Raw genomic sequence first — 121,896 nt, forward strand, 5'->3', positions numbered from 1 at the left:
ATCACATGGCTGCAACTCAATACATTTAGGAATCCAGATGTGGTGAAGACAACTTGCTGACGTTCAAGAATGGGGAAAAAAGGGGATTTAAATGACTTTGAACATGGCATGGTTGTTGGTGCCAGACGGCCTTTATTATCACAACTGCTGATCTACTGCGATTTTCATACACAACCATCTCTAGGGTTTACAGAGAATGGTCCAAAAAAGAGAAAACATCCAGTGAGCGGCAGATGTGTGGACTAAAATGCCTTGTTGAAGGTCAGAGGGGAATTTGTAAACTGGTTCGAGATGATAGAAAGGCAACAGTAACTCATATAACCACTCGTTACAACCAAGGTATACAGAATACGGTCTCTGAACACACAACACATTGAACCTTAACACCCTGGTCACATCAAGCCTGACTTTGAAATCGTGCAGCTTACAGTGAAGTTGCACAATTTCAAAGTTGGGGGACATGCCAATTTCAGGTGCAATTTGCAAGACATTTGCCACAGATGTCTATGCAAATCACACAAAAAGTAGTGCATGTACTACTTTAGAGAAATCGGTGCGGCTCTGACCAAGTCGGAACCACACCGATTTAACCGCTGCAATTGCGGACAATAGGGTGCAACTTGGCGTAAGATTTGCAAAGTCACATGGCATGCAAATTGAATGCCAAGTTGCACCCAGTGCGACCGGGGTGTAAAGCAGATGGGCTACAGCACCAGAAGACCACACCGGGTGCCATTCCTGTCAGCTAAAAACAGAAACCGGAGGCTACAATTCACACAGGCACACCAAAATGGGACAATAGAAGATTGGAAAATGTTGCCTGGTGTGATATTAGCGTCGATTTCAGCTGCAACATTCTGACAGTAGGGTCAGAATTTGGCATAAACAACATGGAAACCTTAATCTATCCTGCCTTATATCAATGGTTCAGGCTGGTGGTGGTGTAATGGTGTGGGGGATATTTTCTTGGAACACTTTGGGCCCCTTAATACCAATTAAGCATTGTTTAAATGCCACAGTATTGTTGCTGACCATGTCCATCCCTTTATGACTACAGTGTACCCATCTTCTGATGGCTACTTCCAGCAGGATAATGCACCATGTCACAAAGCTCAATTCATCTCAAACTGGTTTCTTGAACATGACAATGAGTTCACTGTACTCCAATGCTCTCCAGATACCAGATCTCAATCCAATCCAATAGAGAACCTTTGGGATGTGGGAGATTTGCATCATGGATGTGCAGCCAACCAATCTGCAGCAACTCTGTGATGCCATCATGTCAATATGGACCAAAATCTCTGCGGAATGTTTCCAACACCTTGTTAAATCTATGCCACCAAGAATTAAGGCAGTTCTGAAGGCAAAAACCCAGTACTGGCAAGGTGTACCCAATAAAGTGGCTGGTGAGGGTATGCATATGCGAGTAAAGTGCATGTTCTTAGACACAGATTTTTGGATTATGTGCTGCGGATCTGAAAGCAGCTCATGTTTGCGTATCTGTGTGAATGGCTCCAATGAATACAATGCAGCTGCATTCAGATCAGTAATTAAAAAACACTTGTATATGCAGGTTTTTTTTACGGTCATGGGAATGAAGCCTTATGCCAGTCCAGTCAAAAAGGAAACATGTACTGATACAAGCATAGGGGCTGATATTACTTACATTTCCTTCTAATGCAGGCCATAGATGGGTCGAAAATCGGCCGATTTTTCTTTTAAAAAAACGAAAAATCGGTCGTTCAAGTGGCCGACGTTACCACCAATGGTAAAAAAAAAAAAAACGGCCGATTTTCATCCCGTCTACAGCCGGCAAAAAGTGTCCCTGCAGAGAGCTCTGCTATTTCTTGACATTTACAGAGGTTGCAACAATGTATCTATTTGTATCCATTTAGGATACAGATTTTTTTAATCAGGAAACAAATAGATACAATGTTGCAACCGCTGTAAATGTCAAAGAACTGTCAAAGAAATAGCGGAGCTCTCTGCAGAGACAATTTTTGCCGGACTGGAATTCCTCTTATTTTCATCCTTCTTCTTCTCCTTCTTCATCATCATCCTCTTCTTCTTCTTCATCATCATCATCCTCTTCTTCTACTTCTTCATCATCATCATCCTCTTCTTCTTCTACTTCTTCATCATCCTCTTCTTCTACTTCATCATCATCCTCTTCTTGTTCTTCATCATCATCCTCTTCTTCTTCATCATCATCCTCCTCTTCTTTTTTCTTCATCATCATCCTCTTCTTCTACTTCATCATCATCATCCTCTTCTTCATCTTCTACTTCATCATCCTCTTCTACTTCTTCATCATCATCCTCTTCTTCTTCTACTTCATCATCATCATCATCCTCTTCTTCTTCTTCATCATCATCCTCTTCTACTTCTTCATCATAATCATCCTCCTCTTCTTTTTTCTTCATCATCGTCCTCTTCTTCTACTTCATCATCATCATCATCATCCTCTTCTTTTTTCTTCATCATCGTCCTCTTCTTCTTCTACTTCATCATCATCATCCTCTTCTACTTCTTCATCATCATCCTCTTCTACTTCTTCATCATCATCCTCTTCTTCTTCTTCTTCTTCTTCATCATCCTCTAATTCTTCTTCTTCTTTATCCTCTTCTTCTTCTTCATCATCCTCTTCTTCTACTTCATCATCATCATCCTCTTCTTCTACTTCTTCATCATCATCCTCTTCTACTTCTTCATCATCATCATCCTCTTCTTCATCTTCTTCATCATCATCATCCTCTTCTTCTACTTCTTCATCATCATCATCCTCTTCTTCATCTTCTACTTCATCATCATCCTCTTCTTCTTCTACTACTTCTTCATCATCATCCTCTTCTTCAACTTCATCCTCTTCTTCTTCTACTTCATCATCATCATCCTCTTCTTCATCTTCTTCTACTTCTTCATCATCCTCTTCTTCATCTTCTACTTCTTCATCATCCTCTTCTTCTTCTTCATCATCCTCTTCTTCTTCTTCATCATCATCCTCTTCTTCTTCATCATCATCCTCTTCTTCTTCTTTGGCATCATCATCCTCTTCTTCTTCTACTTCACCATCATCCTCTTCTTCATCTTCTTCTACTTCTTCATCATCATCCTCTTCTTCTTCTTCTTCTTCTACTACTTCATCATCATCATCATCCTCTTCTTCATCATCCTCTTCTTTTTCTTCATCATCATCATCCTCTTCTTCTTCATCATCATCATCCTCTTCTTCTTCATCATCCTCTTCTTCTTCATCCTCTTCTTCTTCCTCTTCTTTTTGTCTTCCTCTTGCAGGTCACTGCTCATGCGCAGATTTTTTATCGGTAAAAAATCGGCCGATTAGCCCATTATTGCCGCGAAAATCGGCCGATCGGCAAAATCGGCCGATTTGGTTCCAACTTTCCCGATTAAAAAAAACGGCCAAAATACCGAAAAACGGCCGAACAAATAGCCCACTAACGATCCGAAAATCGGCCGATTTTATTTTCGGCCGAAAAATCGGCCGATTTTCGACCCATCTATGGCCTGCATATGGCTAGGTTCTATGCAGGTGTGGAATTGGGTATAAAAATTGCACAAGCTCCTGCAACCTCAGCAAAAATGTGTTGCTGTTTAGCAGAGGTGCAGCGATGTCATTAATTCCTAATGGCACCCGCACACATTGGAAAGCTTGATTTTAGAAAAGGTACAGGAACCTTTTCCCTGTGTTTCCCAAAGCTACAGCAGCCAATTCACATGAATGGGATGTTGTGCCCAAGCAAATGCAGGGAATCTGCATAGATGGGAACCTTGCCCAACACTGGATTACTACTGCAGACTGAACAAAAACAAAAAAAAAGATCTAACAGGTTCCTCCATCTAAGCCAGTGGTGTGAAACTGGTGGCCCTCCAGATGTTGCCAAACTACAAGTCCCACGAGGCATTGCAAGATTCACAGTTACAAGTATGACTTCCAAAGGCAGAGGCATGATGGGACTTGTAGTTTTGCAACAGCTGACACCCCTGATCTAAGCTATACAGCAAGGATAGACAAATTCCCCTCCTGAACTCTTGTATTCTGACAGCTGTCACCAGTGTACTCAAACAGAGTGAGCACCAATTTTTAAACTGAACGATGTCAGCTGGAAGGATGCCGACAAGACCACTTACTATGCAAATTTCAGCCAGTTCTTCAGGAATATGAAATTTCGAACACTGTATAGCCAGCTTACAAATGTTAGCACTGTCATGCAACCATAGAAACATCAAGAGTGACAGCATAAAAAGACCCCATGATCCTTCGGGTCTACCCTTTTTTAATTTTTTTATTTTACGCAATCTCACTATTTGGGCCATTTCTGAATAACTGATGTGGAAGATGTATACAGATCTGGGGTCTGATTTGTTTCATGCAGGTCCCAGATCAAGTTTAGGGAACAGAAAAGGCAACAAGAATTTTCAGAAGCAGGTCAGTGATGACAACTCACCTATTTCTCTCAGCCAATACAAAGGCCATCAAAGGCTCATGTAGTAGCAAAGGCTCAGGTCATTACTGCCGATTCTGCCATTGGTGGAATTTCACCAAGGTGCAACAGACATGTGATAGAGACCCTTTTACCTTCTCTAAGAGAACCTAGCAAGCTGTCCTCAGTGTCACAATTGTTAGGGTCATATGGTCCAGGGGTGCCAATAAACGGCCCAAAATTCCCTGCACTTGTGTAATTCAGTCCCAGTTATTATTGTGTAAGGTCGAGTTTAAAATGCAAGACACTCACTCAACTTAAAGTGGTAGTATAGTTGCATAAATTAAAAAGAAAAAAATCCCCATTCAAGGTAATAGCATAATGTGCTAGTATGAACAGCATACTAGCACATTATCAAATAACTTACCTAAAAACCGAAGCCCTCCGGTGGCATACTGTCACCACTGGCAGGACTTCCATCTTCACTCGGTCTTCCTTTCAACGTTCGTGGGCCCCAGCCACTTGAATGGCCAAACTACAACAACATCACTTCCATGCATGCGTAAAGGAGTCATGGCTGCAACACAGAGCTCTGAAGTCTCAGAGTATGCCATCCCTTCAGAGCGCATGCGCCAGTAACGTCATCAGCTGCTGCTCACTGGAATATCTCCTAATGGTGCACGTTTAGCAGATGTTATTTCACCTACAGGTAAGCTTTATTATCAGCTTATCTGAAGTAGCAGAAACGAGTTTACTACTGCTTTAAAGGGTAAGTTCACCTTTGGGAACATGTTATACATTCCACCCGGGCAGAACATGCAACATGTTCCCAAAGCTACAACTGCCACCCGCTGCCCCCCTCTCTGTGTGACAGAAGTATAGGGAGAAGTTCCCCATACTAGTTGCCAGATTTAAAAACTGCGCATCTGTGCAAGGCTCCGCCCACACAGCCACGTCATTAATTCTCAGAGTTCTGTAAATTAACTAACTACAAGTCTTGACAGCAAAGGAAGGAACTGAAGTGTATCTGGGTGCCAGATCACCTCCAAAAAATCAGGTAGTATTAAAATGCCACATCCTAATTATAATAGTCAAAAATTGAAGGGAAAGAACAGGAGAGAGGTTGCAAATGGCACAGAAATTCCAAACACATATTAGTAAAATCATTTGTACTTTATTCTGACAATAAGTCATGGAAAAAACATCTTGCAGTTTAAAAGATCATAGTTATACTGTCCCCGCAGACAATGTCTCACAGCTCACCATATACAAGGAACACCGTAATGATTGAAGACATAGTAATCACTATATGAATCCCATGGGGGGGGGGGGGGGCGGAGGGGGTGGTGGTGGAGGACATTAAGTCGCAGGAAAATGGCCCGGCGTGTTTCGCAACAATGATCACTTCTTCAGGGGCTTAGTAGTAAAATCTAAAAGAAATATGCATAGATTGGGTATGTCAGATTACAACATATAAATATAAAGAAGAAGCAAGATCATTCATTAACATAATATGACTTACATATGATATCAATATGCACCATGCAGCAGCAAAACCCTCCGTGTGCAAGGGGTAGGTCTCTCTGTATATTCCGCAAGGCAAGAGTCCACTCGACAGGCCAGATATGGGGGCGCAAAAAATGGCCGACAGTTGAAAACCTCAATGGTCTAGAGTCAACCGATAAAAAAGGAGGAAAAATTCAAGTAGTATATACTAGGGTTTAGCCCAAAAAATCATAATAGCATGTATATATAATTACAAAAGAAATACATTTTATCTTCAATTGGCCAACCCAATAATGATATTATGTTGAGCATTACCTTTAATTCTAATATACTTCTATTAAAAGGTAATGCTCAGCATAATATCCCTTGCACGTGGAGGGTTTTGCTGCTGCCTGGTGCATATTGATATCATACAGTATGTAAGTCATATTATGTTAATGAATGATCTTGCTTCTTTATATTTATATGTTGTAATCTGATATACCCAATCTATGCATATTTCTTTTAGATTTTACTACTAAGCCCCTGAAGAAGCGATCATTGTCGCGAAACATGTCGGGCCATTTTCCTCCAACTTAATGTCCTCCACCCCCCCCCCTATGGAATTCATATGGTGGTTACTATGTCTTCAATCATTATGGTGTTCCTTGTATATGGTGGGCTGTGGGACATTGTCTGCGGGGACAGTAATTTCAGCCAATCAATCCTGAGCAGACTTGGTCAATGGGCTCCGAGGCTTCTGGACATTGAGGGTAGAGCACCATATGCAGTATATGACAGATATTACCCTGGGGCCTATACTCTGATATAGGATCTTCCTTTTGGATCCAATGTGACTCGTCAGCCGTCTTTTGTGAGATTGGAGTAAAACATTTTTTGAGCTTGGCGGTGGTCTGTGGCATCCCTTGTGTAAGCCATAAGAATAATCGGCCGATATTTACTCTGTTAGTGGGGCAATGGCACCGACCGATTTTTGTGGTTCCTCCCCACTTTGTTTATCGGAGATGCTGGAAAATTTGTGAAAAACGACCGATTTTTTAAATCATTGGTGGCACCATCGGATTACAAAACAGACAATGCTTTCGATCAAAAAATCGTTTGAAATTCGACCCATGTATTGCCTGCTTAAGAGTTGGAGGCACAGAAGAGTAACTTATGTTTCTGCAGTAGACACATACACCTTTTGCTCTTAAATGACTGAGTTTAACCACATGGATCTTACCCATATTTGCTCCTGATGAACATGTATGATCATTTGAAACGTGTAGAGCTGACATGTTGTCCTCTACTATGTAATCATGTGGAAAATATATGCAAACCATGTGTTAAAGGCTTGGACATGTGTTTTTAATATGTGTATAATAAACTTTATGCATTTATGTAAAAATCTTGATGTGGTACCAAGACCTATATGCCCTTTAAAGTCCTTCACTACAAAGAGTTGATGGTCTGAGAATGATATTTAGTGATACAGAACCTTTTTCTAAATATTTCCAATGGGCGCTAAGGTGACCTGTAGAAACATTTCCTGAACTGCATGTAAATTACCAGCTAGGGCAAATGTTCTTTTTTGACTGTGGGCAAATCCAAAAGGCATCATGCAGAAAATTGAAGTAAAAAACATGGATTCAGATGGTATTGCCCCTTAAAAGTAAGGTTAAAATATATATATATATATATAAAAAAGGAAACAAAAAACAGAGTAGAATGCCATTTTGTGAGTCACATGTTAAAGTCTATGTTCCCTTTAAAGCTAATTTATTTGAACTTTCACTTTGCGAGCAACGGAGTGCTTATTAGCACAATTAGGATTCACATCAGGGAGTTCTCCAGTACTTTATCCTTGAGTTTCCCAGCAACAAATCAGGAACAATGGAGCAAAGTGCCTGGTAGTTTTCCACAGATCCTCTGCCCCTGCAGCATTGTCAACAACATATGTGAAAAGAATCTATTCAGAGTTCAAGGCTGACAAACCAAAAAGCAAACCACCACATAAACTGGCTTTGTGAGCAGATAGTTGTGGTGCTTTATCGGCCCTTCCTGCGATTTTAAAACAAACATGTCTACTTATTTATTTTTCCAAACCACACAAGCTCAAGAGTTTAGATAGTTGCAATACATGACCCAGCTGTTTGGGTGCAAGACTAAAATATTCATGCCTGTGGTTTACAATCCAGGAGGTGAAGCAAAAAAATGTTGAAAAAGGCAATAACATCTCAGAACACCAGACCAATGACAACATAAATATATTCTGTAAGGTCAGCACCATAAGCATGGTATTTTGACATGGTGCATCAATTAAACAACCTACAGATTGAGGTCACGTTAATCATTATACCAAAGGATAACAGTCCTCTTCATCACCTGCAAGTCTGGATAAACTTGGCTGAGCTTTATCCTCTCTAGCTCACTTCAGTCAAACATGGAAATTGGGCATTTAAAGCTCAACTTAATGGTGTTTATATATTTTAAAGTTAAGACTACCATCACAAATAAAATAAAAATTGCAACTTTTGCTGCAAAACTCATCTGTGGGCTATCTGTTCTATGATCCACCATAGATCCTCCTCACGCTGACACTGGGTATCATCTAACCAACTTCTTGTTAACCCAACCATCTTGCACATACCCCTTAGGGGTGCATCATCACCTAACAATGCCCAGATCTTGACGACTTAAACCTCACTACTAAATCAGTGAGTTTATAACTAAGTGGAAGGCTAGTAATGAGGCTTAGGCGACAGAAAAGGCAGGGCCATTGACCTTGGAAGAGCAAATGATAGCACATGGACATCCCAGGAAATCAGCATGCCCACCATGAGAAAGGACCTGATATGAAGCCACCCAGTGGTGCTCACTATGTGCTGAGTGAAGGATTAGAGTAGTACAAAACACTTCAAGTTTGCAGAGTGGCTTGTCAATTATATCCACAACATCCATAAACAGAGGGTAGCTGCCCCAATAGCAAAGTCCCTCTGGTCACCACTTTTCTAATCTTCTGCATTGGACAGGAATTACAGCCTCTGTAAGTGCATGCTGGCTTTTTCAGTGGCTATTCCAACACCCCACTGCTTTCCACACAACAACTCTGGAAAAAAAAATGGAAAAAGTGAAGACGCGATCATTATACACTTGACTACCTCTATTCTCAATCATGTGGCTAAGGGACAGCCACTTCTGTGTACAGTTATGAATTTGCAGTTGAGCTCCAACCCTCTACTATCAATCATGGAGCAGTGCTCCAAACTTCAGTGCTGCTTCGAAGCTCTATGAGAAGCTGGTGAATCATGGAAGCATGTTGATACTGGCCTGATCACTAGACAACTGGTCTGCATCATTTGTAATCACATACAGTAGTGCTGGATTGTTCTAGAACAATCTAGAAGTGAAAACAGAAATCAATACGGATCAGGCTGAAGCAACTTGCCTGTACAGTTATTCTACAATAGACTAAATGAAACTGGAATATCCAAGGATGTTCCACAATGGTTTATTTTGGAAGAAAAACAGTCCCACCAATGTTTCAAACTTTTGCTCTTCGCATGCTGTAGTTTTATTAATGCCCTTCACTGGAAACATCGGAACTGAATATTTGCAGGGGTTTTAAACTTTAGCCATATATTGTATTTCTAAACTGGCTATACATGAGCACATTAAGCTCATCAACACATTTTGGTTGTAGGCAACCCAATCTGATCAATTTATCCATTGTATATACCAAATTTCATAGATGTTGTCTGCAAGAATATCATGCACGAAACAATAATATTCACTGCATGAGGACCTTGTTTTGCAGCCATAGTTTTACCTTCCCAACAAACCATTCAAAATTGAAGTGAACCTAAACTCAGGCAACCTTTTTCTTGTAATGGAGGCAAACAGCAGTGAATGATATAGCACCTACTATTTTCCATTCTCAGCTGGTTATCTGCAAAGGTCTACTTTTTCATCCATGGCTGTAAGGTAACCACCATATTAGAGGTGTCTTTCTGGTCTATGAAAGGCCTCCAAGCTCACCAGTCAACCACTGTCTAAAGGCACAGGCAATCAAGCACTGGGTGACTAGTGATATTTCCAGTAGCCAGATCATGCATGTACATTTGACCACCCTCATAAAAAGTATATAGCTGGCCTTTGGAGGAGGCATATGTCATGATCGCAAGATCGCTGCCACCAACATGCGACAATCCCACGATCGCTGCCACCAATATGTCACGAACACGGCGTCAGACCCCAGACCTTCTCACCAAACTGGTGACCGAAGGGCTAACCCAGTGGTCGGCAAGCCGCGGCTCGCGAGCCACATGCGGCTCTTTACCCACTCTAATGCGGCTCTTCTGTGTGCCGGGCGCCTGCTCCCCTCCCTCCTCTCGGTCGGCCGCTCCCCTGCCTCCTCTCGGTTGGCAGCCCCAAAAGTCCGCGCGGACCTTTTAATCCGGCCCGCGGATGTGGCTGTCAGGATGTGTGTAGGCGGGGCAGCGTGCCGAACGTGAGGGGAGGGGAGCTAGGCTCCTCTCACAGTCCGCCCTGAAGACCCGAACGGCGCGGGAAGACAGCGAGAGGAACGCAAAAGGTAAGTGAATTGACACGGGGGACTTGGCTTACTAGAAGGGGGGGGGGATAGTACTGTGGGGGATGAAATACTATATGAGGGATGAATTACTTTATGAGGGATGAATTACTTTATGAGGGATGAAATACTATATGGGGGGATGAAATACTATATGAGGGATGAAATACTATATGAGGGATGAATTACTATATGAGGGATGAAATACTATATGGGGGGATGAAATACTATATGAGGGATGAATTACTTTATGAGGGATGAATTACTATATGGGGGATGAAATACTATATGGGGGGATGAAATACTATATGGGGGGATGAAATACTATATGAGGGATGAATTACTATATGAGGGATGAATTACTATATGGGGGATGAATTACTATATGGGGGATGAATTACTATATGAGGGATGAATTACTATATGAGGGATGAATTACTATATGGGGGGATGAAATACTATATGAGGGATGAAATACTATATGAAGGATGAATTACTATATGGGGGGATGAAATACTATATGAGGGATGAAATACTATATGAGGGATGAATTACTATATGAGGGATGAAATACTATATGGGGGGATGAAATACTATATGAGGGATGAAATACTATATGAGGGATGAATTACTATATGAGGGATGAAATACTATATGAGGGATGAAATACTATATGAGGGATGAAATACTATATGAGGGATGAAATACTATATGAGGGATGAAATACTATATGGGGGGATGAAATACTATATGAGGGATGAAATACTATATGAGGGATGAATTACTATATGGGGGGATGAAATACTATATGGGGGGATGAAATACTATATGGGGGGATGAAATACTATATGGGGGGATGAAATACTATATGGGGGGATGAAATACTATATGAGGGATGAATTACTATATGGGGGATGAAATACTATATGAGGGATGAAATACTATATGAGGGATGAAATACTATACGGGGGATGAAATACTATACGAGGGATGAAATACTATACGGGGGATGAATTGCTATGGGGGATGAATTACTATATGGGGGATGAATTACTATGGGGGATGAATTACTATATGGGGGATGAATTACTATGGGGGATGAATTACTATATGGGGGATGAATTACTATATGGGGGATGAATTACTATATGGAGGATGAATTACTATATGGGGGATGAATTACTATGGGGGATGAATTACTATATGGGGGATGAATTACTATATGGGGGATGAATTACTATGGGGGATGAATTACACTATGGGGGATGAATTACTATATGGGGGATGAATTACTATGGGGGATGTATTTTCAGTTTTAAAAATGTGGCTCTCAAAATAAATTTCAATCATGGTTTTGGCGAGATTTGGCTCAGTTGAAAAAAAAGGTTGCCCACCACTGGGCTAACCGATCTACAACCGCGATGTGACGTGCGTAAAATTGCCACACTCAGCTGCACCCTGCACAACGATTTTCCAGCTAATGGATACCGATCGATGTGCCAGCAGCCTGAATCGATTGTTACTGGGTCAGGTTAATTACGCAATTAACCCCTGCACACTGCCACCACATCTTTTTTGATCAGAGAAAGAGGAAACTCGGTGTTCCGCTATAACACTATGATGGTTGATATATTCGACTGTATAACCTGGTCATAATACAGGCCTGTTATACAGAGGGTTAAAACAAACAGTAGCGTCTCTTTAAAGGCAGGGATTTGTAAATTGCAATTAAGTGCTATAGAAACAGTTCAACACTTTCAGAAAGAGAGATTTATTACTAAAAGGGTCAAACAGGTGCAACAAAAATATTTACAGAGTAAACTAAGATATATATATATATATATATATATATATATATACACACACACACACACATAGAAAACAGCACAGCAAAGAGATAACAGGGAGAAGTTAAAGGGTTAAGTTACTTGCCATTAAGCCTTGGATGGAAGCAGATCACGTTTCAGAGCGAAAGGCACATGTCTCCCCAGGTGGTATATTGATGTTAATAATGGGAGATGTCTTCAAAACTTACTACTCTTAGGCTTGACAGCCTGCTTTAAAGTTTCCCAGCAGGGGGTGGTTCTGAAGTAAAAGACCAATCCCCTGTTTAGGGAGGGATCGTCAGGCGGAACCCTAAACTGGAGCCCACATCTTTCATAATCTGGTCCATAACTTTCCATCTGCACAAGCGACAGTTCACCCGCGGGTATATTATTATGCAGACAAGTCTGAGAATTATTTAGATATGAATTATGAAATTATATATTGCACGGTTCACGAGTTCTATGTTTCGGCTTCCCTGATGGTCCGAGATAAGCGAGTGACCCATCAAACTGTTCGCCTGCTCATTGGCCATCTGACGAGGTGTCCGGTTTTTATGTAAGTCTCTCATATTCCAAGATATGAGACATGGGGGAAAAATTGATTTGAGAAGTGTTCATCTAATTTTGTCACCTACGCTGAGCTAGGTTTATTAGCTCAGAGTCCCTTTCAACTCCTGGGAAGGCTCAGCTATCCCTTCACAAGGCGTGAAATTACACAGGTACTTTGGCCAGTGAGACTCCAGCTCTCTTGGGAAAGCTGGTCTTATCTCTTCCTAGGTGAGAAAGGATACAGCTTTCACAGACAGCTCGGCACCTAGCTAGAAATGCCTTGGCAGGCCAGTGACCCATAAACAGTACACATACACACACTGGCCAGATGTCTCTCAGGAAGGGAGGGGGAAGGAGAATGACGGAATAACATGGCTACTCTTAACAAAATGGCAGACTGAGTCAGTCTCTGGTGCGTATGTTTGCGACAGCATATACAAGATGATAATTTAAAAAATATACATAATATCTCAAAAAAGTGTTCTTTGCTGGTAACTGCACCATCTGTTGGCACTTTAATTTCAGACAATAAGAGAAAAGCAAAATATAAACCAAACATACATTTTTATGTTTATTTCCTCCCCTCTGTATCCCCAACTTTTCCATCAAGATAAAATAGCAAAACCCCCAGTCCCTCCTCTCATCCCTGGGAGCTAGGTGTAATCCAAATCTTGTACTCTTTACCTCTGTAACATATCCAAAATACGCCCCTTCGCCACCACCAAGCTACCAATTCATTCTCTTGTTAGTTCTAGCCCTTCTCCTCATTGGCCTAACTTTACAAAAAGGCTACCCACCTTTCAGTCTATCATGAATTCTGTTACCATCCATGTCGACTATACCATCCATGCAGTGTCCGCTGTTCCTCTTTGCCAACCCTTCTACTAGCTTCAGCTCACCCTACAAATAAAATTCCAAATGCTAAATATACAAGCCATCCACAACTCTGCCCTGAGCTACATCACTAACCTCATCTCAACATACCCCTTAAACCGTCCCCTCTGCTCTGTAGTTCCCAAACTTGCCTCCAGGACTTCTCCAGAGCCAATGCCATCCTCTGGAACTTTCCATCCTCTGGAACTTCCTATCCCAATCTATCCAGCTATCTTCTATCCAGTCCGCCTTTAGGCGATCTCTGAATATTCCTCTCTTCAGTGAAGCCTATCCGACCTCTCCAACAACTGATCTTGTCACAGGTATTGCCTTTTGTACCACTTGCCCTAAAGTTTTAGGATTGTAAACTCTCAAAAGCAGAGTCCCCAACCCTCTTATCTTAAATTGTTTTGCAACTGTAAGGTGTCCCTTTATTTTGTAAAGCGCTGTGCAAACTGATGGTGCCATGATCTGTATTATATTAATCTTTGTATTAACCACTTGGCGACCACCTACCGCAGATGTACATGACCTAGCGCAGTGGGGCTGCTCTGCAGCAGTATATGTATGTGATCCAGCTCTTCCGAGTAGGGGACAAGTGCGCACGCTCGCAACCCTGGCTGTGCTGCCATTCGCTCCAGCACATGCCAATGATTTACGGCCAGGACCCATTGATTGGCTGAGCAAATGACAGAAGAGAGCCTCTGTTGGCAAACCACACAGGGCTCTCTACAGAAGGCGGGGATGTTTTTTTTTTTCTCCCTGCAAGGCAGGAGTAAAAGCCGGCACATTGATTAGTGAAAAAACACTATACAGTAATCATTGATTGCCCCTTTGATTAACCCCTTCCCTGCCAGTGTCATAGTACAGTGACAGTCAGGGGCAGACTGACCATTTGGAAACTCGGGCACTGTCCGAGGGCCTGGGGTCAGTAAGGGGCCCCATGAGATGCCCCTGGTACCTTTTTCATAAGCTTTTTTGAGTTTGGGCAAGGACACAGGGGCCCCATGATCCCCTATTGCCCGGAGGCCCCATGAGTTGTCAGTCCGCCGCTGGTGACAGTGTATATTATTAGCACAGATTACTATTTTAGTGTCAATGGAAATGTCAATGTCATTCAGTTCCCACGCGGCTTGCCTTCCGCACAAATCACAGTTCCACTGTAAGTCGCTGATTGCCACCATTACTAGTATAAAAAAAATTATATATGATTAATATTAATACATTTCAGTATGTATACCAAAGTTTGTAGACGCTACAAATTTCACACAAACCAATTAATATACACTTATTGCAATTTTTTTAGTAGCAAAATATATATTTGACCTAAAATTTATGAAGAAATTAGATTTCATTTTCTTTTTATTGCATAGTTCTTATAGCAGAATGTAATTTTTTCTAAATTTTCGGTCTCTGTTTATATGAAAAAAAAAAAAACAGTGGTGATCAAATACTATCAAAAAAGAAATGTGTGAAAAAAATATCTAAAAATTTTGTTTGGGTACAGCATTGCATGACCCCACAATTAAAGTAGGACAGTGCCAAATAGCAAAATATGGCCTTGTTATGAAGCGGGTAAAATCTTGCGGAGCCTAAGTGCTTAAAACACATTAAGAAAACAGTTTTTGTTTAAATAGGATGTTTATTATCCTAGACACTATTATCATCTTCTACAACAAATCCACCACTGTATACCATGTGACTGGCTCTAGGACATCTGTTCCGTCAATGTGATTTTTGCACCTACTTAGGAAAATCCAGTAAACAAATCTAATGAAGTGACTATATGATTCTAAGGTGTTGTATGACTCATTTGCAGAGCCAGTGCAAAAGTCTGTTGACAAATTCATGTCCCATAGCAAACTTGAGAGCTCTATGCTCCAACAACTATACATGTGAAATGCATCAACACAAAATTATGCCTATACACCAAGAGACTTAGCAGTTTTCTCGTGCCCTCATCATAGCTACAGTGATTGTAAACTCTCACCCTGTAAAACAATCCATTCAGTTTAAAATAGAAATGAAAGGCAAAACATTTGTGCATAGATAAAATAAAACATAAAATACCCCCCCCCTTTTTTTTTTTAATAAGCGATTACATGTCCTTTATTCTTAGCTGCATAGAGCGCTGGGGTAGGAGAAACAGTAGCACACAGAACTTCCCAGTAAATGGCTGTGCAGGCGGGATGTGTCAGGACAAGTCTGATCATTGGAGGAAAGCATATCAAGTTCCCAGCACAGCCAGAGAACTGACCACACTTTGCTCTCATGCCTAGTGTAGTCAGTTTTTAATAGGAAAGCAGAGAGACTGGCAGGAACACCAGAGATTTCACATAAAGAAAGCAATACCAAAAGAGCAGGATACTTTTTCACACAAGTACATGGTACAACAGGCACATATCAGGAATATGGAATGTTGGGTGTACATACTCTTTAATAGGTTCCTACAAAGCTGACTATACACAGACAAATAACACACCATGGAAGACATGTTGAAACACATGCCAACCCTAGAATGACCCAGTCAATCTTCTTCCTGGCTCATGTAATTAACCCCTTCCTGTCTACAATGTGTAAATTAATATTCTTGATATGATGCCACACACCAAAAGGATCATACATCCAAGTTCTTCTTTCGTAGTTAGAAGAGCGCAGTTTTGCAACCTCCAAGCAGCGAGAGCCAGCTATTACTAACAACTAATGATCAGGAACCAATCGCATGTAAGCTGGGGGTACAAAAAGAAAGCTTTGACCTGCAGTTGCTGCTGCTGCAGCCTGAAGATGGCAGTGTGCCCCTCTTTAATATTGTAATTGACAGATACAATTACAGTAACAAAAAGGAAAATGCAGGAAATGTTTTTTTTTCTTTTGTTTGACAGAGTGTCAGCTGATAACATCCTGTGCTCTTTGCCTCTGTTGTCTGTTATTAGGTAACATTGTCCTGAGGACAAGATGCTACTCATCTATGGTATAGACAAGTAGACAGATGGAGGATCTTGTGGCCATGTCCTGCTTCTGTTGTAGTGGTACTGTAGGATCATTAAGCATTTTCATACGAGGACAGAAAGTATGTTTTTCGCAGATACACAAGCTAAAAATAAGGGGGTAAAAAAATGTATGCAGCCAAAACATATACGAACGGATAAGCTGCAATTATGTCACATTTTTGTTTTGGGACTCAGCTACGCTTTAAATTCTGTCCTAGGTGTCCAGGCTGGGCAGTACCTCTGGGCAGTAAAGGGTTAAGCACATAAGCACTGAAAGCTTCTCTCAGCAAAAAAAAAGGAACTAAAGACTACTGCCTGTATGAAAATAAGTGTGATAGCAACCACTATAGATAATCAAAAGTAATCATTAAAAGCAATGACTGCACAATCACCTTGCTGTCTAACTAGCCTAAAACACAGCATTAAGGTCACAGACGAAGAAAGTGCACTACACATGTGCAGATTATAGGATATTGGGTGTGTGTGTGTATATATATATATATATATATATATTTCATGTTATTGACCAAAAGGATAGCCAAGGACTCCTCACTATGTTAATTTATTCACAAAGTAATTACTTTACCTTTGTTATGTTGGGTTAACTTGTTTTTGGATAAATATGTGGAGAGTCAGGGGGAGTTTTTATAGCAGGTTAAATGCAAATCTACCAGCATTGTAAAATGCAAGTTTGTCCCATTAGATTTGGAAAGGTCTTATATATTCATAGTGTACTTGTTTATGGTGAAGAGAATTTCAAGGTGGGTGTCCTGTTCACCTTTGTTCAAGGATGTTAAAGATTGCAGTTTTGCCATAAACAAGACAAGGAGTATCTATTTAACTTTTTAACTACAATCTATGCATACAGCTGTTCTAGGTCTATACACATTGTTTGAAACACATGCAATCAAAACATGCTCATAAAACCAACCAATAAGATTGCTTGACACTTTGGTCAATGGAAAAAGGTGTATGTTAGGGAAGGTTTTGTCAGAAGAAGTGGGGACAGGAGAAAGAGTGGACAGGAGAAAGAGGGGACAGGAGAAAGAGGGGACAGGAGAAAGTGGGGACAGGAGAAAGTGGGGACAGGAGAAAGTGGGGACAGGAGAAAGTGGGGACAGGAGAAAGTGGGGACAGGAGAAAGAGGGGACAGGAGAAAGAGGGGACAGGAGAAAGTGGGGACAGGAGAAAGTGGGGACAGGAGAAAGAGGGGACAGGAGAAAGTGGTGACAGGAGAAAGAGTGACAGGAGAAAGAGTGACAGGAGAAAGAGTGACAGGAGAAAGTGGAGACAGGAGAAAGTGGAGACAGGAGAAAGAGTGACAGGAGAAAGAGTGACAGGAGAAAGAGTGACAGGAGAAAGTGTCCCATGGGGGTTTCTGATGATTGCATGAATATTCTGGGTACCCGGTCATCTGCTTTGTCTGTACCCCTGTTTTATGGATTGTCTCTGAACTGATTAAATGCATCTCTCTGGAAAAGAACTGTTGGACTAGTTGCTGCGGGAAAATATATTTATAAATACACACTCATCCTTCCACATAATTGATAGAAGACAACACAGATTTGTGGAAGAGCAATACAGCAGCTCCACGCTCCTGTGATGATAGGGGCATGTTCAATCCATCCTACCTCTATGGAGGGTGCTTATCACTGAAAATGTTACTTATTTCTCCAGGCTCTGCTTAAGCCAGTGTTTGCCTACAGATATACAATATTAACCTCTTGCCACCCACGTAATATTCACAATATTGCTGAAAATATTGGGACGCCTGCCTCTACATGCACATAAACTTTAATGGCATCCGGGTCTTAGTTCGTATTGAGTTGGCCCACCCTTTGCAGCTATAACAGCGTCAACTCTTCTGGGAAGGCTGTCCACAAGGTTTAGGAGTGTGTCTATGGGAACGTTTGACTGTTCTTCCAGAAGTACATTTGTGAGGTCAGGCACTGATGTCGGATGAAAAGGCCTGGCTCGCAGCCTCTGCTCTAATTCATTCCCACACTGGAACTAAGGGGTTAAGCCCAACCCGTAAAAAAAAACAACCCCACACCATAATCCCCCCTAAACCAAACTTTACATTTGGCACAATGCAGCCAAGCAAGTACCATTTTCCTGGCAACCGCCAAACCCAATAACATCCATCGGATAGCAGGACAGAGAAGGCGTGATTCCTCACTCCAGAGAACATGTCTCCACTGCTCTACAGTCCAGTGGCGGCGTGCTTTACACCACTGCATCCAACACTTTGCATTGCACTTGGTGATGTAAGGCTTGGATGAAGCTGCTCGGCCATGGAAACCCATTCCATGAAGCTCTCTATACACTGATGTTGTGCTAATCTAAAAGCCACACGAAGTTCGGAGGTCTTTAGCTATTGAATCTGCAGACAGTTGGCGAATTCTGCACACTGTGCGCTTCAGCATACTCTGACCCCGCTCTGTCATTTTACGTGGCCTAACACTTGGTGGCTGAGTTGCTGTTGTTCCCAGTTGCTTACACTTTGTTATAATACCACTAACAGTTGATCGTGGAATATTTAGTAGCAAGGAAATTTCACGGATGGACTTATTGTACAGGTGGCAACCTATCACAATACCACGTTTACATTTATTCAGCTCCTGAGAGTGACCCATTCTTTCACAAATGTTTGTAGAATCAGTCTGCATGCCTAGGTGCTTGATTTTATATACCTGAGGTGATTGGAATACCTGAATCCAATGATTTGGAGGGATGTGCCAATACTTTTGGCAATATAGTGTATATGTGTGTGGAGGCAAAGAGGGTGGGCTGCAACACCCACACACATCCATGAATGGCTGAGATTTCTGTGCAAAGAGTGCACTCACAGACTCTCCCAGCATAGTCACCGAGCATTCATAGACAGCTCCAGCAGGACACGCTCCTGATCATTAAACACAAGGGCTGGGTGGAAAGAAGTTATAGGAAGCTCAATTTCTCTACACTGCATTGAGATTTGTAAGCTACTGGACCCTTTGGTTAAACTGTAAATTTTATTAAAAATGTAAAGCCACTGTCGGCATTAAGCCCCGGTGCACACCAGTGCAACTTTAACATCAGACTATGCTGTGTGACTTGCTACCAGACAACTTCAATCATACAGCTCAATGCAAGTCACACAAAGGTAGTACAGGAACCATTTTTGATTTGCAGCGATTAGAACAGAGCCATACATTGGATGTAACTTGTCATTTGACATTGAATTGGCAAGTCACATTGGTGTGAACCAGGGCTAATTCACAAGACATAAACATACTTGTTTGGCCTGCCCAATTGTGCTTATGCCACAATCACTTTACTGTGTAATTGCACAGTAGTAAGTCTGCTGAATGATGTTTTATGACTAGAGATATGTTCTTAGCACAGTCTCAAGAGCATGGAGGAGATTCCAGGAGAAAGGCAGTTACTCTAGGAGAGCTAGACAGGGCCATAGAAGGTCCTTAACCCAACAGCAGGACTGGTATCTGCTCCTTTGTGCAAGGAGGAAAAGGATGAGCACTACCAGAGCCCTACAAAATGATCTCCAGCAGGCCACTGGTGTGAATGTCTCTGACCAAACAATCAGAAACAGACTTCATGAGGGTGGTCTGAGGTGCTCTAGTGGGCCTTGTGCTCACAACCCAGCACCATAGAGCTCGACTGGCATTTGCCATTGAACACCAGAAGGTGTCAGGTCCATCACTGGCACCCTGTGCTTTTCACAGATGAGAGCAGGTTCACCCTGAGTACATGTGACAGACGTGAAATGGTCTGGAGAAGCCTTAGAGAATGTTATGCTGCCTGTAACATTGTTCAGCTTGACCATTTTGGTCATGGGTCAGTGATGGTCTGGGGAGGCATATCCATGGAGGAACGCACAGACCTCTACAGGCTAGACAATGGCACCCTGACTGCCATTAGGTAATCGGGATGAAATCCTTGGACCCATCAGACCCTACGCTGATGCAGTGGGTCCTGGGTTCCTCATGATGCAGGACAATGCCCAGCCTCATGTGGTGACAGTATGCAGGCAGTTCCTGGAGGATGAAGGAATGGATACCACTGAATGGCCCCCATGCTCGCCTGACCTAAATCCAATAGAACACCTCTGGGAAATCATGTTTCGGTCCATTCAACGATGCCAGGTTGCACCTCAGATTGTCCAGGGGCTCAGTGCCGTACCATTTGCTCAGTGAAACACCCCAGGACACCATCCGTCGTCTCATTAGGAGCATTCCCCCATGTTTCCAGGCATGCATACAAGCATGTGGGGGCCATACAAATTACTGAGTATCATTCTGAGTTGCTGCAATGAAATTTTAGCAAAAATGGACTAGCCTGCTGCATCAATTTTTCACTTTGATTTTCGGGGTGTCTTTGAATTCAGTCCTCTGTAGGTTGATCATTTTCATCAAACAATGTGGCATCCTTATGTTCCTAGCACATTACCCAGTCTATATCAGTACAGATATCCAGAATGATATTTTTTCCCATTGACATCTGATGTGTTTTCAAAGTGTTCCTTTAATTTTTTTTGAGCAGTGCATTAACTACAAGTAATATGTACCATATCCTAAAATAGACTCATTCTATGCATTCTCCATGCGTGGACAGAATTTATTATATTTCCCACAACAACGTAACACACCTCTTCAGTCACGTGCAGAAAAAGCAGGATGTACAACCGACAGGCCTCACAAGCTGATAATTAACACGTAGTATGTAACTGAATCCACCCGACAATTTATTTCCTTTCATATATTTCACTTATAAAACTATTTCATCTTTTTGAAGTCCTAGAAATTAGAGGATCCCCCTTATTTAATGATACAAGCCGGGAAAGTGCTGAAGAAGAGATGTATCAGAAAGTGCTAATTACGTCTGGGGACCGGCTTCACTGGGAAAACTGGAGATCAGACAGGAGAAAACCTAATTAAATAATTCAGCAGATAACAAGCTTTTAAAGACACTGAACCGAAGCGCTATGTACATAGAGTCATACATCAAAAAGGTTACTGCTATGTCCATATTGTGAAAAGCTAGACCAAGAAACCAACGGCTTCACAATCAAATTATATAAAAAGTGCAAAAGTTCACCAACACTTCTAGAACAAACTACTCTACAGAAAAAAAAAAAAATAGAAAATAGGTGCCGGAATAAAAGTATATATACAGATAAAAGTTTTTGGAAATTTTGGATGAGAGTGGAAAAGTAAGGACCTCCGTCTTTGACAGTTTTTCTGCTGTCTGTGTCCCCGCTGGGGTGACATTCCTCCTTCACACTAAAGTGATCCAAATTAGGCTACAGGTATACTGGAACTGCTATAAACATTAACAGAGAAATGCTAAACGTGGTAAAACGTATGCAAATGCAGTACCATTTGCGTTTAGCAGTTGGCTGTCTATTGATTTAATTGGCCAGAGAGCTTGACATTAAAATGAAGAAACACCCAAGTGCTAAACGTGGCTAGCGCTTATGAGCATTTACACGCGTTTTCCACGTTTGGCCAAAAAACATTCCTCTTCTGAATGCGATTCTTCTGCGTTCAGTAGAGGCCCCTTTTGTTTTTAAAAGCCTCAGACATTCCTAAAAGCACCTCAGATTTAAATATGGCTCGTTTACGAGTTTTGTTTTCAGGACAAGTAGATTGGGTCCCCAACGTAGTCCCTGGACAAGTAGTTTTTAAAAAAAAAATCCCACACCCCTGATGGACACACAGGCTTTTACTGAGTTGAGTTGAAGGGGCTTTGGAGAAAAAAAAAAAAAAAAACACAAAAGTTCCTAAACTCACGTTTACGAGCAGCAGTATACATGATGTCTTAAGAGTACAGGCTGGTGTTCATTTTATGTCAATCGTGGGGTGCAGTACCTCGCATTGCTTTTTTTTCCCCAAGACTTTATGTTACAGTTCACACAGGGGCTGAGGCCCATAGTCTATGAATAGGGTGTGTGTATTTGGGGACTGAAGAGCCAGGCACTACATGCAGAATATGCAGGGACAGCCGTTCATCCCAATTTCAAAGGCATGTGAGTGAGCAGCCCTGAACGCACACTGTCTGCATAAATACTGGGCCCATACATGAACTACAGTCTTCAGTGCACATGTGAATGAGGCCACAGTTTAATTCTCGGATCCTTTAATTTGAATGCCCCCCCACACTATTGTCCTCTGTCCCCCAATATTACTGTTCTAAGCCCGTCCCACATTCAGTCCTCAGTCCCCCCACATTCAGTCCTCGCCTCCTTCTCACATCAGCCCCCTTCACTCTAACGTCCTTAGCCCCTTTAACTTCGGGCCCCCCCCCCCACACACACACACTCCTACCTTACACAGACAGTGATTGATTGCTAAGACTGCCCTCCATCCTAGAAACCAATCATCTGCTTTCTAACCTCGGGCAGCTCTCGCCCTCCATCCAGAACTGTCCTCTCTCCCACTTTCAGCTCTGTGACGATGACCGCAGGACGGCTGGGGGAAGAAAAGATTCCTAAATGGCGGGACCGCATGTGTCCGGATGGGATAGTGACTCGGTCTGCATCCAGACCTTGGTCCATCATTTAGTGATGCCTGCTTTAGAGGCTCCTAACATAAAAAAAATAATAAATGCACATTTTTTTACCTGCAAAAAAATTTTAAAAAATGCGCATTTATCCTTTAAAAAGGACAAGTTCCCCTTTGGAAACATGTTACATGTTCCACCCATTTCTAGGGTGGAAAAAAAAACCCTCTCTAGCAATACACACCAAACTGAGCATGTGCAGAGTGACTCCACATGCTATGTCTTATCAGGAGATAAGAGGGGGACACTGGAAGCAGAGGAGGATCAGAGAAGTCAGGATCAAGCAGCGTTTTTACACAATGCAGAGGATTAACCCCTTAGGTTCCACAGTGAGTATAACAAGCATGATTTATTGCATATACAGACTGATTTTACTGTTGTGGGTTTAGTAACACTTTAACTATCAATATCAGTATAAAATAAAATGAAGAGTATGTGCTCCCAAGCAGTTCTGCTGGCAGGATGAGAATTACTCATCTTATTCATGTGGGTTAATAACAATAACCAAGGCATGGCATAAAAAGTATAAAGTAGCATCCGTGGAAGTGAAACAATAAAAAAAAAAAAAATAAAAAAAAAAAACTTTAAAAAAGTGTTACTGAACTCAGGACTCTGTATTCACTATATCTGTCCTCCCACAGTACACAGAACATGGAAATGCAATTATTTTAGTAAATATAAACTGATAAATACCTTTTCTCATCAGCAGTTAGAGCAGTCTTGTCACTTCTATCACTGTCCAGCAGAGCACTGGTTTTAACCTTATAGTTCCTAGTCTCCCCTGATGAGGCTGCAGGACCCCTGACCCCTACCTTTTCTTATCAGTAGTTAGAACAGTCGTGTGATTTCTATCAGTATCCAGCAGAACACTGGATAAAGCTTGTAGGAGGAGTTTTCATTCTCCCCTGATTGTCCTATGAGGCTGCAGGACCCCTAACCCTTTGTCTAGACAGCGCTGGTTGGCCCTGTGCTGATTGCATGCACTCTCCCAAGAATAAAAAAAAAAACACCACAACACCTCTCTAGCAGTGCACACCAAACTGAGCATGTGCAGCTTGCCCCCAAGGCTCTGTTTTATCAGCAGATGGATTGGGGACTGTGAAAGAAGGGGAGGATCAGAGAAAACAGGATCAAACATCCTTTTTTACACAATGCAGAGGATTAACCCCTTAGGTTCCACAGAGAGTATAATAAGCATGCTTTACTGCATATACAGACTGATTTTATTGTTGTGGGTTTAGTAACACTTTAAGGCGACATGCACACTAGCATTTTTTTAAGCTCTTAGAAGCTGCTAACAGCATTTTTTTTTCAGCTCCTAAAAGCTAAATAGGGTCTATCCACACTATTTTAGGCTAGTAGTGTTTTTCAAGCTTCAACGTTTAGGAGCAGATAAAAAAAATAGTTTTGGGAGAGTTTTTGGGAGCATTTTTCAAGCAGAAAAAAAAAACGCTAAATGCTTCTAAAGCATTCCTAACAATGTTTTTCTAGCTTTTTTTTTCCTACATTCTTTCCCCACACGCTAGTGTGCTTGGAGCCTAAGGAAATAAATACAGCTCATAAACACAATGCAAGTCAAACATAATGCATAAAACAAGTTGTATTTGTATATAGTAATGGATTACATTATTATCCATTTTCCTATCAAAGCATAGACAACGTTGTAAAATGACACCGCATATACTCTGACTGACAGTCCACCGAAGTATCACAGAACACTAGGGTTGATTGACAAAAAACTGAAGTGAAAGCGTTGTTCTCCATAGTAACAAAACAAGTCTCATTTTATAATTACTGAAAATATAAAATCATCCGAACTGATCAAGTAACCAGCACCACAGTAATGGTAGCAGGGTCTATGCCAAAAAAAAAAAAAAAAGTGACTGCTGATCAGGCATAGCCGTTGACTGGTTGGTCCCCCAAGCCCCTTGTCAGAGATCACATGATCAATGCTTTAGCGTCAGCAGTGTGACAGATGTCCGGAGACAGCACTAATTCTTAAATGTAAGTCCTCATTCACACTGGTCATTTTTACAGCTGCTGCTTTTGGCATTTTTTTCTACAGCCAGTAAACTCCCCAGCATGTTATCCTATGTGTCCATACACACATAGACTGTAATCAGTGTTTTTTGGCTGAAAACAAGAACTAGTGGGTTTCTAGAGGAGTTTTTTGGCTGTAAAAACGCTCTAACGCTGAAAAACGCAATAAAACCGCGTCAAACTGGTGTTTTTTATGCTAAGAAAAATGCAAACGCGAAAAAACGCAGTAAAACACTAATGCAAAAATGCTACAAAAAACTCATGTTTTTACCGTGACTTTACACAGCTAATGTTACCAGCTTCATTAAAACGCCCAGTGTGCATGGAGCCTTAGGCTTTCCATACATTATACAATTTTCTTGAGATTTTTGGTTTAGATTTACCAAAAAACCATATAATATGAGTCAAACCTAACAACGCTTTCAATTGTATCCAATTAGGCAGGCTCTTACACTACATAGTTGAAGGTAAATCTAAAGGAAATTGGGCAGAAAATTGTATAGTGTATGACCAGCCTTATAGTGACTGGTTTATGTTTGAAAACTTTCACTGATAGTTTGCTCAATTTAAACGTAGTGCTGCTTTGAATCTTGGGTATATTTCTGCTTTAAAGTATAATTAAAAGCAAAATTTTTGTAAAATTTTGGATAGAGTGGATAGGGATTACAACACCTGTCAGGTTTTTATGGTTGTCTGTGCCCCCATTAGAGAGATTTAACCTCTACATTCTTTCTAGTTACCATTATCAATAATTGTGAAAGAAAATCCTAGAATTGGGGTTGACCCCAGAACAAGAATAGAGGGGAAATCATCCAGTGAGGACACTAGTTCTGGGGACCCAGGTGACAACTAGGAACCAGGTGACAACACCCCACATTAACCGCCTCCTGGCCATATAAGGAAATGACAGGCCCAAGGCGGTTCTCTTGTTCTGGGAGGACGTCATACGACGTCCTCCCACTCTAAAGACGTGTGCACAGCGATCAGCGGTGCGCTGCATCTCTGGGACACAGTGGATCACCAATCAACGGAAAGAGCCGAAGACGTCACCTCTGTCATGTGATCAGCTGTGTCCAATCACAGCTGATCGCATGTAAATAAGGAAATGCCTGTTATCGGCATTTCTCTCCTCACGAGCTGTCACGCTGACAGCTCCTGAGGAGAGAAGAGCCAGTAATCAACATTCCTCAGAGGGGATTCTACACTGATCATCAGGGCACTGATGATCAGTGTAGCCCCATCAGTACCACCTGTCAGTGTCCATCAATGCCACCTGTCAGTGCTCATCAATGCCACCTGCCAGTGCCCATCAATGCCACATATCAGTGCCTACCAGTGCACATTAATGCCACATTATCAGTGCCCATGTGAGCTGCCTTTCAGTGCCACCTATCAGTGCCAGTCAGTGCCACCTATCAATGTCAGTCAGTGCCGCCTATCAATGCCAGTCAGTGCTGCCTATCAATGCCAGTCAGTGCCACCTAAAAGTGCCATATGAGTACTGCCTTTCAGTGTCTATCAGTGATGCCTGCCCATGCCCATCAGTGCCACCTACCAGTGCCTCCTCAGTGCCACCTATCAGTGCAGCCTATCAGTGCCCATCACTGCAGCCTCCTTAGTGCACATCAGCGAAGGAGAAAAATCACTTATTTACAACATTTTATAACAGAAACTAAGAAAAAAACTTCAAAATTTCCAGTCGTTTTTGGTTTGTTTAGCAAAAAATAAAAAAACCCCGAGGTGATTAAATACCACCAAAAGAAAGCTCTATCTGTCTAAAAAAATGATAAAAATTTCATATGGGTACAGTGTTGCACGACCGCGCAATTGTCAAAGTGCAACAATTGGCCTGGGCAGAAAGGGGGTATAAGTGCCCGGTAGGCAAGTGGTTTTAGGGTGGAACATGCTCCCACTCCTGCATTCTCTCACCAATCTCCCCCCCCCCCCCCTCCATTGTGACCGTGGCGGGGAATTTTTTCCACATCCGCTGTCACAATTTGAAAAGAACACCCCACCAACACAGCCGCGTCATTCATTCAGAGGTTTGTGAATTAATGAACTACAAGTACTGACAGGCTTTGTGGCTGACGGCTTGTAGTTCTCAACTACCAGGGCACTAGAAAGCGCTCTAGGTAGTTCATTGAGACTTCCTGTCATTGTGTAACTGCCTATTTGTATGAAGTACAGGCTGACATCTTACAAAGACAGTCTGCAGGAGCCCTGCATTGCACCCTGCGATCTGCAATGCTTTCCAGGCTCCTACCACAAAAAAAAAAAAAAATTAGTAAATGCACATTTTGTAACCTGCAAAAAAATGTGCATTTATTATTTTTTTTAGAAAGGTGAAGTTATCCTTTAACGCTGCATCCAAATGCTATGATCCAAGTTTCTGGGTCAAAATTTCACACAAATGCCTTACAAGTAAAGAATTTGGAAAAAAACAATGCTACATACATTTTTTGACCTGGAGCTTCAACTTATAAGGCATTCATGTGAGATTCCCCGAAATTTCTTTTCAACCCCTTTTTCCTATTGTTGTTACATTGGGTAGCATTGGGCTGCATTGTCAATCCACTAAAACCATAGAACCTAAGTACAATTTTCCTTGTGTTGGGACCTTACCTGATTCAGATGACACAAGCACATAATCCTGTTCGCTATCGTGTGTGGAAACACACATTTAGATTTTTTCACAGCTAGAAAAATGACTTCATATGAATGAGACCACATGTCCATTCTTACCTTTGTGATGATTAGAAGTTCCCCATGTTCTCTTCCACCTTTCAGAGTAAATCCCCAGGGAGCACCACCAGTAAGAAACACATCCACAAACTTGTAGCCTTCCACTAGTTTCCTCTCCATCATCATGTTGTGTCCTTGGTCCACCAAGTCTGGATGAGCCCTCGTGTCATCAGGCACAAACCTCTCTCTCCCCCCTCTGGTCTCCAAGTTCTCCATGCTCTGCCAGTGATGTCCTGATACTTCTAGTGCTATAGATGTACTAAAGTTCAGAGCACATACCAGTGATCGCAGGTACTGAGCCCCCTACTACTGTTGATCCAGATAAAAATGAATACACCAAATCAGCAACTCTGGAGCTTAATAATACAAAAATACCATAAAATCAGCAGAAACCATTTGATTCTTGCATGTGGAGACATCCGATCAGGGGTAGACTCATGAAAAATACTTATCAATAGTAGGCTTGTGAAGACCTCCGATCTGGAGTAGGCTTGTTGACAACTTAAAGAATGGGCAAGTTTGTGGAGACCTCAGGACACATGTAGGCTTGTTAACATTTCAGATTAAGGGTAAACATCTCAAGACTTAAAATTAGGAGTAGGTATATAAAGATCTCAGATCGGGGCTAGGCTTTTGAAGATGGGGCTAGGCTTTTGAAGATGGGGCTAGGCTTTTGAAGATAGGGCTAGGCTGGAGAAGACCTCCGCTCCGGGCTAGGCTGGAGAAAACTTTAGCTCAGGGCTTAGGCTGGCGAAGACCTCCGATCAGGGCTTAGGCTGGCGAAGACCTCCGATCAGGGCTTAGGCTGGCGAAGACCTCCGATCAGGGCTTAGGCTGGCGAAGACCTCCGATCAGGGCTTAGGCTGGCGAAGACCTCCGATCGGGCTTAGCCTATGAAGACCTCCGATCGGGCTTAGGCTGGCGACGACCTCCGATCGGGCTTAGGCTGGCGACGACCTCCGATCGGGCTTAGGCTGGCGACGACCTCCGATCGGGCTTAGGCTGGCGACGACCTCCGATCGGGCTTAGCCTATGAAGACCTCCAATCGGGCTTAGGCTGGCGACGACCTCCGATCGGGCTTAGGCTGGCGACGACCTCCGATCGGGCTTAGGCTGGCGACGACCTCCGATCGGGCTTAGGCTGGCGACGACCTCCGATCGGGCTTAGGCTGGCGACGACCTCCGATCGGACTTAGCCTATGAAGACCTCGGGTCAGGGGTAGACCTGTTGAGACGTCAGACCAGAGTAGACTTGTGAAGATACTAGATCCAGGAGTAGTAAGAGATCAGATTAGGGTTAGGCATGTATAAACATCAGATCGGGGGAAGCCTTGTGCAGAGTGAACTTTTTGGGGGTATGAATGGAGGTAATGAGTCCCTAGTGAGGAGAGTTCCGGCCGCAGGAGTCCAGGGAGGGCCGTACTATCTGTCCCAGTACAATGGCCATGGCCGCCCCTCCTGGCGATCCAACATGGAGAGCAGGTGACACATGTCCGGGGAACGGTGCACACAGCTCCTCTCCTCCGCCCGGCCGATCTCCCACTCCTCGGATGGGGTCACCTGTCCGGAGAGGACGGATCTCGCCTTGTTTATCCTCCACACACACGACTCCGTCACCTTCCCTGACAATTTCCTTATTTGTCCCCTCCCCGCCCTACCTGCCCGCCTGGCATCGGGGACTCGGCTCTTCCTGCCCTCCTCTCCTGTCCTCCAGCCTGTTGCTTCCTCTCCTCTGTATGATCGCAGTCAGCCCGGCACCGGAGATCGGCTCTGTTGTTGTGGGTGGACAGACATTAATAATAAAGGGCTGGCAGGAGAAGCTTCCCTGCTGCTTGGCTCCCTCCCTTCCCCCCTATCCTGCTTAGCAATCACTCCCTGATTATCCCTGGGAGAGAATGAATGCTTGTGTCACTCTGGGCTCTACACAGCCACATCCACATCACTCTCTGATCACCAGGGAACACTCACCAACTGGCCATCAAACTTTAGCTGGCATTTTCATGGGCAGCAGACGTCTGACAAAACACAAATATGATGGCTTTGCTTTTTTATTATTATTATTATACAGGATTTATATAGCGCCAACAATATAAAACGGGAGACAATACAGTTCAGTACAAGAGGGATAGGAGGGCCTGATCCTGGGATCTTACAATCTAAGAGGGAGGGGCTAGTGGTATAAAAGGTAGTAACTGTGGGGGATGAGCTGGTAGGAGGAGTAGAAGATTCCATTATAAACTGAAGGCAGGATAGGCTTCCCTGAAGAGATAGGTTTTCAGAGTAGGCGATAGTCTGATAAATTGGGGTAGATAGTTCCAGAGGATGTGGGAAGCTCTGGAGAAGTCTTGTGTCAAGTGATTGAAACAGCAATCCAACAGCCGTAACATCCCTTCTGATTGATTTAGATTTGAGTTGATCAAACGGAGTCGATCAGTCACAATAGAAAATTATCAATCGTGTCATAAATAGTAACGAGAAGGGATGAGATCTGGAGCATTCAGACACAAGTCTGAACCCGCCTGAGTTATCCCGCCAGGAAGCTGTCAAAGCCAACAGCCAATCATAGGCAGCAGATGCATTTCCCACCGCACAGCCACACCCCTTGTATAAGTCCGCAGCTTACAGGTTGGCAGTCCACGGTGACAGCTTTCTGGTGGGATAGCTTAGGTTGTTTCAGACTTGGTTTGTTATTGAAGTGTGTGTGGGCTTTCCATATACACCTCACTCAAGATGGCCGATTCATGGCCTTAGTATGGAGCGTGTATGCTCCAAACGCACACCGCAGGCAGTCTTCTGGTTCCAGGTGGCATCATCAGCTACCAGCCATTCCCAGAGCCCTGGACACCACCAGAGCAGCCAGGGGCAAGGAGGTTCGCATAGGATTCAGCCATTGCACTGACAGGACACACTGCATTGTGATGTGCCATTTTATATCCTACACATGAGTTTTTAAACTTAAAGCGGAGTTCCACTCAAAAGTGAAAGCTCCGCTTATATGCCTCCTCCCTCCACTGTCATAGTTTGTACCTTTTGGGGGGGAGGGGGGTGCGGGCATCTGGTTTTGACAGGTACCCGCTCCCACTGCCGGCTCAGTTCACCACGGCAAAGTGAGCCGGAAGTTCTGCCCCCTCCTCCCTCCCGCAGTCTCTTGGGAGTTTTCACAGGTCCCAAAAGACTGCCAGACCAATTAGAATGCGCAGGGCAACTCACACATGCGCAGTGGGCACCAGGCTGTGAAGCTGCAAGCTATCACAGCCTGGTGCCCACAGTTGAGATGCTGGCGCCATGGAGGAATGAAGGGGAGAAGGGACGGCGTGGGAGAGAACATCGCTGGATTCTGGGACAGTTAAGCGTGTGTTTATTAAAAGTCAGCAGCTACAGTTTGTGTTTAATAAATTGCTTGATTTTATCCAACAGCTACACTTAAGTGGCGCCACTGTGTATTCCCTCTCTCCTTCTGGGTTCAGACTTGTGTCTGGACATCAAAAAGCAAAGATAAAAAGAAAAGGTAGCTTTCCCAGTTCCTTCAAGGCTAGTCGTTCCCCCCCAACGTCAAGTTATCTGTAGTCGGTGCAATTAATTCCCAATCCACTGCTCACATCTCAGCAGTCACTGACTTGAGAAATAGTTGGAGATATCTTAGTGCCAAAACTAGGGAATAAAGTAGATTTATTGGCTAGACCTGAAGGAGGTGGGGTGTCAAGGAGGTCGGAGTCAATCCAAGCATTCCCCTCAAGGAAATTGATCATCTCTTCCTCATTAAGGCCATATGCCCCCCTAAGGGTTGCTGGGTTTTCACAAAATCTGTTCTTTTACCAAAGAACATCAATTTAAAATTCACATGACTTAAAAACAGACATATATCTTTATAGATCTCAAATTTATTGCCCTTATGGCACGGTGAAAAACCAAAGCCTTTACTGAGTAATGATAAATGATCAGGTCCCAATGGGAAATCAGTCAAATTAATGACATTTAGGTTACCTTTTTCCAATTCCTGGTATTCCTTTTGTTGTCCTGGGAAACTTTTTCTATATCTTTTTCACTTTCTCTTCTTGTTCCTCTCTGTTCACTCTACTCTAAGGTGTCCCTAAAAAAGAGACCGATTTCTTGGTGTTTTTAACTGAGCTAGAGCAACCCCTATCTTCACTGTACCTGCCAAATCTATTCTTCGATCTGGTTCTACCTCTCCGCTCATGTAGATCAAAAATCTGGCCACTTTCGAAATCAGCAAGATCACTTGGGAACTTTTTCTATTTCCCTACTTTCTGTTCTTTTTTGAAACTCCTCAACCTCTTTCCATAATCTATCATTAAGTTTACTAAATTCCTCAAGTTCTTGATACTCATCAACTAATTTAATACTGTTCCGAAACTGCTCTTCTAGCTCAGCTGGTTGTATTTTTTCTTCCTCTATTATAAATTGTGCTAAGAATAATCCATGTTTGATAGCCCTGGGTGTGCAGTTGGTATAGGTGTCCATCTAGCGGATGTTTGGGGGGGTCAGTGGACTAGTGTAGTTCCCCTCAGCTCCTCTCCCTCTTATGCGAGGGGGTCACAGGCAGGTGGGTCATCCATCTCTGAGGGGGTGCATTGTGGGCTTCTGGGGGGGGGGGTTCAGTGGGTGGTTGGGAGTGGGTGGCGGGGTGGGAGGCAGTAGGGGTTGGCTCATAGGGGTTGTTACCATCATGGCAGGTTAGACCTAGTGGACACCTTCCATCTTTGATGTCCCACTTGGTGGGTCCCCTTCTTCTCCGAGGGGTGGCGCCCCCTGTGATGTTGGATTGTATGTGGAGGGTCCGATGTTATTTTCTGTAAATTTTGTTCGATAAACAAATTTTGAGGTTAGCATTTTAGGTGTGCAGCCTATTTTCTTTTTTTCTTTGCTTTTTGATTGTTGGTTAGGTGGCACCCTTTCAGATATTCTGATAGCACCTCAACAATACCTTTAGGTACTGTATGTGGACTCCCCAGCATTCCTTCCCCTTTTCCCCCATTTTTGATATTGTGTCTGAACATGCCTGAGCTAATCCCTAGTGCACATCACACAAGCATATAGTGTGAGCAGGACCCTTGCGGTTACTGGCATTAATCCATTGCAGAAAACTGTGAAACAGCCCTAAGCGACAATTCATCCAACATTTTACAGATGTCACTGTAAAAAAGAGGTAAAATTTTCCAGTGGGCACACCTGTTCTGGTGACAACTGCCTAAGGATGGTTCAAACCAGATGCAGTCGAGTGTTTCTGCATTAAAAATGCATGGACAGTGTTTAACATGAATTCTTATGGCCCTAGTTCACACCAGTGCAGTGTGTTCCAGTGCAGTCAACAAAAGTAGAACATGTATTTTATTCTGTATGGAACACATCTGAAACACGGCAAAATGCACAAAAGTGCACCGGAAAGCACTGGAACACATCAAAAATGCACTGGAACGCACATGTCCTTAGAGCTGGTTCACACCATAGAAACGTCATCTGGATGCGTTTCTGCATGCACATTTTTTATGCGTTCTGGTGTGCTTTTGATATGTTCTGGTGCGCTTTTGATGCATTCTGGTGCATTTTTCTCTTTTTTTCTTCATCTTAAGGACATGTGCATGTTTGGTGCACTCCAGTGCGTTTTTTATGCAGTTTTCCATGTTCCAGTACAGTTCAGTGCAGAAAAAAATGCCGCATTTTATCTACTTTTTTTTCTGTACTCGAACACACTGGAACTGACCACACTGGTGTGAACTAGGCCATTGGAAAGCACTAAACCTATTGTCCATGTGTTTTTAATGGAGAAAAAAAAATGCACTAGATTGCTTATTGTATAAACTGGCCCTTAATTGAGATGTAGGGGAAAAAAAAGGGAGAAACACACCGGAACATATAAAAAATGAGCCAAAACACATCAAATCTCATAAAAACCTGCTATTGGCAGGCAGATGTAAACAGACATTTGCCTGTTTATATCCATTTACATCCAATCTGTCACATGTAGGTCCAAAAGAAACATAAAAGCGAACAAATGTTTTTGTACCTAGATGAGGTAATTGGTTGAAAACTGACGAATGTCTGTTTACATCCACCTGCCCATGAACTAACATTGAACTTCTCATCAGATTCACCTGAAAAACCTACAGGCAAATCTGAACCATCCTCCTGTTTGAAAGGACCCTAAGGCTAGGTTCACACCTATGCAGTTTGCGTTTGACCCCTTTCTGTATTGCATTTTGCGTTGCGTTTTGTGTTTTTGCACCTCATTTTTGATACATTTTGTGTGTGGGGGGGGGTAATTCTTGTTGCTGGGCAGATTTAAAATGCATCAAAAACGCATAAAAAATGCATTACATGCTTTTCTGCTTTGTTTCCATTGAAGTCTATAGAACCAAAACTGCAACTTTTTGCGTTCAAAAAAGTCCCTGACCCTTTCCGAAAAACGCACCGGGTGAAAATGCAGAGATGTGAACACGCGGAGATGTGAACATTTCCCATAGGAAATCATGGTAAATGGACTGTAGTGCGTTTCTGTAAAACGCTGCGGAAAACGATTAGATGTGAACCTAAGGTAAAGGTTATGGAAGGATGTAAACTTCTATTGCTGGCCTCCTTCTGATAAAGCTAGTTGCCTAACTGTGATGCTGGGCCTAAATATTTTTAAGTTGCTGACCTAGTGCTGTATTGCTTTGGTGTCTAGTAAGGTTGATTTTCGTTATAAGTAAGGAAGCTTAGACCTCTGTGGTATATTAGCATTAGCAGAAGCAGGCCTGATCTCTGCTAGCACCAGCAGGTGAATATTATTGGTAGCAGCTCAAGCAGTCCCTGACAGCCAGGTGCTCCTCTTGAGTTTCACTAGGTACCTGTAAATTTAGAGCTTAAAATATCCCGGAAGAGGTACACTAGTGAAGAGGCCTACAGGATTCTGATCATGTCAGATGAGAGTGAAGGGGAGTGCTCACTGACAGAATCTTCCTCAGAATCCAAACATATAGAAAGCAGCGGCACCTTTACAGGTAGTTTGGATGAACCCGACCCCATGGAGATGAAATGCTAGGAACGCATGACTTGTCTCATATGCAGCAGAGAGCCAGTACTAGTGCCGCACTACTTTTTGGTGAACTGGCGAGCACCAACAGCCTTGTACATACTGGTCTTTTTCATACCAGCACTGCAATATCACTTGGTTACGTGGCGTGTCCCATGAGTGCAGTACAAGCTGATGAGGTGGCGAGCACAAGTAGTGTCCCGCAGCCACCAAGAATTCATATGAGGAAAGACAAAACAGAGGGTGCACAGAGGCAAGTCCTCGAAACGCGTCTTTTGGATGTCTAAACTCCCTATTGCGGACTGTTACTCAGCGCGGTGTTGACCCAGCTGTTCTTTATGATGTGCCTTGACTATATTGTCGTTTGTGAGTACAACACATACTTTATTTTTTATTAAACATTTTTTATGGTAATGCACTAGGCCTGTGCACCCTCTGTTTTGTCTTTCCTCATTCAGTATATTTGTATTCCCCCGGTCCATTTGAGGGCAGCAAGGTGTGCATGTTCCAGGACATTCTTAATGTGGTTGTAGACTGCATCGAGTCCATCCCCAAGCGCAGGAGCATTTGTGTTTACCAAGAATTCAAACACAGACCCGTAGAGCCCATAGTGTCCTTCCGGATGTGCTTGCAAATCCTTATTGGCAGGCAACAGATTCTGCAGCACCCACAACTTCCCCCATTCACTACCCAACCCGAAATTCAGGTGAAAACCGAAAATGTAACTCCCCTTGATTTTTTGGAGTTGTTTTTCACAGAAGATTTGTATAATTTGGGCCAAAGAAATTTATACGCACAATAATTTATTGCAGCCAGCCAAAATTCAGCTCTTGCCAGACCATTCTCATGGATCTCGGTTTCTGAAATTAAAACTTTTTTGGGCCCAACCCTCAACATGAGCACTACAAAAAATAATCCCAATTCATCATAGGCTCATGTTCTCTGCTGCCATGGCCAGGCATAGATATGAGACAATACTGTGCTTCATGCATTTCAGTGATAACACACTCTGTTGTCCTTTGGGTGACCCTGAACATGACTGGCTCTGAAAAATTCAGCCATTCATAAACCACCTGAGAAATTTGCACATGTGTACACGTTGCAGCAAAACATCTTCTTGGATGAGTCCATCATTCACTTTACTGGCCGCCTTGCATTCAAACAGTACCTCCTCAGCAAGTTCTGTGGTCAAACTGTATAAGCTCTGTGAGAGAACCACAGACTATAAATGTAATTTTAGGGTTTATGGGGGAAGTGACAGTGAAGTAGAGCCCCCTGACTGCCCAGACTACATGGTGAGAAGTGGCAAGATAGTATGGGAATTGGCGTTGTCTTTGTTATGCAAGGGGTACCACTTATATGTGGACAACTTCTATACAAGCATGCCACTATTTAGACATTTGTACAATCTTGGAATTGGCTCATGTGGCACCATGCAAGCTAATCGCCGGGGCTTCCCCCAATGGCTTGTAAACACCCGAATGTAGTCCCTGTGCTCCTTCATCCAGATTGGAGACACTCTAGTACAGGTGGTGTGTTACTGGGCAACTCACCAGGTAAAAACAGAAAGCAAAAATCCTAAGGAAAGAAAACGGATGCAGCCACCACATCTCATGATTGGTAAGCTACTATTATATTTTTGGTTTTGGGTTTAATACCTTTTTAAAGTGTTCAAAATTATTAATGTTTTACAAGTATTGTGCAATGTTATACAATTATTGTGCATGTTTGCATGGTTTTACATTCCACCGCTCCCTGCACACCTGATGCTTTGTTCCCCTGTAGTTCTAACCCTGAGCAAGCTCAGATGCCAGATAAACATACACATAGTTGATGATGTCACTGCTTTCATCATGTGATGGTGTTTAGGCCCGCAGATTAGTTGCTCAGGCCAAGCATCAGAGAAGGAGGTACTATTGTTCCTGAATACATGGAAACACTGGGTATTTTGCAGCAGCTCTTACAAAGAGCCAGGGGAGCACTGCAAAGGTGAGCATAAATGCATTGGGGTGGGCTTTAAAGTGAACGTGTGTCCGGATTAGGCATACTAATGTATTTACATTGTGAATGACACCTAATGAACTTTTCCAATGTACCTGTGTAGCAGTGCACTGCAATGTATGGTACATCACTATTTATTGTTATGAAAATGCAGCAAATCTAAGTATTGGTTCATTGTGGTGTGTTAGGAATCAAAGGAATGAGCTTCCTTAAAGGATAAGTTCACCTTTGGGAAAATGTTACATGTTCCACTTGTTTTTAGGGTGGAACATGTAACATGTTCGTATAGGGAGAGGTTCCTCGTACTATCTGCCCAGCTATCCAACTCAGTGATCAAGTTTTCCTGATAACAAGAAAAAAGAGGTGTCAGGGCAGGGACCTCCAGCCTCATCGCTGTTCCTTTGTGCTATGTGGAAGGGATGTGTCTCTTCCCTCCAATCAGCTCTCAGAGCTCTCATCACTGACTTCAGCTCTCCACCCCCTTTTTTCTGAACTCTCAGACAAGCTGTATACATTTTGGACTTTGAATAACTTTAGAGAAGTGAAGACTGTAGATAAAGAGTTAAAACTTATGTAGGAGGGTTTGTTTCATCTTTGTGCATCACTTGAGGCCAGTCACTTCACTGGGTATATGTAAGGGTTTACAAACACTTTAAGGAAGAGTAAAGAGAAGAATGCTATTGCTGGAAAAAAAGCAATATCAAATCCAATTGTTAGTTTGCTAAAAGGCAAATGGAATTCACAGCAAACAGACCAGAAATTTTACAATCTCCAATGCTGTAATGCTGCAAAATGAGAATGGGGTAAATGTATATGTAAATCACTGTAAGAGCTAATGGGGCAGGGATCTTTCTTATGAGTGCATAATCTGCTGCATGATGTACTGGTTCTATTTTAATACACTATATTTTTATACACTATATACATATGTATATATTTCTACAACTACAGTACATTATTTATAATAACAATCAATCTTTATGAGTCTTACTCTACAGTTATATACAGTATCTGCATGTTTTCAAAATGGCCAGATTTCATTGAACTTGCATGGCATTAGCATGTCTAACAGCCTGGATGAAAGTCTGAAATCTTGTATCTGTTGAGTAGAATAAATGATACATATTAGAAAGCTATCACGGTTTAAGAGGAAACTTTTACAGCCTAAAGCAATACTAAAATGGAATTATTTTAAACATTCTCTTTTGAGAATGTTGTTTATGTCTGAGCACACTGAGGCTGGGTCATAAGTACAGTAGGATATTGTCACTATCATCATTTTTTAGGTAGTTGAAGTTTTGTTCTGTTTGAGTGTGCTTGTCGAACTCTAGCCAGATATATCAAAAGCAATTAAAGTGATCCTATCAATTTGCCCATCTAGAGCAAAGTAACAGGTTCTCTTGAGAGCCCACTTCCTCTTCTACTAACTCATACCATCCTTCGCTCCATTTACCCAAATTTGCTCAGCAGAGCCCCTACATAAGTCTCAGTTTCTATTGGAGCTTACAAATAATTTCTCCTTGCCCTCATGTGACAGTGAACAGGTTTGGTAAATGGTCACTCATGAGCCAAAGACTACATTGTAAAAGGAAGCGTGGATGGTCACATGCTCCTCTATACTTGGAAAAAACGTCTTTTTTTTTTTAAACAGGCCTCCAGCTGGTTAATACGGTGACAGGAGAGTGAGGAACAAGCTATCAGATGCCCCATTACTTTGCCCTTTAAGGGTCAAGTGACAGGTTTACTTTAATACAGTTGTGTATGTATTAACCACTAGCCTACAGGGCACTTCTACCCCCTTCCTGCCCAGGCCAATTTCCAGCTTTCAGCGCTGTCACACTTTGAATGACAATTGCGAGGTCATGCAACACTGTACCCATATGAAATTTTTTATCATTTTTTGAGACAGATAGAGCTTTCTTTTGGTGGTATTTAATCACCTCTGGGTTTTTAAATTTTTTGCTAAACAAACCAAAAACAACTGAAAATTTTGAAAAAAAAAGTTTTTTGTTTTTGTTATAAAATTTTGTAAATAAGTGATTTTTCTCCTTCAATGATGTGCGCTAATTAGGCTGCAGTGATGAGCACTGATAGGCTGCACTGATGGGCACTGATGAGAAGTTAATGGTAGGTGGCACTGATGGGTATTGACAGGCATCAACAATGGGCACTGAAAGGCAGCACTCATATAAGGCACTGATAGGTGGCACTGACTGGCACTGTTAGGCGGTACTGATAGGCAGCACTGACGGGCACTGATAGGCGGCACTGATGCACACTGATAGGCAGCACTGACTGGCACTGAGAGGTGGCACTGACTGGCACTGATAGGCGGCACTGAAAGGCAGCTCAGATGGGCACTGATATGTGGCATTGATGTTCACTGGTAGGCACTGATATGTGGCATTGATGTGGCACTGATGGGCACTGGCAGGTGGCATTGATGAGCACTGACAGCTGGCATTGATGGACACTGACAGGTGGCACTGCTGGGGCTACACTGATCATCAGGGCACACTGATCATCAGTGCCCTGATGATCAGTGTACATGTCCCCCTCTGAGGGATGCCGATTACCGGCTCTCTGCTCCTCACGAGCTGTCAGCTTGACAGCTCGTGAGGAGAGAAATACTGATAACCGGCATTTCCCTATTTACATGCGATCAGCTGTGATTGGACACAGCTGATCACATGAGCGAGCCGACATCTTCGGCTCTTTCCATTGATCGGTGGTGCGCTGTGTCTCTCGGACACAGCGGATCACCGATCAATGGAAAGAGCTGAAGATGTCGGCTCGCTCATGTGATCAGCTGTGTCCAATCACAGCTGATCGCATGTAAATAGGGAAATGCCGATTACCGGCTCTCTACTCCTCACGAGCTGTCAGCTTGACAGCTCATGAGGAGAGAAATACTGATAACCGGCATTTCCCTATTTACATGCGATCAGCTGTGATTGGACACAGCTGATCACATGAGCGAGCCGACATCTTCGGCTCTTTCCATTGATCGGTGGTGCGCTGTGTCTCTCGGACACAGCGGATCACCGATCAATGGAAAGAGCCGAAGATGTCGGCTCGCTCATGTGATCAGCTGTGTCCAATCACAGCTGATCGCATGTAAATAGGGAAATGCCGATTACCGGCTCTCTACTCCTCACGAGCTGTCAGCTTGGCAGCTCATGAGGAGAGAAATACTGATAACCGGCATTTCCCTATTTACATGCGATCAGCTGTGATTGGACACAGCTGATCACATGAGCGAGCCGACATCTTCGGCTCTTTCCATTGATCGGTGGTGCGCTGTGTCTCTCGGACACAGCGGATCACCGATCAATGGAAAGAGCCGAAGATGTCGGCTCGCTCATGTGATCAGCTGTGTCCAATCACAGCTGATCGCATGTAAATAGGGAAATGCCGATTACCGGCTCTCTACTCCTCACGAGCTGTCAGCTTGGCAGCTCATGAGGAGAGAAATACTGATAACCGGCATTTCCCTATTTACATGCGATCAGCTGTGATTGGACACAGCTGATCACATGAGCGAGCCGACATCTTCGGCTCTTTCCATTGATCGGTGATCCGCTGTGTCCGAGAGACACAGCGCACCACCGATCGCCGCACTGCTCGCCCCCGGAGCTGCGCATGCGCGGTTAGAGTGGGAGGACGTCATATGATGTCCTCCCAGAACAAGAGAACCGCCTTGCGCCCATCATTACCTTGTATGGCAGGCGGGAGGCAGTTAAGATGCAAGTAAATGCATTTTTACATGCAATAAATATAAGTACCTGAATTTATCTTTGTATCAGTTTCTGTATTCACCTGCACAACAAGACTTAAGCTAACCATACACTGCTCAAATGTCTGGCAATTCCTGCTGGCTTGGCAGAAATGCGAGAGGTGTATGGCCCTGCCAGCACTGCTCCATTCAACAAGAGTTGATTGTGCAATCATCTTTTCTCTAAGGAACCTGTTGTAAAATTGTCAACCAAACAGTGTCTGCATCCAATCAGAGGCAGGTACTGTTCGCATATTCTGACAGCTGGTGGTTCCAGCTGTCAGAATACAATAGCCTGTTAAGTCCCTAGACTAAATGAATGAAATCTACACTATATTGCCAAAAGTATTAGGACGCCTGCCTTTACACACACATAAACTTTAATAGCATCCCAATCATCGTCCATTGGGTTCAATATTGAGTTGGCCCAATCTTTGCAGCTAGAACAGCTTCAACTCTTCTGGGAAGGATATCCACAAGGTTTATGAGTGTGCCAATGGGAATGTTTGACCATTCTTCCAGAAGTGCATTTGTGAGGTCAGGCACTGATGTCGGACCAGAAGGCCTGGCTCACAATCTGTGCTCTAATTCGTCTCAAAGATATTTTATCAGGTTGAGGTCAGGACTCTGTACAGGCCAGTCAAGTTCCTCCACCCCAAACTCGTTCAGCCATGTCTTTTGACACCTTGCTGCACTGGTGCGCAGTCATGTTGGTACAGGAAGGGGCCATCCCCAAACTGTTCCCACAAAGTTGGAAGCATGAAATTGTTCAAAATGTCTTGGTATGCTGATGCTTTAAGATTTCCCTTCACTGCAACTAAGGGGCCAAGCCCAACCAATGGAAAACGACCCCACACCATAATCCCCCCTCCACCAAACTTTACACTAAGCATAATGCAGTCAGGCAAGTACCATTCTCCTGGCAACTGCCAAACCCAGACATGTCCATCAGATTGCCAGACAGAGAAGCGTGATTCTTCACTCCAGAGAACATGTCTCTACTGCTTTAGAGTGCTCCAGGCATGCTTCAGCATGCACTGACCCCACTCTGTCATTTTACATGGCCTACCACTTCATGGCTTAGTTGCTGTTGTTCCCAGTTGCTTCCACTTTGTTATAATACCACTAACAGCTGGAATATTTAGTAGCAAAGGAAATTTCATGGATGGACTTATTGCACAGGTGGCAACCTATCACAGTACCATGCTTGAATTCACTGAGCTCCTGAGAGTGACCCATTCTTTCACAAATATTTGTAGAAGCAGTCTGCATGCCTAGGTGCTTAATTTTTATACACCTGTGGCCGTGGAGGTGATTGGAACACCTGAATCCAATGATTCGGAGGGGTGTCCCAATGCTTTTTGGCAATATAGTGTATATGTATATAGCCAGCCTTAAACTTAGAGTGAGAGTCAACAGTATTAGCCAATTAGTCTCTGTTGCAATACATGGGGGGAGGTTTACTAAAACTGGAGCACTTAGATTCTGGTGCAGCTCTGCATGGTACCCAATCAGCTTCTAACTTCAGCTTGTTCAACTATGCTTTGAGTATAAAATCTGAAAGCTGATTGGTTCTGTGTAAAGCTGCACCAGATTTTGCACGCTCCAGTTTTAGTAAATAAGTCCCATCGTATTTTTGTTCTAACATAGCAAATATCACTGATGTGAAAAGAACAGAGTGAGCTGAGTGATGACCCATTAGTGTGCTGATGTTCATTCATTACCCTTTCAGTTGGCTGTGGGTATGTCCTAGACCAAGATGTACTACTTAACATCAATAGAGGTTCCAAACCAGACTACATTATCTGACACGGGTGTTGCATCAACAACTGGTTGAACAGATTGACAAATAAGAAAAGACAAATATGCAATTTTTCAAATGTATATTTAGCTGCTTGCCTGGAGTTCAGCCTTAAAGACATTTTTTTTCCCTATTCTAGCTCAGCAGGAAGTTGTGACATCAATGTGTGTGGCACCCTCTAGCTTAGCTAGGCAGGATTGTTGTTAGACAGAGGCTGGGTAGCAGCCTGGGATGAGTCAGCCTGGGAGTGAGGCAGAAGTTCACCTCAGGACAGGCTGGGAGGCAATACAGGTCAGGGCTTTCCAGAAACTCAGAGAACTTTCTGGAAGAGGGGCAGAGGAGGGGAGGAAGTCTTGATCTGCATGTTTAAGTGAACCTGGCCAATCCCCAGGCAGGAGGTGGGGCATGGTGACCAAGGACAACTGTTAAATGTGGAAGAGCCTGAGCAGCAGGCATATCAGGTGGAAGATGGACTGAAGGAAGGTGCTGGAGTGTGAAGCCTGGGAGGGGGCCCCAGGGAGGAGAGCCTATCTTCAGGCTGGTTGCTGGAGAGAATGATCTTCACTGTTCCACCATCCCTAAGGGAAGACATCCTGAGCAGTAAGGAAAGGAGCCAGCCCACCAAAAGGCCTGGAAGCAGCTACCGACCTACCACACTGACAGGACAGGACAGTGTGAGTATTCCTACAACCCCTGGGCTAGATAAACGGAGAAGACAGTCAAGTTTGAGACCAAACTAGTTCTCATCTGGGACTACTTCATTGCTAGATAGTGGAATTCCTTGCCCAGGGATATCCTCAGTCCAGCTTGGTGAAGAGGAAGAATTCATCTGGGATCTGAGGAGGTACTCCAAGGGGGCTTAGAGCTCTCTAAAAGAGACAGAGCTCTATTTGCTATTTTCTGGATCCACGTCTTTTTGTACAGTGTACATGTCACTAAGAAGTTTGTCCTCAAGTTTACAGTTCCTTGAGCATCTCATATACCCCTAGACCCCATCCAAGTTGTTAACCCCTTATTAAAAACAACTAAAACCCCCATTTAAGGACTGTTTACTGACTACAAGTGTGAAGAATGCATGTTGCCTGGCTGTACAGGGCTTAGGTGGACCCAAAACAAATCAAGTCGCTCCCAAGAGGGTAGTGCTACATGTGGTATGTGGCACTATATGCATTGAATGGGCATGGTGGAGTATTTAGAACACTGTACCAGTAAATACATTGATGGTCATAATTTCATATATAATACGGTTTAGAATAGTGATGTGGGATAGAATAGTGTTTTGATGGGATACTTCTAGCATTTAGACCCTTGGAAAGTGCCAAGGTTATGCACAAATATGAGCTAGCTGGGCAGATTACAGTTGGAACTTGGGACTTAGAGAATGGAATCTTAAAAATCAAAATTAGCTTTTACACAGCATGTAAAATTTAAACAGATCAGTGGTAAAATATTTTTATTTTCTTAAAGTCCAGTTCTAAGTTTCTACTGACAAAAGATACATTTTCAAAGCATCATTTCAAGTCATCAAAGTTTATATTATATCATTTATTTTCTTTATGTTCCCATGAACTTTACTGCTTGGAGCAGGAATTGGTAGATGTCTTCCATCTGGTAGATTCCATGGTATTTTGTATATTCTCTGTAAATTCCTTTAGGTCCCATGTAAATCAACTTTGACCTTTTAAATATTTAATTGGTATCTTCTTACCCAGAGTGGCAAATTTTGATAAAAAAAACCATCTTTGCTTAATAATTTAAAATCAATCTCTGCACAAACAAATCTTTTTTATACTATTTGAATAACCTCTTAACTCACTATTTTGTTGTGATAATAATGTGGGAGGTTTTCATTTTCAAAATATAAACAATTCTAAACTTGATGCCTTACCTAATATTATTATGGATATAATGTTAACCACTTGCCTACCAGGCACTTTTACCCCCTTCCTGCCCAGGCCAATTTTCAGCTTTCAGTGCTGTAGCAATCTGAATGACAATTCCGCAGTCATGCAACGCTGTACTTATATGAAATTTTTAACAATATTTTTTAAACAAAAATAGATCTTTCTTTTGGTGGTATTTGCCATTGGGTTTTTCATTTTTTTGCACCATAAACAAAAAAAGGATAAAACAAATTGAAAAATTAAGTTTTTTTTGTTTCTATTATAAAATTTTGCAAACGGGTAATTTTTCTCCTTCACTGATGTGTGTTGATGAGGCTGCACTAATGGGCACTTATAGACAGCACTGATGGGTACTGATAAGGCAGCATTGATAGGCAGCACTGATGGGCACTGATAAGACAGCACTGATTGGCACTGATAGGCTGCACTGATGAGGTGGCATTGGTGGGAATTGATGAGGAGGCACTGATGATGCTGCACTGATATGCAGCACTGATGGACTGCATTGATGGGCACTGATAGGCTGCAATGATGGGCACTGACTGGTGGCACTGACTGGCGGCACTTACTGACGGCACTGACTGGTGGAACTGATGGGCAGCAGTGCTAGATGGCACTGGTGGGCACTGATGGGTGGCATTGCTGGGCACTGATGGATGCCACTGCTGGGCACTTTTGGGGCTGCACTGATTATCAGTGCAGATGTCCTCTGTGACACTTGCCAGTTATTGGCAATACTTTCCTCGCGATGTGACAGCATGAGGAAAGAGCTGCCAATAACTGAAAACTGTATTTACTTTGTGAACAGCTATGTCATTGGACACAGCTAATCACGTGGTAAAAATTCCGCTGTGATCGGCCTTTTACCTTCTCATGTGATCAGCGATCACAGACAGCGCCAGGTGCGTGCCGCTGGGGTCATATGACGCCCTCCCGGTACTGGACAACCATGCTCTAGCCATCATTTGGCCATAGCCTGGTTGTCAAGTGGTAAAGCAGTGCTATCACCTTTTTCATTCGAGGCAAAGTGACAGTATTACTGTAAAGCCACCCCCCAACCTAGTTATAGTCCCTCACCATTCCTGCCTCCATCACAGCTGGCAACAATACCTGGTGGGCCCAGATATGGGTGAGCATGGGACTTCCCTTTTGTGATAGTTCTCGGGTTTAGCAGCCAACTGAGTGACTGCAGGATGCCAGTGACATCCTACTAGGGATAACAATGCTGGCTGAGATGGAGGAAGCATTGATGCAGTGAGTATCAGGGGTTTGAGGGAGGATCCTTTACAAAGACACTGTCACTTTGCGCTCAGTGGCCAAGGTGGCAGTCTCTCCTTGACAAGTACCTTTTATTAAAATTAACACTTCGCATGAAACATTAGTGCTTGAGCAGCATTACCAGTCAAATAATTAATTTGACAAAAAAAATATGTCTTGGTCTAAAAAAATAAATGCCTGTGTAGCCTAGCTTAGGTTAAGATTATGTATGTTCTCTGTGTATGGAGCATTACAGTTTTTTTACAGTGTTTTATTTCCATAGAGACGACAGATCATTTCTGCCACACAGACCCTGTCTGGGAGACTTGCAGATACAAAGATCAACTAGGCATAACTATTATAGCTGTCCCCATTATTATGTATAATTGCAAACTATGAACAGAAATGTGATCCTGTTGTTAAAAGATTATATATGTAACGCTGATCTCTTTTTACATGTATGCATATCTAAAAATCTTAAAAAAAGAATGTAGTTCCTCTCCCAGTGCTACTGAGACCTTCCCAGCTATCTCTAATGTCAGTTTTATAAACTAACAGCAATAACTACTTTTGTATTGTTTGTCTTAAAGCGGAACTAGAGTCTAAATTTAAAAAATGTGTGCAGTCAGGCTCTGTAGGCCTGGCTTTTTTATTGCTTTTTGTTTTTTTTTGCAGAAATGCACTACAGTCCATTTAACATGATTTCCTATGGGACATGTTCACATCTCTGCATTTTTCAGGCGCTGCATTTTTTAAAAGGGTCAGGGACTTTTTTAAACGCAAAAAGCAGTGTTTTTGCTACAATAGGGCTTATTGCAGAAAAGACGTAATGAGAGAGTAATGGCGACAGCAAGGGACTTCCGGGTGAGTTGAGTGCTTGGAACAGAGTTAAGTTTTTCGTACTTTAGTTTCCCTCTATGCAAAGCACCATAGCATATTCTTAAAATAAAACCCATCTACATGTCTTAGTGCTATCCCAAATCTCGAAAGTAAGGGGTTGACCTGTGGTCAACTGTATATTCGACTGCTGGTTTATAGTACATATACAGCCTAATGTTGTAATAAAACCACAACTCAGGTCTACATGAGATGATCAGATCAAGAGACAATGATATCATATAGACATAGACAATCACTGTTGCCTCCTTCTTAGATAAACTGCATCAGTGGTGTGTGACAACGCTGTACATCTTCTTCCTCCCTAACCTCACTATTGATGTGAATAGGAATGTTGGGCCTGGGTTGAGTGCTCCTGCTCATTGACCTTTTGCTACTAGGACAACAGTGCTTGCATGTCTGAGCAACCTTGTAGGCCTATGGAGACCTTAAGCAGCTTAACTACTTCATAGGGTGGTTGATAATTGAGGTATTATCTGGCTGCATTCTAGGCATGCTATCATTAGATCACTGCAGCTTGTAAGTCCAACTTATCCAAGCTTATAACTACCTTATTTGAAAAAGGGAGGAAGCAAAGTGGGAGATACTGCTGGTTTACCATTGATAAGCAGTAGGATTGCCCAACTGCCCAAGTGCCACATTCCTCTGACTGGCAGCTTAATTGGCCATCACACATACGACATTCACCTAACCTGATAGAAACAGTAACTGTTATTCTAGGAATACTGTTAGTGTCCAACATGATCCAAACATATTATTGTACTGTAGCAGTCACTGTTTTTCTTGCTTTTAAATCAGATTGTAAGTCAACTTGTGTCATCTTTTTGATAACTATCCCCTACTCATTTTGGACACACAAGTTTGCAAACTCAAAATGTGTGCTGGATTTTTGCTATTATTACTAAAAAAGGTTGATTTTGGATCATCTGCACTGTATATAGACATGTATGCTAACAGATGCACTTGTGCATGTTACTGATTATTTTACAAAATTATCATATTGCAGCAAGGGAGGACACATACACAAGCTGGCATTAAATGGCAAAGGTGGCAGGGGTGTTCAAGAGCAACCCAATAAACAGCTAAATCTTAAACAATCTAAATATAATTTAAACATAAAACTTCAAAAGCCCAGCTATAAGTCTCAGGATGACAAAATAATTAAAATTAAATCAACTAACCCAATCGGTAACCAATGATGTTCCTCCAGCACTGTGCTTCTCTTTGAACATCTCTTTTCAACAGTACCAACATTCAGTGTCACGCAGATTTAATGCAGATTAGTGACTTAGGAAGATAGTCACTGCCCTTGGATGAACAAATCAGCTGCTGCCTATTAGTCTTGTACATGAGCTAGCCATGCAAACCTGTAAAGGCTCAATAACGATTAGTAACACAAGGCCCCTGTGTTCAATCTCATTTTGGGTCCTCGCTAGTTGCTGCAGATACTTATCCATGACATGGTACACTGGAGTCTCCCATAACAGTAAAACAATAAATAAAGGACACATATGCAAGGTGTAGGTAAATGGCATAAACAGTTGTGGTGTTTATTTAAGGGTAACCCAATAAACAACTGCATCTTAACTTCTTCCTGTCTGCCCTGGTGTCCTTTAAACTGAGCTATTATCCCTGAGGAGGCAGGAAGGTCTACCTAATCACGTGACCACTATGATTGGCTGTCACAGTGATCACGTGATTGGGAGCCAGTCCCATCAGTTCCTAATCATTAGTAAAGACTGAGAGCTGCCTTTGTTAGCTTGGTCTCTGTGGTAGGAATGCGATCCTTGCACAGAAACCCATGCCACCCATAGATGCATGTTTGGTGTGCGGGTGTTAAATCCCATCCCCTTTGCCGCTGCACATGTGGGTTGCATGAGTGGAAAGAAGTTAAACAACCTAAATTTCATATAAACTTAAACTCCAATAGCCCAGGGTAAATCTCAGGCTAAGTATATAAATAAATACATTTTTTTTCTTGTTAAGCCTGCAGGCTGAATGAAACAAAAATTTTACTTATTCCCCAAGCATTCAAGGTGGATGGGGGAATCCTTGTGTCTATACTATTGTATTTAGACAGCAGAGAGACCCCCGCTGTTAGAATACACACATCAGCGCTGCTTTTTTTTTTTTTACAAATTCTTTATTTATCAAAACGGTAGTCTCCGACAATGGAAAGAAATTGTACATATAACAATACACAAATGAATATCAACATAAGACAACAATAAATATTTTAGCAAAATAATGTGACTGTATAATAAACAACGCCCACAGAGACGCAGCATATCATTGGCAAGGATATGAGAGCTAACCATATTTGAAGTAAATCCAGCGTAATGAAATAGCATGTAATCCAAAATGGCATATTTGGTGCATAGGAATGGTCCATAGGACAACTACCTCAATTTTCATTTTTAGTATATTAAAAGAGAGAAAACGAAAAGAAACCCATACTATTATAGGAATTAACATTTAAAAAAAGGGGGGGGGGGAGAGATGGGTGCATTGGGGGATAGGAAAGAGCCAGAAAGTGCCAGTGGAGGCTACAGCATACTTCTCAGATGGCAGAATTCGTGTATCGAAGGGCTTTACCTTCTTCAGAGTAGACAAACTTATTCCATAATGTCCATGTTTTAGTGTACACCTCTCATCTATGCCAGGCTGTGAGAACCAGGTCTTCCATAAGATTCAGCTCCTCCACCTTCTTTAGCCAGAGGCCAATAGTTGGTGGTTGAGCACATTTCCAGGTAAGAGGGATACATAATTTAGCTGCATTAAGAAGGTGGCAAAAGTATAGACTTTTGATTTTTTTTTTACATTTTGCCTGGGATATCAGAAACATGTAAGATAAAGAAGGCCAGGTCCTCAGGAACCTGATAGTCTGTAAATGTTTGGACAATATTCCACACCTCCGTCCAATGTTGGTCTAATATGGGACAGTACCAAAAAATATGAAGCATCATCCCCCGCGCTTCCTTACATCGTCAGCACTGATCAGAGGTATTCGGAAAACGTTTGTGTAATTGAGATGGTGTGTGATACCATCTAGCAGAATTCAGGGCAAATCTGATTATATTAGTCTGTTGAACTGTAGTAAATGTCTTGCCTAGGTCGGATTACCATTTGCAGTGCTGATTTTATCCGCCAGGTTGGTTGAACAGAAGTTGATCAGTAGACAAGGACTGCATGGAGAAACAGAAATATAAAAACAAATGTAATTTTCATTTCTCATAAAAGATCTATGGTTTTGATTTTACCTCCGCTTAAAAAAATTATGATTTTCAGGGATGGTCATTCACCATGCAATTGTATTAAAACATATTTTCACACACTGTAAACCCCTAAAATCAAATTAAATTAATTGAAATGTAAACTTGCCCAAAATTAAATTTTAAAAATCAACCATGGTCTATGGCATTATGTTCTGCCCATAAGATAAAAGAGTGGCAAATGATCCACACAACTCAATTTGGGATAACCTAAAAGAAAACAAAATTAATTAAATGGGTCCAAAAGGATCAAGAGGAACTCTGGGAAGAAGGTCTGTGCATTAAATAATCTTGAACACTTTGAAGAGGGCACATTATGGACTTAAAGAATTAAAAGACACCCAAGAACCACAACCAGATTAAGCAGTCTTTGAATAATAACACATTTTTAATACATTTTCATTAATAAAAACATCTCTAAAATGAATAATGGCAGCTGACTTTTCTTTTAGACAGTCATTTCTGGAAAAAGTGTCAAAGAAGCAAATAGTTTTGAAACAGGAAAAACAAACATCTTCAAGAATGGAAACAAATCTAACAAGAAATTCAGAGGAGATAGGCCTCCTTTATCCACAGAGTGAAATATCTTGTTTTAAACAATTAGCCTCACAGAAAAAAGGAACAGAAAACTGAGGAACCACTACATTTCAGAAAGAAAGAAATACCAGATACAATATTCTAAAGAGAAGTGACAGAAAAACTTTTATGGCATAATGATGAAATGAAAAACAATGCCTTATAACAGTCCAAAGAGCTACACTCTAAATTGAATGACCAAAAATTATGCCACTTGGACCAAGAGCAAATATAACCATCTCAAGTCTTTGATGACACAGAGATTCTGCAGAAGCTCTGAATTAGACTCTAATCCCAAAAATATGGCTTACATGGAACTTTCCTTGCATCCCCATATTGAAAAAAGTTGTTGGAATCTGGACAACTGAAAACGCAAATGAGAGTTTTCAGTACTGTTAGTAAAAACAGGAATACATTTTGCCTTTAGCCAAATATTTTGCCTCATGCAGCATAGAACCAGATGGCACAAAAATTTGACTTCAAACTTAAAGGTTGAGAAAAGACACTCGATTGCATAAAGGACTCCATTATAATCCAAAGACATGCTGGTAGGTGAATTGACTCCTGTCTAAATTGGCCCTAATATGTGTATGTTGTTTGTAAGTTAGAGACCTTAGATTGTACGCCCTTTGAGGGTTAGGGGCTGATTTGAATGTACAATATATATGTAAAGTGCTGCATAAATTGATGGCACTATATAAGTACCTGTAATAAATAAATAAAATAAATAAGGACTGGTAAGCTACAATATTAAATATTTTGGTTTTGTGGTTTATATCCACTTCAAATGTGTGTTATTTACGCTGAAGAGCCATGTTTAGTAGGCTTTAAAAGCCAGTTATAACCATCATTGATCTGACATATGTAAATGGAAGTCTGGGTGCTATGAGTTATTGCACTCTGTACTTCACCATTGTCCTCTGCACATTGAATAGGCCCTTGGTTATTTCTCATGAAAGAGCTAATTATTTGGAAAATATTTGCACAAGTGGAGGAACAAGACTGACATTAAACTGAATAATGTGAGAACGGGTCATTGATGCTTGTACAGCTGACCATTGAGTAGACCGTGTCAGTCTCCTCCTCCGGATAATGCCGGCCCTATATAGGTACATGAAATAAATAAATAATCTGTGTGTAAGAGAATATGCTTCTTCCTAAACTGATCACTGAGGCTAGGTTCACACTGATGAGGTGCAAATCTGATGTGATTTCTGTTGTGCAAGGTGCGATCCTGCGGGCGGTACCTCTAGCGGCCCACAGAACGGGATTCCCCAGGGTGCGGGGTCTAAATCTCAATCTGCTTATTCACCAGAGCCCCTGATGGTGGGGATGGACTTGGAGCAGACCGAGACCAGGTCGCGGCCCTGAGTACACCCAACTGTGGTAGAGGGAACCGCCGAAGGTATATAATGGAAGAGAGCCTGATGTGAAGAGGCTGGCAGGCCCGGGCAGTAGTGGTTGGATCCGTGCAGGATGGATGGACGGATGACAGTGCAAGTATAGCGTAGTCAGACAGGCCAGGTCGGTAACAGCGGAGGCAGAACGGTACAGAGCAGCAGACAGAGAGTAGTCGGGTCACAAGCCAAGTTCAGCAACAGGAGGTCAAGTAATCAGGAGTAGGCAGAAGAGTAGTCAAACGAGCCAGAAGTCAGAGCAGGAGACAGTCAACAGGGATCAGGATCAAGCAGGGTTGGCAACAATGTATATTTCTCAGGAACAGACGAGCAGGGAACAAGGAACAAAGACCATACGGCAATTCGAGTATGCACAGGGCTGGTTTAAACAGCACACCCTGCGCTGTCATTGGTGCCAGGCGCATGTCCGCGATCGTGAGTGCGCATGTGCGGCCGCCACTGTTGCTGCGGTTGCCTATGTCTTAGTGCCCGCCGGCTAATGCGCACCGGCGTTCTGCGCATGCGCCGACCCGTGTGCCGCCACGAGTCCTGGGATTCCTGACAGATTCTATTGCCAATTAATGGGATTTGTGAGGGGATTTGGCATAGTTGGAGATACAATTTGCACCGAACCTACACTAAACTCGCACAGGACCCTTTTTTTAATCTTATCAGATTCGCACCACATTGATGTGGACGGCTTTCGTAGCAAGCAATGTTTTTTCAGATGACATGTAAATTTATGCCTTTCGGATTGTATCTAATCTGCAAAGAATTAGCACCAGTGTGAACCGGGACTGATAGACACTAGAACAATGAAAAGTTCCAATAAAACTAAGTTTTGTAAACTCTCAGGCAGTTTCCAAGGAAATATGTTATTGGGAGACACACCAGTGGCTGAACTGAAGCTAAAGACTTTTCTGCTTCATCATTTAACAATTTACCATCCAGCAATGACAAATGATGGAAGATGGGCTGAACAAAAGTATGGAAAACTTCATTTAGCCCTCTCCTAGGAAAATTAAGAATGGAGCATATATCTTCTACCCATAGGTAACCTTCATAGAAAATTGGCGGTTGTCCTGGAGAAATTGTGCCCTGTATAATAGGATATGTAATGATACTTTGATAAATGTATATGGAATGACTGTAGCACAGAAGTACAGAGGATTCCTCTTTTAGATGCTTACTAGGTGGCTTGGTTTCTCAATGCTGTCACTTCTCAAAGGCCAGTTATTAAAGAGTGGTATAAATATACAACTGTTTATAAGAGTTGATAATCTTGTCCTGTATGATGTAATGAGGACTAATAATTTCTGAAATGAACATAAATGTTGTTCATAAAGTTGTGATATAGGAGCAAATATGTTCATGAGCTGAATGTATATGACTAGCAGGGGCGGACTGACAACTCATGGGGCCCCCGGGCAATAGGGGATCATGGGGCCCCAGTGTCCTTGCCCAAACTCAAAAAAGCCTATGAAAAAGGTACCAGGGGCATCTCATGGGGCCCCCTACTGACCTCGGGCCCTCGGGCAGTGCCTGAGTTTCCAAATGGTCAGTCCGCCCCTGGACTGTAATATATCTAGAACCTAATATAGAGCTGCAACAAAAGTAAAACAGGAAAATATATTGATATGTCTTTACATAAATTAGATATTATTACAGTTATAATTTTCAAGGCATTTACAGTCACCATACACATTATAATCTGATCTTACAACCAATGTACAATCAACTTTAGAAATACAAAAGCTATGTAATATGCAGACCTACCTAAACTATGAAAGCAACATGTATCCAATTTGGCAGGTTCTTGCATCAAAACTGGTGGATCTAAAATAGATTGTACAATCAGATTGTAATGTGTGTGGCAAGCTTAACATGTCTCCCAGTATTTGTATTAAGAGCAATGAACCATTCAAATTCTTTCTAGCCAATGTGATGATTAGGAATATAACCTCACCCCATTGTAATTGCTGATATTTAAATGTTACACAAGTTCATTGATTAATTAGAATAATTCATTGCCTTTCCTGGATTTAAACAGTCACAGCTTTGCAATGTTGTGATTAATAAAGTGATTAACATGAAACTGTCACCTGCAGAACTCTAAATACCCAAATAAATCTTACAACTACTTTTATTGCAGACTGAAACCTTTTATGTGCACTTGGATAAGAACATGTTCATAAAATGAAAAAAAAAAAAAATTGTTTGACATTAGCGTCAAGATCAACCTGCATCCACTCCCCCCTCCCCTCTGTAGTCCAGCTTTCCACCCTGCTACAGACCTTTGTGTCACAACTGGTAATAGCAGTAGTGGTGGTCTCACTGGTTTGTTGGGGTATGGCGGTGTGATTTGATTTCAGAAGCTGAAGTTTAAGAGACTGTGTCATCAACTTAACAAAATGCAGGTAATGCACAGAAATGCTTACTTCTTACTCACATGCATATTTGCAGTGTTTTTCTTTTCCATACATTATTTTTTATTCACTTGTAATGTGCCTTTGAATTTGTTTGAAAATTGGACTACTCTAGGAGAATTAATTCCTTAGCATAACTCCCCCCAGCTACTTGCATGTTGTGGCCCTCTCCATTTTTGGGAGTGTCCAATTACTCTTTGTGCTGGCCCAGCTCCTCTGCCCCTCCTCTTTCTACAAAAACTAATTATAGAGAATATCATACAGTGTCATTTGAGTGCAGGGGTGGACTGACAACTCATGGGACCCCCGGGCAATAGGGGATCATGGGGTCCCTGTGTCCTTGGCCAAACTCAAAAAAGCCTATGAACAAGGTACCAGGGGCATCTCATGGGGCCCCCTACTGACCCTCGGCCCTCGGGCAGTGCCCGAGTTTCCAAATGGTCAGTCCACCTCTGCTTGAGTGACAGCTCTGCTGACATCACATCTAACATGACAGCGCCCAACAGCAGGCTCAGAGCTTGTGAATGTCTATACCAGGGGTCTCAAAACTTTCCAAACAAAGGGCCAGTTTACTGTCCTCCAGACAGTGAGGGGGCTGGACTGTGGCCAGTGGGAGTAGAAAATGCCCTGAGAGTAAAAAATGCCCCATCTTAGGATTAGTGCTCATTCATTGGTGTCATTAAGAGGAATAGTGTCCCTTCATTGGTATCAGTGTGAGGAATAATGACCCATCATTGGTGTCAATGGAAGGAATACTGCACCATCATTGGTGTCATTAAGAGGAAAAGTGCCCCATTATTGGTATCAGTGGAAGGAATAGTGCCCCATTATTGGTATAAGTGGGAGGAATAATGCCCCATTATTGGTATCAGTGGGAGGAATAATGACCCATCATTGGTGTCAGTGGAAGGAATACTGAACCATCATTGGTGTCATTAAGAGGAAAAGTGCCCCATTATTGGTATCAGTGGGAGGAAAAGTGCCCCATTATTGGTATAACTGATAGGAATAGTGCCCCATTATTGGTATCAATGGGAGGAATAGTGCCCCATTATTGGTATAAGTGGGAGGAATAGTGCCCCATTATTGGTATCAGTGGGAGGAATAGTGCCCCATTATTGGTATCAGTGGGAGGAATAGTGCCCTATCATTGGTATCAGTGGGAGGAATAGTACCCAGTTGTTGGTGTCAAAGGGGGAGTACAATTTAAAGACTACTGGTCTAGACAAAGGAGATGTTTACAGTTAGAAAAAAATGCATAAAATACATTAAATGCACATATAATCTTATGGGAATATTTTTTGTTGAAATGAATGGTTTGGCGACAGGGTTTATTTAAAGCCTTTGTAAAGTGCACTTGGAGTCAGTGGCACTCATCAGTCACACAAACCTTTTCTGTGCAGTATAGAAATGATACCATGAAGTTGCTCAGAGTTTTTTATACTTTTTTTTTCTGTAACAGATTCTCTTCTAAGGGAAGAGTTGAAAACACCAGTGAATATTAGTGTAAATTCTCAAAGAAAATTCTGTAAGTACTCTAGAACCCTAAAGTGCAAGTTGGGTCTAAACCAAACTAAGCTTGAACCTGCCCCTAACCCCATTCTAAGCCCTAAACTAACTATCCCGTAAAGGAAAGATATCTATACTTACCTAGGTCCGGTCACATGATCTCCCCAGCAGCCGGCTTCAGAGGAGAGGAGAGAGCGGCAACAGTGGCTGCAGTGCCTGTGTGGTCATGTCACCCATAGGCTAACTGTGGAACATCCATTGTCTGCTGTCCTTCCTCTCCCCTTAAGCAGGCCACAGAGGAGATCATGTGACCAGACTGGAATGCCCTTAGATTAGGTAGGTATAGACGTTTTTCTTTTACAGGGTAGTTAGCATAGAGCTTAGAATAGTGGGAGCAGGTTTAAAGTATTAAAAAAAAAAATTTGTTTTAAAGTTGTGGATAGAGGAGAGAGGGATTAGAACACCTGTCAGTTTCTATTGCTATCTGTGTCCCTGTTAGGGAGATTCACCCTCTCTATTTGTCATAGTTACCATTATCATTGAAAGTGAAACTTAAAAAAAATCCCAAATTCTTAGTTGTCCCATGGGGAATTCTGGTGACCTGAGGGGTGCCAAGAGATTCCCTTAATTTGCAGGGATTTCCTCTCACTTCCTGTTGTGGCTATGGGACAGGACATAAAGGTCAATCTTTCACAAAAAGATGGCAAAATAAACCTTACAGGGGTTAAACCCTCCCTTACTCTATCCCAAAAAAAAACAAAAAACAGTTTGCCTATAGTTCTACTTTAGGCATGGTTAGGTTTTGAGTGGACTTCCACTTTAACTGTTTGTGACAAGTTCTTTTAAGAGGGTTGAGTTGGGGATGCCAGTGACTATTACAGAAATCCTGGCAAAATTATTATTTTTCCATGCAATGGGGCTGTGCCTGCACTGCATGGGTTAAATGCTCGTTTTTGCCTAGGGGTTCAGAAAGCAATGATATATCTAATCCACCGATCCTGCAAACACAAGACTAGTCCCCGCTGCTCCTGTTCCTCCCGCACGCTAGCAGTCTTGTGAATGGGCTTTTCCTAACGTCATCATGCCCATAGACCAGCTCCGGACATGAGGATGGCAGGAACAGTCCACTGCTGGACATAGGGGAGCACAGTTTTTCAGAGGGTTGGAGGAATGGGTAAGTACAACTTTTCCCTGAGCCCCTGGACAAAACAAGCACTTAAACAATGCAGTGTGGGCACAGCCCACTGCATTGGAAAATAAAAGTCTTGACCGGAGTTCTTCTTTAAAGTCAGTAAATACTCAATATAATAATCAACTCTGGGTAGAGAAAACCTTTAAATACAAGGGTGTGAATAAGGTTTAGGAGGGCTGCATTTTCAATATGCCCTCCTGAACCTTATTAATAAGATCAAGAACTTGCCATTATTTTACAGAAAGAATAGTTGATGCTTGGATTAGACTACCAGCAGAGGTAGTGAGTCAGTTAACAGTAAGTGAATTCAAACATGCTTGAGACAAACACAGATCTATACTGTGTACTATTTTAGACAAAACACAAATTACTTTCCATTCTTTTCTCAGCTTGCAGAAGGAAATCCACACATAGGTAAAGAAATGTTTCTGTAATGAAGTTGTGTTCATATAAGTGTAAAAAGAGAAGTACAAGAACAGTACAATATTTAGAGATTCAGGTGATGCTCTGGCCATCAATAAGGACCAAATATGCCAATTATTGGTTGCATAATGTCTGCACTCATTGCACTGCACTGCAGGAATTTTTATGCCATAGAAAATGGCAAGATGCTTTTGTTGTGCCTGAATTAATGTTATATGGAAAATTTGCCAGGCTTACTGATCACTCAGGCAGCAAAATTTTATAGTAGTACCAACTCTGTAAGTTAGTGACACAGCTGAGTTTCTTGTCATTGGTCTCCCTCTAATGGCCACTTGAAAAATGGAACATTGTATGAAAACATTTCACATAGAATACACACGGGCATACTTATTTATAAACTGAAGAATCTGACATTCAGCAACCATTCCCTGCAGGTGAATGTTCCAGTTCCACGTGTTTTAAATGACAGCAATTGATACTTCAACAGAAAAGCTTTGTAAATAAACCCCATAGTTTGTTTAGTCTTCAAATTGCTGCAGTGCTGTGGAATAGCATGCAATGTCCTCCCAGTTAGTCTGTTTGATAAATTTAGTTACTGCACTATAGTAAGTGGAGTAGTTGTTTCCAGTTAGGCTGTTAGGAAAATGTAGTTTTTGGTTCCATTATAGTGAATTGTTGATGGTCTGTTGCTCTCCCCGTCTCTGGAAGAAGCTTCTAGAGCTGTGGTTTCAGATGTGGCCCTTTGCTTGCCTTTATCTGGCCCTTGCATCACTATTCCTCCTACTAACACCAACAATGGGGGCATAATTCTTGTCACTGACACCAACAATGGGGCAATATTCCTCCCACTAATACCAAAGATGGGCACTAATCTGCTCATTGACACCAATGATGGAGCACTATTCCTCCCACTGATACCACCAACAGGGGTATAATTCCTGTCACTGACACCAACAATGGGATATTATTCTTCACACTGACACCAATGATGAGGTATTATTCCTCCTACTAGATGTAGCATTGATTACTCCTACTGATACTAGTACATTTTCTACTCCCACTGGCCACAGTCTGGACCCCCTAAACTCTAAAGGACAGTAAACTAGCCCCTTGTTTAGAAAGTTTGGAGGCCCCTGCTAGAGCATAGGAAGGGAGATTCAAATGATCAGCTGAATATCTATCATGCCCTGGCCAATCCCTGGAATGAAGTAGCCAGAAGGTGGCTGCGGAGGAGATTAATGGTTAGGAGCCAAGGACAGATTATTATTTCCTCATCCGGGAGGGTTCCTGAGGCTGCTTCCCCTAGGAGAAGGATCTCTAAGACAAGAAACCACCTTTTGGGCCTCAGCATTTGCTATGCTAAGGGCTACGGCGGGCAGCTAAATATGGAATACTTGCTAAAGAACAAAGTCTGAAGGAGACAGCTCCTAAGACACTGTGAGTAAGGATCTTACTAGGAGCTGACAGTTACGTAGAGGCTGAAAACAACCAGTTATTACCTTTTGCCCTGTGGTCTACAACTGTGTGGCCTTAGATATACCAACATCCCCAGCTACCTCCAGAGAAGCTGATACTGAGAGATTAGAGAGAAATTAGTTATTTTGCTATGCCACTGATCATCTTGGCATATTCTTTGACCTTAAACCCCTCTCCTGTTAAAGGTTATTGAGCAATAATTCCTAAAAAGATACTCCCTGAACTGAGCGGTGATTGTTGGAGCGCTTGGGTGACTGGTGGCCTCTGTACTACTCAAGGAGAACTTGTCTGCTGCCAGCGGCCCCTTTGGGGGTTAGTGCTACAAGCGCAATAAGAAAGTACCTATGGACCTTATTAATGCCCTTTGCTGTAAACAGTTTCAGATTAAAATAACGAGTGTGTAAGATTCAGACAACCAAAAAAGATAATCTTTCGGTACTGTCTTCATAAGAAAAGTTTGTGTGAACAGCTTCAAAGGAAGGGGCCAGGATCTCAACAGAAAGACCTTAGAGGTTACCTAATGCTAACCTCTAGGAATATACTGTATATAAAAAGAGACCACTGAATAAAGTTATGAATTCATTACAAAATAATTAAATGTAATTTTAGATACAATTAAATATTTCTCACATAGGAATTGGAGATAAACAGGGCTTTATTGCATTGCACAGCATTGTCAGTCTAGCTCTGGGAACATGCTTACAGGAGGGGAGAGTGCATGGTTAACCCTATCTGTGAGTTGCCTGACAGTCAACAGATGCAAACTAAAGAGGAACTCTCCTAGCATCTAGAGACTTTTACTAACAACATGTTAGAAGTATTCTAAGACCATTTTTATTCATTTTAAATCAATTATCAAAGAAAGGGAAAGCGTCAGCTTCAATTAATCATAGGAATAAGAAGTATTAGTATTCATTATCAAAAACTGCTGAATGTTCAAAGGTAACTGATGACTGGTATTTGTGTTACTATCATAAAGCTTTTGATCTTTTCTGTTTTGATTTTTGCTTAGAAAGAAAACTGGTTTGGGGGGCAATCACCTGCATGCAGACTGCACCAAAATCCAATAAACAAAAGTGGGCTAGAATTCAGCTCTAAACTAAAATGATCTCAGCCACACTTAGGCAGGCCTATATGCTCAGAACTACCGTATATACAGCATACTCTATATAACTAAAGTGCGTCTTGTGCCCAAATTTTGATTACATAAATTTTGTGATGACAATGAGTTGATGCTTGCCTGCCTCTCCCACCTCCCAAAACAGTGCTATTGGCTTGTGAGGCAGCCCATTATATTCATGGGCCAATTGGAATGTGCGGGTGGTGGAAGGAGTGGGCAAATTTCAACACTACTGGGAAATGTAAGTGTTTCATCTGCTCAGAATGGCCTGTTGGGCAGGAGCAGAGATTACAATTATGACAGGTAGCTGTAATTATGGATTTTCCACCATGCTACATCTTTAACTACGTAAAATATCAGTCTTGGGTGGACTGTTTCTTATTGACCCATATTGATTGGATTATGTACATCAAGCTAATCCCTTTTAAACATATATTTTGAAAAAACACAAAGGACTCTGGGACCCTATACCATTAGGTTGCCTATTGATTCTATACAGTGGTCTTAAATGATGGCATGATCCATTAAAAGATTATTTGCATGTAAGATGTTTCCACAAACATACAACATGTTCAGATCCATTGAATAGGCATATTCAGGCCTGTGGAGCTAATCCACAATTTAGTCCTTTGCTATCAAACAACATTAGTTTAGTCATCGTAGTGTCTTCAGGATGTTGTTCTTCGGTAGAATACAGACCAAGAAGATTAAAGTATAACCAAAGGCAAACATTTTTCTTAGCTTTGGATAGAGTGGATAGGGATTAGAACATCTGTAAGGTTTTTATTGTGGTCTGTGCCCCTGGTAGAGAGATTCACCATCTATATTTGTCCTGTTTGTTATTATTATGGACAATAAAAGTAAAAGAAATTCAAAACTTTGAGTTGTCATGGGAACAGGAATAGAGGGGACAAGTTTCAATGGGGACACTAATTCTAGTGATCCTGGTGGCAATCAGGGATTTCCACACTGTGGAGGGATTTCTTCTGACTTCTTCTTCTGGCTAAGGGACAGGAAGTGAAGAAAAATCTCCCCAATGAGACACAGATGGCAAAAAAAGTGACAGAGGTTATAACCCTGTATGAAATATTTTTTTCCATTTCCATTTTGTCAACAATACAAAGGTGCAGATTATTTAAAATATACTTTACACCAACATGCATCATTGTTTAAAATACATCACTGTACAGTAAATGAAATGAATGGTAGACACCACCAGCACATCTCATAAAGATTTCTGTACAGCTATTGTGTAAATACATCACTTTGGCATCACAGATTAGAAATCTTTCATAAACAATGGTAGTTGTTCAGTAAAGCTAGTCAGTAGTTTCTTCAATGTTTTTTTTGATGATGAGCTCCATCAGGAAGATGTACTATAAACAGTAATATTGATGTTTTGCACCCACTCAAAGGGGATCTTATTGATCACAAGGCAAGAGTGGTCACCTATAATACCTAGAGATTGTCAATGTTGGACTGCGCGGGGAGAAGGGCAGCATTCCCACTTTTAAAAAGACAAAAATAGGTATATAAATAAAGGAGAAGTATGGCCAAATCTATTTTGGGCATGCTTCTCCTATGGATCACAGGAGGGCACTTACACTATATTGCCAAAAGTATTGCGATGCTTATCTTTACACACACATGAACTTTAATGGCATCCCAGTCTTAGTCCATAGTGTTCAATGTTGTCTTGGCCCACCCTTTGCAGCCATAACAGCTTCAACTCTTCTGGTAAGGCTGTCCACAAGGTTTAGGAGTGTGTCTATGGGAATTTTTGACCATTCTTCCAGAGGCACATTTGTGAGGTCAAACACTGATGTCGGACGAGAAGGTTTGGCTCGGAGTCTCCGCTCTAATTCATCTCAAAGGTGTTCGGGTTGAGGTCAGGACTCTGTGCAGGCCAGTCAAGTTTCTCCACCCCAAACTCCTTCATCCATTTCTTTATGCACCTTGCTTTGTGCACTGGTGCAGTCATGTTGGAATAGGAAGGGGCCATCCCAAACTGTTCCCACAAAGTTGGGAGCATGAAATTGTCCAAAATGTATTGGTATGTTGACGCCTTAAGAATTCCCTTCACTGGAACAAAGGCCCAGCCCCTGAAAAACAACCCCACACCATAATCCCCCTCCACCAAAGTTTACACTTAGCACAATGCAGTCAGGCAAGTACCATTCTCCTGGCAACTGCCAAACCCAGACATGTCCATGGGATTGACAGACAGAGAGGTGTGATTCTTCACTCCAGAGAACATGTCTCCACTGCTCTAGAGTCCAATGGTGGCATGCTTTACGCCATTGAATCCGACGCTTTGTATTGCATTACTTGGTAATGTAAGGCTTGGATATACAGTCATGGCCGAAATTGTTGGCACCCTTGATATTTCTCCAGGAAATCATGTATTTCTCACGAAACGTATTGCATTAACACATGTTTTGCTATACACATGTTTATTCCCTTTGTGTGTATTGGGACAAAACAAAAAAAGGGAGGAAAGAAAGCAAATTCGACATAATGTCACACAAACCTCCAAAAATGGGCTGGACAAAAGTATTGGCACCCTTTCACAACTGCGGATAAATAAGAATGTTACAAGCATGTGATGCTCCTGTAAACTCACCTGGGGCAAGTAACAGGTGTGGGCAATATAGAAATCACACCTGAAAGCAGATAAAAAGGAGAGACGTTCACTTAACCTTTGCATTGTGTGTCTGTCTGTGCCACACTAAGCATGGACAACAGAAAGAGGAGACGAGAACTGTCTGAGGACCTGAGAACCAAAATTGTGGCAAAATATCAACAATCTCAAGGTTACAAGTCCATCTCCAGAGAACTAGATTTGCCTTTGTCCACAGTGCGCAACATTATCAAGAAGTTTGCAACCCATGGCACTGTAGCTAATCTCCCTGGTCGTGGACGGATGAGGAAAATTGATGAAAGATTGCAACGCAGAATAGTCCGGATGGTGGATAAGCAGCCCCAAACATGTTCCAAAGACATTCAAGCTGTCCTGCAGGCTCAGGGAGCATCAGTGTCAGCGCGAACTATCCGTCGACATTTAAATGAAATGAAACGCTATGGCAGGAGACCCAGGAGGACCCCACTGCTGACACAGAGACATAAAAAAGCAAGACTACAGTTTGCCAAAATGTACTTGAGTAAGCCAAAAGCCTTCTGGGAAAACGTCTTGTGGACAGATGAGACCAAGATAGAGCTTTTCGGTAAAGCACATCATTCTACTGTTTACCGAAAACGGAATGAGGCCTACAAAGAACAAAACACAGTACCTACGGTAAAATATGGTGGAGGTTCAATGATGTTTTGGGGTTGTTTTGCTGCCTCTGGCACTGGGTGCCTTGACTGTGTGCAAGGCATCATGAAATCTGAGGATTACCAAAGGATTTTGGGTCGCACTGTAGGGCCCAGTGTCAGAAAGCTGGGTTTGCGTCCAAGATCCTGGGTCTTCCAGCAGGACAATGACCCCAAACATACGTCAAAAAGCACTCAGAAATGGATGGCAAAGAAGCGCTGGAGAGTTCTGAAGTGGCCAGCAATGAGCCCAGATCTAAATCCCATTGAACACCTGTGGAGAGATCTTAAAATTGCTGTTGGGAAAAGGTGTCCTTCCAATAAGAGAGACCTGGAGCTGTTTGCAAAGGAAGAGTGGTCCAAAATTCCGGGTGAGAGGTGTCAGAAGCTTATTGATGGTTATAGGAAGCGACTGATTTCAGTTATGTTTTCCAAAGGGTGTGCAACCAAATATTAAGTTAAGGGTGCCAATACTTTTGTCCAGCCCATTTTTGGGGTTTTGTGTGACATTATGTCATATTTGCTTTTCTGCCTCTGTTTTATATTTGTTCCAATACATACAAAGGGAATAAACATGTGTATAGCAAAACATGTGTTAATGCAATACCTTTTTTGTGTGAAATACTTGATTTTCAGGAAAAATATCAAGGGTGCCAACAATTTCGGCCATGACTGTAACTGCTCGGCTATGGAAACCCATTTCATGAAACTCTCTACGCACTGTTGTTGTGCTAATCTGAAGGCTGCACAAAGTTTAGAGGTCTTTAGCTATTGACTCTGGCAGTTGGCGACCTCATGCACACTGCGCTTCAGCAAGCGCTGACCCCACTCTGTCATTTTACGTGGCATACCACTTCGTGGCTGAGTTGCTGTTGTTCTCAGTTGCTTCCACTTTGTTATTACCACTAACAGTTGATCGTGGAATATTTAGTAGCAAGGAAATTTCATGGATGGATTATTGCACAGGTGGCAACTCATCTCGGAACCACGCTTGAATTCACTGAGCTCCTGAGAGCGACCCATTCTTTCACAAATGTTTGTAGAAGCAGTCTGCATGCCTAGGTGCTTGAGTTTATACAGCTGTGGCCATGGAGGTGATTGGAACACCTGAATCCAATGATTTGGAGGGGTGTCCCAATACTTTCTCTTTCTCTAATATAGTGTATTTCTGCATGACCCAGATTCAGCCAACAGTAGGCTAAAGCCCACTGTCACCAGTCCAGGCTCTGTAGGGATCACGGCAATAACGTGAGCACTAGAGGGGAGGGGCAGAGAGCGTGAGACTGACAGTGGCTCTCTACTCAATGAACACTGATAACCGAGCAATCAGCGGTTTTTGAGCACTCAGTTCTTGGTGTAGAGGCAATGGGGGACAGATACAGCACTGGATCGATCCTACATCCACCTAGGTTAGTATAATTTTTTTTTTCAAATGCCACATTTCTTATTTAAATGCAGATACTTTTTCAATTTGCAGTAATCATATATAGATGAAAGGGTGGCTAACTGAGATTGACAGCAAAGAATTAGAGCAGCGGTAATGAACCTATGGGCCCCGGGAAGATATACCAGGATCTCTGGTAAAAGAAAATCACAAATTTGGATTGCCACCAGAACAGGAAAAGAGGGGACATTTTTCCAATAGGGACACTAGTTCTAGAGAGGAAGATGGCAGCCAAGGATATCCACACTTTGGAGGGTTTTCTTCTCACTTCCTCTTCTGGCTATGGGATAGGAACTGAAGGGAAATGTCCCCAATGGGACATAGATGGTAAACAAACTAACGAGATATAACCCTCCCATACTCTATCCAAAATGAAGAAAAAAGGTTTGCCCTTAGTTCTACTTTAACATTCTAGTGTCAACAAGCCTAAACAGAAAAGCAGAACTAGATTTTATCAGCTATATTCAGCAAAACACTAATATAACCTGTCTGCTCCAGCAAAGCATAGCATGAATTAGTTCTACCTTTCTTGCATGACTGTATGTAAAACGTAGGTAATATTTTATAGATGATGCTGCAATATATTGCAGCCTTGCTTAGTAAAGTGTTATGTTTAAAATGTGGAAGGAATGCCTACTACAGCCCTTGCTGACCAGGGCTCCTGAGATTTCAGTGAATGAGGGCAGAGACATAGCTGCAGGGATTGTAAGGCACATGATCAGAGTAAACTCGTGATGAACAGCTCTGAAGAATGAAGCCTACAAGTCAGAGTAAATTTCATTACCTTCTTTCCTCTCCTGACTTGTGTGTAGTTGACCTGCTTTTCCAGTCCGGCCATGGCTTCCCCACGTCTGGAGACATTCTGCTGTTCCAACAGGGATCCTGCCACCCAACTTGTGCTGGATTATCAACCTAAGATATTTAGCTCCCTTTGCATTGGTAGTGGGCTGGTTAGTCTCTTACTAACCATTGTACAAATGCTGCCTAAAACAAAACATGGCTTTAGGAAACAAGGGAGATCAACTTTGCCTAAACCTTCCTCATCAAAGATCCTCCTCTTAGTCATAATATGTGATATGCTTGGCTGTTTAGGTAAGGCAATCCAAATATTGTATGTGTTAATATTTGCATGCATGTTTTTATATTCATATATCACTTAACTTTTTGCCCAAGAATAATTCTTACTTGTGTCTAGTATTAAAACATCAGCAAGGATAATGTTTACTTTAGTATGCAAATATAATTATCACTGATATTAAGATCCTGTATTATGTTGGTCTTGCATGGGACAATCTAATTGGAATTTGAGCCATGCTTTTGGTCATCTTCAGCATTTCTCGGAAATGCATATCTGAAGAAGCAGTGTTAGAAAATTTCTAGCATGCTGGATATTTAGCTGTTTGAAACCTTGAAGCAGTATTAAACCCCAAAGCAAACATGTATTATAGTGCAACCTACCAAATCTTAGATGTGGTGTTTGCAACTGTTTCTTTTTTAGGTTTTCTTTTTGCTATTTTCATCTGGTAATCCAGCCAGCAGGTCTGTTGTTTTTCAGAAGCTCAAGCTCTCCAGCAGAATGTTTGTATAAGAAAAAAACCATTTACCACTGGCAGGGGTGATTAAAATGATTAGCTTTTATTTATTCATGTAAAACTTTTATATAAAAAAAAACTGCTTACTGTAACTGATTTTAAAGTGGGAACTGGAGTTTGGCTTAAATTTGTTTTTTGTATTCAAATCTTCTAACACATTTAATGCTTCCCTCCCGCCAGACTTAGAATGCTTCTGTCTGCTGTGCCTGCAGTGCTCATTCCTCCAGAGTTGTGTCCCACTAATACTGGAGATGTGTTACTGGCTAGATCACCAGGTGAAAAAGCCAAAGAAAATAAAACGAATGCAGCCACCACATCTAATGATTGATAAAGCTGCAATATAATACATTTTTTTGTTTTGGGTTTAATACCACTGTGCAGTAATTTACATTATTATCACCTGTCTGAGTCACTACAACCGTTTCTGTGTATATTTCAGGCTTATGACAGATGATCAGATTTAGGTATTTGGGAAATCTGCACATTCAAATAATTGCAGCATTGTGTTTGGAGTGTATTCAGTGAATTTTAAGCTGAACTCCTGGTATGGTCTTATTTTCGTACATACATTGGTCCAGATTGGCACAATGTTAGTATAAACATATTCTACCTGATGCACAGTAGCAGTCGACTGTAGTGATCTTCCAAGTTCTGCTCAGGTTCTATGGGAGTAGCTTCCCTGCTATATGCTGACCACAGGGGGTCACTTCCTTGATGTTGCTGCGGATCATAGAACAACTTGTATTTTGTTCAATAAATAGGAGTTCTCTGAATGGAGGTGGAGATCATGACATCACTGCCCATCCTCTCCATCTTGTCCAATGAGAGAACCATTGTATTCATTGAAAAAATACAAGGTGATCTATGAATGGCAGCAGTGCTGAGTGCAGGGGCGGACTGACAACTCATGGGGCATCCGGGCAGTAGGGAATCATGGGCCCCCGTGTCCTCACCCACACCCAAAAAAGCATATGAAAAAAACAATGAAAGGTACCAGGGGTATCTCATGGGGCCCCCTACTGACCCCGGGCCCTCGGGCAGTGCCCGAGTGCTCGAATGGTCAGTCCGCCCCTGGCTGAGTGAGTAATCCGCTGTTGTTAGTGTACAGTAGGGAAGACTCTCACATAGGACCTGAGCAGAATATAGATGGCTGTGGCTATTACTGTAGTAGCCCCAATTACTACAGTGATTTTCAGCACCTCCAGTGGCCCATCAGACCATAATTACATTGTGCCAAACTGGACCAGTGTAAGTTGCAAGTAGACAGGGTTGCCACCTCATCCCTTTAAAACCGAACACATATTATTTACACAGGTTCTGTGGCTGATTAAGGTGGTAATTAAACTCACTTAGTGACTTATCTGCATTAAATTAGCCTCAAAACCTGTGTAATTAATATGTGTTTGGTTTTAGAGGGATGAGGTGACATTCCTAAATGTAGATCATATCTCGAATTCAGCAATAATGCTCCTTGTTGGAGGTTTTTAGACTGCTCAGTTCAAACACTGTGGTCAAATCTGCACATGCTTCTCATTCTGCACCTTCCTGAACATCCAGATTGTTAAGCAAAATAACTCACATGATAATGGTATATTTGCGACAATACCATTTTTGTTCAACTAGACTTTCCATTCCACCTGAACTATATTGAATCAGGTGATTGGGCTCAAAAGTCAGGGGAAGCCCACACATTTTCCAGCTGACATTGAATTATTCCTAAATGACCTTTAGGTCAGTCTGCGTACAATCTGAAAGGCCATGAGACCAACATGGTTAAAAGGTTTTGTCTTTGAAAGTTTATGGACAGTGTCACATGTAAGATATTTCCTTGAGTCACATGAATGGCCTGCGTGTACTTCACATTTCTTCCAGGGCAGATTGCCTTAGATAATTGATTGATAGTGTTTCAACCCAGCAATTATGAAAATATAACCTTAAGTTGCATTAACTGTACAAATCTTCCATTCAATGTTTCACGTTAGTGCATTTAAACATGTGTGGACATTGATGGTTAGATATTGTGAGGAGGAGGGTCATTGCATCAATTAGGCAAGTTTACTAATCCAGCCCCAGGGGACAGTTTGAGTTCATTATGTGTGAAACAAGTTTTCCCTGTCTACACTATAATGAAGAGTTATTAGCTACAGAATGAACTAGTTATAAGTGAATTAAGAGTGTTAGACTGGATTTTTTTGAATTTAGAAGATTAATGGGAGTTTATATTCTCCTTTCGTAATGAAATGCACATTCCTAACTTTGTTAATAGATTTAATAAACAAAAGATCAACACTTTTCAACCTTTTACCTAGAAGGATCCATTGAAATAAACAACAAATTTAAAGGAACCCCTGGTAGAAATTATTATATATACAGGCCATGGTGATCAGTAAGTTGTAAATATAGTAATAAAAGTATAAAGACTGTAGCATATGTAGTGGTAGAAACGTCCCCTGACAATGATGATCTGTGGAAAGAATGCCTTCCCTTTACATTGTTGCTCGGTGTAGAGCCCCCCATGCATAGAGGGTCAGAGGGAAGAATTCTTCTTACACTGATGGTATAAGTGGGAAAAATGCCTCCCTTTTCCTTTTGGAGGCTCTCGGACCAACTTAGTGATTCTAGTTCCTGGACTATGCAGGCGGTTGAACAATTCACCATTGTGCATTGCTCAGAACCCATAGCAACCTCTGGAGAAATGTTTATAAACAAATTCTGCAATGGATGTTAGAGCAAGTATATATAATTACACAGAAAGCATTAAAACTGCTCAGCAGTAGGATTAGACCCATACAACTTCTGTCTTGTAGGTACAGCTGTTCTCAAAAGTTCGCATACCCTGGCAGAAATCGTGAAATTTTGGCATTTATAATGAAAATATGAATGATCATGCCAAAAACTGTCTTTTATTTGAGGATAGTGATGAAGCCATTTATTATCACATAGATGTTTGGCACCTTTTTCAATCATAATGATAACAGAAACCACCCAAATAGCCCTGATCAAACGTTTACATGCCCTGGAATGCTTGACCTTGGTACACAGACACACAATATGACAAAAAAGCCTGGTTACAATATGCCTGACAACACCTTGACACACCTCCCCCGGATTTTTTTTGGCATTGGTACAGTAAAGGCCTCTGTCACGTACCTTGGTGGAAGGCCGAGTTGACGAGAGGGCTTCCCTTGTGGCTCTAGTCCGAGCATCCCTGAATGTGGTGACAGAGGTGCAAGGCTCAAAGAAGCATGGGCGCTGATAACTTGATAACATGTGATTGCCATGGTCAGGGATGTAGTCAAGGTGAGCCAGGGTCATACACGAGGGCTGCTGAGGAGGGAGGCTGGGGTCAGTACCAGGTTAGCAAGCAGAGTGAGGTCCAATCAGCACCAGGAGATCAGACTGAGAATAGTCAGAGGCAAGCCGAGGTCAGCACCAGGAGATCAGGCAGAGAGTAGTCTAAGGCAAGCCGAGGTCAGAATCCGGAATCCACAGAGCAAGGTCAGGAGCAAGCCTGGTCAGCAACTGAAGATCAGCCAGTACAAACAGGAACACAGGAACATGGATCAGAGGAAGCTGAAGAACATCCAGCGATTAGTACACAGCAGAGTCTCCTTTAAATAGACAGCGCTAATGTGGGAAACGTGCATGCCGATAGCGCATAGAAATGCACTTACGTGTCAGTGCACGTTGGATATTAGCCTGGGATCATCTGTGTGCTGGTACACATTCATGAGCATTAGCTGCATAGGAATGAGCAGTAGCTGCACTATAATTAGCATTAGCTGAAGAAGAATTTGCATGAGCTGCAGAATAATTAGCACTAACCGCAGAAGAATTAGCATTAGCTGCACTAGTTTCCTGACAGCTTCCTTCTAGCAACCCGACCATGCAGCTCATTTTAGTTCAAGTATTGTTGTATTGTGCTCCTTGAAACAACCACACCATCTTTTTCCAGAGCAGTCTGTATTTCTCCTGAGCTTACGTGTGGGTTTTTCTTTGTAACCTGAACAATTCTGGCACTTGTAGCTGCAATCTTTCTTTGTCTACCTGACCTTGGCTTGGTATCAAGAGAAACTTTCCACTTCTTAATAAGTGATTGAACAGAACTGACTGGCATATTCAAAGCTTTGGATATCTTTTTATGTTCTTTTCCATCTTTATAAAGTTCTACTACCTTGTTACGCAGGCCTTTTGACAGTTCTTTTGTGCTCCCCATGGCTCAGTATCTAGCGTGTTCAGTGCATCCACATGAGAGCCAATAAACTCACTGACTATTTATACACACCACAGACACTAACTGCAATTTAAAAAAAACACACATGTGGGAAATTAACCTTTATTTGCCATTTTAACCCCTGTGTCATCTTGATTTCTGTTATCATTATGATTTAAAAAGATGCCAAACAACTATGTGATAATAAATGCCTTCATATGATCACTTAAATAAAATAATTTTTTTGGCATGATCAGTCATTTCAATGTAAGTGACATTTCATGGTTTTTGCAAGAGTGTGCAAACATTTTAGCAAAACTGTATTTTATTAAAACCGGAAAAAAGAAAATCAGAACACATTTAGAATAGTTGTCTGACCAATCAGAATTATGGTTTAAGGTTGTCAATAAAAGGCAAGGTAAGCCAAATGGTTGCTGTTGACAACAACATTTCTTTTCACTTTCTTTCTTAGAGTTTTAATGAATCAGTCCCATGAACTGACAAAACATTTTGATAAGTGTGCAATTAAGTATTTGAATTTTGAGAGACCACTTGAAAGCCTGCAACATTTGGTTCTGAAACGGGGACCCTTGTAAACTGAAACTCATAACTGCAGAGTATAGCAACATGAATAGGACACAATTGTACTCACATTTGTAAAACTAAGAAGTGCTTGGGTTATTTAACCTGCCAACGTTAATCCAGTCCTAAAGTATTGTCTTTGAGTGTTCAGTTGATTTATGTAATGAATCTGGCACCCATGTACACTGAACCTACTGTCGAGTTTAGCAACATGACTAGGACACCATTGTAAAGGGGACTGTGGAGAGGATGTCTCACATCTGGAGATATAATAAGTGACTGAGTTTTTTACCCAGCCAGTGTTAAAAGTCCTAAAATAGTATCTTTGGGTGTTCTATTGATTTATGTAATGTCCATTTTACAGATCATTGAATTTCAGTTGCTTAAATGTTATTATGCCTGAAGGGCTTATAGCCCAACAAGGAAAGCTGAAGGAATGATGGTCATGACGAATACAGTATGATGGCTAAAATAATTGCTGATCCACATATAAAATCACTACTTAAATAATTATTGGGAAAAGCAGAATTTCAATGTTGGGACACCAAGGTTGCTACAACTAAAGTAAACTTATCCCTTCCCCAAGCATATAACATAGCAATACTTCCATAATCCACTCCATCAGATATATCACATGCATTCCTTCTTTCCCCCAAAATACACAATCTAAGCAGGCTGCAAAGTAATTCAAGGCAGGTTACCTACATTAGGTAGCTAGGCAGCCAGTTGGCTGAGGCTAAGGAAGGGGTTAACTGTCTGTACTTTTTCCCCAGGTTTTCTGGAACCTGGCCTACCTGCCCTGTGACATATATATGTAAGGGGGGAAGGCTGGGGTCATGGGTTGCTGCCGCATGATTGACCAGGATGCTGTAATCCCATACAGCTATGGAGGGGCACTGCTACATCCTGCAGTCTGTTCAAAGCTATCAGACACAGGAGAATACCATGGTATGGACATTGCCAGCAGTGGGATAACACCTTGTAAGGATATGCCTGGGCCATTAGTTTAGTCTTGTTGGACTGTGCTGCAGTTCTTTAAGTAAAAGTTGCATCTACTGTTTAAAGCCTGGTCTGAAGTTACTTAAAATGGGGCGTAAGTTGGTTCCTGGCATATAAAATAACTGGGGTCATTGAAAGCAGATTTGGGGTATGAAGCAATGCCACTACAAAAATTTAACTTGGCAAGGCAAGTGGAAAAGGAGTGTGGTTGCTATGAGTAACCAAGTAAGTAACCAAGTAATGGTGTGAAGTGTTCAGCAGTCTGTCGTGCAGCGTGGTACCCGCCAGGGTGGAGGGTCTTTCCGTAGCGAGGGGTTGATGATCTGGCTCTCTCCTCAGTGGTTGATTTCCCATAACAACCAGGGACACAGCCAAGGCACGTGGTATGAGGGAGAGTAAAAAGTTAACTGAGAGCACACATGAGGTCCACACAGAAGTTCGGCAGGACCCCATTCTGTAACTGGGAGTGAGATGGCAGACATACGGTGGAAAGGTGGAGAGGGCACAGGCACAACGTGTCCTTCTTAAATGCAACATGTTAAAAGCAAGGTATGTAGTGACATGAGATGGAAGGCTTTACAGAGGAACTCTGCATTTAACACACAAAACACAGTGTATGACTGCTCTCTAAGCTGGAGTGCCACCATAAGGTTGACTTCTCTCCGCCTGGTCCTGGGCATTGTTGAAGGAGTTCACCAAAGCAAAGGTACCCCATGTGCAGGGCACCTGGTGAGTCCGCCTCCTCTCAACATGGCACAGTTGGAGTGGCTCCGCCAGCCCACACATTGATTTACAAGTTTTGAAATTTTGTAAAAGGTCAATAGCAATCATCTCCATTTGGCCACTGATTTATGTGGAGAGCAGACACACTACTGTCACAGGAAAAGATTTATTTGACATGTAAGCTTTGATTGTGGTTAATATTGTGTATGTAGTATGAGTGACAAGTAAATTGCAGTCAATGGAGAATAACTAAGTCTTCGGGAACAGATTACAGTATTTTTTTTTATTGGGCATAGGCTTTAAAGTTTGCCATACATTAACACTGTACAAACATTTTTCATCAATAAAAATATATCTGATTAAAGAAAAAATTGACCCAGATTTTTCAATAAAAGTCTATTTAATAATCGATTCACTGTAAGAATTGACTGTAATTCCTCTGAAAATTATAAGTGTATGGCTAGCTTACCCACCTCAATTGTCTTTATTTATTTTCCCTTAATCCTTTGCACTGCAGAAATCAAATAAGAGCAGAGGATTCCAACTTGTGAGACAATTAGGATTTATTGCAGTATGCTACAAGTTTAACATGTTTTCAGCCATTGGAAGTTGGAAAGTATTTATGTAATTTATAGGAACAGGAGACCACAGAGAGAACCTCAGTAATGTAATGAATGCAAGCAGGTGACACCAGCAAGCTGCAACAGGGAATAAGGGTGATGCTTTTCTGGCTATATGATGGGGCTAGATAAATCTATTTATATTCTGGCAGCTACTATAGTTCGGGAGAAGGAAAGAAAAAAAAAAAAGTTTGACTCCTGCGAGTAACTGGCTTTTTGATGTATCAATGTGCATTGTGATACTTATGACTATTCATTTGCTTTTGGTCCTCACCAAGCATGGACACACCAAAAAACATTCCTGACCTTTTTTTCTTCAGTGCCTTGGAACCTTAGTCCAGTTTGCCTTATGCTCATCATGTAATTGTCTTTTCAGGTGTTATACTTCGGTCAACGGTATGGATATCCTCTCCATCATTTGTTGGCAATATATCAGAAATTAACAATACCAGTGTTTTACATGCTGCTTTTTGTGTGGGAAGTGCGGTAAGTTTAAATATTTTTATTCCTTAGGAATTATTCAGATAAACATACACATTTATGATTTTGTTGAGCTTTATATACTGTAGCTGGTTGTTTGTGTATATAACGTTTCCAGTATACAGTTTGTGGTCTCTTTCATTCTTACCTCTGGGTTTTTACAACTGAGAAATTCTTCAGACAAGTATACCTACTGTAGGTTAGAAGTAAATAATGAATAGTACGTTTCCTGTAAAATCTCTCCCTTCTTCACTAGTGTACAACTGTGCATAGAGAACCAATGAATTATAGCAGATATAAACCCCAAAATTATAGAACCATGTAGCACCATCCTAGTTTGGTATGAGAAGCTAGATTATAATATTTTTGTACTTAGAAGGGAGTAGCAGCCAGGGAGAAATAGTTAGAGGGTCAAATTTGGGTCAGGGCTTAGAGGCTCTGCAGATCAGCTCACTGATACCTCCCCCTCATTTAGAGACTTGGAGAAATCTCTAGAACTCAGTGGGTGGGGGTGTGCAGCAGCTGGTCTGCACTCTTAAGGGATCCTGGCCAATCCTCGAGCTGGAGGCTTGGCATGGGGTTAGGACAGCCCTTAAGAGTGTCTGAGCCTGCTCAGTAGCAGGAGAGTTCAGGTGGAAGATGGAATGAGCAGGCTGGAGCGAAAAGCCTGGGAGGGGGCCCAGGAGAAAAGCCTACCTACAGGCGCAGGAGCTGGAAGGGATGATCTCTTACCTTCAATTGTCCCCTGGGAGGGAACAACCTTGGAAGGAGGGAAGGAACCAACCCAGCTTAAGGCTTGAAGGCAGGCATCAGCCCAGCCCACCAGCTTGCAGCAGAGGACTGAGTAAGTAATCCCACACACCCTGGGCCAGATAAGGGGAGAGGGCATTCTGATGGGAAACCTGACTAGCCCCCATCTGGGACTGCTGATTCTAAAGTGGCAGATTCTGGCCCCCCTTGCCCAAAGATTCCCTAAGACCGCTGGGTGAAGAGGAGTTTTCATCTGGGGTCTGAGGAGGTACACCAGGAGAGGCTGAATAGCTCTTCAAGAAGAGGATTTCTGTCTAATGGACTTGTACATAGCTGTTAAGGAGTTTGTCCTCAGTTTACAGTTACCCTGGGCATCCCATACACCCATCTACCTCATCCAAGTTCAATACTCTTCAATAAAATCCAAAAAAATAAGCTCAAGGACTGTTTACTGTTTCCTGTGTGCAAGGTATGAAGGAAATACGTGTTGCTATAGGGGAATCCAAAATCTCTAGCGACTCCTAAGGGGTTAGTGCTACACCCATTTATTTCAGTTTACATACAGAACCTTAGTGGTTAGACAGTAGAGGCTCTGGCATTTGACAGGTAAATAAAAAAGAACAGGATTTGCCATCAGGAGAGTTGAGGCACAATCCTAAACTTGGAGAGGCTTCAGTTACAGCCTAAACCTAGGATTCAAAAGGTCTCCAAATGGCCACATGCATTGGAGACTGACACAAGTATTTGCCACATGATACCTGCACTTCATCACCGCTGTTATCTAAGGCAGCTTTTAGTCCATGTGAGATTCACTTTAAAGTTTTGTTAAAGTGACTGTAAACCTCTAACAAAAAAATTAACAAAGCACATCCTTTTATAGTGTGTACTTGCCTCAATCACAAAGACTGAGTGTGATTTCTGTCAGCAGTCTGGTTCTTCTGCTACACTGTGCATTGTGTCATTTCAGGCAGGTTGTGCTGATTCCATAGGAATCAAGGGATATAGTTGGGAGAGGGCCTCCATCATACAACTTGTGATTTACAGTTGCAGCTGTGCATGTTTCCCAGTGAGATGGAGTAGAGGAGGGTATGTTGTAGAGGCAACGTGTTGTATAAAATGATCTTTACAAAGTTTGTCCAGTTACAATCACAGCTTTATTTCTGTAGGTACTCCCTAACCTTCTGCAGATATTCCCTTCTTAGGAAAAGCATTAGATGGATGGGTTAGTTTTCCCCCCTCAAAAAAAACAACTGGTGCCAGGGATGTTTTTTTAACTGTTCCTTTTAAATCTTCCATAGCAGGTTCAAGCGTGCATTTATATTAAAAATATATTTTACCAGAATGATCTCTCAGTGGTCAGATCTCTCCTAAACATCCAACTATAATTTGATGTCTGGGAGTAGCTATTAGCCTTAATTTTGTTAGAACTGCAGATGTTGAACTAAACAAAGGGAGAACAGGCACCACTTATAAACATTATGGGAGGGGATTACTATGAGCTTTCCTAAGAATATTGACTCTTAGAAATGATTTAGAATAGTTTTTTTAACATTTTGTTCTTGCCAGAGAATGTGTTATGTTGATAATGGGACCTCCGGTTTTCTTGTAGATGTGGATACAGCTGTTCTACAGTGCAAGCTTCTGGTGGCTGTTCTGCTATGCAGTGGATGCCTACTTAGTGGTTAAACGATCAGCAGGAATAAGGTTTGTAAGCACTCTCTATGGATTACAGCAACTGTGCCACAGAAGATGGAAACATCTTAAAGGCGACTTTTAGAATGCAACCATAACCTTTACCAGATAGATATAAAAAGTGAACCTGCACTTTGCCAATGCAGAACAGGGTTTTATTGTACTCATCCTCCCCCCTCAGCATCTCATACTCACCTTTCCTTTGCTCTTTTGCTGCTCTGTTCATCTGGTGGTGGTGCTGTTCATCTACCTGATGCCTTCAGGTAGGGAGGACCATGTGGGAGCACCAGCGCTGTCACATCAGGTGGGTCTATAGTCCTGTGTAAGCTATGACTTGAATGAATTGGATCTTATGGAAAAGGTTTTCTCTGCTCCACAGGAGTTGAATGGAGCAACGGGGGAGAGCAAAACAAAGGTAAGATTACACTACTAAAAGGGGGGGGGAGTAAAATGTGAATCATACTACTGCAGTTTAAAGCAAACCTGTGCTGGCCCTGGCCACATAACTAGTTCACTTCGATGTTCCCCCTCTACCCACAAGTACATATACATATTCCTCTCTACACCATTCAGGGAAGAATGCAGCCCTGTATAGGCTGATCCGAGCTTACACAGGGCTGACTAGCTCCCTGGCTCCATGTGACAGCACTGGGCCAATCACAAATCATTAGTACTACCACATGAGAGGATACAAAGGGCTCCTTCACACCTGTATGTAAAGAATTAATGGCTGAGCTTTAAACTTTTTAGCTTCCTTATTGTAGTAAAAAAAAAATCTAATTTTTTTATTCCAGCTGTCATTCAATCGTTTTACCATGATTGTTAATTGTCATTCATTTTCTCAAAAAAATCATCTACAGACATGTGTATTTGCATATGGCGTTTATAAGGAAAGAACTAATGTATCCCTGCCATCATTTTAGAGGTGTATGATCCCTAGGCTGGTATATGATTGATTGGCAGGAATTGCAAGATGGTTATGCAAAAGTAATGCAAGGATGGCAGCATTTCCCTTTATTTTGCCTGCACTGGGTCAGGCATGTCAACACTTATTTTTTTTATCAAAGACGGCATACCCTAATTCTTTAACATCCTGGGGTGTGTGTTTTTTTTTTTTTTTGTTTGGCACAACCGTTTTAAAAACTCTGTTTCTGCTTTCTTATAAAGAGACTAGTTCTTTTAACTCTTAACCAAAGACCAAAATGTGTTTGACTTTCATATGTGTTACATTAAAACATTGTAAAAATGCACTATTGGAATTTGTAAGAGTATTTTATTAATATATTCCATTTACTGAAAAATAATGGAATGTGGATAAAGTGTTCAGATAACATCAAGTGTAATGTTCCCATCATTCCCAAATTTCTTGGAATGCCAAGGAATCATTATGTGACCTTCAGCGAACAGTACAAAAAAACCTGCCTTACATAAAGAATATTTTTATTGCTCCATAGCAGATGGAATATTCTAGCTAACACTTGATATTCATGATGGTTTGAAATGAAAGTATATATGTATGTATGATATAAAATGTATCTATGAGGGATTCCAGACATTCTATTGCTTCCTGCTTTAATAACTGAACAAATCATGTTTATGCTTTGTAGTTTGTTGAGTAAGTAATTTTCACCCATAGTAAACCAGTCAGTGCCATGATAATACTAAACCTAGCAGCATCTACAGATACATTTAGGGCTCAGTCATGCCATTTGTACTTCCATACATTTTGCAATGTAGGGTATGCAGGTAAAAATATATTGTAATATTCAGGGGTATAGCGCCTCAGGACCATGTGCAAAGCCTTTTTAAATGCAAGCAAAGCAGCAACACGGAATTCACTTAACTCTAGAAAATATAACAGAAAAGTCCACTTATCTTCAGCACAAACAGCATAAAGAAAACAGAAAGAAACATAAAGTTCATAGATGGGATTTTCCCCATGGTTAGCCCAGTCCAACTGGGACTGTTTGGCAGCTCCCAGCGCACACATGCAGGTCTCTCTCAAAACTCCTACTCCCCACACCTAATATCCAGAGATTCCTGTTTTATGTGCTGCTTCCTGGAGGCTGCTTAACCCCATAGGGACTGGAGTGCCCGTAGTTAGGAGTGGAGGCTCTTTTTCCACCTGAATGTCACTCCGAACCTCCACAATTCTGGGTTCTTGAATACTTCTCTGCTAATACAGAGAGAACTGCAAGTCAGTCCTCTCCTTTACATGACTACCCTGGAATACCTCAACCATGACAGGTGAGACCCCTGAGTACACACCTTTTTTCCCCATAAAGGGACCATAACCCAAATACCGGCACCACATAGCACCCATCTTGTACAATAAACAAATGTTCCATACTCCTACAAGCTGCATTTTCATATCATTCCATGTCTTTTTAATAAGACCTTTTAGCACTTTAGGCCAATACACATTTAAATTAATAGCAACAAGCAAATATAAGATGAAGAGTCGCACTCCATAATTATCTTGTTCTTGATATTCTGTTGATTATAAAAGTAACTGCATAAATATGGGCTTAACAAGGATGTGGTCAATAAGAGGTGGTTTGTAGCGATGCCATGGATTTGGGTATGTATTTCCTATTCATGGAAACCTGTGTTACCATAAAGCATGTCAAAGGGTGAAGGAGCCCATAGATGCTTTATTGGAACACTGCAAGTGTCCAAAACACCCTTGAATTTCTTTTTGAAAGCTACATGTGCTCTGATATGCAAATTTCAAAAAGAACTGGTCTGCCACATCCTGCGCAGAAAGTACTAAAATTCACATATGAGTGTCCTAGATGTCAGGGCATCTACAGCCAAAGGGGGTGCGGTTGGGGTAATAAAAAGACATCCTCACTATGGAGTTATAGCACTCCCAAACTGCAAATGTAAATTAACCCTTACTATCCTGATCCCCCTGTAAGGCTGCTTTCACACTGATGTGTTGCTTTACTTGCACCGTGGGTGCAGTGCAGTGCATCTGCAACTTTCCTTGGTTAGCTGCACTTTGCCATAGACGCCTATTATATCCTGCAGGTGTGGTGAACTTTCAGAAAGTGCGCCAGACCCGCATGATATAATAGAAGTGTTTGGCTAAGCAGAGCACACCTGGTGTCCGGAAGATCTCTTCTTTTCTGCTGCTGGCTCCACTCTGGAGACTGCTAGCCAGGATAAGAGGTAGAGAGCAGTTGGAATCAGAACGCATGGGACAGGAGCTGGTACTACAGAGGAAGCATCGGCTTACATGGCTCTAGCTCCCTATTACAGCTCCAATTTTACAAGTAGTCCCACTGCACTCTGTTTGATGCTCTGGGATAGTTGGTAAGCCAGAGATCTATCAGTCACCTGGACGTCATCTACTAGTAGACCACGATCTACTGGTTGTTGACCCCCAGACTAATGGCAACTAAACATCACTATATTTACTACTGTGATGTTAAAAGATCAAACCTAGCTCACTCAAGTGAATTGTAAAGTTAGTCAAACACATATAGATTCTCTACAAGCTAAGATTAGAGTTTGTTCACCCTTGCCTAGTCTGCTGCTGTATGTAAATTTGGTAACGTGTTTTGCAAAAAGGCAGCCTGTTCATTTTAATTAACATTTAATTTAACATTACTGTGCAGTGCAATGCAAGTGCGCTCAGAAGGTGCTCTGGGGTGCCACACCACAATAGTGTGAACAAGCTTACTGATTTCAATTAGAACTTAGTTTGTAATGTGGGTTGCTTCTCTAAATAAATAATGAAAAAATGTCCTCTCAATTCCATAGTTCAGTTTTATATGATGTTCAGCATAGCAATAATTTCATTTGAGAGGTCATGCCTTCATTCACACAGTATTCACATGCTACAAAGATATCTTTGAATTGCCTCAGGCAGTAATAAGCTCATCTGCAATTCACATGAGTCAGAATAGGAGACTATACAAAAAATGTCAGTATCCTAACATAGATTTTATGTCCTGATTTGAGATAACTAAGAGAAACAGAAGTCATTGACATTTTAATGTTTAGAAAACGATGAGAATTTACTATTGCTGAAGGCATTGCCATACTTTTTCAGCACAGGTAAAATGCAAAGGAATGAAAATATAGTATGTCTTAATTGTATAAGACAAGAATTAAGATTCATACAGGGTATGCTGCTGCTTTTAGGAGATTGGACATTAGGGTTCTACATGTGTTAAGGCTGCCAACTCAGAGACGTGCCTTGTGAAAGTGATGGTGAGGAGAAAGCCAATCTTGCATGTAAGGGAAGACAAAGAAATATCCCTAGGAGGTTTAGAAGGGGATTTCTGATTAATGAACAGGACCAGGTCATGATCCAATGTTGAAATTGGGGTACTTCCTGGGATTGAACCTCCCTGACTTGTGCAAGCAGAAATAAGACTTCCAAGTGCAATGATAAACTTTTGGAGAAGTCGATTTCCTAGCCTTCAAGAGTATACGGATGACAAATCCAATAGACCCCTGTTCCTCTAAATCTGGGCTTCAACAGCCTGTCTTTACACGCTTATTATTATTATGCAGGATTTATATATCGCCAACAGTTTGCGCAGCGCTTTACAATATAAGGGAGACAGTACAATTACAATACATTTCAGTACAGAAGGAATAGGAGGGCCCTGCTCATGGAGCTTACAATCTAAAGGAAGGGGGAGTTTATAGCTGCGGGGGATGATCTGGCAGAGGTGATTCAAGTACAGTTCTTAGGTGGAGGTGGGGTAGGCTTCCCTGAAAAATAAGTTTTCAAAGATCGCCTAAAGACAGACAGGGTGGGGGCTGACTAGACATGCTGTGGTAGGGAGTTCCAGAGGATGGAAGAGGCTCTGGAGAAGTCCTGGAGGCGAGCGTGGGAGGAGGTGATGAGGGAGCTAGAGAGGAGGATATTATGGGAGGAGCGGAGTGGGCAATTTGGGCGGTATCTGTGGATGAGGTTAGTGATGTAGCTAGGGACAGTGTTGTGGATGGCTTTGTAAGAAGTGGTTAGTATTTCGAATTTTATACGTTGGGTTAGTGGAAGCCAGTGGAGGGATTGGCAGAGAGGGGCAGCAGTCGTTGATCAGTTGGTAAGGTGTATGAGTCTAGCAGCAGAATTTAAAATAGACTGAAGGGGGGATAGCCTGTTTAACGGTAGACCAGTGAGGAGGGAGTTGCAGTAATCGAGGTGGGATATCACCAAGGTGTGAATAAGTTGTTTTATGGTGTTATTGGTCAGGAAGGGGCGGATTTTGGAAATGTTCCAAAGGTTGAGGCGGCATCCCAGTCTTAGTCCAAAGGGTTCAATATTGAGTTGGCCCACCCTTTGCAGCTATAACAGCTTCAACTCTTCTGGGAAGGCTGTCCACAAGGTTTAGAAGTGTGTCTATGGGAATGTTTGACCATTCTTCCAGAAACGCATTTGTGAGGTCAGGCAATAATGTCGGACGAGAAGGCCCGGCTTGCAGTCTCCGCTCTAATTCATCCCAAAGGTGTTCTATTGGGTTGAGGTCAGGACTGTGCAGGCCAGTCAAGTTCCTCCACCCCAACTCACTCATCCATCTCCTTATGGACCTTGCTTTGTGCACTGGTGCACAGTCATGTTGGAATAGAAAAAGGCCATCCCCAAACTGTTCCCACAAAGTTGGGAGCATGAAATGTCCAAAATGTCTTGGTATGATGACACCTTAGGAGTTCCCTTCACTGCAACTAAGGGGCCAAGCTCAACCCCTGAAAAACAACCCAACACCATAATCCCTCTCCACCAAACATTACACTTGGCACAATGAAGTCAAGCAAGAACCGTTCTCCTGGCAACCGCCAAACCAAGACACGTCCATTAGATTGCCAGACAGAGAAGCGTGGTTGGTTACTCCAGAGAACATGTCTCCACTGCTCTAGAGTACAGTGGCAGTGTGCTTTACACCACTGCATCTGACACTTTGCATTGCACTTGGTGATGTCAGGCTTGGATGCACCCATTCCATGAAGCTCTCTATGCACTGTTGTGCTAATATGAAGGCCACATGAAGTTTGGAGGTCTTTAGCTATTGACTCTGCAGACAGTTGGCGACTTCTGCGTACTGTGCGCTTCAGTGTGCACTGACCCTGCTCTGTCATTTAAGTGGCCTACCACTTTGTGGTTGAGCTGCTGTTGTTCTCATTTGCTTCCACTTTGCTATAATACCACTAACAGTTGACTGTGGAATATTTAGTTGCAAGGAAATTTCATGGATGGACTTATTGCACAGGTGGCAACCTATCACGGGACCATGCTTTAATTCACTGAGCTCCTAAGAGTGCCCCATTCTTTCACAAATGTTTGTAGAAGTATCTGCATGCCTAGGTGCTCGATTTTATATACCTGTGGTCATGGAGGTGATTGGAACATCTGAATTCAATGCTTTGGAAGGGTGTCCGAATATTTTTGGCAATATAGTGAGTATATATATATACTACTATTGTGCAATGCAATCCAAGTAAAGAATTTTACTGTAAATCAAAAATCCTATTTTTCAAGCAAATTAATTTTCAATAAAATCCCACACAGCTTTGTGAAAATCTTCTGCATGCTGCATTTTGGGTACTTTAACCTGCAAGTCATTTGAATGAAGACTTTCACAATTTCATTACAATGCACCTGTAAATGAATTTAAAAATTGCATCGATGCACCAATGTGCATTAGGGCATCAATTAGAAGCCCATAGAGTCCACACATGACCCTCAAGATGCGTGCAGCTTTAATACTGGTCTAGCTGATTCAGAACTTTCTGAGACACTTACCTGGAAATAGTATGCAGATCACTAATTCAGAAATATTGATGATGGTGACAGACTGACATCAAGTGTACTTTAAAGGAGGCAGCCCTCATATGTATCTCAGTACAAGTTTTCTTTAAAGTAAACCTTGGCCTTTTGGCCTTCTCGGCCTTTTGGCTAAGATCAAGTGTAGTATCTGTTCTTATCAGTATCAAGTGGGGGTGCTCCACGACCATTCTAGCTTTGCGGGGATGGCTGTTTGTATAGTACCGCTGCTGTTATGATGGGGGTCTGGACGGCTAGTACCGGGGGGACAGAAACCGGGAGCCCACGAGTTAAGCTGGGGCCTAGGAGTAATTCCCCCGAGGAGACCGGAAGGACCCAGTTCCTCCTGATTTGAACGGATCTACCTTGTCTGGCAAGGGGTCGGGAAGGCAGAGTCCGCAAATCAGTGCCCCCTGAGTAGTCGCCTCAGGGGTGCCACTAGTAACACCTGGGTGTAGGATCCCACTGTGTGAAGATGGCACATGGTCACTTGTTTACAAACTTTTTCTGCACAGAGCCCTTAGGACCAGGCCTTCTGGCTAGGACCAGGGCAATTTTTGCTACAGGCCTCAGGGCCTGGTCTGTGCACAATTTGGCACGACCACTTTTTTATTTTTTATTTATTTAATTTATTGCACCTCCCACGTTTGTCACTTTTTCTTTACTTATGTGTGTGTTTTCACAGGATGGAGGGTGTGGGTCCTCGGGCCTGCCCTGAAGTCTAGGGGGAGGATGTGTGGCCTTTTGGTTCCTTCCTCCCCTGTCCCTAGGGGGTGTTCTCTCCGGGAGAGCCCCCTGACCAAGTACTGGGTGTCTGGCTTCGGCTGGACACAAGGAACGGTGGTCCACCAGGCCTTTTGGCCAGAAGGACCAAATGGGAACCTTGTCCCTGTCAGGAGCTTCGTGCCTCGGGGGATCAGGGTAGTGGTCCAGCCCCTTTAGGGGTAGGACAAAGCACACCCCTAAGTGCACTTTTTCATGTGGTGTTTTGCACTTGCACATTTTTTGTGAACACTTACGGGTTTTTTCGTTATAGTTGCACGTTTGCGGACTTTAAAAAAAAAAAAAAAATTAGCCCATGGTGATAAGGTTTGAATAGAAGAAAGAGATTCCGTGGGCAGGTGTCTTTTTTACACATAACGAGTTGTCGTTAGGAGCACCTTCTTAAATTGACAGGACTAATCTGTGTACCACATGAGCACATAGCCAGTCTGTGGGAGCCAGAATTATTGTTGGTTGGTAGAGAGTCGAATACTTATTTTACTCACTGAACTGCAACTCAATTTATAACATTTGTATCATGTGTTTTTTCTGGATTTTTGGTTGATATTCAGTCCCTATCATTTAAAATACACCAATGATGAAAATTATAGACCCTTCATTTCTTTGTAATTGGGCAAACTCACAAAATCTGCAGGGGATTAAATAATTATTTTCCCCACTGTATACAATAAATAAGTGTCAGGAAAAGTGACAGTTTCTTATCACTATACTTGTTCTGGCCCTGCCAGCAGAACCTATTGGAGCCAAAGCATCAGCATGGCAGCCATTCTAAAGCAGGGTATACACGGACCAAAAATCAACCATTTCAGCACGATCCAGACAACGTCCAGTCTGTGTGTACCATTGACTGTTCTACAGAAGCCAAGGGGGGTCCCTCCTATCAGAATACAGTAGCTCAATGGGAAAGATACCGGTATCACACATCATTGTGTTGATGTGGGGATGTATCAGTTTTTTTCATTCAACTCACTGGTTGAAAAAAAAACAAAACTGACCTTGTATACCCATCTTAAAGTATAAGTTCATTTTTGGAACATGTTACATGCCGCTCCCCCCCCCCTCCTTTCCTCTGACAGATAGTACGGGGAGAAGTTTCCCCATACTATCTGTTAGATTTGAAAACAGCGTGCCCACACAGCCGCTTCAGTCATTCACAGTGTTCTGTGAAGGAGTACCTACAAGTCCCAACAGCCTTAGTGGCTGTGGGCTTGTACTTTTCAATGAACTACTACAACGCTGTGGAGCACCATGGTAGTTAATTGAAGCTTCCTTTCAGTATATCTGCTTGCTTGTAGATCCCGTATGACAAGCAGATATTCTGACAGGTCTGCAGGAGACCTGCATGGCAATGCTTTACAGGCTCCTCTGACAAAAATAATAAATGCACATTTTTTTTACCTGCAAAAAAATGTACATTTATTATTTTTGTCCAAAAGGTGAACTTATCCTTTAAAGGAGAGGTTATCAGTGGCAGTCTATGTAGTTCTCTCTTAAATATGCATTTTTAATAAGCCTTCAAAGGTTTAGAAGGAGCATGGCAAGATATGTAACAGCTGCTCAACAAATGTAAATTTATAGAATAACTTTTACAGATTGTGGCATTTTAAAAGGAGAATGATTATAAAATAATTCTGAAATAATAATTTGCTTTAAAATAAAGTACACTTTAACTTTTATGTTTGCTTTTCAGCACAATTGTCCTTTATCATATAATGACTTGGGGTCTGGCAGTTCTGCTTTGCATAGAAGGAGTTGCTATGCTATATTACCCCTCAGTTTCTCAGTAAGTATTTCTATTTTGCATGTGTTATTCTGTAGTATTTATCCAGGATTTAGCTGTGTGTTAATATGTCAATCTGCTGTGAGTAAATCAGTCTGTCCGAACCAGGTTTCACACCAGATTGGACCCATTCCCTGGAAATATGTTTTGTGGGTTTTGGCAGCCTTTACGAGTATACCTCCTTGTACTTAATGTATTGGTCATCAGCAGGCCACACAAAAATCATGTCCATTAATTCATAGCTTCAATATGATCTTCCTATTTACAGGAACTAATCAGCAGGGATGATGTCATTTGGCACAAACCAGAGGGAATTACAGTAGTCACTCCTGCATAGTGCAGGGAGAAGATTAGAGCCACAAGGCCAAGCCTGGGAAAGCATTGCTTTCCAGCAGAACTGCACAAGGCTGAGGACCTTCATAAAATCACAATAACTTAAACTGTTAAGCAGTCCATTTAGGACTGTACATCTAGCATTTTGCTGCTGAGCATAGCAAGCTGTCAATAACATACCACCCTATGCTGTCTGATGTGGCAATTTGGTGGTTAGTCAAAACATAAGGGTTTAGCGCTGTACCTCAAATGTAGTATTAGTGAAATCTACAGTGCTCAATGTGATAAATACTGTCTGCCGTGGAGGAGTCACTCCGTACTACACAACACCTTCCCCCTTCCTATTCCTGTGGTAATCTCAAATAAATGAATGTGAAATAATGCTTAAGTAAGGCTCCCTAGGTAGATCCTTCCATCCTACAAGCCACCTTTCTACTTAAGATGGACAAAGTGTATCACGCAGGGATTGCAAACCTCCCCTGATCCAACATGTGTGAAACAAAGGATGGATCTACAAGCCACCTTCCTCTAATGCAAAGAATGCAAAAAATGTGGTGCATAAACAATATCTCCCCTCTAAAGTGAATGTATCTAAGGGTTGGTACTATGATACACCTCCCCCGTGAGACACCATACTTAAATTCATCAAATGCATATAAACAATAAACAGTGCTATAAACTCTATACAATAAACATGGCAAATGTAAATCTACAATCCACCTCCCTCCTTTGCAAAAATAGGATGTGCATACAAAATACTTCACCTCTAAAGTGAACATACTCAGATGTGATACTATAGTGCACCTCCCCCTAGAAATACTATACCTAAATTCATCAATATAAATGAACAATATAGGTGACATTAATGCAGTAAGCACTATACAATAAACATAACAAATCAAGCAAATAAATGTGTCCATGCATAAATCAGATATTTTGAATCAGGAAAAATTATAGTCCATTAAACACGTTCCTTGTACTCCAATGTGTTATGGGTGATAATAAAAGAACTTGTGCTTCCACACGTGCTCCCCCTTTGACACCTCACTCACCGCAAGGTTGGACCCTTGTTCCCAGTGGGTCTAACATGCTTTTTTTAGCTCTCCAATCCACTGTGCAAGGACTGTGCATTCCCCTTCGATTTCAAACACACTGGTTTTCCATGTACTGGACCATGAAGGAAACGTCCCAGAGGATTGCTCTAATCTTCCATATACTGGACCATAAAAGAAAAGAGGGAAGCTTCTATAGAGTAAAACCTTTTAATATTAAAATAGGAAGTGCCAAAAACACACTTACAATAGCAAGAAGAAAAAAGCGCTTAAAATCTGAGCACCAATGCGTTCCACAGTCAAAACCCAGAAACCGGAAGATACACTTGGTCCATCTTAAAGCGGAATTCTACTCAAAAAATAAAAGCCAGCAGCTACAAATACTGTAGCTGCTGACTTTTAAAAAACAGCCACTTACCTGTCACTCAGTCCCGTGGTGTGTTCCCTGCAGCCCGTTTTACCGGCCGTCCAGTATTCCAGGAGGCCGGCATCTTCAGTGTGGACACCTGGCTGTGATGGCTTGCGGCTTCACAGTCGGGTACCCACTGCGCATGCGCGAGAAGCGCTGCACTTCCTGAATGGTCCTGTAGTCTTCTGGGACCTGTCACATGGGAGGGAGGGAGGACACCTTCTGCTTCCGATCATCTAGGTGATTGGATCAGAAGTGGGTGCGGGTAACTGTCAAATTCGGGTACCCGCTCCCCCCTGCCCCCAAAAGGTGCCAATCCTTAATGGGGAGTGGGGGAGCAGTCCTTAAAGTGGAACTTCCTCTTTTGGGTGGAGCTCCGCTTTAAGTAAGAAGGTGGCTTGTAGAATGGCGGGGTCTTTCTAGGGAGCCTTACTTCAGCATTATTCACATTAATTTATTTTAGACTACCATGGGAATATAAAGAGGGAAGATGTCGTGTAGTACAGAGTGACTCCTTCCCGGCAGACGGTGTCACATTGAGCACTGTAGATTGCACTAATACTACATTTGAGGAACAGCGCTAAACTCTTATGTTTTCATTGATTCTACACCAGGGGCGGACTGACCATTTGGAAACTCGGGCACTGCCCGAGGGCCCGGGGTCAGTAGGGGGCCCCATGAGATGCCCCTGGTACCTTTTTCATAGGCTTTTTTGAGTTTGGTCAAGGACACAGGGGCCCCATGATCCCCTATTGCCCAGGGGCCTCATGAATTGTCAGTCCGCCCTGGTCATAACTATTCCTTTCTATTTCTCCTCAGAGCTCCCTGCCTGACCGCAAAACTGCTGATCGCTAACTGTAGAGCTGTTGGTGTCTTTTTCCCTGTAAATTGCTGTTTTTTACTTTGCTAACTGCTAAAGTGGCGGGGAACCTCATGGTGTGCCTCCTTGCTTTACTTCTGTCTTCAATTTCATTGACTAAAAAAATCCTGGAGATTCAGGCCTACAGCATTTTTTGTAAACAGGAATGTCTGCTCCTACTTAGATCCCATGGTACACAAAGTGTTCCAAGCTGGTTTGCAGAGACAGAAAATGAATTCTTCCACAAGCGGATCTGCAACCTTTCCATCTAGTGAGCTTTCATCCAGTACATGCTTGTCTACCTAATGGTACACATGACAAGCAGGTCCAGGGAGCTGGAGATTCCTATATCTCTAGCAGTGGCAACTAGCCAAGGAGACATTTTGAGTTCTGTGTCTCTTGAACAGGCCACAAAATTTGCCAACAGGGAGAACTGCAATGCCAGTGATGCAAGTCCCCTACTCCTCTTCCTCGTGTTTAGACAGGTGCCTACTAATAATTCTTCCTCACTGTGTAATGTACTGTTTCTTTGCACTATGTACTGTGTTTATATCTGGTTTGTAATGTACATGGGAATTGTACTGGGTTATGGTCAGGGGCGGACTGACAACTCATGGGGTCCCCGGGCAATAGGGGATCATGGGGCCCCTGTGTCCTTGCCCAAACTCAAAAAAGCCTCTGAAAAAGGTACCAGGGGTATCTCATGGGGCCCCCTACTGACCTTGGGCCTTCGGACAGTGCCCGAGTTTCCAAATGGAGGAGCCAGCAACGCCGTGACGTCGCGCCGCCGGAGCATCGTGGAGCTCCGGCGGCCATCTTTAACACTGGACAGTTAGTCCACATTATCGCTTGTATATTTACTCTACACATCCTCGTTTTACCTTAATAAAGTTCAAACTTACTACACTATGGAGATGTCTCTGCTCTGACTCCCTTGGGGAGTATCAATCCACAGCCTGACCACTGGAGAAGGAGTTCCCTCTACCACTGCAGAGCAGTCCATAGGCTATCACCTGAAGGGTACACTGGACCACCTTGATAAACATCCAGGACCACTGAAGGGAGGATATTAGAGTCCAGACATCATCCTTGACCAGTAGATGACCACAGGAGAAACATATATTCACAAACGCTCATTAAATTGTGCGTTCTGGTAAGTGTGCATTCTTTCTGCACCTTATCTCACAGCACCTTACTACCAGAAAGATACGAGTATATGAAGGCACCTGATGTCACTTAAAATCATCATATGAACTGTTTATATTTATATTTTAGTGTTTCTTCCCAGCGCTGCACTTTTGATTTATATACCAAACTCAAAAAAGCCTATGGAAAAGGTACCAGGGGCATCTCATGGGGCCCCCTACTGACCCTGGGCCCTCGGGCAGTGCCCCAGTTTCCAAATGGTCAGTCCGCCCCTGGTTATGGTGCCTCCTGGTCAGGGAAGGGTTAAGTGTGCTGCAAGCTTACTCTTTGGTTTTCCTGATACCACCACTCCCCCCCCCCTTCCCTGTGGAGGCATATAAAATACTGTATAATAATAAATAATACCAGGGGAGGCAGGCCTTATGCAGGCCATAGACGGGGAGAAAAGCGGCAGATTTTTCTTTTAAAAAACGAAAAATCGGTCGTTCAAGCGGCCGACGTTACCATCAATGGTAAGAAAAATCGGCCGATTTTCATCCTGTCTACAGACGGCAAAAAGTGTCCTTGCAGAGAGCTCCGCTATTTCTTTGACAGTTCCTTGACATTTACAGCGGTTGCAACATTGTATCTATTTGTTTCCGAATAAAAACATCTGTATCCTAAATGGATACAAATAGATACATTGTTGCAACCTCTGGAAATGTCAAGGAACTGTCAAAGAACTGTCAAAGAAGGTAACGTCGGCCGCTTGAACGACCGATTTTTCGTTTTTTAAAAGAAAAATCTGCAGTTTTTCTCCCCGTCTATGGCCTGCATTATTCTTCTTTTTCTTCTTTTTATCTGCCTCTTGCAGGTCACTGCTCATGCGCAGATTTTTTATCGGTAAAAAATCGGCTGATTTGCCCATTATTGCCGCGAAAATCGGCCGATCAGCAAAATGGGCCGATTTTTTTTCCAACTTTACCGAAAAAAAAAACCGGCCAAAATACCGAAAAACGGCTGAACAAATAGCCCACTAACGATCCGAAAATCGGCCGATTTTATTTTCGGCCGAAAAATCGGCCGATTTTCGACCCATCTATGGCCTGCATAAGTCTGTGTATGGGAGGAGGGAGGAGGACTTGTGCTGCTATGTAGTCAGACTCTGTTTTCCTACAGTCCCCTCAGCATGACGCTGATTGGGGTTCCAGAAAATGGACAGTGTGTTTGTGAGTGATTGATTTTAACAAACCAAAAGTATGGGCTGGACCACAGGGCAGGGGCACTAGGGGGGACTGGAGATATTGTTATTCATTGTAAAGAATAAGTTATAAAGAATAAGGAAGTCATGTGATGCTCTACATGTGGAAAATAGTTTCAGTAAAGGAATTCCGTTGATGAAGAGATTTGCCTGGTGAGTTAATTCAAAGTCATTAAGTGGAATATGCATGGTGTAATACAAACAAACATGTGCAGCGCTAAAAATATTAAAATACAATAAAAAGGTACAAGTGAATATATATCATGAATCTATTGAGGATAAGATCATATAAATGTTCATAAAATGACTTTAAGTGTTCATAAGAATCCTGCGTTCTCCTTAATTCGGTGCTTGTGCAGTCAGGTATAGAAGAAATGCGCACTCACCGGAACGCATAATAAAATGCGCGTTTGTATAATAAATCCTGATGTCATCAAAAGGTCATCTGAGATAAGTCAGGAATAGGGTTGAATCCCTCTCAAGGTGGATGGATCCTGGGACTTTAAATGATCATCAGGAAACACCAGAGTTCCCCTTAAGGGATGGATGGGTGCAGCTCACAGGGTGTACAGGAGGCTCCCTCTCTGGAGACTGGATACTGGGTGTCTGAAAATCAATGCTCCCAGGGGAGTTAAAGCAGAGATATACCTAGGAGGAGCCAATAACGCTGTGACGCCACGCCGCCGGAGCAATGTGCAGCTCCGGCGGCCATCTTAGAGTGTGGACAGTTAGTCCTGTTAGATGTCTTTGCACAGCTATTAATTACATTGCACTTTACCTGGATGCTTTTACCTGGATGATTTTACCTGGATGCTATTTACCTGGATGCTTTTAATACATTCAATTAAAATTATTTAAAATTACTACACTATGGGTATATCTCTGCTTTAGATTCATGATATATATTCACTTGTACCTTTTTATTGTATTTTAATATTTTTAGCGCTGCACATGTTTGTTTATATTGCTTGTTTGAGGTTTCACTTGGTTACCTTGGTGCATAGCGGCTGACCTTTTCATATGTGCGCTCGCATACACCTATTATTTATGTATATGCATGGTGTATTCCAAAGCATTATCTGGGAAGGGCAGTCACACAATATATTAGAATTTAGGAAGGAAAGGTCTACATGAGAGTGTGAAGCTGAATGAAGTCTTACTGAGGTGATACTGCTAAGAACTTTTTTTGGGTTGGAGACTTAGAAAACATGGCAGCCAGCTGACCAGAGATGAGTGACTTGACAGAGGTTATGGAGGTCCCTGATAGTGAAGGAATTATTGTGCTCCAGCTCAGAAATGCTAAAGGAACTAATGAAGGGGACGTTCACTCATGGTGTGAGATGTTAACCAGAGTGCTGCCTTAATGCCACCTCACACATTTTTATAAAGTTACTCTGTCAGCCTCTAGGGGTGTAAGAACATGTCTGTACCTGTGAACCTGCCCACACATGCAGGGATGACAAATCGCAGATCACTTGATTATGACAATGTTGTCATTTTGGTTTGCTATGTGGTGAAAGGTGAAGGTCATTTTTTGCATTCAATAATTTTTATATGATATTTAAATTAGCGTAATAAAGGTATATTGGTTTGGAAAGCGGAGGCTCGTAGTGTTCATGTATAGACTGTCTTGTATAGACTTTTTGGCTGGGGGGTCCCATCCAATTTTTTGCATATTGTAGTCTAAGGAGTGCCTCCAATAACGGGAAGAGCACACTTGTTACTGATCTATATGGTTCCAGTATTTAACATGCTCTGTTATTTTAGCAGCATTATCCCTCTCTAGGATGTGACTACAGAATATCTCCCCTGCTCCTCCTCTCCATAACATAGGGAGGAGGGATCTGTAGTCCACAGAGAAAGCTGGCAACAGTGCTAACTAGTAAGATTGCATCAGAAGCAGAGTGCACAGGAAAGTATTAGCTCAAAGATTTATGGCAGGTATTTTTTTTCACTTATCAAAAAATATAACAATACACTTTCAATGGTATATTTAACAGACCAAATGGGTAGGCTTTAAAGTGGAATATCAGCCCCAACTTTGGTTTTTGATGTTTATGTTGGAGTTGGTGTTGCATTTTTTATGCGTTTTGTGTTTTTTTAGGGTGATAGAAAAGCATGACAGTTATGTTCATGTAGTGCGACTTTGATCTCTGGCACTCAAGTAGCATGAAAGTCAAGTGTGCGCTTCCTCTTATTGGGGGCTGTACAGTATGCACTTAAAAAACTACAGTATGCACTTAAATAAAATTGGACGGCAACCCTCCCACCAAAAGAAGACAGTCTACACAAGAACCTTCGTTCTTAAAAGAGAAGTAGGGCTCCCCCCCCCCCCATTTATACTTACCTAGGTGGATGTGGCATCTGTCCCCCACTGGTTCTAAGTGTGAGAACACTGACTGCTGACCACTGAGTTCTCACAGCCTCTCTGCGCAGAGAGCGGTGACTCTCAGTCACCGCTCTCTGCTCTTCCCCCACCCCCCAGCGCTCAATGGAGCGCTGGGCTGTGCAGGGGGAGGGAGCTGCTGGGTCAGGCTCTCAGCGCTTTTCTGGGAGGCTGAGCCAGGTGCCGCTTCAGACTCTGGGGTGGATCCTGACTTTAAAGTCGATATCTTTCTCCAGCCTGGACCGGCTGAGTGACATCATACCCATGGGATAGCTGTTCTGTTCGGCTATTATAAAATGTGCTTTTTAGTGTAAATTGTTCACAGGAAAATGATTCTTCAAATGTTACAAATGTAATACAAATGTAATGATAAAGAATGTGGTCTGATTTTTTTTTTGCCAGCTGTGAGGAAGGTTTGGAGCATGCCATTCCTCATTATATCACTACCTACGCCCCTCTTCTGCTCGTAATCATAGTTAATCCCATCCTTTTCAAAAGGACTGTCTCAGCAGGTAAGAGCACAAAGTATGGTCATTATGGCCTGTCACAAACCATGCACTGTTCTGCACACTCTTTATCCGACCCTTTATCTTTTCTTCTCCAAAGTCTGTGGCATTACTAATCTTAAAATCTGGGCTTTAACACTGACTTTTGCTTTTAACTTGCTACCCTTTCATATCTCTTCTTCATGCTTCCATTAATCTCTCCTAAAAGTATGTTCATTACTATAGAGTTCTTTCTGATAAAAACTACAGTCTCTTCTCAGACTCCCTTGTTTCACTTTTTGAATTCTCTGAACTAACCTCTTCTGACTTTTCAGTCAAACAGCACACTATCACCTACTACTAACAAGCTTGTTGCTGCCAGGAAAGGATCGAGAACTTTCTGGCCCTTTTGCTATGAGGACTCATGCTGCACTGTCAGTAATAGGTGTCCACAATGAAAGGTGAGTGTGGTCTTAAAGTGTTACTGAACCCAGGACACTGCATTCACTATATCTGGCCCCCCACAGTACACACAACATGGAAATGCAATTATTGTAGTAAATATAAACTGTTAAATACATTTTCTCATCAGCAGTTAGAGCAGTCTTGTGACTTCAGCAGATCACTGGTTAAAGATTATAGGAGGAGTTCTCTTTCTGCTCTAGGAGGATGTGAAACCCCTGACCTCTGTCTGGACAGTGCTGATTGGCCCTGTGCTGATCACATGCACTCTCTCAAGAAAAAAAAAAAAAACCTCTCTAGCAATACACACCAAACTGAGCATGTGCATGTGCTATTGGCTGCAGTGGCTAATCAAATGCTTGTTATCCAGCTCCTTTAATATAAGTTGGTCTAATGATCGGCTATTGTTGAACAGAAAGGGCTACACACAGTTTGAAATTCAGCCATTTTCTGCTGAACCGGATGAATTTCATCATGTACAGTCAGGTCCATAAATATTGGGACATCGACACAATTCTAAAATTTTTGGTTCTATACACCACCACAATGGATTTGAAATTAAACGAACAAGATGTGCTTTAACTGCAGACTGTCAGCTTTAATTTGTGGGTATTTACATCCAAATCAGGTGAACAGTGTAGGAATTACAACAGTTTGCATATGTGCCACCCACTTGTTAAGGGACCAAAAGGAATGGGACAGTTGGCTTCTCAGCTGTTCCATGGCCAGGTGTGTTTTTCCCTCATTATCCCAATTAAAATGAGCAGATAAAAGGTCCAGAGTTCATTTCAAGTGTGCTATTTGCATTTGGAATCTGTTGCTGTCAACTCTCAAGATGAGATCCAAAGAGCTGTCACTATCAGTGAAGCAAGCCATCATTAGGCTGAAAAAACAAACAAACCCATCAGAGAGATAGCAAAAACATTAGGCGTGGCCAAAACAACTGTTTGGAACATTCTTAAAAAGAAGGAACGCACCGGTGAGCTCAGTAACACCAAAAGACCCGGAAGACCACGGAAAACAACTGTGGTGGATGACCGAAGAATTCTGTCCCTGGTGAATAAAACACCCTTCACAACAGTTGGCCAGATCAAGAACACTCTCCAGGAGGTAGGTGTATGTGTGTCAAAGTCAACAATCAAGAGAAGACTTCTCCAGAGTGAATACAGAGGGTTCACCACAAGATGTAAACCGTTGGTGAGCCTCAAAAACAGGAAGGCCAGATTAGAGTTTGCCAAACGACATCTAAAAAAGCCTTCACAGTTCTGGAACAACATCCTATGGACAGATGAGACCAAGATCAACTTGTACCAGAGTGATGGGAAGAGAAGAGTATGGAGAAGGAAAGGAACTGCTCATGATCCTAAGCATACCACCTCATCAGTGAAGCATGGTGGTGGTAGTGTCATAGCGTGGGCATGTATGGCTGCCAATGGAACTGGTTCTCTTGTATTTATTGATGATGTGACTGCTGACAAAACCAGCAGGATGAATTCTGAAGTGTTTCGGGCAATATTATCTGCTCATATTCAGCCAAATGCTTCAGAACTCATTGGACGCCGCTTCACAGTGCAGATGGACAATGACCCAAAGCATACTGCAAAAGCAACTAAAGAGTTTTTTAAGGGAAAGAAGTGGAATGTTATGCAATGGCCAAGTCAATCACCTGACCTGAATGCAATTGAGCATGCATTTCACTTGCTGAAGACAAAACTGAAGGGAAAATGCCCCAAGAACAAGCAGGAACTGAAGACAGTTGCAGTAGAGGCCTGGCAGAGCATCACCAGGGATGAAACCCAACGTCTGGTGATGTCTATGCGTTCCAGACTTCAGGCTGCAATTGACTGCAAAGGATTTGCAACCAAGTATTAAAAAGTGAAAGTTTGATTTATGATTATTATTCTGTCCCATTACTTTTGGTCCCTTAACAAGTGGGAGGCACATATGCAAACTGTTCTAATTCCTACACCGTTCACCTGATTTGGATGTAAATACCCTCAAATAAAGCTGACAGTCTGCAGTTAAAGCACACCTTGTTCGTTTCATTTCAAATCCATTGTGGTGGTGTATAGAGCCAAAAATGTTAGAATTGTGTCGATATCCCAATATTTATGGACCTGACTGTATGTACCGAGCTTTAGTCTTTGGACTGCTGTTTTTCTCTTTTTATACCACATCTCTTATCAAATTTTTTCTCTTCCTTTGGCCTTCAATACTACAATTTTTTGCAGAACTGACCTAAGATTTAAGGGCACACTGTGACGAACGCGGTGCCTGACCCCTGCCCTTCTCACCAACTCATGACAAAGGATAAGCCAATCTCACCCTGCGCTGTCACTTGTGTAACATTTCCACTCTCAGCTTGTACCCTGCACAAAGATTTTCCAGCTCGCGGGACCACAATCTATGTGCCAGCAGTTTGAGAGCTATTGTCACTGGGTTAGGTTAATTACACAATTAACCTTTCAAACACCAAATTGCCACCAGATAGCTTTGGGCCTGTCAACCCTCCACAATGTTAGCAAGAACAAATGTGAACAATAAACGTCTGTAACACACACTGTCACCATAGACAAGTATATTCAGAAGATTATTATATACAGTAGCACTCTTCAAGAGACAAGGATTCTTTAGCTCAGTGGTTCTTAACCTGGGTTCGATCGAACCCCAGGGGTTCGGCGAGTCAGTCTTGCGGGTTCGGCGGAGGTGAAGACCCACACTCGACTCATATGATTCGTGCAGTAAATATTCATTATTATGTTTTTGTTTTTGTGTGAAAATCATGTTTTAATGGTTTTATTCTTTGTTCTTAACGGTTTTGTTCATTTTGTGCACCTATGTATAAATATATACCTAAATATATACCTATGTTTTGAATTTTAAAAATCATATTTTATTTTTCCAATTAAGAAGGGTTTGGTGAGTGCGCATATGAAACTGGTGGGGTTCAGTACCTCCAACAAGGTTAAGAACCACTGCTTTAGCTTGCATTAAAAGCTTTAGAGACAGTTTCAACACTTTTCAAAATAGGGTTTATTACTAAAAAGGTCAACATGGTGCAATTAAAATATTTACAGAAAGGGATGTTACAAATACATAAAGAGAACAATAAAGCAACAAAGAAATAAAAGAAAAGAGTTAAGAAGGCAGAATACTTGCAAAATCCTGGTTTTAGCAGAGTCTAATTGTCTGAGCAAAAATGTTGCCCTATCTCTTAAGTCCGTTAAGATGTTCCTTGATTAATGGTAAACTAGAGCTCAATCTTCACAAATCCTGTCATCCCTTTTTTCTATGATATCAAGGGGGTGTGGACAGAGACCTACTGACCAATAATCTGGTTTAAGGGATGAGTGCTAGAAGTCCCAACTACAGTTTTACACTAATATTAATAACCTCCAATACGTGCAGGTGGTATTCTAGCAACTGGCAGATTATTATTCTGAATTATATTTCGAACCCAGGGATACCATACACATTGTACCTTTTTCACCCAGGAGGAAAGAGACTGCTTTCTCCCCTTTCCTATGTGCTAACATAGTCAAGTATGACCTTCATTTGTTCGGCATGATATTTCCTATTCAAATATATACCTAATTTTAATGTGCCCTGTTGCTGTTGAATTCTATGAATTGTACATGGAATTGTTACATGTGGAACAGACGTTTTATGGAATGCTCTGCAGTCCTAGAGCTCTAATGGCCTTACAGGTCATGTGTGACTGCTTGACTGAGTTATTATTGTTTTATGATAGGGCAGAGGAATGTGTTTTTCATGGTTCTTGGAAACAGACATCCTGCGAAGACTAATTAGCTGTTTACAGCCCTGAACGCTGGCGGCTATTTGTGTTTTAATTAAGATAAGAGGCTCTTTTGAAGTTCCAAAAAGTTACAGCTACAAATTCCAGTTTTCAGGAGGAGGGGAGGAAGATTATTGCTCATGAAAAACAAAAATGGCTGTCGCGTACAGGTTCCATGTCCTTATTGCGCACAATCGTCACACACACCTTTAGAATTTCAATAAGATTTAAAAAAAATGTCAAAATCTAGAGCCGCACAACAAGAAAAAATCCAATTGCTCTCTTAAAAAAATGTTTAGACAAGCCAAATGAATGCCGTTCATTCCCTCCCAACTGTCTGTGAAATGGAAGGACCAAATATACTAGACAGGGGTAAGGGAATGATGCTGACACTACAGAATAAATCTTACATAAGGCCAAAGATAGTGTTAATAACTGCACAAATATTTATGCAATTTCAGGACTAAAAGGATGGCCTGCCTAGCCACTGGCTAGGGGGTCACTAGCAGTCTGCTGGCATTGGAACCCATGTTCTCTGGTGGAGTGATTCTTTGTACTCCTTAAAGGAACATGGATTACTCCAAAAAAGAAATGGTTTAAGGTAATCCCAGAAGGTCAACAGTAACCCAGAGAATGGCAAAATGTCACATTTACCCCTAACTATAGCTGTCTTCTGTGTTCTTCACCTATAGCAGCCCTCTTTCCCATAAGGCAAGCAGGCCTACCAGTACTCGTTACCCCAGGACTTTTACACAATGATATAGTGCCTGGCTACCATGCCGGGTAGGCGTGAACTGAACACAGCAAATGAGTACTTGCGGTTGGCAGACAGGCAGAGTGGTTCAATGACAGTCCAGGTACAAGGCAGTCAAGGTTCAGAATAGTTAGGTTAAATCCATAGTGAAAAGGCAAACAGAGTTCAGAGAGTAGTCGATGTCCAATCTGAGGTCATCAACTAGGGAATCCAAACTGACAGACGAACAGGGAGCTTGGAGCATGTGTTACAAACACAATATCACAAGCATTAGACTACAGGCCTGGATGGCTTAAATCAGGTTTGATCTCCACCCAAAGACTGACCACATCAATCACCTTGCAGGTGGAAAGACAGGCAGGGAGATTGTATCACAACCAAAACCAGTATGCTGGAATGAGAACAGCAGCTGTGTTGGAGCAGGAGTGCTACCCACTTCTGACACAATAAGGGAAAGTCAGTGGCCAGAAGGCCTAACTCACTAGTTGGTGGGTCCACGGCAGTTCCACAAAAGCCAATGGATGGTCCTGCTCTCTCCCACAGCACTTCCAGATTGTCTTCTCCTTGAGTGTCAGGTACAGCTGCTGACTCTTATTAAAATGCAGGTGCAACCTATACCAGATTACAGCCACAGTCTCTTACCAGATCAGCAGCAGTCTCTCACTGGATCCAACATGTGACACATGGGACCCTAGCATACAGAGACTCCTCACACAGGCAGCCCAGTACAGGTCACCCTGGCAGCAGCAGTCTCTCAGCAGTCCTGTACACTGTCTCCCAGCTCACTGCAGTTCTGTTCAGATCAGCAATGGCAGTCCCTTGCAAACAGGCTCCCAGCACCTTTTTCAGGACAGGCCACTCTCAGGGACTGCACACTCCAGCAGCCCCTTTGAGTATGTGAGTTTGGTGGGTTAGGCTTTGGCTGCTGCAGGAGCCATTGACTGTCCTCTTCAGGTTCCTCTCTTTGTAGCTTCCCAGTCCAATCATGACAAGGGAGAGGAAGGAGACACCAACAGCATTAGTGGATGCCTCGAATGCCTAGGCCATGTGGCAGCTGTACCCCTTAAAGGGCCACTGGCCAGGGCTTCACTGTAAATAGTGCAGTCATTCTCCTCACCCCACACATTTTCTACCTGAGAGTTACCCTGAATTCAGACTTCTTCATTTCTCATGTTTAGAACATAAGTCTTGTCACTTCCTTTTTCATAACATCCTAGAAATGTGCATTCCTCAAAAGTCCACTAAATGTGGAGCCCACACCATTATAACTTCTTGTCTTGGCTAAATCAAAATTCTCATATCTGGTATTCCATTAACAAGACTATCACAAATGCTGCAGAAAGATGTTTTTCTCTCTCTCACCATTCCATCTTTGCTATGTTTTTGCCAGTTTCCTTATTGGTTCATTATAAATCTGATAATAATATTGAAGTACTTTTGTGATTCCATCAACACTCTTCATGCCTTTGCCCCCACCCTTATTTCTGACCTCATAAATACCATACATCAAACTCTGCAATCTTCCAATGACCTCCAGCATTACTGCTTTCTTTATTCATAACCTTATCACATCTATTGATTCAAGATTTCTGTAAAGATGCCTTCCCATCTTTTACCATGTAGCAAGGTCCTATCACCTCCAACCATTGCCATCTCTTTTACCTTTCATATCTAGTGTTCTCCCATCTCTTAGATTAAACATCCATTTGGGCTGGTCCCTTCCTTCCCACTGAGTCATATTTTAATATATTTTTTTTATTTGTAATTTACCCCTCTTATTATTGAATATACAGTGCTGTGTTAATATGTTGACACTTTATAACAAATTCATAATACTCATATTAATAACCTTATATTTTGTGTGTTGTTAGTTGCCACATTATTGAAAGGAAGACAAGGAATCTATACAGAAAATGAAAGACGTCTAGGAACAGAAATTCAGATTCGTTTTTTCAAGATTATGTTGGTTTTCATGATATGGTAACTGATTCCCTTTTTTGTTGACTAGAAAGCAAAAACATAAAAGTTAAGATGATTTTACAATGCCATTGTTACATATTCTGGTAAATTTGTGAATATAAACTACAGTAAATGCACCTTTGGGAACTGTTATACAAACTGGAAGTTTCTGTGACAAACTGACAACATGCGTCGCTGCATTTTCAGTAGTTTATAAGCGCTAAAGCATGAAATTCCACCTTTAAGTAGCTATTTCTATTTTCTTTGCATAGTCCTTCATAGTTACTGACAAAGATTAATTACTTAGGCTACTTTGCAAAAGTCTTTCATCAGAAGTTTTGATGGAGGTATGGGTTTTAAAGCAACGTTTTCATTAACCAAATACATTTCCAAGCAGGCATACCTAGAAAAGAAAACAGTGAACACTTTCCTTTTTTTGCTGTCAATACCATCAGAACTCCACTCATTTTACAAGAAATCCTCCTCTGAGAAACCATCACTTTTAGGAGCGACTATCTTCTTGGCCGTCCTAGATCTCACTGAATGTTCTCACTGAATCCCATGCCATTGCTGTATACTGTAGTGGCGTGAGGTCATTGGGAAGAACCCTTGAGTTCTGCAGGGGACTGAGGAGATCAACGACCCCAGATTCTCAGCGGAGGTAATCTTATGAATGGAGAAGTGTTCTGATGGTGTGAGCAGCAGGAGAGATAAGTATTTGCTCTCTTCTTTTCCAGGTATGCCTATTTTGTTATTAATCCCTTTGCACCAACAGTACACAAATATGCGGCTTCTCGGCTGGTGGGCCTTGACGCCAAGAGGTCTCATATTTGCATACTCAGATGTAAACAAACATGTGCCAAGATCGCACACCATGCATGCTCCCAGCACAGTTACTGGCTCATGACCGAAAGCTCACATCGGTGACAGCCAATCCCAGCGGTCACATGATCGGAAAGCTCAAACTGGCAAGTAGCGACCAGAAGCTTTCCGTCAGGCACCAGGGTTAAAAGATAATGACCATGGGGTTGCTTTGCTAAAACTGGAGAGTGCATAAAGAAAGATTATTATTATTATTATTATTATGTAGTGTTCCTATTGCTAGTACAATTGGTTGCTTTGGTGAAACTCAGCAAGAACCCAAAATATGATCGAGGATAGGATTTGTAGTTGACCTGATTACTTTAAACTGTCAAAGCCCTGAAGCAGCAAAGCAACCCCAAATCATAACATTTCCCTAGCCATGTTTTACAGTTGGTATGTGGTGGCTCTCCTGAAATACTGTCTTTGGTATGTGCCATCCATGGAGGGGATTTGCTAAAACTGATGTACTCAAAATCTGGTGTTGCTGTGCATAGTAACCAATCAGCTTCTAACTTCAGCTTGTTCAATTATGCTTTGAGAAAAAAAAGCTAATTGGTTTCTATGCAGAGCTGCACCGGATTTTGCACTCTCTGATCTTAGTAAATCAACCTCAATGCATCTTATAAGAAACATTCAAGGGGGTGGATTTACTAAAGGCAAACAGACTGTGCACTTTGCAAGAGCAGTTCTCTGGAACATAGTAAATGAGATGAAGCTTCGTGTCGCAAAGAATACCCAATCACAAGCAAGAAAAAAAGCAGCATTTTGTCTTGCATATGATTGGATGATGAAAGTCAGAAGAGCTTCCCCTAATTTCCAAAGCTGTAGGACAACTACACTTATGAAGTACACAGTCTATTTGCCTTTTACAAATCGATCCCAAAGTCTGTAGATGTCTGAAATAAGATTGATATCCATGCCAGAGAACACACCAGTGTTCTCTTCTGCAGATGTTAAAGCCCAATTGATCTCACAGCCAAAAATATTCAGTGCAATTATCTCCCTGCTGTTTGCACAACTATAGGTCTGACTCAGTGGAAGGTGCGATGAGAGACTGCTGCTCTCATAGAGGGCAGCGGTCCTTCTTTGCAGCCTAGCAGTAAAGAATTTTGACTGGTGCTGGGACTATTTGTTTAAGATTTGAGAAATACATTTCTATTTCATTTTTTTTCTTTATACTTATTTTTAAATATTTTGTTTATACTATTTAAGCAATTCTGACATGTCTGAAATTACATAATAACTGATCCGCATAATATTACATTTTAATTGTAAATACTTCCTCTAGTGCAGTGGTTCTCAACTTTCCTAATACCGCGACCCTTTAATACAGTTCCTCATGTTGTGGTGACCCCCAACCATAAAATTATTTTCGTTGCTGCTTCATAACTGTAATTTTGCAGTGGGAGGACTAGTGCCACATCATTGGTGTCAGTGGAAGGAGTAGTGCTACATCACTGATGTCAGTGGGATGAATAGTGTCCCATCGTTGGTATCAGTGGGAGGAATAGTGCCCCATCATTGGTATCAGTGGGAGGAATAGTGCCCCATCATTGGTATCAGTGGGAGGAATAGTGTCCCAGCATTGGTGTCTGTGGGAGGAATAGTGTCCCAGCATTGGTGTCTGTGGGAGGAATAGTGTCCCATCTTTGGTATCAGTGGGAGGAATAGTGCCACATCGTTGGTGTCAGTGGGAGGAATAGTGCCACATCACTGATGTCAGTGGGAGGAATAGTGTCCCATCGTTGGTTTCAGTGGGAGGAATAGTGCCCCGTCATTGGTGTCAGTGTGGGAGGAATAGTGCCCCATCATTGATGTCAGTGTGTGTGTGGGCGGGGGAATAGTGCCCCATCATTGGTGTCAGTGGGAGGAGTAGTGCCACATCACTGATGTCAGTGGGAGGAATAGTGTCCCAGCATTGATGTCTGTGGGAGCAATAGTGCGCCATCATTGGTGTCTGTGGGAGGAATAGTGTCCCATCTTTGGTATCAGTGGGAGGAATAGTGCCCCATCATTGGTGTCTGTGGGAGGAATAGTGTCCCATCATTGGTGTCTGTGGGAGGAATAGTGCCCCATCATTGGTGTCTGTGGGAGGAATAGTGTCCCATCATTGGTGTCTGTGGGAGGAATAGTGTCCCATCATTGGTGTCTGTGGGAGAAATAGTGTCCCATCATTGGTGTCTGTGGGAGAAATAGTGTCCCATCTTTGGTATCAGTGGGAGGAATAGTGCCACATCATTGGTGTCAGTGGGAGGAATAGTGCCCCTTCATTGGTGTCTGTGGGAGGAATAGTGTCCCATCATTGGTGTCAGTGGGGGGAGGAATAGTGCCCCATAGTTGGTGTCAGTGTGGGGAGGAATAGTGCCCCATCGTTGGTGTCTGTGGGAGGAATAGTGTCCCATCATTGGTGTCTGTGGGAGGAATAGTGTCCCATCATTGGTGTCTGTGGGAGGAGTAGTGCCACATCACTGATGTCAGTGGGAGGAATAGTGTCCCAGCATTGATGTCTGTGGGAGCAATAGTGCCCCATCATTGGTGTCTGTGGGAGGAATAGTGTCCCATCTTTGGTATCAGTGGGAGGAATAGTGCCACATCATTGGTGTCAGTGGGAGGAATAGTGCCCCTTCATTGGTATCAGTGGGAGGAATAGTGCCCCATCATTGGTGTCAGTGGGGGGAGGAATAGTGCCCCATCGTTGGTGTCAGTGGGGGGAGGAATAGTGCCTCATCGTTGGTGTATGTGTGGGAGAAATAGTGCCCCATCATTGGTATTAGTGACACCAATGATGGGGCACTATTCCTCCCACTGACACCAATGATACTTACCTTGCTGACCCCTGCTCCAGCCTGGGCTCGCTCCCTCCCTCTCCCATCTACAGCCAGCATACCTGGCTGCAGCAGAAAATTTGCACGGTACAGACACTTACCGATCAGCTGTCTTCCTTCTCTGGCCGCTCTCCTCTTCACTCGCTCCGGCAGCTCCCTTACTCAGTCTTCTTTGATCTACGTGCGCTGCCGCTCGGCTCCTCCTCTCCAAGCTCCACCTCCTCGCCGGTGATTGGCCGCCTGTGTGCCTCTCCTGAGCTACAGTTCCGGTGGCCAATCACCGGCGAGGAGGCGGAGCTGTTGAGTGATCCCGGAGGTGTGGCCAGGTGACAGGGGCAGCATGTCATCCCTCCCACACATCGCCTGAGACGGATAGAGGAGCGGTGTCTCGGTTCCTAAGACCATCGGAAATATGTGTTTTCCGATGGTCTTAGGCGACCCCTGTGAAATGGTCGTTCGACCCCCAAAGGGGTCGCGACCCACAGGTTGAGAACTGCTGCTCTAGTGGCTATCTGCATATATGAAGAAATGTATTTAGTAGTCCATGCCTAAAGTACTGGAGCACTCAGAATCTGGTGCAGCTGTGCATGGTAGCCAATCAGCTTCTAACTTCAGCTTGTTCAATTAAAAATAAAACCTGAAAACTGATTGGTTTCTATGCAGAGCTACACCAGATTTTGCACACTCCAGTTTTAGTAAATAGCCCCCATGGCATTTTAAATGTCTTTATAGTGACAACCCTCATTTAAAAGTGGCAGCTTTCTGTAGCCTGACATAGAGTACAACTGATGTCAATGCCAACATTCAGAACTGTGTCCATACTATGGACATTTAACTATTTTCATATCCTTAACAAGCAGCAAATGGACTTTAACCATATGTTTAACCAAAACCAATGGGACTTTAATGATGCCTTTAATTAGCAAAAACAACAAACCATTAAAATACGTATACTCAGGGCTGCTGTTAGAAACCATGAGGCCCCATACAGCTAACCTGACAGCCCCCCCACCCCACAAAAACAGAGTTTACTATGTTTCAGTTATGAATGAACACAATGAGTCATCTGTACTCATTGTGTTAATTCAGGAAAGGAAGGGGCTGGTAAATGTGACATATTTACTGGACCCTTCCCCCACTCTCCATCCTGAAGGATCCTATTGTGTGCTTGCAGCTGCTGGTGGGAAGGAGAGGAGGGAAGCTGGCAGCACTGTGGGGGTACACAGGGGGGCCTGGGCAGCAGGGGGAAACATATGGTGCACAGGGAGGGTTTTGGGTGTGGGGGGCTATTACTGGAATCAGCGCAGATCTAACTGCACTCCTATGATCCATAGGAGAAGTACAGCCAAAAAAGCTTTGGTTATACTTCTCTTTTAAGTCACATTTATGAAATATTTATATACACAAAACTGGAGGCATAATCTTCCCATGCATGCAAAAAATGCTGAGGGACATTGGAGGAATGGGAATGGGAATTAGAAGCAAATGCTTCTGAAGTTGTTTTTTATCTCTGTTTCTGAAGCCTGCCCTTAGGTTCCCCAAACAGTTCATATTTTGTAAAGATCTACCCAAGATGCTTCTACTTATTACTCATATGTGAGATTACCTTTAAACCATTAGTCATTGTTAGGACTTCAGGACAGGATTTTGGATACACTGCCTCACATATTAACCCGTTTCCTACACTAAAATATGTATTTTCTAACCCTAAGATTTACACCAATTATTTCTCTGTTTTGCTCCAATAATGGGATGGTTTTACCAACACAAAGCTTTCAAAATGGTTGCCTTACTATCTGTTGTAACCTCAAGGTATGGAGTGACCCTTTGTGCATCTAAAAACATGCATGAGCATGTGCATGAAAAATAAACATGATGACTGTTCTTAATTGGCCTGCTGTGTATGTTAGAGCAGCCATACAAAGGCTAGGTTCACACTTAAGTGGGTGTGGGACTATGTGTAAATCAAACACTTTCCCGCACAAGCACCAAAAATGCACTGCTGTTTGCAGATGCACAGGGATGCCATTAATTCCTAATGGCTTCCCCACACATTGGAATCTGCAGCGCTTTTACCCATGCTGGAAAGCACATAGCACTATGTGGTTTCCCTGTGGCTGTGATTTTAGAAGGGTGCAGAGACCTTTTTCCTACATTTCCCTCAGGTACAGCAGTACATTCAAATAAATGGGCTGCTGTGTCCACGCAAAAGCACCCTCATGGAAACCACAGTAGTGTGAACCTTGTCTAAATGAGAAGCTTGTGAAACAAGGCCATGTCTGCTCAGTAATAGAAATGGTTTTACAAGTACATCAAGTATTTTTTTCCAATAAAGTATCTTGAAATTTCTGATACCATGGAGTTATTTTTGTATTACATACAGGTATGTGTTTAGGGGGATGATGGGCTGTTATAAATGTGACTGCTCTTAGCATAAATGGCACTTTTATCTTTTTATCAGTTGGTTTTCCAATGTCATCAATGAGAGCCTTTTGTTCTATCTGGAGCTGCAGCCAGGCATGAATGGAGACCAGCTGAAGAATGTCAGGAATGCAGCACTTATCACATGGTTCATCATGGTAAGCCAGGCATGACTTCAATAAGCTTGGATATTATTATTAATGACTAAGTGCCAGATACCATGCTTCCAGTTATTTTAAGTGTTCTGCATGCTTTTGTCCAGGTTCTTACCATTGTAAACTGAGAACTAAAACAAACTATATACAGCATATATAGAGCAAAAGCCAAATGTGTACTACATGCTAAGTTATTACTATTATTAATTATAATAACATCAGATAAATGATAAAATAATAAATCATTAAACTAATATTGGAATAAGAAAATACTATCAATGTATCCATTTAGGTTATATGTGACACCAGAGTAATCCATATTCACCTTGTAAACACAGAAGTCTAAGTAGACATTGACTAACCAATCCATACACTGAAGGATGAGGTGACCTGACCCTCCATGTTTACGCTTTTGCACACGTTTAAAAAATAATTTTAGGCCTAAAGATTACATATAACCCCCAAAACATTATATATTTTCTGAAGGCAGTCACCCAATAGAAAAAAATGTTGCTAGTTCCAATGCTTTATGAAACATGATATTACCGAAAAGATTTAGTAAATGCACAAGTTCAGTAAAAAACACACTAAAGTTAGTTTTGGGGCACTCAAATGCAATTAATTACCCAATTTTTGATGAAACATAAAAGATGAGGTTGCACCTAGTATATACGCAACACATCAAACCTTAAATTTGTGTGCGCCCGTGAAATAACGACAAACTTCAGTAACATATTTCTTTTATAGGAGACACTTTAAAAGCCCGATATAGGTCATCAGTTTAGCATTATGGAGGAGGTATGGTGCTAGAATTATCTCTCTCACGCCGGCGTGCATGGCGATAAGTAACATGTGTATCGCAACAGACATTTTTATATGTAGGTGCCCATGATGAGTGTGTTTACGTTTGTACATGCTTATATGTGGGTGGGGGTCTCAAATTTATTTTTAGGAGATTTTATGCGCTTGGGTTTAACTTAAATTTTTTAAATTTAGATTTTTTTTTTATTTTAAAGGACGATGAGTTTCGGGGCGTGTCCTCTTTGTCAAATCCTTCTGAACTTGACAATGCGTTTTGAGGTGCATCCTCTTTGTCAAGTCTTCCTGAACCTGACAATACATTTTGAGGCATGGCCTCTTTATCAAGTCCTTCTGGACTTGACAAAGAGGCCACCCTTCTAAATGAATCATCCTGGAGACTCTGAAACACTTCCTTCTATCCCAGCCTCTTTCCAGAGAGTTGGCGGTATGTCTCTTTCGATGACACAGGTTCAGGTCACACGACTTATGGTGATTCAATTCCGGTGATGTGGCCCCAGTTTGCACACCAGGCCTAACATCAGGTTATCTGGAAACACCAGACCTGTATGATCCTTGGCTATTGGAGTGGCCACCTCGCAAGGGGTGGCCAATTTCGATCCATGTATGGCCGGCTTAAAAGTGGATTTCCTCTTACTTGGAGAAAGTTCTACTCACTTCTGTGTCTCGAACAGTAAGTAAAGAGCAATCACCCCATCTGAATACAGACTAAAAATACTTGACAGGGGTTTTAATCATTCCCTACTACAGAATAAAAAGAAAGTTACAACTTGCCCTACTTGGTACACTGATGGTGTAGTGCTTAACATTTTTACCACATACAGATCTTGCAGCCTTTCTTCAAAACATTATTGTGATAAACCATAGTCTGACCAAACAACAGATATAAAGAGAGGGGACACACTGACCTAAGTACAGGGATAATTAATGAACCTTTAATGATAAACAAACAGTTTAGCTTACAAGAGTTGATAGGGAGTTCCTGCATCAGTGAAAGACAGAAACAACCAGCCCCCTGGCGCCAGCTTTGGAACAAGGTGATCTTTAGAAGTCTGTCCTGGATCTTGGCTAATAGATGAGAAAGGTAGCACGGTGGGACCTGCCAATACCTGGAATGTAGCAGGATGCAGTGGCATCTTCGCAGTTTTGGACGGGGAGACTTTTACAGTAATATGTTTACACGTTTTACTAAGCAATGCATTTTTGAGGGACCTCCTTCTTTTATCAAGCCTACCACTCCCTACTATATTCAACACTGCAGAAAACAGTTCTGGCTTTAATATGCTTTAAAGTGTATTTCCAGTCTTGCGACGGTGTTTTGTTATTTGTTTCCATTTACACAGCATACCTAAAATAATTCAAATATTTCTTAACTGTTTCTTTAGAGTGGAATTATACTGCACACTGGTATGCAAGCTATTCTGCTAAATACCTTTTCTCATCAGCAGTATATAGCAGTCTTTTGACTTCTATCAGTGTCCAGCGGAGCACTGGCTAAAGCTTGTAGGAGGAGTTTTCATTCTCCTCTGACTGTGCTATGAGGCTGCATAACCCCTGACCCTCTGTCTAGACAGTGCTGATTGGCCCTATGCTGACCACATGCACCCTCCCAAAGAAAAAAAAACTCTCTTGCAATATACACCAAACTGAGCATGTGCAGAGTGACTTCAAGAGCTCTGTGCTATCAGCTGGATGGATTGGGGACAACAGAGAAATGGGAGGATCAGAGAAGACAGGATCAAACAGCCTTTTCACACAATGCAGAGGATTAAACCCTTGGGTTCCACAGGGAGTATAACAAGCATGCTTTACTGCATATACAGACTGATTTTATTGTTGTGGGTTTAGTAACATTTTAAATAGGGAGAACTTAGGTAGGTAGTTTATAGTAGGCAAGTAAAAAACCCTTCAAAATGTAAACAGCATTTTAAAATAAAATGTTTTCAGTTAAGCTTTGTGAATGGGAACACAACAAATATAAAGTAGTTGTTATCCTAATTATTATTATTATTATACAGGATTTATATAATGCCAACAGTTTGCTCAGCGCTTTAAATTAGGCTGCAAAAGTCAAAATACACTTCAAGTTCACAACACAAACGTTTTCCCAACAAATTAAAGTACAAGAGAGCGCTTCCCTCTCTTCTGACCACATAGAATACATTGTTGGAATCCTATTTAAAGTAGTGTTCCACCCACAAAAGGAAGTTCCACTGGCCTCCTCCTCTGCTTCTAGTAAGGATCTGGCACTTTTGGGGAGCAGGTACCCAATTTTCACAGGTACTCACTCCGACTTCCACTCCAACTGCCTAGGCAATTTGAAGCAGAAGCTCCCCCCCCTACCCACAGTCTTCTAGGACATGTGACAAGTCCCAGAAGACTGCAGGACCATTCACAGTGCGCAGTGCTGCTCGCGCATGTGCAGTGGGCACCCAGCTGTGATGCTGCAAGCTGCCCATAGCAAACATCCCGGTGCTAGGGAGAGAGAGGACACAAACTGAAAACCTCTGGGCCAAGCACAGCGCTGGATCATGGGACAGGTGAGTGGCTGTTTATTAAAAGTCAGAAGCTACAGTTTTTGTAGCTGCTGACTTTTAATTTTTACAAACATGACCAGAGCTCCATTTTTATTCCCTAACTTTGTTTTCTTAGAAGTGACTGCTTTCCATATGCACTGCAAATTGCAATCTGCAAAGCTTATTGTATTATCAGCTCCCAGTATACAGTATGCTATGTCTTTGTGCAATCTTAAACTTATACATTTTCTATATTTTTTCTATTAAGGGCATACTGAATCCAATGCAGGGATTCCTCTTTACTTTGGCGTTGTATGGATGGACAGGATGGAACATTGATTTCAGGCTAAAGCACAAGGAAATCTCATTTGAACATTTGACCAGTACATCTGTGGCTGAAAACAATGGCCGAATCGGTTCTTTCTTGAACTACCCTGGTTACATCCAGGACCCCACCAAAGCTGAGATGGGGAACAGCCAGCAAACGGATGAGGCACTGAGCATGCTTTCTGAAGGTAATGGGAGTATAGCTGAGAGGATAACCAGGCACTCCCCTATTTACCAAGGCTGGTAGTTCCTAATTATGCTGCTCTGTCTGTCCAACCATTCCTTATTATATCAGGGCCTCTATAGAAGGGTTTATGTCTCATTGTACAGAACTGCTGTGAATTGATAACATATTTTTCAGAGAATAAGCTATGGAAATGATAACAGTGTTATTGATTATATGAACGTGACTACAGAGTATGTTTAATTGCATGTTGATATAATTCCAGGTTACATTTACAATTAGCTATTATTGGTCTGAACATTAAACCGCTTCTACAAATCCATCTGGCCATATTAAATGTGTGTTTAACTTTAAATTACAAATCCATTTGACCATATTAAATTAACTTTCAGCTGTTATCCTCCATCACAGCCTATCACTCTCTGCTCATTTCCTTATACTTTGGATGGGTTGCGAGGGGTTTTACCTCATGATCAGTTCACCTAACATGGGAATTTGTGATTTTGTTAGGTGCTGAGTTAAAGTAAAAGAGAATTACTACAACTATGTTAATACAAAAAAAAAATTATTTATATAGGCCTCTGTGTTTAACATTTTTTACTTTGTCTGTGTCTGACAGACAGTAAAAAAGGAGGTAAATAAAATCTTTTCATTAATGGGATCAAGGAAAGGGGACATTCGCAGCTGCTGCAGAAAGAGCAGAAATATAAAATTGTGCATAGCAGTTTAATCAATAAACATTCCCCATGGTAGTCTACATGTTCTAAAGGTTACCCCTTAAATGGCAGACTGCCACATGAAATTACTATTGGAAGGGTATTTCTGGTCATAAAAACTGCAACACCATACAGTCATAGTCTCTTTAGTTGGAATGACTTCGCTATGTCTCTCTGGTAGTTCATCCTGGTCTGCTACTGTGATGTTTAAAATGTATGTACCCTGTGTATCCCTAACAGCCTACATAGACACTGTGGACAAAATCAACTCTACTTCTTTGCCCCACCATTTCCACCGTCATTCATAAAAGTCTCTATAGACCATCTCCTATCCTGTTGTCCTCTGCTAATGTAAATCTAGAAACATTGCAGTTTGTTAAAATAATTTGATAGTTTCTGGTAGGCATGCACATATATATATATATCAGGCATAACTTAACTACCACCGACCTAATTTTTACTAGGTCCCCCTTTTGCTGCCCCAAAACAGCAACCAAAGCAGCAACCAAAAGCAGCACTGACCTGTTGAGGCATGGACGCTACTTGACCTCTGAAGGTATGCTGTGGTATCTGACACCAAACCTGCAGTAGCAGATCCTTTATTCCTGTAAGTTGCAGTGTGGGGTCTCCATGGATCGGGCTTGTTTTGTTTTGACTCATTGTGGTGTTCCTCAAACCATTCTTGAACCATTTGTACAGTGTTGCAGGGGCATTATCCTGCTAAAAATGCCACTACTATCAGAGAATACTTTTTTCATGAAGGTCAGCAACAATGTTTAGGTAGATGGTAAGTGTCATCCACATGAATGGTAGGACCCAAGGTTTCCCAGCACAACATTGTCCAAAGTATCATACTGCCTCTGCCGACTTGCCCTCTTCCCATCATACATCCTGGCTTCATTTCTTCCCCAGGTAAGCAGCACACATGCACCTGACCATCTGCATGATATAAAAGAAATCATGATTCATCAGACTAGGCCACCTTCTTTTGCTCCTTGGTCCAGTTCTGATGTTGCGCATAGTAGGCACTTTTGGCTGTGGACACTGGTCAGCACGGGCACCCTGAACAGTCTGTGGCTACCAGCCCCATACACATCAAACTGAGATGCCCATGTTTCCAGCTTTCAACACATCAACTTCAGGGACAACATGTTTACTTGCTTCCTAATATATCCCACCGACTTCAAATAGCATGATAACGAGATATTCAATGTTACGCACTTAACCTGTCATTGGTCTTGAAGTTATGACTGATCACTATATATATATATATATATATATATATATACACATACAATTGTGTTCAAAATAATAGCAGTCAGACATCACTAACCTGATCAATCACTGTTTTTGGTAGAAATGATATTTCTACATGGCAAATAATTTACTAGCAGGTGTAGAGTAATAGAAATCCAACAGACCCAACTGTCATGACATGCATGCTGCTGATTCCGTGTAATTGAATCACTAATTGAAAGGGGCATGTTCAAAATAATAGCAGTGTGGAGTTCTATTAGTGAGGTCATTCATTCTTTGAAAAACAGGTGGCAATTATTGCCCTTATTTAAGGAAGGAAGGAAGGCAGCAAATGTTGTACATGCTGGTTACAGTGCATTTCTCTCTGAAATTCTGAGGAAAATGGGTCTTTCCAGACATTGTTCAGAAGAACAGCATACCTTGATTAAAAAGTTGCTTGGAGAGGGGAAAACATATAAAGAAGTGCAGAAAATGATAGGCTGCTCAGCTAAAATGATCACAAATGCTTTAAAATGGCAACCAAAACCTGAAAGACGTGGAAGAAAGCTAAAAACTACCATTCAAATGGATAGAAGAATAGCCAAAATGGCAAGGACTCAGCCAACAATCAGCTCCAGGAAGATCAAAGAAGGTCTAAAGTTACCTGTGAGTACTGTTACAATTAGAAGATGCCTATGTGAAGCCAAGCTATCTGCAAGAAGCCCCCGCAAAGCCCCACGGTTGAAAAAAAGACATGTGCTGAAGAGGTTACAATTTGCCAAAGAGCACATTGATTGGCCTAAAGAGAAATGGCGCAACAGTTTGTGGACTGATCAAAGTAAGATTGTTCTTTTTGGGTCTAGTGGCCGGAGACAGTTTGTCAGACGACCCCCAAACACTGAATTCAAGCCACAGTACACTGCGAAGACAGTGAAGCATGGTTGCGCAAGCATCATGATATGGGGATGTTTCTCATACTATGGTGTTGGGCCTATTTATTGCATACCAGGGATCATGGATCAGTTTGAATACATCAGAATACTTGAAGAGGTCATGCTGCCTTATGCTGAAGAGGAAATGCCCTTGAAATGGGTGTTCCAACAAGACAATGACCCCAAACAAAACGTGCAACATCTTGGTTCCAGACCAACAAGATTGACGTTATGGAGTGACCAGCCCAATCCCCGGATCTTAATCCAATAGAAAACTTGTGGGGTGACATAAAAAATGCAGTTTCTGAGGCAAAACCAAGAAATAGAGAAGAACTGTGGAATGTAGTCCAATCATCCTGGGCTGGAATACCTGTTCACAGGTGCCAGAAGTTGGTTGACTCCATGCAACACAGATGTACAACAGTTCTCAGAAACAGTGGTTTTTTGAACAGTCTAATATTCACTTTTCTTAAATTTTTTTTAGAGGAACAACACAAATTTGATATATTGTTCTTCATGTTTTTATTTGGAATAGAATGTGTAGTGTTCCCAATGCATTTGTGTTTATGGAAATAAAAGCTATTATATGGATTTTGAGCTTTAGTCACTCTTTTCAACACACTGCTATTATTTTGAACACAACTGTATATATATATATATATATATATATATATATATTAGAACATAAACTAAAACATTTTTATATCTCCAAGGTAACAAATAGGGTAGCGATAGTGATCTGTGCCTAAGTTAGCTTAAGTTAAATACAGTAAGTGAGAATGACAGGAGAGTAGAAGTACAGAGAAAGTAAGGATGCAAGCCTCATAGCTGAATAATAATATGTAGAAGAGAGAAGGTGCAATGCACCCCTAATACATGCAGAATAATAGTAGATACTAAGAATATCACTGAATATGAAACAGAAGCATAAAGTGCAGTATAGAGAAAGATTCATGTACTTATATTGTTTTAACTTGTGAAGTTCAGTGCGCTTTTATTAAATATTTTCATCCTTTTTCACCTTTATCAAAAGTTAATCAAACTTGTGTCTTTGACAGGTTGAAATATTTTTTTTTTGGAAAATAATGTCTGTTCTTCTTGTATGCATTGTGAAAAAGAATGTCTTTTTTCTGAAAAGTAGCTGTGAGGCATTATAATAGTAGCTTAAAAGTATATGTATTTCAAAATGCTAAATTACAACTTTTCAAAAACATAAGAGGGATTATTTTTACAACCTGAAGTCATCAAAATAAAAGTCTTTTTACCGTTATATTGATGTTTCTCTTTTATTCAATGCATATTTAATGGAAAACTTGTAAATATTTAACTTTACTCAGAATCCAGCATAGGTAGAGTCTCCTTCACTCAGGTGTGCAATGATCATGCCTGCTGTAGTGAAGGATCTGAACACAATATAAATCATACAAAACTGGTGTCTAAAACAAACGGAAATCAGTTTTAAGGGAATTTGTTTTAATTCTGATATGATTTGAAAAGATTTCATGGAGTCAACAAAGTGACGGTATAGGGGATTACCTGGAATCCTCCAAATTGGCTGCGTAAAGAATGTATAGACATTTTACCTGAATGCATAAACGTACTATTTTATAGCAAGTATTCCATTTACTGTAGTGACTACTTGCTTAAGTATCCGAATTCCCTAATGGATATAGTCAATGAATCTGAAAAAAAAAATAACAAATACATTTATTTAATTTGGATTCATTGTGAATAGCTGGTTGCTAAAAAGTGGGCGGTCGCCATGTCCTTAACAACCATGACTTATCTGCTGTCAGCAGAATTCCTTGCTGTTAGCAGAATGTATACAAAGTGCCGGAATTAAAAAACTTAAAAAACAGCCCTTCGGGTCTGGTATGGATATCAAGGTGAAACCCACGTCAAAATAATAAAAAAAAATGGTGAGGGGTCCCCCCCAAAATCTATACTAGGCCCTTGTCTCAGCATGCAGCCTGTCAGACCAGGAAAGGGGGAGGTGCAGCAAGTACTCCCGCTCCTGAACCATACCAGGCCACATGCTCCCAACATGGGAGGGTGCTTTGGGGGAGAGGAACAAGGGCCTCTAACCCACATCCCTAGCCTAGTGGTTGTGGGGGGGTGACTTATTGGAATCTGGAAGCCCCCTTTAACAAGGGGCCCCTAGATCCCAGTCCTCCCCATGTGAATGAGTATGGGGTACATAGTACCCCTACTCATTCACCAAAAAATGTCAAAAATAAATAAAAATGCAAAGACAGTATTTTTTAAGTCCTTTGTTAAAAAAAAAATATTAAAAACATGTCCTTCAATGGAAATGAAAGTGTCAATCATGACGAACGCCAACCCACATGACAAAAACAAAAATAAACCCTGCTGCCTGGCTTAAAACCTAAGGGTCTGGTATGGATTTTGGGAGGGAACCCACATCAAACAAAACAAGTGTGGTGTTTCCCTCAAAATTTATACCAGATCAGAAGAGCCTGGTTCGGATTGATGATACTTTGTTTACATTCTGCTGACAATGGGGAATCCCGCTGGCAGCAGATGAGTCATGGTTGTTAAGGATGTGGTAGCCAGCTATTCCAAATGAAATCAATGAATGCCGAAGATACAAAGCAAATTCCAAAAATGAATCAGTTCAATTAACAAATGCATCTGAAATGCAGTTTTTTAATTAACGAATGCATCCAAAGTGAAACAAAAATTTGTGGCATACACATGTCTCTCTTACTCCACATTTGTGCAAGCCTTTTTTTCCTATGTACCACCTGGCCAGAATATGTCCTGGAGCTCATTGTAGTTGTTCCCTCAAGCCAGCACCATTGTTGATTTCATCTGTGAACCAAGCCTTATCTTGGCACTGATTACCCTTAGGGTTTGTTCATACATGTACAATGGCTTACTTTTTTCCTACACTGAATAAACACAAATCACTGCTATGTGCCCTATTCACATCCAATTCACAACACCTCTTTTTGGAGTGACAGTCTATATAAAATCAAATCTCCTTTTTTAACTTTTTCCTTTTCACTTTTTTTTCCTCCCTATTTTTTTGGTCTGATGAATAGGTCTTCATGAACAAATATACTATTTACCAATAGAAAGTTTTATATCTTACTAAAAACATTTCAGGAAACCTCCAAATAATTGTGTTTTCTATTTTCATGATTATTAACATATGAGTACATCCTTTGCCTATATACATTTAGCCATAAAGTGTCCATCTTCTTCATCTTGTAGGGAGTATATTTATTGTATTGTTATGAGTAAAATCTATACAAAAATAAATATGAATTTTATACAATTATTTTAAAACTATTTATATACTGTACTTACATATAACCTATATTCCTTTGTCCTTTTTATAGATAAGTTATATTTCGTGAAATAACCACATAATTTAAAAAACGAGGTGGTTTATAAGATCTGATTTTAATGATGTATACCTTTCTCCTATTCACTCACATAAAAAGTGACTGAATAGAAATAGCATTTTCAGTGACATTCCATTGTTTTTGCCCAGTAACAAAAAAGTCCAGATACATTGGGATTTACTAAGGAATAGATCATGATCACTTTGCATGGTGAATTTTTTACTTAGCTTAATGTATGAAGTCAAGCTGAGCTGACTCCAATCATCCAATCACTTGCATGCAAAAATCCATAATTTTTCTTAAATATACTTTTCCCAATAATGGGTATTCTTTGCAAAGTTAAATTTTCACTTAACTTAATTCACTCATTTGCTAAGTTAAATGAAAACTAAAGCTAGACATTTATTCCAACACATTTTTGATATTCAAAATCTCTAAACCAAAAAATAGCAGTGTAATTAAAAACACATTTCTGCTAAGTGGAACTGTTTTTCATCGAGCTTTTGAAAAAGTAAAATTGTACTCTAAAACAGCTGTGTAATAATAGTATATTTTCAGCAACTCTGCCTGCTGTAATTTACACTCATAATATCACCCTTCAGGGTCCCCAAAGCATATCTGAAGGAAAAAGTTATTTGCGTTATGATGCTCCCCCTCCCTAATCCTGCTTGGCATGTTTGTATGCATTTTCTGACCCAGTTCCTGTGGTCGAGAGTCAATATATCATTTGTCTCACAAATGGTCCAAAACTGATTAAGTGGCTTTACTGAGCATGAGGAGCAAAAGGCAGGTTCAGGCTCTGGACAGTGCTAAGTTGTTGTCATTTGTATATCAAAAGACAGTGAGCTGTGTTTTTAGGGCTCCTGGGTGCTTAGCCATGGCCTTTTCTGCCTGATAAAGGTAATAACAGTTATCTTGTGACGGCTACTTTGAGGCAGGACTTTTAAAAGTTTAACAGGGAGTACAGGTTCGGTTTAATGTCACTCAACTCTGACACTCTAATACTCAGATATTAATCCAACAAATAAATTAAAAAACCCCTAAACCTACCCCCCTATCCTTGACCCACATATGCTTGACCCAATCCTGGAACATGTGTGCACACTAAAGGCTAAGCTACATGGGTAATTTTTATCTCTGAATATTTTACCCACTCACTCATTACGTTATTGGTAGGCATGTTGATTAAGGCTTGGTTCATATCTGTGCGGGTGGTGCTGCTGCGGATCTGCCCGAAAATCCGTGCAACCACACCACCCGCACAGAGGAATGCGGACCTGCAGTTTTAATGGCACACCGCCCGCACTGGAAAACACAACAGTACTGGGAACCGAAGTTCCTGTGTGAGCTGCGTTTTCGGAAGAAGTGCAGAGACTTCTTTCCTGCATATCACGGGCATGGGAGTCCATTCAAATGAATGGGCTCTTGTGCCCATGCAAAACGTGGCCCGCACGGCTGCATATATGTGAACCAGGGATTAAAATGCAAACGGTTGTTAAATCACTCAGTGGTGAGCAATTTAAATTGTCTGTGTAGTTATGCCCTATCGATACTTAACCCTTAAAAGGACTAATCTAATTTTACTGAGCATTTGATCTACAGTATCAGTACCAAAGAACACCAATCATAATGTGGTGTCAAAAACCATTTAGCCAACTGAGGAAATGGTGAGCTGCTTGCTAAATTTTTTCTTGTGGCTCCTTCTTCTGCCATTGATTATTACAATCACAATTTCATTACAAACAAAATAAAGTACAGAACTGCCCAGTATATTTCCCAAAGTGCCCAGTTATATAGACAACTGTGAAATATTAATTAAAGAAGAAGTATCACCACAACTTCATTCCATCCAAGTATCAACACAACTTCAAAAAATCCTTGTAGCACTTGGTCCATTCTGATCCGTGGCAGCACTGTGCAATAAAATTAAAAATGTTTTTCTGCTTCTGCTGTCAGCTCCACCACAGGCTGAAGCCCAATTTGTTGGTGTTCCTGGGAGGCGGGGGGACATGGCAATATAGCCACCCCTCCCTTTTTCAGAGTCTCATTTTACAAAAATAGTAAAATGAAGACTCATATTACTTAGTATGGGGCAAAAACACACACACACCCTATCTGCCCTTGGTTAGCTCTGTCAGAAATGTCTAAAAAGGATCATGCACAGTGTTTCAGATGCAAAATCCCCTAAAATATAATCATAGCCTCACCTGTTGCCTTTATCGTAGCCCCATGAACAGAGAATGGCAGAACAGTTTGTAAGATAACTTCCCCGAGGCAAACCTATGCAAACTGCTGGGGAGGGAGGTCCCTCACAGTGGATGTTTACTAGCGGCTAGCATCCAATAATCAGCCCTGCCAGCACTGTGTGGTCCTTTACTCTTATGGTGGACTGTGTTGTGATGCAAGCTGACACCCCCCCCCCCAGATGTGATGAATGACAGCGCTGATCTCCATCATGTGCCTGCTGCCAGAGATGAGCGTGTGGTGGTGTGTGTGTGTGTTTAGGGGGGGGGGGTGTGCTCGCATGCTGTTGATCACACTAACCCTGCAACTGCAGCACTGATCAAAACATGACCAAGTGCTCCAAAGTGCTCCACATACTTGGGCCCCTGAGAAATTCACCAGGGATTTTATAGTTTTAATGATACTTCATCTTTAAATTTGCACTGATGGTACTTATGTACTGGTTAAAAGGTTTGAGTAGTAGCAATGTCAATGAACTATGTGGGCGCACCCTACTTAGCTTTGTAATATACACTAGCAGTTGATTTTCCTCATTCCTCTAGAAATAAAGTGAACTTAGTATAAAATTCAGCTGTGAAATGACCATTCCTAAATATTGGAATCCAAGTCTGTGAGAATTAAATCAACCAAATCATGAATGCTTTGAAGAAAGCAGGGCTTGCTAGAAAAATTAGGCATACAATTTGGGATCTGGGCCAGTTGAAGCATGTTTAGGATGTTTAATATCCCTAAAAGTCTTCTACACAACTGATTAATTTTTGGGTGTGGAATCAATCTCTTCCTCAATTGCTATCTTCCAATAACAGATACCATTCCATTACATTTCTTTTACTTATTATTTAACTTTTTTACAGTATTACTTATTTACTCCTTCCACCAATTTTAGATTCTGCTTATAATTTCCTATATATTTGTAGCAACATTTCATTCACATTTATAACTGTTTCATTCTGCAATTTTTTGTTTTGTATGTTTTTTATATTATTTTCTATAATAAAGATGTAATGTTAAAAAAGAAGGGCAAGGGGCAGAACCATTGATGATATAACTGTGCCCAGATATGCAAATGTTCCTAACTGAGAGTAATAAGAATATTGTAATAAAAGCATCAGAAAACCTCAAATAATAGTTTGTTTTTTATAAAAAAAATGTTGATTTCTTTTCTGCATTTCAACAGTTTTTATACCTGATGATAAAATGTATTGCATGTATTAGTAGAAGTCACTGCAGATGCGTTAATGAGAAGACACTGCATATGAGTCAATTCTCTTTTGTTTTGCTAGGTTCTGAAGCTAGCACTATTGAAATCCACATATCCAGTGAACTTCCACACTTAGATGATATTGAAGCTGATGACGAATCCACAGACAAGGTCGAAAAAGAAAAGCTGGCCAAATAATTATGAAACTGGGCTCTTCACAGGCTTAGATCACAAGTTTTATGCCTATTGCACAAATTATATCCTGCGTGACCATCCAACTCAAGACAATGGAGGCATGCAAATCTCCAAAGACTTATCTGTGCCTCTGTTTAACAGATAATGTTTATAAAATATTAGGGATACTGATTTGCTTAATTTGTGTTATAAAAAGCCTAAAACAATATAACCCATGACCCTATAGAGTTGTGAGCATGACTGCCTGGTCCAGCTAATAAATGCATTGTGATGTTTATAGTAGTTGATGCATTACTTTCCCTTTTATGGCATTAGCAAAAGTGCCTATCCATTGAACACGGTACAATTCAAAGTCCTAGTTGTATGAATAACCTATGGTACAAATAACATCTATATAAAAATACAATTAGTGGTATGACATATATAACGCACAGCACTAAACGCATTGCTTGTAGCTCACATAGGAGTAAAATCATATGGGAGGGTGAGGGTGGGGCGTTCTCCTACTCTCATTTTCTAGGTTTCTCCATCAATATAACTATGGGAATATTTTATATAGGATTTATATAGCACCAAAGATTTTTGCAGTGCTTTGCAAAAATAAAGAGAGACAGTACAAGTTGCACTATAATTTAAAAAAAAAAAAATAGGGCAGGAGCTCTTTGCTCATGAGAGCTTACAATTAAAAATCTATTCGTTTTCAATGGATCTTGTATATAAGGTAGAAACAAATATGTATCTGCAATGCCAACAGAATCCAGTCAGATTTTCTCATATGATATTCTGCAACAATTATAGTTGGAATCAGACTGGCCATTATGAGCAACATGGAGACTTTTTTTATTAACACTTTTTATGAATGCTGTCAGATAATGTACACGTACTGTACATGAACATGTGAATGCATTACATATACCTCTATAACTGAGTGGTGGCTTCACACTAGTGCTAATTGCAATTCTAGACACAAAATGTGTATGTTTCTAAAATAACTGTAAAGAGAAGATGGCACTACAATTAGGGAATAAAAAATACATCCAATTTTCAGAGCTGCATTTGAATAAAACCAGAATTTGGTTGATTGCTGCTGAATTTATTAAGAA

The 121,896-nt window shown here is 41.7% G+C and overlaps 1 protein-coding gene and 1 pseudogene across 2 annotated transcripts; both read left to right on the top strand.

Moving 5' to 3' along the window:
• Positions 1-36,388: 36,388 nt before the first annotated feature.
• LOC149451898 (G protein-coupled receptor 143-like) lies at positions 36,389-121,068 on the top strand. 2 transcript variants are annotated; one of them, XM_089690011.1, is made up of 9 exons: positions 36,389-36,749; positions 74,017-74,126; positions 76,480-76,574; positions 85,817-85,909; positions 93,734-93,843; positions 100,700-100,808; positions 106,938-107,055; positions 110,656-110,902; positions 120,681-121,068. In XM_089690011.1, the coding sequence occupies exons 1-9, from the start codon at positions 36,725-36,727 to the stop codon at positions 120,794-120,796; spliced, it is 1,023 nt and encodes a 340-aa protein (XP_089546137.1). In that variant the 5' UTR covers positions 36,389-36,724; the 3' UTR covers positions 120,797-121,068. The 2 variants fall into 2 exon arrangements, with proteins under 2 accessions (XP_089546137.1, XP_089546136.1); XM_089690010.1 differs by lacking the exon at positions 36,389-36,749 and adding an exon at positions 65,654-66,003.
• LOC149451899 (U2 spliceosomal RNA) lies at positions 83,456-83,536 on the top strand (annotated as a pseudogene).
• Positions 121,069-121,896: the final 828 nt, after the last annotated feature.

Source organism: Staurois parvus, unplaced genomic scaffold (genome assembly GCF_062004578.1).
Source record: "Staurois parvus isolate SC_StPar_1 unplaced genomic scaffold, SC_StPar_1.0 ptg000510l, whole genome shotgun sequence".
NCBI lineage: Eukaryota > Metazoa > Chordata > Amphibia > Anura > Ranidae > Staurois > Staurois parvus.

Coding starts and splice junctions, on each gene's coding strand:
- LOC149451898 (XM_089690010.1), top strand. CDS start 65,748: ATGGCTTCCCCACGTCTGGAGACATTCTGCTGTTCCAACAGGGATCCT. Junction 76,575..85,816: donor AAACGATCAGCAGGAATAAG/GTTTGTAAGCAC, acceptor TTTGCTTTTCAG/CACAATTGTCCTTTATCATA. Junction 107,056..110,655: donor TTATCACATGGTTCATCATG/GTAAGCCAGGCA, acceptor TTTTCTATTAAG/GGCATACTGAATCCAATGCA.